The 144,179-nt window shown below is 45.7% G+C and overlaps 1 protein-coding gene across 1 annotated transcript; it reads right to left on the bottom strand.

Moving 5' to 3' along the window:
• Positions 1-51,566: 51,566 nt before the first annotated feature.
• Positions 51,567-136,678, bottom strand: LOC147709458 (uncharacterized). Its single transcript, XM_086925487.1, has 4 exons — positions 136,463-136,678; positions 124,701-125,051; positions 88,998-89,165; positions 51,567-52,023 (listed from the first exon to the last, which is right to left on the bottom strand). Exons 1-4 carry the CDS (start codon positions 136,533-136,535, stop codon positions 51,995-51,997), a joined length of 621 nt encoding a protein of 206 aa, XP_086781613.1. The 5' UTR covers positions 136,536-136,678; the 3' UTR covers positions 51,567-51,994.
• Positions 136,679-144,179: the final 7,501 nt, after the last annotated feature.

Below are 144,179 nucleotides of genomic sequence, written 5' to 3'. Positions count from 1 at the left end.
GGTGAAGCTGTCCGCAATCCAACTTCCAACTGAACAAGGGGGATTGGCTCTGCCACATGTTAAAACGTATTACGATGCGGTTTTTATCGATATAATGGCAGGCCTGATAGGTGCAAAAAACTCTTGTGATTGCTTCTTCTTAGAAAAAATGCTACAGGAGGCTGACTCTCAAGTCCAGGTGTTTTTAAAAACTGCAAAGCTACCAAAAAGGACCCGATATAAGACTCTGAAAGACTACTTATTCAGAGTGCAGTCCTTTTTCAAGAAGCACCTTGGCTCCTCTGCCTCTAAGTTTTTGAGCTTACGAGAGTGTACTTGTTTAGGCCTGCAAATCAGAAATAGTCATATAATAAATTGGGAGAATTTGGGATTTAGGGAGATGAGGCATTTTATCATCAATAATAGCATTATTACATGGCAAGAAATATTGGCTAGAACATGTAATTCTGATAGACCCATGTTTCTTGAATATTTACAATTAGACTCAACGAATGAGATGGCAATACTTTTGTACGAGTCTAAAATCAGCGGGATAGGAAACTGGTACAAAAAGCTTCATTTCGAGGGGCAAGCCGCAATGATAGATTGTCATCTAGTCAAAATAGATACCCTTACACAATGTAATTTTACACATAAAGGTTGGGAAACTTTAAGTGTGTTGGGTTATAAATCGTTGCGTGCTGCCAATTTTAAGAGAATGGCTTTCTTGTCCCGCTGGTTGGCGTATTGGACTCCGGAGGCACTTGGGAAAAGGTTTCCTGAGGTAGTGAACAAGTGCTTCAGATGCCAGGCGGAGAGCCAGGGTGGTTGGCTTCATATTTTTTTCACTTGTCCCCAGCTTACATCTTTTTGGGAAGCCATTTTCGCAGATTTAGAGGTGGCTCTGGGTGGTAAAAAACTCCTTCCCACGCCAGAGTTGGCCCTATTTGGGATTAGTAAGGACAGAGGGTTCCTTAAAAATGCTGAAGAAACGTTCGTATTTATTTCTTGTGTCATTGCCCGCTCCCTAATTCTCCAAAATTGGAAAACCAAGGAAGTTCCATCACATCTGAAATGGCTTAATAAAATGAGGAGGTCAAGGAGTTTTGAAAAAGCTTTTGCTATGAGGATGGGTGCAGTTAGGAAATTTGAAAATAACTGGATATACCTGGAGACTCTTGAGGCTACGAGGGGGTTTAATTAAATAAGCGAAACATCTCAGATTAATGTTGATATTAAGTTAAAATGCACGCTAGCAGTCTTACGTTTTGGGACAGGTTCAAGTGATAAGCTATTAAACTTTCTTTGGCGTGTTTTGCACTTTTCGAAAATTCGTAGGCACTGGCACTTTTTGTCTTAGTTTGGAATGTACTGTAATTGCATTTGCACTTTAGCATTGAACTTGCGTATTTTGCACATTGCTTATAAATTGATAATGTATTAATACTTTATAACTTGACTGCTAACGGACTACATTTAGCTGAAGAGCTTCCCCTCGTCCCTGTTTTTTTTTTTTATATGAAGAAGCTTTTTGTACATTTTTTGTATTTCATTTCCTTGCTTAACATTTCACTGTCTGTATTGTACTTTACCTGTGCTCTGCTCAATAAAAAAATAAAAAAAAATAAAACATCAGTGAATACATAAGTAATACAAGGATGAAATGAAGTAAAATATATTATCACATTGACACAATCAATACTCATTTCCACATTCTTGACATATAAAGAATGTAAGAATGTCAGATGTATCAATCTGTACCAGTATTTACACAAATAAAAATTTAAATAGCACTTACTTTTTAAACAAATTCATCTGTAGCACTGTTTATCCCAATGTAGGTTGTCAGAGCACTTTACATCACATACACAATGTATACATTGGCAATAAATTACACAAATGTGTAAATCAATGTACAGGACGTTTCATAAGACATTGAGAGTTTCAACCTCTTGTAGGAGTCACACATCAGCTTTACTGGTAGGGATTATATGTTAAGAGTGCAGGGCCAAGAAAAACACAAATTCTAGATTTAACAGTTAACACAGTGCTTGGGGTTGTCTGTACTAATACGACTATATTACTATCCCAAAAACCTCTTTTTGTCAGCCTTATAATAACAACAGATTGAGAAAACAATAAGGATCGAACCCCATGCCTTGCAGTTTGCTTGATGCCAGTTTACAGCTCAAAGTCTTATATTTGAGGGAATGCAATTTCTAAACTGCAAGCAGTAGAAGGATGTCTTGTGAAATAGTTTGACTTTATTCCTTTTTGGCACAGCATAAATACTTTACACACTGCCTCTAAAGTAAGCCTATATGCACTGTGCCATAACTACCAGGGGGTTGATCTTAGGTTAATTCAGTGACTTTAGTAGTTTATCCTGACAAGGATTGTGGTTATTGCTATCTACTAATAACCCAGTTTTTACAGTTACCAGCCAACTCTAAATGCGATCCTTAGTCTCTTTAGTGGATACCAGAACCTGCTATGTCAAGCATGGACATCATTCAGGGGTCGCGAAGGTTCCGAAATCTGACTCCAGGCATGCCCCGTGACCCCTGGCATTGCCTTTGTGACCCCTGACCTTAAAGGTGGCAAAATCAGTGCCAGGAACACAAGGCAACTCATCTGTTGGGGCTAAACTCTCCTTTTTTCTGAATATTTTTATTCCATTAATAGTGAATAATATTATTTTATTCACTAGTTGTGCAATTTTAATGGAACACAATTAGCTGGAATGGGACCCTCCCTGTCAGCTGAGGTAAGTTGGATGTTTCAGCAATCCCCTTAATGTATTAGTCTCTCTCTGTCTCCGAGCTCTAGCTCTCTCGTCTCTTCTGTCATAGCGCCGGGACACTCTGTTGAGTATCTGTGCGCTCTATAAATCCTTATTTACCATTAATATTAACATTGACAATTAAGAAAGGTTTTTAAATGTATGCTGTGCACATGCTTGTGGGATAGAATGCATTGATGTCAACGAGAGAGTGTGTGTATGTGTGAATTTGAATGTATGTGTAAGCATGTGCGTGTAAGTGAAATTGAGTGACAGTCAGTAACAGGGAGGGAGTGATAATGCAGGAAATTGAGTGTCAGTAAGTGAGTATGAGTTAGTCCCAATGACTGAGACTGAATGACAGTGCGAGTGGATGCAAGTGAGTCAATGAGAATGAATGAGTGAGGGAGTGTTAGAGCTTGTTAGAATCAATCTGAGTGAGAATGCCAGAAACCGACAGTGACTGAGACAAAAAGTTGAATAAGAATAATTGGAAGTCAGTGAGAAAGTATGCTTTATTCAGAGTAAAAGTGAATTTGAGGGAGAGTGAGTGTGAAGGAGTGAGAGCGTTTAAGTCAAAGCGAGTGAAAATAGACGAGAGTGGGTGAGAGTTAGAACGAGTGGAAGAGAACGTCAAGAAAAGTACAAGGTAGGGAAAATGAATAAATACGAGTGAGTAAGTGAGTGAGTGAATGTAAGAGTTAGAATGAGTTATTATGCTTGTGGGTCTGCTGTGTGCCCTGGCCTAGTGAAGGTAATTCTTGTCTTGTAGAGGCACCTATGCTGGCAATCCTTAGCATGACAGGTACCTGTGACAAAATACAGGTCATTTTGTACATATGATAAAATACCGGCAGTGGTATACTGCAGGTAATTAGAGCTGGAGGTAGCTCATGGCATAATGTTAAACTAATGGTACTTGCAAACTTTACATAATTCTAGGAATATAGGGCACCCATTGAAAAAAGCTGGTGCTGGTACGCTTGTGGAAAGTCTTGGCATATGGGCAACCATAGCCAAATGCTTTCAGTAGCACAGGTAATTATTGTCATGAGAAAGAACAGCCGTAGCATGTGCGACTCTGTCCTACAGAGCTAATTTTTTACTTTGGTGGCAGTAAGGGAAAACATCTGGCTCTGGTATATTGTATGTAATTTTTGGTTTAAGAGGGCATCCATAACAAAATGCTGGCCCTGGCACAATGGAGGTGATTTTTGGCATATGGGGACAGAATGGGGCGAAAGGGCTTGAATGTTAAGGGTGTCCCTTGAGAACCTATAACTTCCTAAGAACATTTTGTGAATGTGTGCTTCAATCTATTTGGCACTATTTTTTGTAACTTTCTCAGGGCAGGACCCCCTTAAACTAACCGCCTTAGAAGAGGTCTGCCTCGCTTGCTTCTCTTGCTTGCTATAAATTGGGGCTAGTATTATGGCCCAGAACTTACAAACATCGTATCAGCACCCTAATATAGGTGGCATCTAAACTAGACATGTGCACATATTGTGTTGATACCTTAATCATACAGTTGTTATGGAACTTCGGCTGTCACTTATTGTGATATCATCGAGGTTAAGGTCATGTGGCATGTAGTCATCTCAGTCATGTGAAAGTCTCAGTTTCAAAGGCCATATGATGTCACAACCTGTGATGTCATTATGGTCAAAGGTCGATTAATGTCTCTCCCACTATGCCTGGGATTTTAGTCATTTGAAGTCCTTGGTGTCAAGAGTTCATAGATGATGAGGATGGTCCTACCCTCCACTATTTACAAAACACATGTCTACAAAATACCCAGAACCTGATTTAGAATTTGGCTAATATGAGATATTCGCCAAAAAGCAGCAGATGCTACATTCATCTTATTTATAAAATATGGACTTCAATATATTATAAACGGGGTAGCCATGCCACCCCCCACAGATGCCTTGCATCGGACAAACTTTAAATCCACCCTCTGGTACTTTTTACATTTCTGACAGCACCAAAGCATCTGAATAGGATTTTACCGAAGGTATATTTGAGAAATCTCTGGTGCCTCTCAATTTGCTCTCATTTCTCCTATATTTCACTCTTTCTTTCAATCGCACACATTCTCATAATTTATGGCATTCTCCTATTTTTATATTCAAGGTGTGAAATTAGAATTTGAAACCCAGCAAACAAGATATGAATCTTGGTGGTAGTTGATTAACTTAAAATGGGAAAAGCATAATATGCCACAAGAGAGACACATAGGCCCACATGCATCAATGTCGTCTTTTGCGATTTCTAAATTGCGATAAATAGCGATTCGCAATTTAGAAATCGCAAAAGGCTATGCATGATTATTTTTTTAATTTTTATGCAATTCGGTAGAAATCGCTATTTTTACCGAATCGCATAAAAAATGCGATTTTCAAATTGCGAATTCGCAATTCCCATTCATTCCTATGGGCCAAAAGGCCCATAGGAATGAATGGGAATTGCGAATTCGCAATTTGAAAATCGCAAATCCTGATTGCATTTCAAGGGTGGTGAGGGGGGTTCAAATGAACCCCCCCTGCACCCATGAAATGCTGTTTTCTCATCATGTTACACACACACATGTCCTAAGGACATGTGTGTCCGTAACATGAATGTTAAAAAAATGCATTTTCAGCGTTATTTTCACTTTTTGCAAATTTACCGAGTAGTTCAACTACTCGGTAAATTTATCCCTCTAATTGCGAATTCGCAATTTAAAAAGTATTCATGCATTGCTTTTAAGAAATCGCAAATTTGCGATTTCTTAAAAGCAATCGCAATTTTAGAAATCGCAAAAATGTTGCGATTTCTAAAATTGCTTGATGCATCTCAAAAAGCATTTATGGAATCGCAAACGGCCGATTTTAAGGAATCGCACCGTTTGCGACTCCAAAAATGCTTGATGCATGTGGGCCAAAGAAACCTCAGAGTGAATCAAAAGGAATGTAACAAGCATGTACAAATAACTTGTGACAGCATCATCAGCAGCAATGTTTGCAATGTTGGAGATCAGACTGGCTATCAACAATGTAAACATGTGTGCTACCAACAACTCAACAGGTGCAGCAACAAGGTAACACACGCATCAAAGCATCAGTCTGCACTCTAAAACTTTTAATATCCAAATGTTGTGGGAGAGGGTTCATCATGTATGTGCAGCAGAGGCTGAGTTGGATTTTTTGCATCAGATGAAAAAAATCTGAAGATAAAAATAAAAATGAGAACAAAAATATTGGTACAACGTTAGTAAAAAGGACAAAGAGTAATGATTAAGTTAAAAATAGGGAAAAGAAAATCTAAAGAAAAAACAACGACTGGCATAGCCAATTTGTCTTGTGTTTGAGACCTACTAGCTTTGCCAATGCCTTTTGGCAATGTAGTACTGCATTGACAAGATGCTGTATAGTATGGCCAACAGTAGGAAAAAAGCAGAAAAAGTAGCAATGACAGCACAGCGGCTGCACCAGATAGTAGGTGCACGCATGCGTGTCTACAAAATCACACGGTTGTCATTTTTTTAAAGTATTGATGAGGGATGAATTGGTAAATAAGAAACATGGTGTAGAAGTATCTCTAAAGCACTTTTAAAAAAAGAAAAATAATTAAATATATATATTTTTAAAGACCGTAGACATGGGGGGCGCAATGGAGGAGGGAAAGCAACGAAGAGTGGTCAGCAGGAGGGGAAAAGCAGCACACAAGTCAGAGCAACACAGAAGTGGGGGAATGAAGCAGCCCAGCAAGAAAGCAACATGGAGTGCAGGGGGGGGGGGGGCAGGGAGGATGGCTGGGTGGAGAGGCCTTCAAGAGAGAGCTTGCAACCCGAGGAAGAAAGCAACCTGTAGTGCAGGTGGTGAGTATTTGACAGAGAGGGTGGAAGACCCCGAGGGAGAGAGCTGGAAAACACATGCACTCTTATGGAGTGCTTAAGGAAAAAGAAAAAAGTAGTTCCCTAAGAAGGAAGCAGTGGAAGGATACAGTCCAGCCAGTGAGTGTGAAGGTCAAGAGGCTATGCTCCAAGGGACAGACCAACACAAAATAGGCACACTAAAACACAGAAAACCATTGAATAAGAAGCAAGCAAATGTGACAATACAGCTACCAATTGTAAGCTATAGGCAGTCTGTAATCACGTACGTTCTTATTACATCAACAATAGGTATTTTGCAAACATAAAGCGTGCACTTTTTGGTAGAATTAACTGACACTAGGGGGTAGTTTCCCTCATAAAGAAAGACATTAAAAAGAGCAATAAAAACTGCAGTAATTAACATCAGTTTAAAATGAAAGTTTTACTTAATTTTAAAGAAAAACAAATAAAGTACAAATCTGTTACTAATTATTCTGAGATGAATCTTGTGAAATTAATGCAGAGCAGTAGCTTCTTACGTTTCCTGTCAGCTTCCTAACTTTCCTGCTAATAAGCCAAGCCAACACATTTGATCAGCTCGCCATTCTCTTTCCCTGGTGTGCTGCCCAATCATAAAGACAAAGGGCCGATCACAGAAATTCTTGACAGGCCCTATTTCATGTCCTTGGTAGTAAGTAAAGGCAGCAGGTGGTCCAAACACCTTTTACCACTGGATTCTGGAGATGATAATACCTGACAAGAACATTTGTGTACATTTTTTTGTGCGGCATTTGTTGCATTGGTGCTGTGTTCTGCTATTTTTTTGTGCTGCTGTGTTTTGTTGCTGCATTATTGTAATATGATTCAGATGTCTTGTAATACAGATGTTGTATTGTATTTTGCTATGTCTTTTTGTGACTTGCACTATTATGTTTTACTTCTTTTATGTTGTTTCGTATGCTATACTTTTATGTTTAGTTGTTTACTTTAGCTACGTTAACAAATACTGCTATATTTACATCCAAAAGCAGTGCATGCCTTAAAAGTACCTGTGATAAGCAACCATACCATGGTCTCAGGTGATGAATAGCACTGCTCCAGCTTCTCAACTATTTAAGACACTAGTCAGCCCAAAACAGTGGCAAAGAAAGACAGATATTGAGCAGTAAATGTGCTAAAGAGGATAAGCCAATAGTGTATTGTGGCAGGCAGCGGGTTTAAAAAGTTGCGCAGATGGTGCGTAAAGTGACCTTGAACTGGTGGAGGGCATGGAAGGTCTACTAGGGTGTAGATGGAGGGTAGGGGCACAGAGACGAGTGAGGGATGAGAAAGGGAAGTGGCAGTGGGAATCCAGATAAGTAGGAAAAGTTGGGTGAGTTAAGGAGATAGCGATAGGATTCTGGCATGGCGGGAGACAGTGAGAAGCAGATGGAGGGAAGAGTAGAGTAGATGCAAAGCCGGTCTGAAAGGAGAGAGAGCTTGGGGGTGGAAGCGAGGTGGAGCTGGGGATCTGCTAGGGAGGAGCACAGTGGCAGGGAAGGGTGGAGGTAACAGGAGTCTAGATTGGAGAGAGGTAAGAGAGGGAAGCTGGGGTGGGAATGGAGTTTAGGAAGTAGAGATGATGCTAACAGGCACAGTCGACGCGCAGCCAGGTCAAAAGCAAAACACAACAGCAGCAAGAGGAACACAACAGGAGGCACCAGGCTGGTGACATGGAACTTGCAGTGATTAGTGGGTGTCATCCATTCGGATAGGACCTTCAGCAGGAAAATCCTCCAAAGTCGTCTTTTGTTAACCCATCTGCCACATGGCTGTCTATCCTCCCACTTATTCTTACAAAATGTACATAGGATTCTCTAATTTCCTGTTCATTTGTTCTCAGTTTTCTAACATGGCCCTTTGCAAAGCACTGTGTGGCTCCTGCAACAAGGTTTGTGCTCTTGCCCGCTCGCAGAGGTCGTTTTTGCTAGTGGCCAATTTGTGAGGTGTGGCAGCAACAGGGTGAATTCTAGAGTGCAACTGAGGGAAACGAACTGTGGCAGTCTCACGAACTGAGCACTACAAAGCCCAGGAGCCTCAGGGAATCGGCTTGCTCACCTGCGCTTGATCCTCCGGTCCCGCCTTGATCCCGCCTCAACCCTCTACTTCACCTCTCGCGGCCCCAGCTTTGCGATACGCGTGCGGGCACCGTGCGAAGCCTGGGCAAAGGGTGGGCCGTCTGTGGCCGTCCGGGGCTGGAAGGGGCTGGGCTGGGCCCACCCTCGAACATCTGCCACAAGGAAGGTACTATACTATTCTAATTAACCCGTCAGGGAAACATGGGAAAAAAGAGAACAGAAGGCTGCAAACCCAATGGAGGGGGTGCGGCGACCCTGGACTCGTATTTTGTGAAAGTATCCAGTTTGCTTGAACGATGAAATCGAAAGAACTGAAAGGAGGTTCTCCATGGATCCTGGTCGCTGTTTTATAGCCATGGTACATGATGTCCCAGAGGGAGTTTCCTCCCAGCCATTGACTATATCACCAGGTCTACCACGGGATTTGATTGACGAGGATGAAATATCGCGTAATTCTATGAGTTGTATTGACCAGTCCCAAACTGTCTGTCCCCTAGGTTGTACTAAAGATGTTTCACCTAGTATTTCTCCCTTGCCCACCCCAACTACGAGACAATGTACTAGGGCTGGTGGCTTGGTACCACCTAGTAAGGCCAAACAACAGAGGGGGGCTAGGCTACAAAAAGCAAAATCTAAAGCAGCTAAACAACCATCCCCAATTACCCAGCCATGACTGGAGGATCTAACAGATTCACTTTGGGAAATTCTTAAAGAGAAATTAGATCTTACTCTGGCTCCCATTTTGATAAGGTTATCCTCTATTGAAGATAGGATGTCTGGCTTGGAACTGAACAGTGGCTTGACATCTCAGCCTATTGCTCCTTTGATAAGACCAGAATTAGTTCCACAGACGCTTGTCGGGCAGTCAGTCACTCCAGAGGGTCTGGCCCCCCATATGTCCTTAATCCAGCTTAGGGTTGATCTTCCACTGGCTGCTGATGGATCTGTCACAAAGGACAAGCCCCAGGAACTATAGGGCTAATACTAACTAAAGGGCTTTCAAATGTTGGGAATGGGGTGCCTCCTCCCATTCCCTCTATTCGCTTGAATGGCCCGATAGGTATACAAAAACCCCTACCAGAGAGAGAGGCATTCCAGTTTATACCTGGGGCCCTGCCATTGGTACTTGTCTTAGCTAATGCTCCTTGTTTAAGTTCTGGCCAAGAAGAATCTGTAGCCACTCTAATTGACAAAGCACTGCACTGGCTGTCTAACAATATGAGGATATCCGAAAGGGGTGGACAGCATTTAGCCAGGGAAATTATAATGGCTAGAAGGGTGACATGGCTGGGTAACCGTAAGAAAAGATTAGAGGGTGATTGTATAGCTGTGAATTTTGCAAGCTCCGAAGTGTTGACTACTGTCTTGGCAAACCTACTCCCTCCACAACAAAGGGCTCTGTAATAATACTACTAACCCTAGAATTTTTCTATGATAGATCTTGGTGTGAAAGGATTTTCAGCAGGTCTAGGCCAAAACGTATGTACACATATTCGCCACTCAGACGGGGATTCCCATCCCTGTTGGATGGAACTAGCCTGATGAATCGATATGGGGTCCTGACCGATATGGAGGATTGCGACTGACTACAGGGTGTCTCTAATAATTTTTTGAGCAAAACTCCCCCGAATGACCAAGTGAACAGTTACAGGGTGCAAGCTAATGCGGGCGTACACCAAGATTTTATGTCACCAGCATGTTTTGTAGTTGGATCGCCTGCCAACATGGGGATCTCTCATGAAATTAATCCCCCATTGGTGTGTTTGTCTTCCAAGAGTGTGTGGACCCAGTATAACGCTTAGAATCTCGCCAAATCTACAATCCCCAAAGCTTACCTTTGCTGCACATTCCCCAGAGAGGGTGGGTGACATCCTAGGAGGAACAGAGAGTCCCCTTAACATGAGTACATCCATGCTGAGGAAGGAAGGCCTGTCCCTCCTCTCATGTAATCTTGCAGGAATTGGTAACAAGATAATGTCCCCGGAATGGTGTAGCTTTATAGATCAGTATGATATTAATGTTTTTCATGAGTCTTGGTCAGTAGCCCAAGTCTTTCGAGTAGGATTCCTTAATTTTTATAGCCCTGCCATTGAAAAAATCAAAAGGTCGGCCTGCAGGAGGCTTGGTGATCTGGGTTTGCCAGACATTGAGATGTAAGGTGCAGCATATTGAGTCCCAAGTGAATGATATTCTGACAGTTAGACTTGAATGGACTTACGGCCACAAGGTGGCTATTTTTAATGTCTACGCCAGGGGGTCATCAGGGGGACTTACTTCAGAGGTAATAGCCGCTCTTTATTCTCAGCTAGAGGCTGTTCCAGAGCAGATTGTTCCAATAGTGGGGGGAGATTTTAACACCACCTATGAACCACTTGGCAAAGAGGACCATGATCTCTCGGCAGATCAGGATCATAGATGGGGAATCCCAAAACTTGAATTGCCTGCTATAAAAAGATGGACAGCTGTAGCTATTCAGCTAAAAGCTATGTGCTTAGAAAGAGGTCTAAGAGCAGCAAATGGGAGAACTCTTTCGGACCAGCAGGGAGCAAACACTTTTGATAATGGACAGAACAGCAGTCGCATAGATTATCTGTTGGTATATATCAGACTATGGCATTGGTTGCTCGATATGGCCATTAAACCTCGGCTGGAAAGCGATCACAAACCCCTTTGTTCATTATTTCAAGCTCAAAAGGGGGATAGTGTTGAGCCTTCAAGGGGAGGGACCACTACACTAGATATCTTTATCCATGTCAAATGGAATACATTTATCGAGAACCCTGCTCAATTAGATGCACTCAAAGTTGAATTATTAGTGAATTGTCCCAACTTAATCTTAAAATTAGTAGCCCGGACTTTCCCCAAATTATGGCAGAGACACATACCCAATTGTTTCTTAGACTTAAAGCATTTTTGGCTACGGCTAGGTGGTACAACGAGCCTTGTAAATCCGCCCGTCAAAATCTGAGTGTAGAACTGAGGGCAACAAATCCCATTAGAGTGAGAGAGGCAAGGGATGCATATAGATATGCTCAGAGGGCAGTGGGACGAGGATAGGTGGCGGGACCTGAAACACGCTTGTGAGGTAAAAGCCTCCAAGCAATTCTGGAACATTTGTAAAATGGGATAGGGGAGAACTAGCTGAACCTCCTCAAAACATTGTAGCCCAGTCACAGTGGCTTGAATTTTGTAACCCCCAATACCCCGAAATCTGGAAGAGGAGAAGTGTCCACTACCCCTGTTATCTTTTATCAAAGCCAGCTCTTCACTATCAAAGATGTCAGTATACAATTAGACTGTGTGACAAGTGGCAGAGCTCCAGGCATGGACGGCGTTCCTGCTGATGTCTTTTTAAGTGACAGATCGTCTTGGTGTCAGTATTTTACCCTGCTAGCGAATTCAGTGGCCAGGGTTGCTCCCATCCCGGCTTCATGGAAGGGAGCCAAAATAATCCCGGTTTTTAAAAAGGGTGACAAATCGCTCCCAAATAACTACAGGCCCATTAGTCTTATAGACTCAGCACAAAAACTTGGTGGTCGCCTAGTATAAAATAAAGTTCAATCATGGGTAGAGGAACACAACATTTCATCCCCATTTCAAGCTGGCTTTCGACCTTGCACTAGTTCCATCGACCAAGTTTTCTACTTTATTACACTCTTCTGGAGGAATGTGGTCCTAACCAAGGGATCACTCTATGCAGTCTTTGTAGACTTGAAATCGGCTTTCGATTTAGCCCCCCGTTGTAAACTTTGGAGGGTTCTTTCTGATTTGGGGATGTCCCCTGAGCTATTGACCCTTCTCGTCCGCTTGCACGAGGACAATTACACTAGAATTAGGTGGGGGGCACAGAGTGAGGTCACTGATTCATTCCCTGTCGAACGTGGTGTTCGGCAGGGATGTGTTTTGGTCCCCACCCTGTTTTCCTTATATATAAATGGAATAGTTGGCCACCTTCGGAGTTCACCAACCGATGCCCCCATACTGGCTGGGGTTCGCGTACCTGTCCTCATGTTCGCGGACGATACTCTGATTGTCTTGTGGACCCCGAGTGGGCTGCAGAATGCCTTCGGGGAGTTTTGTCAACAGCGTGGACTTGAGATCAACACCACAAAAACCAAGTTCATGTCCTTGAATCAGCATAAACCTTATAAAGGTAGAATTCTCCTGAATGACACACCACTTGAGCAGGTTGAGGCTTTTACCTACCTAGGCATATTACTTCAGGCTAACATGGGATGGAATCGTCATATGGATATGGCCATCCTAAAATTTCACCAGCTTGCAGAAGTCTTATCCTCCAAACACAAATCTTCCCTCACAAAGCCAATTACACCTGCTTTGGAGATATACAACATGAAAGTGATAAGCACTACCCTCTATGGATCAGAGCTATGGGGTTTTAACAATTTGAATCACCTAGCCAAAGCGGAGAATACATTTTTAAGAAATTTAGTTGGTGTCCCCCAAAGCACCCCTATTGTTTCGCTTTTACTTGATCTAGGAAGGAAGAATGTTGTAGATATAGCTAGGTTACGGCCATTACTGTATTGGAGGCAAATTTGGATGACCCCCGAATTAACCCATTATGTCCAGGGCCTGAAGGACGTGATCTTGGTTGATCGTTTCCATAAAATCCATTCGCTTAAAGAGCTCAGGTCCCTCTTAATAAAGTTAGATCTAAGTCTCTTATGGGATGAACCGGACACCACGATCTTCCCATCTAAAAAACAAATGAAAGAAAAATACTGGGAAACGGTTCAGTCAGCATCCCATAGAGCCACCATAAACTCCAACCTAACTGGCCGCTTCCTAGATCACAAATCATGCCCATCTTGTGAAGCGTATTGGGATATTATTGAGAGGCCTCTAGACCGTAAGCTATATTTTCAATTTAGAGTTGGAACCCTAACGATCAAAGCTTTTACCTGTAAATGGGCGCCATCATTTGATGACAAATGTCACAACTGTTTAGACATGGCAGAAACTATAGCCCACTTATTTTTTGTATGTCCCCTTTATGCTGCCCCACGACGCAAGTGGCTTAGACCGATTTGCTTAAATCTGGGCACGCAAAGACATATAGAAGCACTAAGGATCCTAGGGTCAGACTGCTCTACTTGCATAGATGTTGCTGTAGCAAAATTCCTAAGGTAGGCCTGGATAATACGCACTCGCACTTTTCCGTCTTCCCCCGTCGCTAGTTAGCAATATGTATGTTACTACTATGCTGCCCCCATTTTTACGAACTAATTTTATTGGATCATATATGAATTTTAATTTGTTTTTAAATCGACAGTGATCAATTGAATTTAATATCTTTTTATATTGTGTATTGTTATGTACTATTTATTGTGTCTTGTGATTGATGTGTTTGTGCTTTTATTATTATAATTATTATATTTAAGTTTATAGAGCGCACAGCTACCCGGAGGTTTCCCGGCGCTAAGAACAGGATGAGGGCAGAGTACCGGCAAGATCAAGACTCAGAAAAGGGAAGGCCTACTGGATAAACAACCAAGTTTTCACATCCCTGCGGAACTTGAGGTAACTAGGTTCAGTACGCAGGGGAGAAGGAAGAGAGTTCCACAGGGAAGGAGCCAGATACGCAAAGGAACGACCTCCCATTCTGGCTTTTTTAAACCTGGGGACCTGAAATTTGTGCTGATTGGATGAGCGAAGGGTGCGGGAAGGGCAGTATTGATGAACTAGTGTTCTGAGATAAGGGGGGGCCCTGCCTGCGTTAATTCTGTGCATAAAGCAGAGGGCCTTAAACTTTGTACGACTTTCGATGTGGAGCCAATGAAGGCTTCGAAGAGAGATGGATGTAGAGGACTTATTGGACAGTTTGCAGAGGAGCCGGGCAGCCATGTTCTGTACCGTCTGTAATTTACGAGTCACTTCCTTGCAGGCCCCCAGGAGAACATTGCCATAGTCCAGTCTGGATGTAATTAAAGCCTGGACTACGGTTTTTTGTGTGTCCTGAGGGAGCATCCAGATGATCTTTCTGAGTCACTTGAGGATGGTGATGCAAGTGGAAGAGACTCTGACCATGTGTTGCTTCAAAGACAACTGGTCATCAAAGATGATGCCAAGGTTGCGAGCAGTTTTGGAGGGGACGGGGAGAGTGCCCATTTGTGGTGGGCAGTGATGGGGCCCCCATAGGGTGGTGTTATGACCAAACAGAAGAAGTTCCTTTTTCACCCCATTAAGTTTTAATTTATTTTCATGCATCCAGGTGTCAATGTTATGACTTACTGTCGAATAAAGCTCTTCTTAACTGAACTGAATAATATCTACTTCATTCTGGCTCATCAGGTCTTCTGTTGGGCTGTCAGAAGGAGCACTGTGCTGTCAGCTCGCATTGCTGATCTGGTTGCTCACCAGTGGATCCTATTATACGACAAACAGATGCTGCACCTGAGTTTGTGGGTGAGACGGATAGCCTCAAAAACACCATTCCAGGAAGATTAGGAACAGAATAGAGATATGTCACTGAAGACCAACTAAATTGAGGAAATGTAAATGTCTTACTTTGGACAGACCCTAGAAGTGAAAAGGAGTAAGCATGTCAGATTCCAAAAGGGAACCATGTGCCTCTTTACAGAATACATATCATGGGAGTAAGAGTGTATGGTGCACTAGTTCTGTGGCAGAATAATACATGTCTGGTTTATGTAGGTGAGCGCCCCGCATATCTTCCTCTGGCCCCAGGGATGGCGGGGCACCAGGGACACAGCCCTAAGGTGTGCATTTCTTAACAACAGGTAGAGGGCGCTAGAGACTGCCTTCTCCATGTGGTGCGGTGGATCTGAGCCCAACCAGGACTGTGCAGGAGACACTGGCAGGCTAAAGCTTTGCCACTTCCTGTCTCGCATAGTGCGCAGGTCAGTAACACACTCACAGGCACATATGAGCAGTGCCTGTGTCACATGGCAGGCGTTCTATCGCACATGCACTGCCTCAGCTCTTAAGGAGTTCAAGGTCGCCAGGGGTTCTGCGAACGTCTTTGCCAGAGTTCTGTGCCAGGGACCAGTGCATGCAGCAGAGGGATCCCATGACCCCTGTCGCTATAGGGCCCCTTCTCCTAGGAGATGCACAAGGGCACGAGTGAATGACTGAATGAGGGATTCCCTCATTGGAATATAGAAAGCCCTGGACTTGTTCTATAGGTTTGATGTGGAAATATCCTTCTGATCAGGGTCTGTAAACACCAGGCCCAGGGAGCCTGCATCTGGGCCCTGCTGGGAATCCTGCAGTTAATGGCAGCTGTTTAGAGAAGAGAGTAGCAGACTCCAAGCGATAAACGAAAGCAGAGAGAGGGTGACCAGACTGGAACCAAAATCAGCTCTGGCAAAAATATTTACACCAGCCCCACAGGGCAGGAAACCGCAACTGAAGTGGGGACATAAGACAGGGTGGAGTCACGACGGCCCATCCTACTCTAAAACCAGCCCCACTAGAGTGGGGTCGTAAGACATATTGGCGTCATGACAGCCCGTCCTACTATGAATCCAGCCCCACACTGCAGGAGGCCTCGACTAGAGCAGGCCAAAAGACATGATGGAGTCGTGGCAGCCCACCCTGCTCTGAAACCAGCCCCACATTGAAGGAAGCCGCGACTAGAGTGGGGCCATTACACGTGGTGGAGTCATGGTAGCCCATCCTGCTCCGAAACCAGCCCCACACTGCAGGAGGCACAACTAGAGCAGGGACTTAAGACATGGTGGAGTTATGGCAACCCATCCTGCTCCAAAACCAGCCCCACGCTGAAGTAAGCCACGACTAGAGTGGGGCCATTACACGTGGCGGAGTTATGGCAGCTCGTTCTGCTCTGAAACCAGCCCCATACTGCAGGAGGTCGTGACTAGGTTTGAGTCCTAATTCATGGTTGAGTCGTGGCAACCCATCCTGCTCTGAAACCAGCCCCACACTGAAGGAAGCCGCGAACAGAGTGGGGCCATTACACATGGTGGAGTCATGGCAGCCCATTCTGTTCTGAAACCAGCCCCATATTGCAGGAGACCGTGACTAGAGTTGGTTCATAATCCACGGTGGAGTCGTGGCAGCCCATCCTGCCCAGAAACCAGCCCCACGCTGCAGGAGGCCACAACTAGAGTGAGGACATTAGACATGGTGGAGTCATGGTAGCCCGTCCTGCTCTGAAACCAGCTTCACAAGCAGCAAGACATCTTGCAGTACTGTGTGAAATGGAGATAGCTGGAATGAGTCACATTCACAAAGATATGGCACTTTCCACCTCTCTCCCTGCGTGGGCCTAACACCAACGCAGGCCCCCTTGTGCCAAGGTCCAAGGGTAACTGCGTTATAGGGTGGATTGTGTTTGTGCGGGAAGGGATCAAAAACAAACATGAGACGAGAAATAAACATACTTCTCCTTGTTACACCTCTGTTCCCGATAATGCCCTTAAAGAATTTCACACATTTTCAGAGGAAGAAGTAGGCATCACAATAAAGAGTATCAAATCAGGGTCCCCAGCAGACCCCGCGTCCGCCCAAATCCTAGCTAAAATTGCACTGGCCCTGATCACTTAATTGACCGTTACCCTGAACCTTTCTTTAGTCCATTGTTTGGTCCCCTCCCAATGGAAAGAAGCCACAATCAGGCCAATACTAAAAAAGAACAACGCAGATCCAAAACAACCCTTAAACTACAGCCCGATCTCCTTCATACCACTCTTTGGGAAAGTCATGGAATCACTAATAAATAAACAACTAGTTAAACACCTGGAAGATAACAAGCTACTGGATACATCCCAGCCAGACTTCAGAGCTTTTCATAGCACGGAGACTGTCTTACTTGAGATTATGGATAATATCCTGCTGACCAGCGACGCAAAGCAATCAGCCATCCTGATCCTACTCGACTTGTCGGCAGCTTTCAACACCATCTCACATAGCATTCTCTTAGAGCGCCTGGCTGGGATTGGTGTCGAGGGCCCAGCCCTACTTTGGATCCAGAGCTACCTGACCAGAAGACAGTCTAGGGTCCAACTTGGACCATTTTCCCCAGCTAATGTGGAAAACGATAAGGGTGTTACCCAGGGATCAATAGTGAGCCCGACACTTTTCAATTTATACCTATCCCCACTGGCAAAGTTAATCAGAGCTTACAGCTTTGAAACATTGTCGTAAACTGACGATACTCAGCTGTTAATCACCTTAGGACTAAACCCTGCAGACACTAAATCCAGATTCCAACACTACATGACCTCTATAAAGGAATGGATTACCAATAACTACCTGATGCTTAACGCTGGAAAGACCGAGATTATGCTGTTCGGAAATGCGCAAAAATACTGGTCAAATGAATGGTGGCCACCAACATTAGGCCCCTGTCCTGTCCCGAAGAACTCAGGGGCATATTACCAAGCAATAGCGATAATTATCGCTATTGTTGGTTAGAGACAAAAATTTACCGCAGAGCTATGGCGATTTTTACCGCAAATAAACCTTGGTATTACCAAGGTTTATCGCAAATGCGATAAAAATCGCCGCAATGCATGAATATCGCTGCAAAGTCAGCGATATTCATGCATTACCGAGCTAATGCTCTTAGCCATGTTATCCACCTCCCATTGGATAACATGGCTAAGAACTGCTCAGGGCAGGTGTTAGCTTTTGGAGATATTCGTGTTTAGCGCAAATATCTCCAAAAGTTGGTAATAGGAGATAGCGATGTTAGCAACTGTTTTCAGTCGCTAACATCTTGGCACGCCCACTTTGCGTGTCATTAGTGATAAATATCACTGACATGCAAAGTGGGGCCCAAGATGATCGCTATCTCCTACTAGCTGTCGCTAACTGGTGTTAGCGACAGCTAGGTAATAGGGAGATAATTTTATCTCCGCTTTCTTGGCTTTTAAAGCCAAAAACAGCGGAGATAAACCCCCTTGATAATATGCCCCCTGGTTCGCAATTTGGGAGTCACTATTGACAATAAATTGTCTATGTCATCTCACCAGTTTAGGACTAATGCGCAGCCTCAGGAAGATCTTTAAGTGGATCCCTATATCATCTTACATGCCTCTAATTCAGGGCTTAATTATAAGTCGTCTGGACTACGGAAATGCACTGCTCACCGCCATTAATGAAAGTCTTTTGACAAAACTCCAGACCCTTCAAAATACAGCGGCCAGGCTGGTCCTCGATCTTCCCCCTCACACTTCATCGGCCCCTTGTTTCAGAAAATTACACTGGCTTCCCATGAAAAAACATATCAAATTTAAAATATGTTGCCTAGTCCATAAAACTATCAATGGCTAAGGACCAAAATACTTGGAAAGAAAAAATTCTGATTACTGTCCGACTAGAACCCTCCGCTCCTCAGACAAACACCTCCTAACAGTCCCAAAAGTCCGCACGGTCAGAAACGGGGACAGATGTTTCTCTAAAATTGCCCCGGAAACGTGGAACTCTCTACCCCTACCGATCAGAATAGACCCGAATCACAACACATTCCGCAAGAACCTGAAAACCTGGCTTTTTTAGATCCTTGGTCAACCCTTCACTCTGTCCTCTCACTGAATTTCTGCAAGCGCCATGAGACCTACGGGTGATTTACGCGCTATATAAATTCAAATTCAAATTCCAATACAAATTCAAATTCTGTTGCGATGGCATAGCATTTTTAAGCATTCTCTGGTTTACTACTGTTAGTAATTTTGAGAATGCACCAACAATCATGGGTGAATACGTAGGAACTCCCACACTGAATCCTTGGAACGCCATCCCAACGCAGAGTAATGCAAAGCAGCTGTTCTATATTTACTTAGCCCCACAGAGCCACGCAAGGTGGCTTTGCGTGGTTTTGTAAATATCACTAAAGCCCTTGTGTTGCCTCATAATCTCAACATAAGAGCTTAGTTCATCTGGACCAAGGTTCATACCGAGGGCCATGGGTGACCATGCACCAACATTGGGGCAGAAATTGTTCATCCTAGCTATCCCCAGTAACAGGGAACTGCCAGACTAGATAGGGCAGTCAGACCCTACTTGATGCAGTTTGACTCTACCTCATAAGGCTAGCAGGTTGACTCTGCACCTCTGGGTATAAACCCTACACCTGTCAGTACGCGCGGCACCGCTGACAGTCATTAAACCGAGGGGCATATTATCTAGGAAGGGGCGGTGAGAGGCGTTAGCCTTCTTCGCTTAAAGCAGCCACAGCCCGTGGAGGGAGTTCCGGTGGGGCAGAGAGGCGGGGCGGGGGAGGGACAGGGTGGGGTGTGCTAAAAACTGGAATATGGATAATTGGAGGTAAGTAAACAATTTAATAAATAAAACGAATTTCATAGCGCACACTGCATCACATTTTACGATGCAGGGCGCGCTATGAAATTCGTTTTATTTATTAAATTGTGTACTTACCTCAAATTATCCATATTCCAGTTTTTAGCATCCCCCACCCTGTCCCTCCCCCACCCCGCCTTCCTGCCCCACCGTAACTCCCTCCACGGGTCGCGGCTGGCTTTAAGCCTCTCTCCGCCACTTCGGAAAGGCCAGGCTGCACCATATGTGTGCTGCTTCATGCGGCACACATGTAAGTTACAAAATGGCGTTTTAAATAAAGGTTTGTTTATGTACAGGAAGGGACACCTTCGTGTACATAAACACACCTTGGCATTTTGCTTTTATCCATGTATGCTGCACAAGGTAGCACACATGGAAAAAGCAAAAAGGAGGAGAAATGAAGCATTTCTTCTGGTTTTGCCACCTTAAGACCAGGATTTTCCTGGTCCTAAGTTTGGCGCTGCCACCTATTATTGCCTCTCTCGATAATAGGTGGCAGCGTCGAAGGGAATGGGTGTTGCGGTGGAACGCCCAACGAAACACCCACTGCACGCCCCTTGTAAGCTAATTTTAGCGTGAAAGAGGCTCTATTACCAGGGTTAGATTGGGATTGAAAATCGGCCCGGGCACGATAAAAAAAGTGGCCCACATTTGCATATTGCCTTTGCAAAACACTGCTTCGGCGAAGTTTTATTAAAAAAAAGGGAGTTTAAGAAAAATGCATGGATTAGCTTGCACTGGTGAAACACACCTGTATATAAGTGAGGACGCTATTGGTCATGCACCTTGCTCCCGCTCAATAACCATATGTTAATGGGCCGGACCCAGCGAGAGAAAGGGAATGACACTTCTGCTCAATTATAAAAGAGAAGTAATTGAGGCTGATCTGTCTCCAAAAAGGCCACTCAGGCACTCACTGGGCTGCTGGCGGCATCCGAATAATGCAGTAACTGCCAAATCGTCCCAAGGCTGCTCAAAAAAGCAGCCCACAGCTGGAACTGGACATCGGCCCCTCAGGCATTGCCCTAGTGCCCGCGTTACCAATCTGACGCTGTCTATTACCAAGGCAGCCTTAAGCCACTTCCAGTGGTTTAACGCTGCCTTTGTAAGAGGGCGCTGACCCTATCGCCACCACAACCTCACAAAAAGTATTGTTGTGGTGGCAATGGGGTCTTGGTCAGGGCTCGAGTCGGGGGTACACGCGGGAAGGACGGCGTCCCCCCACTCTTTTTACAGGGTGGACGTCGTCCCCTCTGCCAAGAAGCTGGGCCCCACAGAAATAAACTGAACATGTCCCGGTGTAATTTTCAGACACCGGGACACGTTGAGCACGTGACGTCATGAGGCCATTTGCATATTGTCATTCCCCCCACTTATTTTTATAGGACTTGTGCCCTGGGCTTGGTAACATGCCCCAGAGTTTGCTGCAGCACGAGACACCTGGTCTTCCACCAATCGTACTACAGACGCGATATAAATGCATCGATTATATAAACTATCCACGTGATCAGTGAATACGATTTGCTTTCGAATAATCTGTATTAATGCCTTCTGTCAGATGAAACCTGCGTTAAATTAGGATGTTAACCCGCGCTCGAGGGAGCGCGCCCCGTCTGAGGTGTCGGCGCGCTCTGCCAGGCCCCGGAGCGGGAGGGCTCAGTCAACGAGAAGGCCGGCTCGTGAGAAATGACGGAAGGCTAATTTAGTAACTTCATGTGAGCCTCAGAGCTGCAGAAGTAAATGAGACTGGTGTTCAAGTGTGCCCAGAGGTGCGCGAGGGCCTCAACCAAGCATATTATATGCTTGAGGTTTGATGAAAATGTGGCATTGCTTCAGCTCTGGAGTGCAGTGCGCATCAATCACATTGGCGCCATCTAGTGGTCACCACTGAGTTTACACTGCAGTTAACTATTCTAGTTAATGAAAACAATAATATATCAGCATTTGTGTATGATAAATATATGTAACTTCTATTACTGAACACATTCCAAAAGTGAAATTAAGTACATTTTTTCACACTTTTCATTATGCGAAGGCTTCCGGACTATCCCTAAGACCGAGAGTGATTATAAACCGCCGCAAATCACCTTAAAATTGAATTGTGACCTTCGGCCGAAGGAGAAGCACTGGGAACCACTTTCAGCACTCAGATACATCGGAAAGTGATACAGTGGGACGCACATTTCACCTCAAAAGCCCCTATCTAGAAATCTCTGAATTAATTATGTCATGATAGACTGTTAACAGCATGGAAATCGATACATCTTTTGACTGAAGGAAGGACTGGGAACAACTTCTAACTTTAGTCTTTAATTACTTATCTTCTAACTCCTGTGCTATAGCTCAACCAGACCAGAACATTCAATATAAAATCTTAATTGGAGAGGAGAGAAAAGCGCATATCGGAAACTAATCAGAGCATTCTTAAAAAAACAACTTTTGCTGATGGTACTAACTGATCAAGGAAGAAATGAATCATCATAAAATGAAAATTAAAAAACTACAGATCAAGACTTAGGGGCCGATTACAATGACGGAAGGACCGCTACCGCCAGCCATGCGCAGACGGTCCTTCCACAGTCGAACCACGATTTTTGTCAGCCACATTACGATGGCGGGGAGATCCAGACTGCGACTGTGGCGGACGCAAAGACCGTCCGCCACAGGCAATCGTACCAATTGCCTGGCAGAGCGGTCTTCATCCATAAAATGGTGGCGGTGCCTAGCAGTCACTGCCCACCAAATCAGGATGCTGTCTTCAGCCAGCCTTTCCATGGCCGTGAAACAGCCCTTAAAAGGCCGGTGGAGATTTGCTTTGGGGGCCTGTTGTGGGCCACCCTTGTGTTGGGGGGAGGTGTGGATGCACTGAGGGGGTACCTATGGCACCCCCTACATTTCACTGCACCAAGTGGCAGGCACTGTGTGGTGCCTTCCAAGTAGTGCAGTGAAATGCACAACATGCATTTTGAACATCGCGGCGGGTGCAGCAGTCAGCAGCACCGCCGCAATGTTAAAGTGCAAAATGCAACCACCATGGTTGCGATCGCATCCTAATTGGGTGTGCGGGACCGCCACATGTATTTGATGTAAACATCAAAGAAAGAGTCTTCAACAACATTAAGAAGTGTCTGGGGCTCAACATAGCAGCAAGGTCAAAAGTTTCAAAAGAGTTCTGCTAGTTGGCAGGAGCATTGGATCACACACTAATGCAAAAGATCCTTATGTTCCTTTCGAAAAGTGGCACACATGTTAATGATCTTTACTCAACACAGGCATCATTTCCACCATCTTGATTTATGTAATTACGACTTAGAGATCTCAAAGAGAGTTGCGCAATGATTAAAAATGCCAAACCTTCAAGGTTAGCTAGGCCTAACGGGATACTATGAACAGTTCACTAACATAATATTGATGTTAAAGATATCGATGAAAAAAATATCGATGAAAAAATATAGCATGTAAAAATATCGACACCCTATAACTAAACAGGTAAGTACAAACTATTTAATCAATAATATCGAAGTAAAAAATATAGATGTAAAAAATATTGATTAAAAAAAAATGTTAAATATATTAAATATTAATATCATTTTTAACAAAATACATTTCATTCTAGCAATAATTTAAAATAAAAAACATTCTATAATAAATTAAAACATTAAATTATTATTATTTTTAAATTAAAAACTTACATTTCGCAATACAATAAGTGCAACAGTTGGTAAAATGTTGGATAGCAAAATAATTAAATGTACCACTCCAACTCCAGTGAGTGCAACAGTAGGCAAAGTATTGGATAGCGGAGGGGTAAAAATTAATATTCCCACTCCAGTAAGCCAATCTGTAGGGAAAGTGTTGGATAGCAAAGGGGTAAAAATTACTATTCCCACTCAAGTGAGTGCAACAATAGGGAAAGTATTGGATAGTACAGGGGTAAAAATTACTATTCCCACTCCAGAGAGTGCAACAGTAGGGAAAGCGTTGGATAGCGGGAGGGTAAAAATTACTATTCCAACTCCAGTGAGTGTAACAGGAGGGAATTTGCTGGTTAGCGGAGGGGTGAAAATTACTATTCCCACTCCAGTGAGTGCAACAGTAGGGAATGTGCTGTATAGCAGAGGGGTAAAAATTAGTATTCCCTCTCCAGTGAGTGCAACAGTAGGGAAAGTGTTGGATAACGGAGGGGTAAAAAATATTATTCCCACTCCAGTGAGTGCAACAGTAGAGAAAGTGTTCGATAGCGGAGGAATAAAAATTACTATTCCCACTGCAATGAGTGCAACAGAAGGGAAAGTGCTGGGTGGAGGAGGGGTACAAATTACCATTCCCACTCCAGTGAGTGCACCAGTAGGGAAAGTGTTGGATAACGGAGGGGTAAAAAATATGATTCCCACTCCAGTGAGTGCAACAGTAGGGAAAGGATTGGAAAGCACCGGGGTAAAAATTACCATTCCCACTCCAGTGAGTGCAACAGTAGTTAAAGTGCTGGATAGCGGAGGGGTAAAAATTACTATTCACACTCCAGAGAGTGCAACATTAGGGAAAGTGTTGGATAGCAGAGAAACAAAAATTACTAATAACATTTAAACAATAGATTTTTTTTAAATAATAAAAATAAATAAACAATATTAAAAATATACGATTAAATATATTAAACATGTAAAAAGAACACATATTATAATATAAATTATATATAACAATAAGGTACAAATATTTATTAAATACATTATTAAATACATTTATAAACAATAATTGTTTAAAAGGAGCAACTATTAACAAACAAACAAATGTTTAAAACATAAATGTATTTATTTTATTTCCTACCTTATAACACCACACCAATAAAAAAAGTCAAGTTTTATTTAAATTTATTTCCATAATTAACATATTTAATAATCAAAAATAATAAACATTCATTAGATACACATGCTTTGACACTATAATACCCACAACACACACCTACAATTAATTACACAATCACCATCATTAATTTATAATTGATTAATTTAAACTAATGAACAAATAATTATTAATTCATCAATTAAAAATAACATTACCTCCCACCCTTTCCACAATTTACAACTATAAACACCACAAAACACACCTAAAACTAATTACACAATGACCATAATTAATTACTAGTTAATTATTTAAAATTAATTAACAACTAATTATTAATTCATCAATTAAAAATAAATTATTTCCCACCTTTCTCACAATTTACACCTATGAACACCACAACACACGCCTATAACTAATTACACAATTATCATAATTAATTGCAAAATAATTAATTAAAATTAAGTGACAACAAAGAATTAATTCATAATAAATTACTTTAAATGTTTAACACTATAACATCTCAATTAAACAAATACAAAATATTTATAACATTTCATACATTAAATTACCTTCCAGGCTATTCCCCTATAAACCCACAACCCACTACAGAACTTAGGGGCTCAATATGATGGCGGGCGGACATCAGTCTGCCCGCCATCATAACGGGGATGAGACCGGCCCCCAGATGTGCGGTGGTCCCACCAATGCAATTAGGATGCGCCTGCCAAGATTGCGGACGCATTCTGCCTTTTACCATTGCAGACGGTGCTGCTAGCTGCAGCACCATCTTCAATAGTAAAATAGCATGCACAGCATTTCCCTGCACCACGTCGCAGGCACCACGCAGTGCCTGCCATTTGGTGCAGGGAACTGCAGGGGGGTGCTATGGCACTGACCCCTCCAACCCCCCACAGAGGGGGCCAATCCTCATCGCCGCCATGGAAAGGCCTCCACAACACACACAACCTAATATGGCGGATGGTGCCTGCCTGGCACCGCCACCATATAAGTGGCCCAGCTCCGCCCGGCAGGCAATCGTAATGATTGCCACTGGCGGAAAAGGGGCAGACCGACTCTGCATCCACCGCGATACCCACCGCCATCCTAACTCTAACTCTAGGGTCCCACCTAAGGAAGGACCTGGGCGGTCCCCTTCCCCTTTGTCCAGTTTTGCGCCAGAGCCGGGGCTGAGTGCCCCAGCAACTTGATTGAACTGGGAAAGCATGGAGCACCTTGTGTGCCCCAGGCAGTGTCTGAAAAGCTTTCACTGAATGCAACCCACCCTGCCCCAATACACTAAAGCCTGTCTGGGGAGGTACTGGCACCTCCCTGGACAGGAAACCTATTGTCCAGGCGTCCCCTGCCAGAGTTTCGTCCAGCAGCAGGCGGTCATACTCGTGTCTGTGGCAGCAGAATCCATTTTGTGATGTTAAGGCTCTTTTAAACTTTAACCAGGTATACCAGTGTGTACATGTCCTCTCCCTCTAGAAGGGTGGAATGCTACCGCCGCCACCAGAAATGGTGGGGGAGGGGAGGTAGTATTCCAAAGTGTTTGACACCTTACACGATATGTTTTGATAAAGCCAAACCAAAATTAGCATTAACCGCGAGGATTATAATGCACTTAAGAGTATATGGTATGGCTATATCATAGAGCAGCTATAAGGAGATGGTTCCAAAAGCTGCAGAGGGGCTCAGCTCATGCATGGGCACCCTCTCACACACAACCAAACACTCTGCCTTCAGGATTGTCAAGGCCTGCCATAGGAGTGACATATAGGTTAATATGTGTCTATTTATATAGGTAGCTATAGGTATACTATATCTAAGTAAGAGGTGCTTACACCACCTTACCCAGGATGCAAGTGCAGACCTGTGGTGTCATTTTGGAAGGCTGCCCAGGGGTGGCATAATACATGCTTCAGCCCCTGGTAGGCCTCTGGGGTACCTATGCCCTGGGTACCTAAGGTAGCATATACAGGGACTCACAAGGGTAACCCAGTAACCAATTTGGTATGTACCTAAAGTACATGGTATCATTGAGAGATAGAACAGCTAGGCTGTGGTCTTGTTTAGCAGGGCCACAGCCAGACTAAAGTCGAAAAACCGGTGAAACACAGCAAAAAGTGGGGTCAACCATAGGAAGCAGACCCTACTCACCTACACCCCCCCACCCCCCAAAATGCAGGGACATTAAACTAACCTTGACCAGTTGAGTCTTCATATTTTAAGTGGAAATATCTGGAGAGTCCATCTGCATTGGCATGGTTACTCCCAGGTCTATGTTCCACTGTATAGTCCATGCCTTGTAGGGAAATGGACCACCTGAGCAGTTTGAGATTTTCACCCTTCATCTGTTTTAGCCATAAGAGGGGCTTATGGTCTGTCTGAACTATGAAGTGAGTACCATACAAGTACGGCCTCAGCTTCTTCAGAGCCCAAACCACAGCAAATGCCTCCCTCTCAATAGCTGACCAACGTTTTTCTCTAGGGGTCAGCCTTCTGCTAATAAAAGCTACTGGCTGGTCTTGACCTTCATTTTTTAATTGTGATAGCACAGCCCCTACACCCAACTCAGAAGCATCTGTTTGTACAATGAATTATTTGGAGTAGTCAGGACTTTGCAGAATTGGAGCAGTGCACATGGCCTGCTTAAGGTCATCAAATTCCTTTTAACAGCTGACTGTCAACTGAACTTTTTTTTGGCATTCTTTTAGAGGTTAAGGCATTCAGGGGTGTCACTATGGAACCACATCACTTGACAAATCTCCTATAGTATCCAGTCAGGCCCAAGAAAGCTCTGACCTGAGTCTGGGTGGTTGCAGCAACGCAGTCCATTATGGTCTGGATTTTGCTCTGTAATGGTTGAACCTGGCCTCCACCTACAAGGTGGCCCAGGTACACAACCTGACTCTGCCCTATTTGGCCCTTAGTAGCCTTGATAGTTAGGCCTGCCTTCTGCAGGGCCTCCAAAACATTTTTCAGGTGGATCAGGTGATCCTCCCAGGTGGAGCTAAAGACAGCACTATCATCAAGATAAGCTGCACAGTAGTCTTCCAGGCCTGTTAGGACTTTATTCACCAACCTTTGAAATGTGGCAGGTGCATTTTTCAGACCAAAGGGCATTACCACAAATTGATAATGTCCACTAGGGGTTGAAAATGCTGTCCCTGGCGGCGGAGGGCACCCCGGGCCGGTCGCTGCTCCTCTCGTGCCTCCCCAGTGGCAATTGCCAAGCGCCGCTTCTTCTCCGGGTTTTGAAAAAGGGCGTCGGTCTTGCGCCCGAGAAGGCCAGCAAGCGCGCTCTCAATTTTACGCTGCTGCCCAGACATGGATCATTCCACGGCTACACCCTTCCCGGCTGCCCCTATTTTTTTTGCCGTTGCTGCGGATACTCACTCACTGCAGCACCAGTTGCCCCTCCGGTTCACCGTCGCTTGGTCCGCCGGTGCCCCCACCGATGAGGAGCCGTGTCTTTTTTTCCCGCTCAGACGTTGTACTGGATTCCCGGCCTGGGCGCAATTTCCAACTGCTACTTGCCGGGCCGTGCAGAGTGTCAACCAGAGGCTTACGTCGTTTGCAGTGGCTCTCGGGGATGTCACCTTACTCCCGCTTGTCGTACCACCGTCTGTGGTGCACAACAGGAGATTTTCCTTGAGAATTTGGCTGGATACGGGGATCAGGAAAGAGATCGCCATCTTGGCCACGCCCCCCCTGGATCTTCTTTTGGAACAATTTTCTGGGGAAATTGCTCCGAGCGGGGCTCCGGGCTTGACCCGAGTCTCCCATGAATGTCTTTTGTTTCCTGAAGATTGAAGAGGCTGATGGCCCGTTGGCCATCCAGCTTGGGGATGGGGATTTTTCCTTCCTTTTTTGGTGATTGAGGGGGCAGTACTTGGATTTGGATTCAAGGGCGGGAGGACTCTCCCTACAGGGGAAAGCAACAGGACCGTGTTTGGTGAGGGACATGAGTTACCAAGGGGGCATCGAGGGAGGGCCGAAGAGGCAGCACACATTGGTGGGAGGCGAAATGAGAGAGCCAACTTTCAGGAGCATGCAATATGGTCTCAATAGCCTCTTGGAATGTGAAGGGTCTGAGCTTGCCCCTTAAATGACAAAACATCTGGAAATACCTCTCTGATCACCAATTCGAAATAGTTGCGTTACAGGAAACGCACCTTAAAAAATCTGAAGTGTTACGTTTACGCCACAGACAGCATCCCTTAATATATAGATCGTCCTCTGCTTTGAAGCAGAAAGGTGTGGCCCTGATGTTTCGCAGCTCTGCAAAGTTCCAAACTGAGGCTATTAAGACAGATCAGGAGGGCCGAATAGTAATGGTAAAGGGAAAGCTGAGAGGCAGATTAGGTACGTTTGTATCTACATATGTCCCCAACACGGGCCAAACAGGGTTCTTGACCACTCTATTAGATCAGCTGGGGGAGTTTGCTGAAGGACCAACAATACTTATCAGAGATTTCAATCTGGTCTGGCAGACTGAGATGGATAGTACACATACACAGAGGGCGGTGGCTAGCACATTCCCTAAGAGCATCAAGGAGAAACTATAGGCTCTGGGGCTTCGGGACGCTTGGCGGACGCTATACCCGAGGGCAAAAGATTTTACATTTTTTTCCCAAATACATGCAACCTATTCTAGACTAGACCACATCTTTATAAGCCAGTCACTCCTGGGTTCTCTGGACGCAGCAAAAATGCTCCCCATCACAATATCCAACCACAGCCTAATAGCTCTTAATTTGTCTTGGGGCCACGATGGGACAAGCAGGCATAAATGGTACTTCCCAATAGCGGTGACCAGGGACAGACTCTTAAGGGAGGAACTGAGGAGCTCGATCACGGAGTTCTTTGAGATGAACCAACCCCAAGCTACTTCACCCCAGAATAATTGGGACACATTTAAGGCTGTGCTCCGAGGCAAATGCATAGAACTAAACTCCATATTAAACCATAGGAGGGCAGAGGAACGGTTAGCAGTAGAGGAGGAAGGGCATAAAGTCGAGAGAGAACACAGGAAAGCTCCCACACAGACCCTACGGAGACAACTCACAGCTCTGAAGGGGAAAGTTAAAGCAATATACACGAACAGGGCGGAGTACACATTGCTTAGGCTTCGGCAGGTGTCATATACACAGGGAGTGACGGGATGGTTCACAGGGATGACGATAAGGCTCGTATTTTTGGGAATTTTTACAACGACCTCTACACAGGGTCCCAACTGAATGGGGTGAAGCAACAACAATACCTAGACTCTCTGGAACATCTCAAATATTTCACCAGCAGAAAGTGACCGGCTCAATGAACCCATAACCACAGAAGAAGTGGGAATGGCGATCTCAAAGTTCAAACTACATAAATCTCCAGGGCCGGACAGTCTGACGGCCCAATTGTATAAAATATTAGCAGCAGAGCTCACACAATACCTCACTCGATTATTCAATGCAAGACGATGGGTCAGCAGTTTCTAAATCTATGGCGGAAGCAGCAATCACGGTTATCCACAAACCAGGGAAAAGCCCACACAATTGTGCATCTTATCGCCCCATTGCCTTGCTAAACCTTGATGCCAAGCTCTTCTCTGCCATTCTAGCCACGTGAATTGATACAATAATGCCCACGCTAATCCACCCTGATCTATCAGGTTTTATAAAGGGGAGGCAGACACATAACAAGATCTGTAGAACTGTCCACCTAATCGAAAAAGTCTCTAAATGTAATATTACTGTTGTTTTAGTGGGTCTGGGTGCCGGAAAGGCCTTTGACAGGGTGGATTGGTCGGTTTTGTTCATTACCATGCAAAAATTCGGATTTGGGCAATGATTTATCAACATGGTCCAAGTCAATTACACGCACCCACAATCGAGGGTGTAGGTTAAGGGGTCACAGTCACCTTCTTCGCCTTAAGTAGAGGGACAAGGCAGGGTTGTCCGTTATCACCGCTTCTATTTGCCCTGAGCATCGAACCCCTCGAGGTCAGGTTCAGAGGTAACCCTGAAATAAAAGGGATTCCCTTTGGTGGCTCGGAGTACAAGGCCTCACTATTTGCGGACGACATCCTGAGGTCTCTGATAAACCCATTCACCTCACTACAAGTGCTCCAGAGAGAACCAGATAAATTTGAGGGGGTAGCGGGGTTTAAAGTCAATCCCACAAAGTCCTTCACACTAAATCTTACCACTCATGAGTAGGAGATACAACAACTACAGCGTCAATCTGCCTTTCAATGAGCCAAAAACTCCATTCAGTATCTGGGAATCCAACTTACTCCGAAAGTGGAGAACCTCTATGAGGTCAACTATCCCCCAATGCTGATCCAAATGCAAAACGATCTCAAACGCTGGAAGCCACTCTTCATATCTAGGTTAGGCCGGATCAATGCTGTCAAAATGATGCAGCTTTCAAAATTCCTATACCTATTTCAGGCACTCCCAGTAGAGCTCGAACGCGAGCTACTGCCCAAACTACGCTCGCTAATAACTAAATTCATATGGCAGGGGGGAAGAGCCTGACTCCCCTTTCATGTGTTACGTCGCCCCAAAAAAGAGAGGGGGTGGCACTACCAGATTTCTCGATATACTACAAGGCGGCCCAGCTGAGAGTACTAGTGGAATGGTCTCTGATAGAATCTGATACACAGTGGCTTCACATGGACAGGGCAATATTGGGAAGATCGATTTGGGATATTCCGTGGAGGCCGAAGAAAGAGAGACCTGCCAATGCATACATCAGCACCCCCACACGCACCATGCTTAAGGTTTGGGATAAGGTTACAAAAGAGGGGAGGCTGACTTCCTTTCCATCACCATGCACTCCCATTCATTTTACCTCCAATTTCCCTCCAGCTGCGAGGGAGGGTCCATTTGACGTATGGCGGGAGGGGGGATGTCGGAACGTGTCGAATATGTTTCACAACTATGAAGTGCACACATTCAAGAGTTGTAAAAGAGAATTTGAGATTCCACAAACAGAACACTGTCACTATCTTCAACTTAAACATTGGATTTCAGGACCACAGATGTGGGAGGCGGACACAAGGGAATACATACTGATAGAGAGGTGGCTACAGAAGGCAGGAACCATGAAGGGGGCGATCTCCTTTCTATATTTGTTACTACTTTTGGGAGTACACGCCCCAAGTGCGCGATACAAATCTTTCTGGGAACATACAATTGGGAGGGACATCTAAGAGGATAAGTGGAAACACTTATGGTCAGATATTGCCAAGAACCACTCGGTGACTCTAAGAGAGGCCAATTACAAGACCCTCTTTGATTGGTACCTTTATGCCTCTAAACTCAAGAAGATTTCTCCTGATGCCTCATATCTCTGCTGGCGTGGGTGTGGTCTCCTGGGGACCTCTGCCACATTTGGTGGGATTGCCCCACTATTTGGCCTTTTTGAGAGGAGATTCTCACTCACATCAAAGAGATGCTGGGCTACCCAATCCCGACCTCTATTGCGGAGGTGCTTCTGGGCATCAGGCACCCAGAATTAGAACACCAGACAAAGGTAGACAAAGCTATAATGTGGACATGCGTGGGAGCTACAAAAATGATGATTGCAGTGGCATGGAAGAGGACAGAGGCGCCAGGGTTGTCACTTTGGCACGCAGGTCTCTGTAGAATCCTAACAATGGAGAGATTAGCAGACATCTTCAGGGAAGACCATAAAACTTTGAATACAAATGGCGCCTATTGGTTTCCTTTCTCTCAAGTGGGCTCCCCTTAGCAGTGTGCCTGCCTGCCATCCGAGCACTTCACCTATTCCAGTTCTAAATAAGGTCTCACCGCCTGATATCACCTGTTCAGATACACCAGCAATCAGCTAGGGTCTGTGCAATCGACCAGGACCCAATGTGTTGTACTGGGGCGGCTCCGCTTGCCTGATGGAGTGTAGACAAGGGATCATCCACCACCAGGGAAGAGGAGGGAGGGAGGGGGTTGCACTGGGAAATGGAGGTTTTTAATAGTACAAAGGGGAATGTTTTTCTTTTCTTTTCTTGTCCTGTTTGCATGCTGTTTCTCTGATATTACAGTACAAAAAATTACCCTGACACGAACGAGGGGAGGGTGTATGGAGGCCCCATATCTAGAGAAGCTGGACTTTAATTTAGAGCTATTTCACTGAACGAGGTACACTATGCCAACCCTCTTTGAGCCTTATTGTATTGTGATACTGCTCAGTCATGATGAATAAATACAATTTTGACAAAAAAAGAGAAAGCACAAAAGAGCCAATGGTAATCAGTATGAATCATAGAGTTGAGTTTCTATAGCAACGAAAGAATTTAAGATGCTTGCCAAAATATTTGCTAAAAGAACTGTAAAGCTTCTCTCAAATATAAGTGGTGCAGATATGGGTCAGCTAATGAGTGTTACTGTACAATTACTAATAGCAATGAAGATTAAATACAAGGATTGATTATGGCAGCTCTTGTTTGCAAAAGGATGGTTGCAGAGTAGAATGGTCATCGTATGTAGCTTGGTTAGATCACACTGCTTTATTTGTATTTTGATATGTTTAGTGACTTGCTAAAGGAGAGTGCCCACTTTTCTGTGTTATTATGTGATACAAAACAAACATGGGCTCAATTTCCTTTGTTGCTTTTATTGACTTCAAAATCTCTGGGTGGAAAAAGTAGAGGGTTTGGGAAGGATGTATTTAAGGCTGTAGCATATGACACTAATGAAATTGACCGAAATGGAGTGTGACCATCCTGCCTGCTGGCGTTCTCTCTTTTGTCTTTTTTCTTTGATATCAGGTGGAGCCCAACAGAGGATGAACTAACTTAAAACAAGCACTGGCAAAACCAATAGGTCGGACATGCATTTTTACAAACCAGTCCTATTGGCTTTGCCTCTCCTTGTACGTGCTGCAGTTTATCACCAAACAAATATGTACAAACAGTTTAACATACAGTTTGTCTAACAATATATGTGTTTAGACAGAAGCCACCTGCATTTTTAATGCACTAAAATAAATCCCCAACCAACCAGGAAAATAAAAAGAAACTGTCTTTGACTGCACTACTGTCTCTATATCTGGACACTTAGAGGCATATATCATTCATTTGTTTGCTGCAGAAGTGTGCGTAACTGAATGTCTGTCAGTACTTCAGTGATGTAACACGTACTATGTTTATCATGTCTATCATGCTTCCCGCCTCGAGCCAACTGAGCTATCCTCCCTAGGGCGTACATCTGTGTTTCTCCATACAAAGAGCGTTGGGGATAAATTCTGCCCCCAGCGACAAAGACATCAAGATAAGATGAGGAAGGAGTGTGACTGTGGTGACTGTGGTGAAGAATGGCCAAGTGATGAGCAGTTAAAGAGGGATAGGCATTCAGAGGATGCAATGACAGATGAGAGCAAGCATGTTGGAGTGGCTTAATGCGGCATTCAGACACAATTGATGCAGTCAGATATTTCTGCAGGTAGTCAGCAGGTCAGTCAAATGTATGTGCAGTGGCAAATAGCAGTGGGAAGTTCAAGGCGGAGAGTCATAATGGGTGAAGCTGCAGAGTGTACACAGCTGATTGAAGAGGATGTTAGGGAGTACAGAAGGAAGTAGACAGGCACAAGGTAGTTTTATGGAGAAGAATAAGGTTAATGGAGGCACTGATAGGCTGGCAGTGCACATTGGGTCTGGTGGCCAGGCACTCACATGACGCAGGATGTCAGAAGATGCAGGCAACTGTGGATGTAAGCAGTCAAATTGTGCAGCCAGAAGTGTATGTAGTGTTTTTGATATTATGCGCACCAGGACGCTTGCAGTTCTGGGTGGATTCTAAACAGGAATTAAGCAGGCTGTTAAGGTGTGGTTATTAAAGTCATGATGCAATGTGCACAGTGTGTGATCGTATGCTGAGGAATTAAGACGAGCTATGTGTGGCATGTTCATTTGCTTTCTCTCGGGCTGGGGCAGATGCTACAACTGACAACGAGCAGGGGATACTTGCCCCAAAGAAACAAGGCTGCTCTCCCTGAAAATTTGCAACGGTACAGCAAACTGCTCTTGTGTGCCACATGCGCCCCAAATCGATGCAAGACAGTCTGCGGTTCCCTTATGTGAAGTCATAATCTCACTCCAGCCCATACACAGCCATCGAAGAAGTTGAAGGCCCTGCAAAGGAGCACATTCGAAAATCCCGCCGGAACCCGTTGGTGAGGTTGAAAGAAGAAAGACTGTGCCGCGCCGTAACACAAAGCCATCATCCATATGAAGCAAACGCTAAAGGCAGTAAAAACTAGATATGAAAACAGAAATGTACTTACTAACACAAGCAAATGAAGTGCTATACGACCTCAAAATTGGACGAGACAGCCAGACCCAAGCCACAGGGGTGTTGTGTGGAGAGATTGCCAGTCCCACTTTGCGTGAAGAATGCTGCCTGAACAGCATGTTCTCTCAATGGCGACAGAAGATAGCGCAAAGTATGATGCTGCCGTCTATCTGAAACCACCACAGACATTCGACACAGCAAAGAAGCGGAACATTTGGGCCAGGTGGGCTGCATGGATTGAAACATTTGATGACTTCTTTGATGCACTAGAAGACGAAGACAATAAGAAAATGATTAAATATTTGAAAAATCAGGTTGGTAATGGATTGAAAGAAGTGCTATAGAAAGTCTCACAAACTGATGCAACATTGTACCAAAAGAAAAAAGAAGCGCTGGTAGCTAAATTCAATCTGATGCTGAATTTCAACTATGAAAGGTACATCTTTAACGAAGCATGACAACAAGCTGGTGAAAAGATGAATGATTTTGTTGAGAGACTTGACGCACTTATCAAACACTGTAAGTTCTGTGGCTTCGATGATGACAAAGTCATGCACCTCAGATTCATTGTTGGTTGTCCTTCAGACTCTTTCAGAAGACGCATGCTGTTGGCGAGCGGGGAAAAAACTCCGGAACTCCGCGAGCTCTGTGGTGAGCGGAGTGTGGAGTGCAAAAAACTCTGCAAACTCCACTAACAGAGCAGAGTTCACCATTGTTGTTTCATGGCTTAGGAAGACTCAAGACAATGAAAGCGCATCTTCACATCAATGAGGACATTCGCCCTGTTGCCCAACGGCACAACTGAGTCGTTTTTCACCATCATTTAACGCTCCACCGTTCCTACTCCGTGGGTTTCACCCATAGTTGTAGTGCCAAAAGTGGAGGTGGAGTACGCATTTGTGTTGATATGCACCAGGCCAACAGAGCAATAAGAGAGAAAGATATTCTGGTCCCACATAGTGGACATGATCATGCAGCTGAATGGAGCCAAAGACTTCTCCCGTCTGGACCAGAACAAAAAAAGATACCATCAACTTGAACTAGAAGAGAACTGTAGGTACATTACTACTTTTTCAACTCCTCTTGGTTTGTTCAGGCAAAAAAGACTGAGTTTTGGAGTAGCTTTGTCTGTGGAGATATTTCAGGATGTTATTTGCCGAATAATTCAACCTGTTACATTTGCTTTCAATTACAGTGACTACATACTGGTGTTTTGGGACAACACAAAAGTAGTATTCCAAGGCTCTTACAAAAGTGTGCCAATTACTTGCTCAATGCAGCAAAGTGTGAATTTCACAAAACCAAACTTAAATTCTTTGGGCACATAATCTCTGATGGGGGAATGACTCCTGACAAGGATAAGGTGCAAAAACAACAGGTGATGGACAGAATGCAGGCCAATGTCGTACATTCACGCCAGTACAGAGATATGGGCCTAAATCCATCGTTTTTTTGCTCACCATGCCAATCCTGTTTGAACCCAGCCATATGCAAATCAATCTTGACCCTGTGCCCCATGGGAACAGTCCAGCCCGAACTGCCAAGCCAGGTCCTCCCTGGACTGGAAACAAGCATCCTAGGACCAGTTTCGGACTTTCAGCCCTCATCAGACAGGATAGCTTGATTCCAGTGGCATGTAGAGGATAAGGTGCAAGCACTGTCATCTGCTTGCTCCCCACAAGATGTAACCATGCTGGGATCCTTCTTAGGAATGACTGGTTATTGCTCAAGGTACATTTGTGACTTTGCTACAGTGAGTGCCCAATTGAGAAACTTAAAACAGTGGACTGTCCCATTCCAGTGGTCTCCTCAATGTGACCAAAGTTTCAAATAAATAAAACATACGATTGAGAATGCAACATGACTGGCCTATTTTGATCCCAAGTCACATACTGAGATCACAGTAGATGCCAGCCCGGTGAGGCTGGGAGCAATCCTTGCTCAACACAATGGCCATTCAAATACCCAGAGACACATTGTGGCCTATGCCAGTAGAAGCCTGTCTGAAACAGAATGTGTCTACTCTCTGCCAGGGAAGGAGTCTGGCTGTAGTGTGGGCCTAGGAACATTTTCATGTGTTTCTATATGGGAAAAGTTTCGCTATTATCACAGACCACCAGACGTTGATCATCATCTTTGGAAATCTAAAAGCTAAAATGCCCCCTCAAATTGAGCAAGCAAGAGTATGACTATGTAAAGGTACAAAAGCCAGGGAAAGACCGAAACCCTGCAGATTCGTTTTCGTGACTACCGCTCAATCGCCAAAGTTCGACATTTAAAGTGGCTGAAGAATATCTCAACATTATAGTGAGGTCCAGCACACCAGTAGCTCTATCCATTGGACAGATTATTGCTGCTAACAATGCAGATGAAGAGATGCTCATCCTCAGAGACCTCATTACAATGCAATCTTGGAGGAAAGGTATTCAACCTTTTTCTGATGATGCTGAATTTCAAAAATTCAAAAATGTACAGGATGAGCTATCCGTTACCCAAGAGGATATCATTTGAGAGGCTTGAGAATCAGGATACCCGAGAGCCTGAGACAGAAAGTCATTAAGCCAGCCTATGAAGGACATGTGGCATGGTAGCCACCAAAAGAGCCCTAAGGGACGGAGTGTGGTTTCCTTGCCTAGATGACCAAGTTGAGAAAGAGTGCCATCCTTTGTAACTGCTTATCCCCCAATGTGACACAGCATCCACATACAATGTCGGATCTTCCTGTGCATGTCTGGGAGAGAGTTGCAGTTGATTTCTTTGGGCTTTTGGAAATGGACATCACCTCATGGTAGTCGCTGATGAATACTCACATTTTCCTTTGGTTGAAGACTTATCATCTACAACCCATGACAAAGTAATCGAGCAGCTTGTTGACATCTTTGCAGCGTGGGGCATCTGCGTTATTCCCAAATCTGATAATGGCTCGCCTTTCAATAGCAAAGAGTTCAAGAAGTTTCTTGTTCTACTCAATGTCAAGAATCAAAAAAGTACACCTCTCAGGCCCCAGGCCAATGGTGTTGTTGAACGATATTTGGGCACCCTCAAATGAGTAATTCAGCGAGCATCAATAGAGTGCATTGGGCATTGATTTAAAGTTAGTCACATGTCAAGGACTTGACTTGAATAATAAAGCCACCTGAATAATTTTGCTAGATTACATATCATGTTTTAATCTTTCCCAAAGTTTTATTTCATCCACGCATGTGGGAGGACATAGCTTGGATCGCATTTTCACTAATCATGCTGATCTCCAATCAGAATACAATTTGCCACTTGAGTGGTCAGACAATAGGGCGTTTGATTTCTGCATTTGTCCAAGCTCATAGAAACCAGCCATTACATTTTGTTAAGGCCAAGTTAAGACAGAGTGGGCTTGGAATAAAATCAGCAAGGAAGATTTGATTCATATTTAAGACTCCTCTCAACCATTGCTGAGGGGTGATTCCAATGTGGCTGCTGCAGGCTACAAGAATTGGATTAAATGTACAGCTGATAAAGTAGCTCCAGCCAAATCTAATAAACATTTTAGGACATACCCAACTGCACCCTGGTGTTTGCCCTAAACTAAGGAAGTTGAAAAGGGAATGCAGAAAGCAGGAAAGAGTTTGGAGGTGTAATTACTCCAGGGATGAGAAATAAAGAACTAATGCAGGCTTATAAAAACAAGATTATTGAAGAAAAAACAATGTTCTACACATAAAGGATTAATAGGGCAAGAAAATCCATCTTAGAGCTATTAACAACAGTTCAAGCACTGGACTGCATAACTCCTAGTAACATGTTAGTACCGAACCAAAATTTCTGCAATAACTTGGCGAATTGTTTTAAAAACAAAGAGGAGACTGGATATAGGGACTTTAATGCCATCATAAATACTAGCACCCCCTGTGTTGTATACATCTGGAGAAGAAAAATCTGCATTGATAAATAGATATAGAATTGTATGCAAACATGATTTGTCAATAAACTCAATTATTTTCTGGATTTTAATACATAATTCTGCAATGTCAATTCCTCCCTCAAAAACTCAAATAATTTCTATAATTTTTGCATATCCCTTTGTGTCTCTGAGCCTCCAAGCTTAACATTTGAGAAAAAAAGAGTTTGTGGGAGGTATAGAGGAAGCGAGAGTTAGCTAGCAGTTTCTGTTTTTGCACCTTCCTTCTTTGCATTGCTCTTTTCTGTATTCCCTATGTCAGTTGCACTTCTATTGTTTAATGAGTTTCTCTGTATGCCTCTTTCTCCACAGCCACCTCTTTCTCTTTGACTGTCTGAATATTCTATCTATTCATGGGCTTTTCTTTTGTTGCATGTCCCTTTTTATTACTCTCTTTCTCCATTCACCTATTTCTCTGTCTTTATCTCTTTGGTTTGTTCTCTCAATTGTAGGACTGCTTTGTCCTTTTCCCAGCATCTTTTTCTTCATTCTCCATTGTTACTTTCTCTAGGGCATTGCACTTGTTTGTTGAGCCCGCTTGTGCTTCTTCTTTACCAAAACTCATTTTTAGGTTTAGCTTGCGCTGTGCTTGTGAAATCTCTTGTAAACTACAAATGAATTAAAACTGGGTTTAGACCCTGCCCCTTGTTTACCATTAATTAGCATTGCTGGTTCTGACATCACTCTTGTTCCCTTGCATCTAATTTATCAGAGCCTCGGCCTTGCCTAAGCTACCTCAACGAGCTTCCTGTGTGTCCCTGCTGTGGAGCATGGACCAAGTACAGCTTCCTGTTTGAGGCCAGTGCCCTTCCACTGGCCACAGGCTCCTGCAGATACTCTTTTTTTACTTTTTACATGCACTCTTAGACTGCATGTCTAAGCAGTTCCTTTCCTTCAGCCCTGCTCTCCTCCCACTGTTGCTGCTCCCTCCCTCGTGTTGCTTTCCCCCAACCTTCTCCCAATGTCCGTTGCTGCTTTGAACCTCCAACTGTATGTGCTTTCCCACCCCTGCCCACCTCCCAATGTCTGTGCTTGCTTTCCCACCACCCGCTCGCCTTCCTCTGTCCCTGCCATCCCCCTCCAGTCTGTGCTTTATTTCCCACCCTCAATCCTCCCTCTGCCTGCTTGCCCCAGTGCTGTTTTTACACATATTGCACAGCACCATGTGTCGCTGTGCAACATGGCTTAAAGAAAACAAAAGTCTTTTTTTTTACTTTAAGCCATGTTGCAAAGCAGCATGCGCTGCTGTGCAAAATGGCAAACAAATTATTGACAAAGCCAATAGATGCTGCATAGGTGAAACCTATTGGCTTTGCGATTAGTTGTTGTACAATGAAAGCAGATCCTACTTTCCTACAGTCATTATGTTTGCTGAGCTCCAAGATGGCTCCAAGCATCTACAGTTTAGCATATAAAATAAAATGAAATGTCACTTTTGCATTTATAGTGAATTTTCCCTAACCGCTATATATAGTTGACACATTTCTCATATCTTTGAAAACCCGTTTTAGAAAGTAATTTTGAAAAATCCCAGCTTAATCAGAAGAATTTAATTATGAACTTGTGAACTGCCACAGTGTGGATGGAAGATTCTGGCTGATGTAACAGCCACTGTTTGTCAGGAGGGCCTGCAGGCGTCCAGCAGGTTTGAGTGATGAGCAGAGGGAGAACCCATTGTGGCATTAGCGAAAGGTTAGAGCTTCCCTCAGGTGCATTTAGAAAAGTTATACTGTGGCTGGGGTCAGCTTATAGCACCTGCTGCCTTTTGATATTAATGCAAGCCAGCTCTGGTGGGAATTTCAAGCTTGAAACACGTGGAAAAAAATTGGCCAAAAATGCACAGGCATACTTTCTCACCTGATCTAGCTAAGCAAAAAATCTGAAGGTACAGGTAAACACTGTTGTAGCTGCTACAGATACATACTTAGTTTAGGACTCAGGGCACTTTACCACTGCTAACCAGTACTAAAGCGCCTGTTCTCTCTCCCTAAAATATGGTCAAATTGGTTTGTACCCAATTGGCATAATAATTTACTTGCAAGCCCCAATGAGAGATACAGAGGTGTTGCATAATGTACCTGAGATACAGGAGTCTCCTGTGAAGTGGGGTAAGCCATTTGAAGACTTGTCCTTAGAGGACAGGAAGCATGTGTGGTTTACTGATGGATCAGCCAGGTATGTAGGGGCTAAAAGGCACTGGATGGCGGTGTCAATAAATCCTGTCTAATGTTGTACAGTGATGAATACCCCCACTTTTTGCTGGTGTCAGTATGCTTTTTTTTGACTGGAATGGCTGGGATCCTGCCAATCAGGACCCCAGCCACTGTGATGTACACAGGGGTCTCCCATAGACTGCAGTATGTATTATTCCATTTGTGGGAGACCAATCAAACTGTGACTACAAGCCTGCCATTGCAACCTGTGTAAGCTGGTGCTAGCACCACTTACAAGAGATTTACGTTTCCTTATATCTGAGGTCACTGCACTTAAAACCTATAATTCACCCTTAAGGCAGGCCTTTCAATCCTGAAACAGGGGGTTAGGTTATAAGTGTGAGAGGCCCTTGCATGAGTAGGACACCCCCTAAGACTCCAGAGTGGATTCTCTAGGCTTTGTAAGTGCAGTCAGCCATTTTTATACATATAGTGGCCACGCGTCATTACGAGTTGGCTAATTATATATTGGCTGTGCCGCACCTGGGCATCTTTATCAAACACGTTGAAATCTTACCCAACACCATTCCCTGTGTTGAAGGTAGGATTCCATGCACTGGGGGGCTCCTCCGGGAAACCCCCAGTACTCCCGATAGCAGCCATCCGTGGTTGCCAGCAAGCTAGTGCAGCTGCCGACACCAGACATGATTCTGCCCTCCTGCTGCTGAGCCGAGCTTGAGCAGGGTAAGGTAGAACAATAGGTTTCCTGCCACAGGGAGGTGAGACCTCCCAGACAGGACTTACTGTATTGGGCTGAGGTGGGGTCTCTTTGAAGGACACGTTTTGTGCCTCTTTGCATACTCTAGTTAGAACCACTTCTGGGAGCCCTAGGCTCCCCCTCTGGCGTGAAGCTTGACAAAGGACAGGAGAGTACGCTCCCCTCTGTCCAGCCCCTCTTCTGAGAGGGACTCTTAGGTCGTCCTAACCCCTTTCCTAGGGTAAAAAAGGGCTTACCTGTAGGTAGGTAGGTCCTCAGATTCATCGTGGGACAAGACTCATGACTGAATCCAACTCACTCTTCGACTGTCTGGACACTTTGACTTATCTAGACTTTGACTGGAACTGAGACTGCATCACAGAAGAATCCTGCTGCACCTGATCTCGCTGTTCTACAACTTTTCTTTGTTGTCTGCGTCTGTGCTTCATCCGGGATCTTCAACAGACTTGCGGGCATTAAGGACACCCAAAGTAATCTCCCTTGGAGTGAAGGAGTCCCTCCCCTGCATCTGCAGGCACTGCAACAAAGTTGACTGGCCTGCTGCTGCTGACGTCCCATGGACTTTGAAAGGCTCAGCAATACAAGTGATGGTTCTGCAAATCCTTCGAGGCCTGACCTGTCCTCGCTGAAATTTTGAGACAAGTATCCCTCGTCAGAACCGCTGGGCCCGAACCCCTGTGCACCGTGTCAACTTGCCATTGCCAAGGCTTGTAGGGTCTGGACTCCTGACATCTGCGGGCTACAAGAAGCTCCAGGACTCTTCATGCCAAGATTTTCATCTTTAGAGAGCAGCTCGAGGTCCACTTGCGACTCCAATGTCTTCATCCTGTGGGTCCTCGCGAGGGTCTTCCTTTGTTTCAGTGGGCTCCCCTGCTTGCTCAGGATCTACTTTGACTCTCCTGCATTGGTGAGACCCTTGGACGTTGCTGGTTCCAACGTTGCTCCATCTTCATTTTCGACGTCTGTTGCTGCTGCCAAGGCTTGTTGGTGCTCCCACCAGACACCGGCCCTCTGGTTCTCAACTTGCAAAATGGGACAGTTGGTGCATGGCTTCTGGTCTTCCTCAGCAGTACCTGGTACTCACAGCTGCAGTGACAAGGTCACCGTCATCACTTCTGCATCTTCCGTCATCGGTGGTCATTGCTCTTCCATGTCTTCTGGTCACCTCTGAGTGGCATAGACTCCGTCTCCTTTGCTTGCAGGTTCTTTTCTTCAAGAATCCACACTTGGATTCCACAGGACTCTTGCACAGTCTTTGCCAGCGGCATCTTTACTGAAGTCCTCCATTGTGGTCTACGGCGGTTTCCAACGTCACTTCGCACCTATGCACCCGGCATCCCTGGCTTAGGTATACTGGTCCATGGACTATCCACAGGTAGGTTTACTCTCCAACCTTCTGTCATCCACTGGGTTTCTTCAATGTCCACTGGGAAGGGTCCCTCCTTCTTCTTCAGAACTGCAACCACAACTTTCCCTTTGACTTCTATTGAGTATCCAGTGCAGATGTGTCCCACCTTGCACACAGCCTCCATGGGGTTCCTGGTTACTTACCTTGGGTGGTTCCTTGTGTCCCCAGCTCTTCTGAGTCTCCTGGTCCAAGTCCTGACTTCGGTCACAGTTCGCATTCCACTTTCTTAGTATATGGTTTGGTCTCCGCCTGGAGACCACAGTGTATTGCGCTTACTTATCTGTTTACAATTGAAGTATTGTGTGCATTTTGTTGATGTCTCCAGGTAGGAGATATACCAATGTGTTAGTGAGTGTTGTATAATAAATAGACATATTTTTATAACTACACTGTGTGGTTCTTTTTCACTTAAACTACACTATATAATTAGATCTGGTAAACAAGCTGCTTAACACTCCTTCTGGACTAAGCCTGAAGGCTGCTCTGCACAGCTTTCTATGTTTGTCTAAGACGACTAAAATCACCATAAGGGTTGTCTGGATTAGTGCAAGGTGCTTCACTTAAATAAGTGTGCACCATATACTAAACCACCCTCCTACAATGGCCAATTTCCTTCTAGATGGTGCTTGGAAGAGAGTTCCACAGTAAGACTGCTTGGCAAAAGATGGTCCTGCCATCAATGAACAAAGTATTGAATATTAGCTGGTGACTGCCAATGGTCGCCCAAGGAACAAATGGTGGGGACTATGACTTTTGCCAGCTGATAAATAGGGCCTGATTTACAAAAGTAAAAGTAGACTTTTTTGGAAGTTAACTTTTTTTGGGGTATTCACAAACAACAAGTTTAATTTTACTAATAGTAATTTTACAACTGTGGAGATTTCACACTAGAGGCAGAGACTCTGCAAATAATAAGATAGGCCTGTCCTAACTTTTTATGTGCGGAGTTCTCCTGACTGCTGAGTCTCCACAGGTGTAAAATTACTATTAGTAAAATTAATCTTGTAGTCTGTGAACACCCAAAAAATATTAAACTTACAAAAAAGTGTAAGTTTACCTTTGTGATTTAGGCCCCTACTGAGGCAGCTTGCTTTCAGCACCTAAGCAAAGAAGTGAAAGTGGTATCATTGTGAGGCATTCTGCACACTGCACAGGCCTCCTATCCATTGGTCAATACTCATGTTGTATACTGCTAGAAGTTAAAGCTGTATCTTGCATGGAGATAGGCCAATGCTTGGCAGGGCCCATCCTTCCCCCTCTGCTGCAGCTCACAATGTCGTAGCCAGCCTGCTAGGAAAGACGAACGTTGCTGCTCCTGCTACTCCTTTTGGGCAGCACCAATGTTTTAAGTGGGATAAAAAACTGAGCCTCTAAAATGGGAGTGGCCAAATAAGACTGACTAGGGATCCTTTCTGAAATGGGTGGCCCATGTAATGAAGGGCGTGGCTTAAAATATATGAACCAAAACACATGTGCTTCACAGCATGCCACCTGACCAGTATTTCATAGGCCGGGCAATGAACTCTGCTTCGTTCACAGAGTCGATGATTTTTCCGCACTCCGCGCTCTGCGGAGCACACAGAGTTGCAAAAAAAAAAAAAGCGGAGTGGAGTTTTTTCTTCGCTTACCAACGTCAAGTAACATATATAGATAGACATAAACAATCAAATCTCTTTAATCAATCTTTTTGGTGCTTTTATTGTTCAACCTAATATTGTTCTTGGATACTGGGAACTTTATCACCAATGTCAGAATCCGCGCCACCAGTGTAGAACCAACTGCAGTCACTGATGTTTCAGACCCAGTCCCTCCTTCCACCGTTAAATCGGATGAACGATTTTTTAAGTGACTAAAATGAGAAGAGTCTCAGGTAAAAGACTTCCCAGGGTGTTGGGTCCCTTGGTAGACACCACTTGATAAGGTTCTGCATCAAGTGGAGCATCAGATTTTCTTCTCCACATCTTTTGTGCGACCACTTAAACTCTTTCTTAAAGATGATGTTCTTCACACATCGACTTTGGTCAGCTTATGCTTTCAACTTTTGTTTGTTCAACAAGTTGTTCTCATGAGTCGCTTTCTCATCTTTCTTTCTATGATTGGTCCTTTGAGGTAACTTGATGTTTATTGCTCTCCTGAACATCAATGTTGCAGGACCTTCACCAATAGTCAAGTGGGTATTGAACGATAAGCTCTCAAGGTAGAATTCAACAATGTTTATAAATCGTGCTTCTCAAGAGTAGCATGCTGCAATGCTTGCTCAACAAGTCCATTGGCCTGCACCCACAAAGGTGTACTCTTCTGGTGCTTTATATTCAAATGCTCCAAGAACTCTTTAAACTCCCAACTTTTGACAGGCAGGCCATTGTCAGACTTCGTTATGGCTGGAACACCCCATGTCGATAAGATGCCATCTAGAATTTCAATGATTTGTTCTTGAGTATTAGTTGAAAGATCTTCAATTAATGGAAATCGTGAGTATTCGTCCATAACTACCAGCATTGTCGAATGGACTGAAAAAGTCAATGGCTATTCTCTCCAATGCATGCTTTGGTAGATCTGACATGTTCAAGGTGTGGTAGTTTTGTTGAAAGGCAGTGGCATAGAGGACTGGCCTTTAATTCCTTCTCAACCTTGTCATCGAGATAAGGAAATTAGACTGTCTCAGAGAGATTGTTTTGTGGCAACGATTCCATGATGCCCTTCATGGGCACTTCAAATATTTCCTGTCGCAGACTCTGCGGAATCAGGGTTCTCGACCCTTGTAGGCTAACACCCGAGTTATGGTCAATTCATCCTTGACATTTTTGTGATTCACCATCAATGGTGAGCGGTAGAGTGTGTTGGTTCCATGACTCGTTTAATGATATCCTTCAGCTTTAATAAGTCACTATCATGGCTCATGGCAGTGATAATCTGGGCTAACAAAATGGCAGCTGGTGTGTTAGATTTTACAATGAAGTTAATACAGGCCTCAGCCGTCTTGGATGGAGTACTGTGACCTTGTATAGGCACTCTAGAAAAGTAGTCCGCAGACTTCTCATCCTTTCCTGTACAAAGCACAATGGTACAATTATACTTAGGGCTCCTGGTTTTATGGTATTTATTTTCTTAACATTTCCGTCTTTCAGCCACATTTATTTTTTTCCCATCTTATTGGTATTTATCCATATTTATTTTGTGTTTCAAGAATAAATCTCAGCTGTAAAATGGTATATTTCTGTGTTTATATAAATCTTTGACGTGCACTCGAACATGGATGCCTGTTACGATTTAGCAAACTAAGCAGCCACGTATAACAAAAGACTACACTCACAGGTACATGTAAGCATCATATTACAAATATATGTTAACATTTGACTGTATTTAAGGAAATCTAATCATGTTTTTTTAACCCTTCATGCTAACTGCCTGCTCAGCTGTTGCCTAGACTTTAAGAAACACGGCATGGAGAGTTTCTCACAAGAAGCACTATATTTAGTATTTTTCTGCTTTTAAAAATAAAAACAGACCGGAAACACATTGTTTTCTTTATGTATTTATCTGTAAAATTCAGTAAAAACTGAAAACCAGAAGCCTTCCTTATACTCTTGTAACTGTAGTGCCCATCGTTCAATGTGAGGAGGGATTTTGGCCTTTGGATTCTCAAATACAGTCGGTAAAGCTTGATGATCAGCTACCAGTGTTTTCCATACAGAACGGCATGGACATGTTCACAAGCCCATACAACAGGAAAGCTTTCTTTTTCAGGTTGTGAATAAGCAGGTTCTGTTTGGGACAAACTACTAATTACATATGCCACAATATGCCTTCAAGCATTTGAGTTATCTCTGTACAGTGGAAGGATAGCACCTAACACGACTGTCCTAGAGTCAACAAAAACCCCTGTATGGAGCTTCGGATTAAAGTATGCCATTTCAGTAGCATTCTAAATGGCTTGTTTGATTTTCTTAAAACGTTTCTTACATTTATGTGACCAATGAAATTAAACATTATTTTTCAACAAGTCTCAGCTGAGCACTTAAAGTGGCAAAGTCTTTCATGTATCTGGAACAGTAACTGACCATGCCAAGAAACAAATGTACCATAGAAACATCTTGTGGGGGATAAGCATTTGACGGCACTTGTACTTTAGCAGGATCTGATATAATACCCCCATCAGAAAAGATATGGCCAAATAATTTTAGATTTGTCTGATGAAACTCACACTTGTCTGCGTTGAAAGTCAAACCTGCTTCAGCAAGTAAATGACATACTTTTGTAAGCTTTATTGTGTTTTTTTGTGTAGTTCCAAAAACCAATTTAGCATAGCTGTAATTGAACGTATTCATGACAGGCTATATGATACGTCGAATGATTGTCTTGAAACAGTTCTGCAGCACGACACACCAAAACTCCTTTTTTGCATCGAAACATACCAACATGTGTAGAAAAGGTTGTAATGTACCTGCAATCTTCTTCAAGTTCTAACCGATGATAACCTTTTTCTTAAATCAAGGCAAGAGAAGACCTTTCTACCATTTAATTGCGTTATCATGTCAGCAGGGTGTGGACCTGGATGTTGTTCTCATTCAATTGCTTTGTTTGCCTGATGCATGTCAATGCATATGCCTACAGCTCCTTCCCTGTCCTTTTTGCTATATAAGCGTGGGGGGCACAGCTGGGCATATACAGAAGTCATTCGTAGACTGAGCTGACATTTTAGGTGTGCTTTAGCTTGAAGGCGCCCAATGATTTTGTTGATGATCAGTACTGCAGCTAGAGATATTTATGGGGGTCCTACGGTTCATAGTCTTACTTTTCATATAATCATTCATCCGCTCTGCATGTTCTGGATACAACCTCAGTAGGTATAAAATAACCTAATTGTCAACATCTGGAGGAACGTGCTGCTTTCTGTAAGCACTTTGATGTTCTTATTCATGGGGGACGAGGTACAGAGTTTTCACTGGGAAGTTAATGTCCACACTCTACAGCTCTTCCAACCCTTGAGCTGTCACCCTGCTTCTTAGAGAGACCAGTCTAGGCAGGCGGGGAAGACAGCCATGCAACTGAGCGATCTACCCAAAAAAACATGTGTTGCTAGAGGAGTACAGCACGCGCATTGAAATGTTGGGGGGACTCTGAGAGCTTTCCATGTGCATCACTCGAGATGCTCACAAACACTCCTATAAACGCAAGCAGTGAAAAGTGTGCATGAGCACATGTTTACATTGCGCATGAGGCACCTTGTTTTGTTGGTCTAGCTTATATATTGTTTTTGGCAACAGGGCTTTTATTACACCAGTGCAAGGGTATGGGGTTTATCGTCATGCGTGGGAAATTCTGCACAGGGAAACAAGACTCATTTTACATGCTTATATCGGAATTCACTTGTTTGTTGATCTGTCAAGGGAGACTTTTATAGGTGATGGAAATGCATATTGTGTAGCAACATTCTGCAAACTTGTTTTGTTATGGTTTTGCCAATTTAGTTTATTAGCAGGAAAATGATCGCAGTGTTTTTGCGGATGTAACTGGTAGTTAATTAGGGTGGGCAGAACTCCATTGAAAATCGCAGCGTTTCTATGTAACTCCGCAGAATGCCACTGATTTAAAACGACGCGAGTTCCACCCACCCCTAAAAATGTGCCTTTTTTGGGATATGTGCCAGACTTTTCACTTACTTTCTCGAAAGCAGACTCCATGTCCGTCAATTGACTTACTGAGACTTTTCTTTGCTTTTACACTGAATTGACCATTCACTTATTTGGAGGTACAACTTATATTGATCTTATCACATTTGCATTTGATTGATTATAGATGCTGATTATGATTCTGAATAACTAACCATTTTGACTTCTGTAATGATTCTTAATTTTAAAATAAACCTTTACATGTTTTACTTTAGATTGTGTCAAGTGAAGGTTTCTATTTTAATTCTAGGGCCGCTGCCCTGTGGTTCTCGCACATCTGTGATCCTACGTATCAACCCTTTTCCCTTTTTAGTTAAAGCGTAGACAATAAATATATCAATACATGAGGTTAAATCTTTTTTATGTTTCACTTGCAAATTCTTTGTACAATACCAGATAGTATAAAAAATGTTAAACCTCTTTAGTGATTAAGAGATGAAGTAAGTTAACACTAGAGGGTTTGAGTGCTATGTGTGGAAGGTGAGTTCTTGGGCTCAGGGCACTTGGTAGGAGTACCACCCTTCCTCACTCACTCCATGGGTCTAGTCTGTCCATTGACCATCTACTATTTAGTTTTGATATTTCTGGGCTTTAATTGCCAGGATTGTTTGGTGCTGCCAAATGGCCCCAATCATCAGCATCAGTATGAGCCTGAGGAGTCGCATCTGGGGGATGATCATGGTCCAGCAAGTTATGGTGATCAGCAAGAAAAGCAGCCACTATTACTCAAGGTGCACAGGGAAGAAGGAATTGGGGGCATGGGAAGAGAAGAGTGACTCCCAGGAGGAGAGACGTGCATCTCAGGAAGAAAGACAAGAATTGTGAAGGAACCACCAGTGTTGTCATAATAGATAGCAGAGAACCAAGAAAGGGAGACTGGCACAGTGGGAAGGAGGGACAGGAGCCTAGACTGGATAAATATGCACCTAGGGAAGATACAATTGTGAATCAAAGTGAGAGGCAGGTGTTTAGTGTAGGGAAAGCAGGGGCAAACAACCCTACACTCTGGTAGGAACAGGGCTCTGGGAGGCAAAAAGAGACCCGTGGTTCCAGACCCAGGATTTCAGGGTCTGCAAAGATCTGACCCAGTTAATACAGGTGTGGAAGCATTGGACTTGGCAGATCCTTATCTGGTTAAAGTGTGGGCTGTGTTTTTTGGCAGAGGTCCAGCGTGACTCCTGTTTGCCCTTCTTCTACAGAGCAGGGGAACATATAACTGTCTCCGTAACATTATTCAGCCCTGCTGGGCTCTCCTCCCATCCCACACACCCCTGCTTTCCAACCCAGTGTACTTCTTCCAGCGTTGGCCTCTTATCCGAGCTATAAGGGTGGATTTCTTGTGGAAAAGTGGCTGGCATGCACGCGTTTTCTTGTTACTCTCTAATGCACAACTGAACTCAGACAAAACTGAGGTTCTGTTTTTTTAATAAAAAAAAACCCTCTTCCATTACTCTAGTGGCCATCTGAGTTGAATCCTCCGCCGAAACCTGTGGACTCGGCTAGGAACCTTGGGTTCCTGTCTGATAAAGAGCTATCCTGCAAATCCCAAATTTATCAGGTTGCTTCTGCCTGTTTGGTAAACTGCACATGCTCTGTAAAATCCTTCACTTTCTCCCTCTGGATTCTGGTCGGACCATTATTCATGCCTTGATCATCTCACATCTCGACTACGCAAATAATCTGTATGTGGGGGCACCAGCATATTTGATCAGACGCCTGCAGATCGTTCAAAACTTGGCAGCTAGGCTGATATGCAACATCCCATATCGCCATTCGATTACACCCCACTTGAAGAAGCTTCACTGGCTTTCTGTGATCAAACCTATCCAGTTCAAGTCTCTTTTCCTAGCTTTTAGAGCACTTCATGGTCATGGTCCAGCCTATCTTAGAGCTCGACTCGAGCACTCGCAGTCCAACCGTACCCTTATATCAAAACATCTCCGCCTTTTGGCAACTTCCTGTTTCTGCCGGTCCAGAATGGGTGGCAGAGCTTTTGCAGGGATTACTGCCAAAATCAGGAACAGCCTGCCACTCTCCCCGAGTATGGCCGAGTCTGAAAGTATTTTCAGATATGTTCTGAAGACCTGGCTGTTTTCTAACCCTTAGCCCCCTACTGGTACTAGCAACTGCTGCTTGTCTTAGCGCCGGGCAGCCACGTTGGGGGTAGCTGTGCACTTTATAAGTTTCTTAATAAATAAATACAATGTATGTGAGTGAAATAACTTGCGATGCTCATCAGTTGATGGGGGATACCAGCCAGAATCTGAAAATCCATCCTCAAGTATTCGCTCCCCAAAAATCCACCAATTCATGAGACCGTCTAAATGAATGATCAAAATTATTTCACTGTGATTGATACAGCCAGTACATAATGTGAAACCCACACTACATAATAACCCAAAAAATATATGCTAAAGGTAATGTAAAGGACTTTCTCTGCTTCTTTTATTTCCGAGATACCCATCAACACTTGCATCTCACCAACAAGCGAATGGAAGGATATGCATTATATGATTGATGATAATTGTGCTTGGTAAATATCCAATAACATTTGATAAGCTGTACAATGCAGTTAAACATACCCCATGAGGTAGGATTCACAGATAAAATAAAAAGGTATATAGGGCATATAAAGAGATTATTGAACTGCCATGGTAACATGAAATCTTCTGCTATGGCTTTAATCACACGAAGACACCATCTCTCGAGTTTCAATGTCTCACTTCCAGTACCCTACAGGCAGTCCTGAAAATGCAGGCGATTTGTTGAAGGCGATTTTTGGGGTGTTGTGCTGCATGGAGCCCACTTCTTCTCTTTTCACACTTTTTTCTGGTTTTGGAGTTTCTTCATCTCTTTTTAGGGAGTAACTTCCATTGCTGAAGATCCTTACATAGGTCAAAAGAAGATAAGAAAAGTTATTATTTAGCAACAGAGTATATGAAGTATTTATAAAAAGAATGAGCACCACATGATATATAATAACAATATTAAATCTAACAGATATAGAAGGGGATCCCCGATTATGAATCTGATGATTCCACGTGAAAGTTAAAATTACACTTAAGCTTTTAATAGAGCTACATATTTACTGCATCACATTTTTGGTTAATGCTGGACCTACATTACTGCAGTTATAGCGTATGATATAAATTCAACAGAAATTGAAATTTTACAGCCATTAGCACAATAGGACACACTGTTCACAGAGGCAACCTAAGATTAATCTAAGATCCATCTATCCATCTATCCATCTATCCATCCATCCATTCACCCATACATCCATCAATCCTTCCTGCCTTCTTTCCTTTGAGGGACCCTACAACCTTGACCATAGATTCCCTGTTTCGAGTACTTGTAGCGCTTGCAAAATGCTCAAGACATGTACAGGATTGTTCCAAATGAAGAACACTTACTGCATTGATACCACTACATTTTTATTCAAGGTAACCCTCCAGATGCATTTATATCAACCAACAAATATTATCTGGTACAGCGTCTGCGTATGTCTGATTAAATAGTTCTTAATTGGTGGAAATGAAACAGCTATGGAATGCTGGAGTTAAATCAATCGTAGTTTCCTCAATGGCTGTTGTTCTGCCTCTTGCAAAACTATCTTTATTGAGAGCCATTCGACTAACCTCCGGGCCATGTCAGCAGGACCGTTATGTCTTTCCTAGTAACTATGCCCAACCACACATCCTATACCCACCTCCAACATTTAGGCATGCTTTCAGTTCACAACACTTACCCTCTTTCAAGCCATAAATGATATGCTTAAATTGTGCTAGAATATCAGTGCCTAAATATCATATGACCAAAATATATATGGTGATATGTACCGAGCAATTTGAGGTCGCAATTTACAGTGTTTGTGACTGCAAATGGCTTTTTGCTCTGTACTAAACCCATTTTACACATCAAAAAACATTTCTGACTGACAAAATGGAGCATACAGACCTATTCTGATTTGCAATTAGATTGGAGTGCGATTTGAGTGTCCTCTCCATTTGAAATTTGGAATGCTAAATATCAATAGTTTGGGTCAGAAAATGAGCCTTTTGTTTGGTCGTCCCCCAATTCTTGAGAATTTAATTGCTGGTTTCTAGCCTCTGCACACTAGGCAACTTCTGTCCAGTGCCCAGTGTATGTGCTCTGACCCGTAAAACAAGAAGAAATTGTCTAATCCTTGATTGGTGTATTTAACTCTCCTACAATGCCATATTATATAGAGCAGAAACTGCACCTATGTCATGGAAAGTTACATGTCACCTGTGGAGTGCAGCACTTACTGTGCCGTCCACAAGTGTGACGAGAAAAAACATGACTTCAAACCTGCATTTGAAGCTTACTACTAGAGTCTAAACCAGATTTCAGCTTTGTCGTCATATGTGGGATTTGTGATGTATTGATTTTGTATGTTCTGTATCATGTTATCTCTTCTTTGTTTCTTTACAGGATAGTTGTTTAGTTTTTCTCACTTGTAGGTCTGTTATTCATTCACAGTCTCTTTGCCAGTGATTTAACTCTGTGTTTGGTGTTGTTAACTTTTCTTCTTTCTAGGTCTTGTTCTGTTTTGTGATTTTTCGTTTATTATATATTTGTTTGTTGCTATTTATTGTGATTTCACATTTTTCACTTAAACATTTTTTTTATGTAAAAAAAAGAAAGTATTTATGGAAAAACATGTTTTGTACCAAAAAACGTAATGATTTTTAATATGCTGAATAAATAACTGAGACTCCAGTTTTTCTGTGGGTGACATGGTTAATATATATGGAGCTACAGCCCATTAATATTTAGGATTGAGGGATTTTCCTTCATGTTTCTTGTTGTAAACCTGCTGTTCGAACTGTTTAAATAACCCTTTTGGCTCGGTAAAAACCTCCCTTTAAAATGTTAACAAGTCACCCCTTTGTAAGTCTTGTACCCCACAAGGTATGATGCATTGTATTCAAAAGTGGGACACTGACAAGGCTTTAAAAGCTATTTTCACTCTGACAGGCATAGCTGTCCTATGCAGAAAAAAGAGTACATATTAAAATATGAATACTGTATCTCTGGATTGGGACCACCTACAAAAATAATTAAACCACTATTTTTAATATATATTAATAATCCAATTAAATTGCGAAGTAGGATTTTTAAAACATATTAACAAAAATGAACTTTCCGAAAGTTACCCTTTACTTATCTGAGATTTCAAAGGCTAATTAGTCTCGGCTAGCTTCCAGTCTTTCTTCAGCCTTGAATGAGGTGTGAAATTCATCCAGGAGCTACTCGATAGATTGTGAAAAACAAATGGGAGTGACCCCACACCCAAGAGTAGGGGTACCACTGGTAAGTAAAAATAAGAGGATTTCTCCTGGGGCTATTAGAATCCCCACTAATCAATATTAGCGGTGGAATGTTCCCCTATTAGATAACTCTCATTCGACTATATCATACAACTATTCCTGACCAATTCAGTTCCTCAAAGGTGATTAAGTGACATCAAAATAACAAAAAAACTAAATTAGAAAAATACAATTTGTCTTTAATAAAATTGATAATGGTATATTCTACAACATTCATAAAAATTATATATGCAAAACAGTTAAAAAGTCCTATTGACCAGTCATTTTGACTTGACATATTGGCGCATCATTGAATGTTACATCCAAAGAACCATACGGGTGTCTCCCTTGATGAAATGATTAATGGACACCTGTTCTCATAAAAAAATATATACTGAGTTCAATATGGAGTAACCAGATCAGAGATGCTTTTTACCTGTTTTTGCACTTCACTTGGTTGCTAGCTTTCAGACACTTAGATTTGTTAATACAGTGGTATATTTTTTTATATATTTTTATATATTTTGTCTTCTTAATTTTATGTCAAGTCACACTTGGGGTCAAAGGCAACAATGGAAGCATCCAACATGATCCCAATCAGAAGCATTGCTGTTCATCTACCTGATGACCCAATCCTGTGATGGAGCTGTACCCACATGATAAATACATAATAAACTAGCAATTTGCCCATGTCACCACAGGGTGGTGCCAGACTAAAATATCAGTCATAATGTGGCTGGTTGCTAGAGTCTGACATCAAAAACATTGAGAAACGTAGATATTATTGTGATCAGTTTATCAAGTCCCTCTGACTTGTTTTCCATATTTTGAAGCAAAATATCTGGTTATCACTTTTTGATCATTGTTGTACAAATTGCTAAACTATTTAGAGATAGGCGGCTCCCCATCTTCTGCATGGGTTTTCTAAGTTATTTATTTGCAACATTAGCAAAGGTTTATGCAAACTTGAAAATGTGTTTCTTGAAAAAATTTTCATTAAGGCATACAGTGTCAGATTTGAGCCACTTAATTTTTTGTTTGACCTTAAACACAAGCTGGGAACCTCCACTTTTGCCAGCAGCCACGCCATCCAACTCTGTGAGTATCACTGTGCACATATGATGTGGACACACCTACAAAGGCTTTTAACCCCAAAGGTGTGTTTCTGTTCGAATGCAGGTCTGTTAGAATCAGAGGCACTGGCTAAAACGTGTTGATCAGAACAAGCAGATAGGAAGACTTAAGAAGCCTGATGCTACTGCACTAGTGCAAAGAATCAAATAAAACATGTGACACTAAAATGAAAACAGTCATATAGGACCAGATGTACGACATTCAAATTTTGCATTTCCTAAGTAGCGAATCCTCAGAAGTAGCTATTTAGGAATTGCAAATGGAATGCACGAAATTAGCGATCTCCTAATAGCAATTCCTACTTTGTAGCAATCGCTATTGGGAAATAGCTATTTAGGAAATACTAAACCACTCGTTCCTATGAGCCTAATGGCTAATGGTTTTGCATTTCCTAATTTGTGACTTCCTAAATCCCCCCGAAAAAATTGTTGCACATGTAAAGCACACACATGCCCTCGGAGCCTAAAGTACTTTAAAAAAAAAAAAAAAAACAATTTTGGGGTGGGTTTTAAAAATTGCACATGGTTACCATCGCCTTGGAGTTGATGGTATTTGCATTTCCTAAATGTCAATTTCGGATTTAGGAAATGCTTTGTACATATGCTTAGAAACTCGCAAATAGGAAACCACTATTTGCGATTTCCTATTTGGTTATCACAAAATGTGATGTCTATGGAGTAGAAATCGCATTCTGTGATTCACAAACAGCATGAGGACTTAAGGAAAGGCCATATAGCATTTCTTAACAGCCCGAAATAGCGATTCAGTCCATTAAGAAATTCTAAATGATTTCATACATCTGACCCACAGTGATTAGTTTTCAGAATAAACAGACATCTTTGACCCTCCCTTGGTATCAAGTAATACAACTTGAAAGGATAACACAATGGTAATATTTAGTATATATACACACACTGAGACAAATCAAAAAGTACTCAAATATTTTTCAACAATTATATGCCCATCAAATTAGAACACAATATTTACTGTGAATCTTGCTTGTTAAAAATAAACTTATGGTAATTTGTTTGCTTATAAATATATGGAGTGTTTACTGAATTAGTCGAAATATGAAATCTCTATCCTTCTGACATTTATTTATTTATTTATTTATTTAGTATATTTGTAGAGCGCAAAACCTGTCACCCAAAGGGCATCCTGGCGCTTGATCTAGAACCATAGACTTTAACAAACTCAGACCATTTATGGAAACAGGTGGGTTTTTAACGCTTTTCTAAAAGGAAGGTAGTCCTTGTGGCTTCTCAGAGAGAGTGGCAGGGAGTTCCATGCATATAAAATCTCAGATCAGCAAAACAGATCAATTTGAAACACAACACCATAAGCGATCATAAAGGCACGTATCCCTATGAATATATAATGTTACATTTATTCCTTTGAAGGAACAATTATACATATATTAATTTGCCCAGTTCCCACAGACCCACAGTGATCAGATCATCAAGAGCAAACTGGAAATGACGATGGAATGTGATAGAGTGGAAATCCATTCCACATTAATGTGTGTGCAAAGAGCTGACGTATGAAACAGTTCTGACTGCCTCAAGAAATTAGACTAGGCAGTATGGCCACCTCTCCTTTAAACATTGCCTTTGAACTGAATGCAGATTACGATGAAATAAATTAAAAACAGAACTAGTACAATAAAATGCTGAAGGAGCACAAAAGAGCAAAGGTTTACCCAATCTGGCTTCCGTGCTGGTTTTAGTACAGAGACAGCGCCATTAGAGGAGGCGGACTCAGTGGGATTGGCGCTAGATTCAGGGGCATCAGCGATGCTGGTGCTGCTTGATCTATCAGCAGCGTTTGATACGGTAGACCACTCAATATTAGCTCTGCGTCTTTTGGACACTGGGGTTGAGGGTACTGCCCTCGACTGGCTGAAGTAATTTCTTTTTAAGCTCACTCAAAGGATGGCTCTACAACCATATCAGTTTGACCATAAACACCTATGATGGGATGTATGACGTTACAACGCATGCTTTTACCACGCATGCTATTACAACGCAGGTTTCACCATGCATACCATTACAACGCATTACACTTGGGGGTGCTGGATAGTGAATAGTTTAATTTACTATTCCAACTCCAGTCCCCGTGGACACTAGGGAAGGTTTTGGATAGTAAATTAAACTTATTCCTTATCCTAGAGTGCCCCCCAGTGTAATGCGTTGTAATGGTTTTTGTTGTAAAACCTGCGTTGTAACAGCACTTCGTGGTAAAAGTTGCGTTGTAAAGGATGTTCCCCCCTATGATGTGGTGTACCACAGCGGTCGGCCTTAAGCCCATTGCTGTTCAACATATATTTGGCCCCTTTATTTGCTCTTATAGCCAACTGGGGCATGAAAGTGATTTCCTACGCTGACGACACCCAGTTGGTTTTCTCCTTTAAGGATAAGTCAGAAGATTCCTTCAGGAGCTTTAAGGGTTGTCTCAGAGACGTTGCTCACTAGATGAATAACGACAAACTTCAGCTGAATGCCGACAAAACGGAAGTGATGTTCTTTGGTAAAGACCAGCCCCCTGCTGCAGATCTCTGATGGCCGGAGGAAATGGGCCCCCCAATCGTCCCTGCTGGCAGCGCAAAAATTTGGGAGTAATATGGCACACTTATCTATCCTTTTCAGCCCAAATTCAGCAGGTGACAGCTGTCTGTTTCGGCAGTTTGAGAAACCTGCGAAAATTCATACACCTATTTCCCGAGAATTGTCATCGGGTAGTAGTCCATGCCACAGTTACTTCTCGTCTTGACTACGCGAAGGGTCTTTATTTGGGTCTTCTGGCTTACCTGGTTAAGAAACTACAAATGGCTCAATATACGGCTGCGAGATTAATCATAAGAGTCCCTTTTCAGCAGCAAATCTCTACGGTAGCCAATAGAATTAAATGTAATGCTTTAACTCTAGCTTTTCGTGAGGGTCATGGATCATGCCCCAGTTACCTGAAGCGGAGATTAGGTGCGTATAAGCAGACTCTGTCATTGAGGTCTAACTTCCAGAATCTGCTTTGCACCCCCTGAGTTAAGAAAGCTTGGTTAGGTGGCAGATCTTTCATGTACGGGGCTTCCATGATATGGAATTCCCTGCCCAATGCCCTGCGCCAGATTGGCTTTGAAACGCAATTCAGGAAAGCTACATGGCTTTTTAACCTAAGTTAATTCTCCGGGGATTTTGGGCCGTTTTAGGACTCTCATGCGACACCTGTTGCTATGCGCCAGGACACCTCCTTGGAGGTAGCTGTTTGCGCTCTATAAATGACTGTAATATTATTATTAATATTATTATTATATGCTGACTATCTAATGATATATTTTTCATAATTTTATAATTCAGATCCTAGGTTGCGTAATATAATATTGGATTTCAGGTCATGAACATGCTAGAAAGCTATCTTTCTATAACAAATAGAGGGCACGAGTTCCACAAAGGCTAACCCCACTGGATCTGGTGAATTATCTACTTATTTAAAACTTGCAATTTACACCTAAATATCTAAAATTGACAGGAAAACTGAAAGCAGAGTAGGAACAACAAATACTTCAGCCATCTCTGCTTGTATTTAATCTTACATTGTGTAGAGAATGGCATAGCTGATGGGTTTTGAAGCTTAAACTTTTCTCAGCAGCTATAATGTACATAGTGGCTGTGATCAAAAGCCACAAATTGCTCTTTGGGACAGTGTTTACAAAAGTGTATGTACAAAAGTGTACCTTGGCTATTCAATTGAAATGATATAGTATTCGGGCTTTAATGGTAAACAATAGCATCTACCACGTACACTGCCCAGTAACAACCTCGGACCCAGGGACAGACTGGGAACAAAGCAGCCCTGGCAGTTTTGTTAGACCAGCCTCCCAGGGTGGGGCTTGCAGGTGCGACACACTGTTGTTTTTTGTTACTAGAAGCCGATATTGCAGCACTGCCCAAAACTGGCCCCCAGTAACAAAACCGCCCGCTCGTGCAAAACTGGCTCCCAACCTTCCAGTCTACCGGGGAAACGTCTGATGCCCATTACATGCATTCCTCTATGTCAAAGGGGTAATCTCTCACCTAAACGGGGTAGTGGATGGTGATGTCCCTAAACTTGCCGGAAGCAGGGTGCCGGCGATTATGTTTGCTGACAACACCCTGCTTCTGTCTAAGACATGCATGGGGATTCAACGAATCCTTAAGGGTTTTGAGGAATTTTGAGGAATCCATGGCCTTGAGATTAATGCTCTCAAGACCAAATATATGATTTTTAATCCCCCACCAAAAACACGCCCTAACCCATGCATTGGCGGAAATAGGTTAGAGAGGGTCCGAACCTTTGAATATCTAGGGGTGACTCTAAATGAGCATATGTCCTGGCGTCACCACCAAACAAAATCACATCTCAAATTGGCCCAAATGGCGGGAGGAGTTATCGCCCTTATAAACAAAAACAAATCTACCATCAAGGCATTTGGTCCCCCGTTAGAGATTTACAGAGTGCAAGCCAGGGGAGTGGTCATGTATGGCAGTGAACTCTGGGGCCATACGTGTAACCGTAAGCTAGTGGTAACGGAGAACAAATGTATTAGGCAGCTTTTATCTCTCCCCCCTAGCACCCCCCTTTTGCCAATGAGGCTAGATTTGGGACTAAGGCCACTTGACGAAGATCTGGGAGTTAGGCCTCTAATCTTCTGGCGCAGAGTTTGGACCACTCCAGAGTTGGCAAGCTATAGGTCTGAGCTCCTGGAAATTGTGAACTATCCAAGCGCAGGGAACATTCCCTGGTTCTGGCACATAAAAAGCAAGTTTATGCGCATGGGACTACTTGATTTGTGGCTTGACCCTGCGACCGCCTGCTCCACGGTCTCAAGGAAACAGTTACTCTTACTTTACCGAGAAAGCAAAATTGTGGCACAGAGACAGGGCATAAAGTCAGGTACCCTGACCGACTCCTTCCTAAAGATCAAGGATACTTATAAGTTGGAGGGAATCCTAGATGTAATATTTCCATCTAATACTAGGAAACTGGGGAGGAGCTTCGCCGGCGACCAAGATGGCCGCGTGAGCTCGGAGCTCCGAAGACCTCCCGATCCTCCGCAACAATCCTGCTACCTATCCTGTCCCACGATAGTGGGAATCGACTGCTAAGCCGGTCCTGAGGCAGCACCCGCTTTCAGAATGAAAATCGGACATTCCTGGACCTAGTTAGCTCGACGGACCCCGGAGGCTCCGCCCGTGTCATTGGCGACCGTCGAGGGGTACAGCGGTGTCTTCACACGGTGCCTTCCTGCCGGCGCTTCGTCCCCCGATGATTGCCTCTGGTATTTGAACGCTATTGTTGTGTGGCTTCGGTAACGGACCTTGGCAACACCACTGCGCACATTGTGCACACCTCACGAGGCTCCTTCGCCCCTGTTGACCGCCCGGCCCGGGAGTGCCAACATGGCGGGCAGAGGAGACTTGGACAAAGGCAAGTCTCAGCGGGTCAGCAGAAAACCGTCCCAGTCCCAATCCACCATTCCGGAGCGATTCTCCCAGTCTAAGGGATCACCGGGACTGGCGAGCCGCACTAAAGACCCGAGAAGGGATGAATCACCAGACGACTCTGAAATAACACTACGAGACGTCATGGGCGCGATAACGGGGGTGAAGACGGAGATGCACACTCTCCACGAGGCGCTGTCCAGCAAGGTTGACTCTCTGAAGATTGAGTTAAACCTCATCAGGACCGACCTCGGGAAAACTAATGACCGGGTGAAATCGCTGGATCTCAAGACTTCTAGCCTGGTCACTGATGTATCCGATATCCAGACAGAGGTGAGGGACCTGAAGATGGCGAATTGACTGCTGGCGCGTCGACTGGATGAGTTCGAAGGCCGCGCGCGACGCCAGAACGTCCGCATCACCGGGGTACCGGAGAAGGCTGAGGAGGACTCGACTGAACTCTTCGTGGAAGACCTGGTGGTTAAGAACTTGGCGCCGGGGGGCCTAAGTAAGTTCTTTTCGGTGGAACGAGCCCACAGGGTACCGGGTGGGCCGCCAAAGTCGGGCGCTTCCCCTCGCCCTATCATCGTAAGGCTCTTCAACTATAGGGACAGAGACGCTATCCTGCAGGCATCGAGGACCGCGGGCCCTCTCTGCTTCCAGAACTCGGATGTGAACTTTTTCCCGGACTTCACTCAGGCGGTACAGAAAAAGCGCCAGAGCTTTGCGGGGGTGAAACGAAGACTGAGGGAGATGGGCCTGCGTTACTCCATGCTCTATCCTGCCAAACTCCGCATCGAACGTGACAACCGGACTTTGTTTTTTGACTTCCCGGATGAGGTAGGACACTGGCTTGATACCCTGCCCCAAGAACGACATGAGCCGGCTGACCAGAGGGAGGAGACCACCGGAGGCGCGGAAGCACAGGAATGATTGTTTCATCACTTGACTCTCTGGGAGCTGGGTTGCCGCAAGGGGCATCGACTTAAGACACTGCAGCTATCGGTTTGACTCGTTTTGTCAATAATATGGGGGATGACGGGGGGGATAGGATGCCTCCTTTCTCCTCTGTGGGCTTCTTGTAGATTAGTTAAGGGGCGACAGGCACACTGCTAGTTGGGGTGGATTATAGTCTAATGCAGGGGTGCAGGGTGGGGGGTAGTTGGGGTGTGTTTTCTCTATTTCTTTCCTTGTTTTATTCTTTGTTCTGGCTGAGGACTCATTGGACTGATATGTTTTCATTGTGGGCGCCATTACGGGCGGGGGGGAGGGGGCGGAACGTCCTTGATGATGGGGGGTAAATCTCTTAACTTGTTGAGCTGGAACGTGAACGGGTTGGGGGACCGCATTAAAAGGGGTATTGTTTTACAAATGCTCAAACGCTGTTCGCCGGATGTGGTTTTCCTGCAAGAGACCCACCTAGTGGGACACGCTTGTAAAGCTTTGAATAGACGTGGGTTCAAAATGGTGGCACACTCGGGGTTCTCCTCGGGATCTAGAGGGGTGGGCATCATGGTGCGCATGTCCCTCCCGTTGGAGGTGGTGTCTGTGCTTGTTGACGAGAGGGGCAGGTATGTGGCTGTGGCGGGCAAATGGGAGGGCCGCACGCTAGTTTTGGTTTCGGTTTATGTTCCCCCTGGGCTGCAGGAGACTACTTTCAGGGACCTGGGTGGCGCCATCTTAGGTCTTCCCGAGGGATTGCTACTGGTGGGTGGTGACTTCAATTCCGTAGTCTCGGGGGACTTGGACCGCTTCCCATCCAGAGACCTGCGTCCTTCTCAGTCCTGGCTACCTGACTTTCTGAGCTCCATGGGGATGGTGGATTGCTGGCGATTGCTGCACCCTACTCAGCGGCAGTACACCTTCCTTTCGGGTGCCCACGGCAGCCTTTCTCGAATAGATTACGTTCTCACCCCGGCTGCCCAGGCGCAGTCTGTTTCCACCGCGCGTCTTTTGGCTAGGGGCATTTCGGATCATTCCCCAGTTTGGGTCTCTTTTGACTTCCAGATACCCGCGTCCTCGCGGGTTGCTCCCATTAACCCATGGTACTTCCGCGATCCGAAGACCAGGGCGCTCCTGGCTAAAGCTATGGATCGGTACTTCGCCGAGAATACTGGCTCTGTTGAATCCGCCATCTCCCTTTGGGAGGCCTTTAAAACCGTGCTTCGCGGCGAGGCCTTCTCCCTGATCGCGGAAGCCCGCCGTCGGCGGGATGAAGACGTGGTGAGGCTGGAGTCTGACCTCGCTGACTTAAACTTCCAGCTGGCACTGGGCCCATCTCCCGAACTGTTGCACGCTCTCTCCCTCAAACAATCCGAACTCCGGGCGACGGCCACGGATGCGGCGAAGGCCTTGAGCAGGGAACAACAGGGCAGGATATATGACTCGGGAGACAAAGCGGGCAAGCTCTTGGCATGGCTGGATAGAAGGGAGCTAGCGTCCCGGGTGGTCCCAGAGTTGGTGGGTGCGGACGGCCGGTCCCTAACGGACCCGGCGGCCATAGTTGGGTCCTTTGCGGAATATTTTGAAGAGGTCTATACCTCCGCGAACCCCCTCCCGGAGTCGGCTTCGGCTTCCCTTCTGGAAGACATCGAACTTCCCTGCCTCTCGGATCTCGAGCGAGACGACATGGATCGGGACCTGACCGTTGATGAGGTGGCTTTGGCGATCCGGTCGCTGCGCTCTGGCAAAGCGCCGGGGCCCAACGGCATCCCGGTTGAGCTTTATAAACTCAAGGCTGACACACTTGCCGCACCCCTGCTGAACATGTTCCTTGAGGCCCGCGAGGCCGGAGAACTCCCCCTAGACCAACGTCTCGCCACCATTGTGGTGATACACAAGGAGGGGAAACCGTGTGATCTTTGCCGATCCTACCGACCCATCTCACTTTTGAACGCCGAACCCAAGATTCTGGCCAAACTGTTAGCCAACCGGCTGGTGGGAGTGATCTCGGACCTGGTCCACCCGGACCAGTCCGGCTTCATACCGCACCGGAATACGGCGCTCAACTTGCGACGGCTTCACGCGGTCATGGCACGTGCTCATCTGCTTAGTGCACCCACAGTTCTCGCCTCGCTTGACGCCACTATGGCCTTCGACTCGCTGGAGTGGAACTACCTATGGGCCCTCCTGACCAAGTTGGGGTTCGGAACCGCTTACATCGGCTGGGTCCGGCTACTGTACTCTGCCCGGCTGGCTAACGTAGCTGTTAATGGTCGGTTGTCGGCCTCCTTTGCGTTGCACAGGGGCACTAGACAGGGTTGTCCGCTTTCGCCGCTCCTGTTTGCCCTGGCGCTCGAGCCTCTGGCGGCTTGGGTCAGGACACACCCCGATATCTCCGGGATAACGTGGTCTCCAGGCTTCGAGGACCGGGTGTCGCTTTACGCGGACGACATCCTTCTGTACCTGACCTCTCCCTGCCGCTCACTTATAGTGGTTTTTGACCTGTTGGGAACCTTTGGGGCCCACTCGGGCCTGGTGATCAACTGGTCCAAGTCCTCACTGTACACGTTGTGTGGAGACACTCCGCGCCTCCCCCGTGGGTGCTCAATACAGTTAGCCCAACAGGGCTTTCGGTACTTGGGCATCTACGTGTCGCGGGACTCCCGAGCCCGGTATTTGCACAACCTGCTTCCGCCTCTGGTGCGGTTACGCCGGGACGTTGAGGGTTGGAAAAATCTACCGATCTCCCTGATGGGCAGGGCGGCGCTGTTCAAAATGATGGCGTTGCCACGCTTCCTTTATGCACTGCAGAATACACAAGACCCCGTGCCAGCTAAGTATTTCGGGGAGATCGAATCTTTGCAGCGAGCGTTGTTGTGGGATGGCAGACCACGGATTTCGTTGGTCAAGCTGACCATACCGAGCTATGATGGGGCATTGCCTTGCCTGATGTGCGACGCTACTATTGGGCGTCCCAGCTCGCGGCAGTCAACCATGGCCTCTATGGCCCGGCGACCAACCCGGGCTACGCCATGGATCGGTGGCTGGTGGGGGACGGGAACTACTATAGAGCATTATACTCCAGGTCTCTGGATCGGAAGCTGACGGGCCCCACTAAGACGATGGTACACATATGGCGCGCAGTCACTAAAACTCTGGGCTGGCAGGATAGGGTTACCATGGCCACTCCATTGTATGACTCGGACATATTGGGGAAGCTGTGGCATACCAAGGGTTTCGATAGATGGGACACCATCGGGATATCCAAGGTTGGGGACATGGTGGCTGGGGGGAGGATCAAGTCGTTTGAGGCATTGCAGTCTGAGTTCCAACTGGCGGCGACGGAATACTTCCGGCACGCCCAGCTCAGTCATGCCCTCTCCCCCCACATATCGGAAGGAGAGGCGATCCCCGAGTCATCACCTCTGGAGGATCGGGTGCTGGACGGCCACATGCCGGACAGCGCTATCTCCCTAACGTACAAGAAGCTCATTAATGTGAGAGTTGATTTGCTTAGCCGATTGAGAGAGCTCTGGGTGAATGATGGCATAGAGGTGGACGACGAGGAGTGGCAGTCGGCGGTCTCCTCCCCTAGAGAGGTGGCCATATCGGCACGGCTCCGCCTTGTTCAGCTGAAGATATTGCACAGGGTGTATGTCACTGGCCCCAGACTTATACATATGGGGCTTTCAATGGATGGTATGTGCAGGAGAGGATGTGGTATGATTGCGACCTTCATGCACATTATATGGGAATGCCCTGGGGTTGCCCGGTATTGGACACGCGTGCATGACGTGATGAACGAGGTGACTGGTGTGGCCCTGCCGGCAGAGGCCCGGCGATGCCTCCTCAATATTTGGGGCCCGAATGATTACAGCGTTGCCCAGACCCGTTGGGTCACCTTGGGCAACATGGTGGCCAAAAGAGACATCGCTCAGAAATGGGGTGCGCCTGCCCCCCCCTCGCTCAGCTTATGGGAAACCAACATGGACTGGTGCATGCTGCGTGAGAAGACGGTGTATGTGGCCAGGGGCAAACCTAGAATGTGGAGATCCGTATGGGGAGCTTGGAACTCCTATAGAGGCGATATTTGCGACCCCCCTGTAGAGATAGACTCCGATGTCCAACTGTCCCCGTAGCGCCCCTTACCCGTGGTTCCAAACTGGTTATCCTGAAGAGCTACTCCCCACATGACTTTCTGTTGCTGTTATTATTGTGTGCTGTCTAGGGTGTGCAGCCCCTGACCTCCTCCCGCTACACGAGTCCACTATCTCTGTGCCGTCCTCAGCCTACCTTCTTCCTCTTTTTCTTCCTTTCTCGCTTAATGCATATTTCCCTTTCTGGCCTTGTGGCTTCTTATTTCTTGGTTTATTTATTCCTAAGTTCAGCACTATCTGAAAATTAAACCTGATTGCTTCTGTTACAGTATTGTACGCGAACCGACCTGCTACCTCAATGCTGCCTGGCCTCCGGGATGTATGGCTGAATAGCGGTGTACTTTTTCTATAAATAAAGGTTTTCCAAAAAAAAAAAAATAATAAAAAAAAATACTAGGAAACTGTACCTACAGTGGAGGTACGGAAATTTGCCAATCCGAGCCGTCACTAGTAAATGGTCTGACCTCCCCTTGAGTCACTGCCCCGGGTGCAACTACGATCAGGAAACCGAGCTGCACATACTGTTTATCTGTCGAACCTATGGGCAGGTGAGAAGGAAGTGGATAGTTCCGGCCTGCAAAAATCTAGGCTTTACTCATTGCCTGCAGGCATACAGGGTTTTCAAATCGGACCTTTCTAGCACGATAGTGTTTGCGGTAGCCAAATACTTGGAAACCTTCTGGCAGATGAGAAGACGTTTGCTATCGAGGGCTGTAGATTAACTTTATAATTTTAACCACTTTTAAATGTAATTATCTCCTAACTATTATACTGTTTTAAATGGATTTACTACAGCTTCTTGCACCCAGGGCTGTAAACTATTTGTATAATCTTAAACATCATCAACATGTATTTATCTTTTATTATTCTTATCACCTTAACGGACTCATTACAGCCTCTTGCATGATGATTTGCATCAAAGATTCAGGCTATTGGCTATATAACAAAATTTTCTTTGATTATCTGTCCGGGAAGCAATTGTTTGTTTTTACTTGTATTGTTGTTCTGCTTCATCTTTTATGGCAATCAAGCCGAAATAAAGATTATTGATGATGATGATGATGATGATGATGCTTGCATTTAATCTTACATAGTGTAGAGAATGGCATAGCTGATGGGTTTTGAAGCTTAACCTTTTCTCAGCAGCCATAATGTACATAGTGGCTGTGATCAAAAGCCACAAATTGCTCTTTGGGACAGTGTTTACAAAAGTGTATGTACAAAAGTGTACCTTGGCTATTCAATTGGAATGATATAGTATTCGGGCTTTAATGGTAAACAATAGCATCTACCACGTACACTGCCCAGTAACAACCTCGGAGCCAGGGACAGACTGGGAACATAAAGCAGCCCTGGCAGTATTGTTAGACCAGCCTCCCAGGGTGGGGCTTGCAAGTGCGACACACTGTTGTTTTTTGTTACTAGAAGCCGATATTGCAGCACTGCCCGAAACTGGCCCCCAGTAACAAAACCGCCCGCTCGTGCAAACCTGGCTCCCACTGTAGGAGAGTAGGGTCTGCAATCCTATGGTCACCCCCGATTTTTGCTTCTTGCTTCACTGGTTTACGACTTTCCCTGGCTGTGGGCCTGCTAATCAGACCCACAGCCTAGCTGTTCTCTCTCTAAATTGACAAGCATGTACCTTAGGTGCATTTACCAATTGGCACTGGGCCACCTTATCAGTCCCTGTACAGTGTACCCTAGGTACCCAGGGCATAGGTGTACCCAGGGCCTACCAGGGGCTGCAGCATGTATTATGCCACCCCTGGCTGGCCATCCAAATCTGACACAACTGGCTGCATGACAGCTGGGGCAAGGTGGTGTAATCACCCTTTGCTTTAGATATAGTATTCCTATATCTAACCCTAAAATGGACACATATATTCCCATCAGTCACTCCTATGGCAGGCCTTATCTATCCTGAAGGCGGAGTGCTTGGAATTATGTGAGATGGTGCTCTGGCATGAGCTGAGCCCATTTGCAGCTTGCGGAACCAAGTCCTAATAGCTGTTCCATGATAACGCTATACCATATACTCTTAAGTGCATTATGAACCTCGCGGTCAAATGCTAACTTTGGCATAGCATTATCAAAACATGTCGGGTAAGGTGTCATACGAATTGGAATACTAACCCCTCGCCAATTCTGGCGACGGGGTTAGCATTCCACCCTTCTAAAGGGACACAACATGTACGTAACTGTGAACCCCAGTTAAAGTTAACTCGAGTCTCAGCATCACAAAATGGATGCTGCCACCACAGACACAAGTCTGACCTCCTGCTGCTGGGAGTCCTTGCAGCGAGGGAGGCTTGGACAAAGGGTTTCCTGCCTTGGGAGGTGCTAGCACCACCCCAGACAGGATTTTGTGTATTAGGTAGTCAAGGGCTCAAAGGAATGAGACATGCCTGGGGCACACAAGGTGCCCTGTGCATACACCGGTCTGAACCAGTTCCTGGGGCTCTCCAGCCCCAGAGCTGGCACCAGACCGGACAAAGGAAAGGGGGTGTAACCACCCCCCTTCCTGGTCCCACCCAGAGGAGGCACCTAGTCGTAGTGCAGCCCCCTTTAGCTGAATAAAGGTAGGAGCTGGTCCCATTCCAAATCAGATTAATCTTGACAACTTCCACGAAGAAACTCCTGACCTTCGACCTCCTGATTACCAGAAGACTGAAGAATCACCCCTATGGTCAGGGAGTGACCACACTGCTTTGCGGGCACCATCAAGCTCCTGTGCGGTTTGCTGCAGAGTCCTTCCATCCCGGAATCCGACGACCCAGCTCGACAAGACCCGGACCTCCAGACCTCTCTGACCTCTATCCAAATCCACAGCACATCTGGGACCCGTGGGTGCGACGAGCAACGTGGAGACGGCCATCTTGAGAAACCTGCACAACGCTTTCAGCACGACCGCCGAGGGATCCTCGAGTGAGTGCATTGGGGTCTGAGAAGCCCCACACGACGCAGCTCCTGCACCAAAGACCAGCCCCCCAGCATCCACGAGATCTGCGTGGGGCCCTTTTGCCTGGTTGCTGCTTTTCCAGTTGTCTGGTTACTTGCCGGCTGGCTTGTGACCTCTGAGACGACGATCCAAAGAATCCAACACCGCTGGTCTGGTCCCCCAGACTGGCCCTTGCTTCCTTGTAAAAGAGGAGCACCCCGGACCCTCCTGGTCCGCAGCCTGTGGGTTAGGTAACTAAAGCTTCTAGGTGTTGAAGTCTGTGTTCACTCTCCTAGTGTCCAGGTCCACTGTTGTTTTCCCTCCATCCAGTCGGGTTCGTCTGGAATCCGTAACTTTCTAACACTGTAGTATCCATAGACGTTGGTACGCATCCCGCGTGAGAGTTCCCACTCTGCACGTGAGTCCCGTGGGCCTCCTGCTCCTTACTTACCTAGTTTGTAGCGTAGTACCAGCGATCCTCCAGCCTCTGGATCACCTTATAGTATTTTCCTTTCTCGCATTCCATTGTTTTGAGTATATGGTTTGTTGTGCCCCTCAGGCGCATTTGTAAATATTGTGCGAACTCGTATTTCCTTTGTAGTATTGTCATGTGCTTAGCCCTCTGACCTCATAAAGAGTTCAGAGGTGTTTGTTAGTTAATAAATATCTGTTTATTTTCATAACAACCTGTGTGGTGTCCTTTCATTTGGTATTCAAGGGGTTATATGTGGTAAAACAGCTGGCTTCACATGCCATTCAGAGTTTAGCCTAAAGACTGCTTTTGTCCACGCTACTAGGATAGATGGTCTATAAGGTTGACTTACAACCAATCACCATAAAGGTTGTTTGGACTGATACACGGTGATCACTAGAACTAGTGAGCATCATATATCAGGCCAACTTCTCACATTGGTGTGCAGCGGTTGGGATTTGAGCTTGCTGTTGTTTTTATCAAATATAATCTTGAGATATCATTTGAAAGATCACATAAGGTACCATAGGTACATATAACAAGCTTAAAAATACTCTGAGTTCTACTGAACCAGCTGTTGTAGTAGAAAGGGAGTAGCACACCCTGACTACAACTCTTAGCAAGGGATCAGTAGGTAAACCCATAGTGTAGGTAAGTGCACCACTTACACCTCACTAGTAAAGCATGTCTACCACAGGAGGGAACACAGAGGCCCCCCTTGTGGTTGATGACCCTCCACAGGTCACTTCCAGATATGCAGCCCTTAGTTTCCAGGAGATGAGACAATTGTGTACCTCCAGGAAACGAAAACAGGGTTCTAACCCTACCACTCCTTTTCTGATAGGTCTCTCAGAGACATATGATGCCAGAAGGGCTTCTAACACAGGCCCCTCTAATCCAGATGGGAGCATGCCCCCCTTAGAGGGAACCCTTGGTGACCCTGACCTTAACCTCCATGGAGCAGAAAGTGAAGAGGAGGAAGAGAAAGAGGAGTTATCAGGGGATGAGGCCGACAAAGGTCCAGTAGTAGTCAGTAGGCTCACCAGGACCAACTTAAACATACATGAGAATGGAACTGGGGGACCCCCAGGCCCACCCTCAGGTAGGCTTAACCTTGGGAATAGACGAGTTAGGTCTCACTCCAGAGGCTCTAACAGATCTATTCACACCCATGTCTCTCAGGCATCTTCTCAGAGAGGGATGACATCCCCTCAGAGAAGAGAGCATGAAGCTAAGATGAGGGAAGTCAATCTGAGGATTGAGAGGGAAGAACTTGCCCTTGCCAAAGAAAGACTTGCCTTTGCCAGAGAGCAGAAATTGAGTGGGGCAGACCCCACTGGTGGCAGCATTATCCCTAGAGATAAAGACAGGAGTTTTGATACTAGACACCTGAGTAAAATAGTGCCCCCCTTTAAACAAGGGGATGACATCCACAAATGGATGACTGCTTTGGAGAGGGCCTGCACTGTCCAGTGCATCCCCCAGAGTAAGTGGGCAGCTATACTGTGGCTCTCCTTTGAAGGTAAAGGTAGAGATAAGCTCCTCACTACTAGAGCTGAGGATGCTAACAATTACCAAGTCCTGAAGAATACACTGATTGATGGGTTTGGCTTAACAACTGAGCAGTACAGATTGCTGTTCAGAGACACCCAGAAAATTCAGTCTCGGGATTGGGCTGACTTTGTTGATTGTGCCACTAAGGCTTTTGAAGGCTGGTTACTGAGAAGTAAAGTTACTGATTACACAGGATTATATAATCTAATTATGAGAGAACAAATCTTAAGTAATTGTCAGAATCAGTTGTTGCATCAGCACCTTATTGACTCAGATCTGACCTCTCCCCAAGAATTGGGAAAGAAGGCAGACAGATGGGTCAGGACAAGGGTCAAGCAGCAGAACCAGAACCAGGGTGGTGGCCAGACGAAAGCAGACCAGAAGGGTAATGAGAATAAGCAAAATGACCAGAAGTCTTCAACAGGGCCCCAACAATCTAAGGAGGGTGGGTCCCAGAATTCCCAAAAGAAGAAGAATAATGGTCAGAAGAAACCATGGTGCCTGTACTGTAAAAGTAATATTCACTGGTTTAGTGAGTGCACCAAGAAAGGCCCAACTCCTACCACTACTGCCCCTAAGGCACCTGCAACCCCTAGTTCAGTTAGTAGTGGTAGTGTTCCCCTTAAGGCTATAGTGGGGTTGACATTGGTTTCTGAGGCAGGCTCTGACCTAGTCAGAGTACCTACCCAGGCTGTTCTTGTTTGTACTGGGGACATGGATTTGACCCCTACAATAAGTCCCAGTACTCTGGGCAAGTACAGGCAGACGCCTTTGATCAATGGAAAAATGGCTCAGGCCTACAGGGACACCTGTGCCAGTGTCACTATGGTGACACCAGCATTTGTCGACCCTGGACAGGTAATACTAGGTTCAGACTACCTAGTGACCAATGTTAGCAATGTCACTACCAACCATAGTATGGCACTTGTTAATTTCTCCTGGGGAGGGGTAAATGGCCTCAAATGGGGTGTTGTTAGTTCAGACCTCCCAGTGGACTGTCTTTTGGGCAATGATTTGGATTCCTCCTTATGGTCAGATGTGGAGTATAGGACTCATGTGGAAATGTTAGGTTTGTCAGCACATGTCCTTGCTGTGACTAGGTCGCAGGCCAAGAAATGCCCAGCTGAACTAGTGCTGGATCCTGGAACAATGGACCAGACACTAACCAAGAGTAAGAACAGTAGGGTTAAGGCAGTGCCTTCCCCCTTGCCTCAATGTGAGGATCAGCTCTCACAGGAGACTGACCCAAAGACCCCAGAAGGAACTGTCCTAGAAGAACTTGAGCCTGAACAGGTTGAGTTTCTTGGGACAGGGGGACCTTCCAGGGCAGACTTGAGGCAGGCACAATTAGACTGTTCATCTCTTGAACCCCTCAGACAGCAGGCTGCTGCTGAGGCTGCAGGGAATGCCACAGGTGCCCATAAAGTGTATTGGGATGATGGACTCCTTTACTCTGAGGCAAGAGACCCCAAGCCTGGTGCTACCAGGGGGCTGGTCATCCCCTTGTCTCTGAGAGGTTTCCTTCTCACCTTGGCCCATGAAATTCCTCTTGCAGGTCACTTAGGCCAGAACAAGACTTGGGACAGGCTTGTCCCACACTTTCACTGGCCCCATATGTCTGAGGACACTAAAGAGTTTTGTCGCTCATGTGTCACCTGTCAAGCCAGTGGCAAATCAGGTGGCACAACAAAGGCCCCCCCTTATACCACTGTGGTGGGGGTACCCTTTGAAAGAGTGGGGATTAACATTGTTGGACCAATGGACCCCCCAACAGCATCTGGGTACAGATTTATACTGGTGGTAGTGGATCATGCCACCAGGTATCCAGAAGCTATTCCCCTTAGGACCACTACAGCTCCTGTTGTGGCCAGGGCCCTACTTGGAGTTTTCTCCAGAGTGGGGTGTCCAAAGGAGTTTGTCTCTGACAGAGGTGCAAACTTCATGTCAGGATACTTGACTGCTATGTGGAAGGAGTGTGGTGTCAACTACAAGTTCACCACCCCCTATCACCCACAATGCAATGGGCTTGTTGAGAGATTCAACAAGACCCTCAAAGGGGTGATAAAAGGGTTACCTGAAAAGCTTAGGCGAAGATGGGACATCCTTTTACCCTGCCTTCTGTTTGCTTACAGAGAGGTCCCACAGAAGGGGGTTGGTTACAGCCCTTTTGAACTTCTCTTTGGGCACCCTGTAAGAGGACCCCAGTGTCTTGTGAAGGAAGGATGGGAATTACCTCTCAAAAAGCCTAAACAGGACATAGTGGACTATGTACTTGGTCTCCGCTCCAGGATGGCAGAGTACATGGAGAAGGCATCTAAAAACCTTGAGGCCAGCCAAGAACTACAAAAAGCTTGGCATGACCAAAAGGCTGTCCTTACTGTTTACCAGCCTGGACAGAAGGTGTGGGTGTTGGAGACAGTGGCCCCAGCAGCTCTCCAAGACAAATGGTCTGGACCCCATACTATAATTGAACAGAAGAGAGAGGTCACCTACCTGGTAGACCTTGGAACTCCCAGGAGCCCTCACAGAGTACTTCATGTGAAGAGGCTCAAGGCATTTGTCAACAGGGAAGACATGGGCTTGCTCATGGCTACAGATGAGGGACAGGAGGAAGAGAGTGACCCTCTCCCAGACCTGCTCACTCAGAACCCTGATGATGGGTCAGTAGATGGTGTAGTCTTTTCTGACAGCCTCTCTGTGCATCAGCAAGAGGATTGTAAACAGGTTCTTCAATCCTTCAGACAAATGTTCTCTCTTACACCCAGTCAGACAAACTGGTGCACCCATGAGGTGGACACTGGTGACAGTCTGCCTATAAAGAGTAACATCTACAGGCAACCTGACCACGTCAGGGACTGTATAAAGAAAGAAGTACAAAAGATGTTGGAATTGGGAGTCATTGAACCCTCAGAGAGCCCTTGGGCTAGTCCTGTAGTTCTAGTGCCTAAACCTCACACCCAGGATGGTAAGAGAGAGATGAGGTTTTGTGTAGACTACAGGGGTCTCAATGCTGTCACTAAGACAGATGCCCATCCAATACCAAGAGCAGATGAACTCATAGATAAATTGGCTTCTGCCAAATTCTTGAGTACATTTGACCTGACAGCTGGTTATTGGCAAATCAGGTTAGCTGAGGATGCGAAGGCCAAAACAGCATTTTCTACCCCAGGAGGTCATTACCAGTTTGTGGTGATGCCCTTTGGTCTGAAAAATGTGCCTGCCACTTTTCAAAGGTTGGTGAACCAAGTTCTCTCTGGGCTGGCTGTCTTTAGCTCCACCTGGGAGGATCACCTGATCCACCTGAGGAAAGTTTTGGAGGCCCTGCAAAAGGCAGGCCTCACTATCAAGGCTACTAAGTGCCAGATAGGGCAGAGTCAAGTTGTATACTTGGGCCACCTTGTAGGTGGAGGCCAAGTTCAACCTTTGGAGAGCAAGATACAGGCCATAAAGGACTGGGCTCCTCCAACCACCCAGACACAGGTCAGAGCTTTCTTGGGCCTGTCTGGTTACTATAGGAAATTTGTCAGAGATTATGGAACCATTGTGACTCCACTTAATGACATGACAAGTAAGAAAATGCCAAAGAAAGTTCAGTGGACAGTTAGCTGTCAGAAGGCATTCGATGACCTAAAGCAGGCCATGTGCACTGCACCTATTCTCAAGAGTCCAGACTACTCCAAGCCATTCTTTGTCCAAACAGATGCTTCTGAGTTGGGTGTGGGAGCTGTTCTATCTCAACTGAATATTGATGGTCATGACCAGCCCATTGCTTTTATAAGTAGAAGGCTGACCCCTAGAGAGAAACGTTGGTCAGCTATTGAGAGGGAGGCCTTTGCTGTGGTTTGGGCTCTGAAGAAGCTGAGGCCATACTTGTTTGGCACTCACTTCAAGATTCAGACCGACCATAAGCCCCTCTTATGGCTAAATCAAATGAAGGGTGAAACCCCCAAACTTCTTAGGTGGTCCATTTCCCTACAGGGGATGGACTTTACAGTGGAGCACAGACCAGGGACTGACCATGGCAATGCAGATGGTCTCTCCGGGTACTTCCACTTAGAACAAGAAGACTCACCTGGTCAAGGTTAGTTTAATGTCCCTAAGTTTGGGGGGGGGGGGGGGGGGTTATGTAGGAGAGTAGGGTCTGCAATCCTATGGTCACCCCCGATTTTTGCTTTTTGCTTCACTGGTTTACTACTTTCCCTGGCTGTGGGCCTGCTAATCAGACCCACAGCCTAGCTGTTCTCTCTCTAAATTGACAAGCATGTACCTTAGGTGCATTTACCAATTGGTACTGGGCCACCTTATCAGTCCCTGTACAGTGTACCCTAGGTACCCAGGGCATAGGTGTACCCAGGGCCTACCAGGGGCTGCAGCATGTATTATGCCACCCCTGGCTGGCCATCCAAATCTGACACAATTGGCTGCATGACAGCTGGGGCAAGGTGGTGTAATCACCCTTTGCTTTAGATATAGTATTCCTATATCTAACCCTAAAATGGACACATATATTCCTATCGGTCACTCCTATGGCAGGCCGTATCAATCCTGAAGGCAGAGTGCTTGGAATTATGTGAGATGGTGCTCTGGCATGAGCTGAGCCCGTTTGCAGCTTGCGGAACCAAGTCCTAATAGCTGTTCCATGATAACGCTATACCATATACTCTTAAGTGCATTATGAACCTCGCGGTCAAATGCTAACTTTGGCATAGCATTATCAAAACATGTCGAGTAAGGTGTCATACGAATTGGAATATTAACCCCTCGCCAATTCTGGCGACGGGGTTAGCATTCCACCCTTCTAGAGGGACACGACATGTATGTAACTGTGAACTCCGGTAAAAGTTAACTCGAGTCTCAGCATCACAAAATGGATGCTGCCACCACAGACACAAGTCTGACCTCCTGCTGCTGGGAGTCCTTCCAGCGAGGGAGGCTTGGACAAGGGGTTTCCTGCCTTGGGAGGTGCTAGCACCACCCCAGACAGGATTTTGTGCATTAGGTAGGACAGGGCTCAAAGGAATGAGACATGCCTGGGGCACACAAGGTGCCCTGTGCATACACCGTTCTGAACCAGTTCCTGGGGCACTCCAGCCCCAGAGCTGGCACCAGACCGGACAAAGGAAAGGGGGTGTAACCACCCCCCTTCTTGGTCCCACCCAGAGGAGGGACCTAGTCGTAGTGCAGCCCCCTTTAGCTGAATAAAGGTAGGAGCTGGTCCCATTCCAAATCAGATTAATCTTGACAACTTCCACGAAGAAACTCTTGACCTTCGACCTCCTGATTACCAGAAGACTGAAGAATCTCCCCTATGGTCAGGGAGTGACCATCCTGCTTTGCGGGCACCATCAAGCTCCTGTGCGGTTTGCTGCAGAGTCCTTCCATCCTGGAATCCGACGACCCAGCTCGACAAGACCCGGACCTCCAGACCTCTCTGACCTCTACCCACATCCACAGCACAGCTGGGACCCGTGGGTGCGACGAGCAACGTGGAGACGGCCATCTTGAGAAACCTGCACAGCGCTTCCAGCCTGTCCGCCGAGGGATCCTCGAGTGAGTGCATTGGGGTCTGAGAAGCCCCACACGACGCAGCTCCTGCACCAAAGACCAGCCCCCCAGCATCCACGAGATCTGCGTGGGGCCCTTTTGCCTGGTTGCTGCTTTTCCTGTTGTCTGGTCACTTGCCGGCTGGCTTGTGGCCTCTGAGACGACGATCCAAAGAATCCAACACCGCTGGTCTGGTCCCCCAAACTGGCCTTGCTTCCTTGTAAAAGAGGAGCACCCCGGACCCTCCTGGTCCGCACCAGACGCCATCTTTGTTCCACCGCGTGGCTTGCATTAGCCAAGGCCTGTTGACCAGATCGACGATCCAACACCGCAAACAGCAGCAGACTACGTGGGACAGCTCGTGCCTCCAGCCTGGTCGTGAAGAACAGCTCCTGGTCTGCGCAGCTACAGAGAGAAGCGACCCTTCCTTCACCTGGCTGCGGCAACAGCATCTGGTTCCCTCCTGGTTCCAGCACCGTCACTAGCTAGTGACCGAGACTCTGTCCCCTTCCCTTTCAGGACTCCTTCTTCTAAGTTCCATCCTTGGAACCACCGGACTCCTCCATCTGGCTGCCTGCCAGCAACTCCTTGTTTCAGGCATCACCAGGAACAACGCAGCAAACCTGACGCAACTTCAGCCCTATGCACCCGCAGCCTGTGGGTTAGGTAACTAAAGCTTCTAGGTGCTGAAGTCTGTGTTCACTCTCCTAGTGTCCAGGTCCACTGTTGTTTTCCCTCCATCCAGTCGGGTTCATCCGGAATCCGTAACTTTCCAACACTGTAGTATCCATAGACGTTGGTACGCATCCCGCGTGAGAGTTCCCACTCTGCACGTGAGTCCTGTGGGCCTCCTGCTCCTTACTTACCTAGTTTGTAGCATAGTCCCAGCGATCCTCAAGCCTCTGGATCTCCTTACAGTATTTTCCTTTCTCGCATTCCATTGTTTTGAGTATATGGTTTGTTGTGCCCCTCAGGCGCATTTGTAAATATTGTGCAAACTCGTATTTCCTTTGTAGTATTGTCATGTGCTTAGCCCTCTGACCTCATAAAGAGTTCAGAGGTGTTTGTTAGTTAATAAATATCTGTTTATTTTCAAAACAACCTGTGTGGTGTCCTTTCATTTGGTATTCAAGGGGTTATATGTGGTAAAACAGCTGGCTTCACATGCCATTCAGAGTTTAGCCTAAAGACTGCATTTGTCCACGCTACTAGGATAGCTGGTCTATAAGGTTGACTTACAACTAATCACCATAAGGGTTGTTTGGACTGATACAAGGTGATCACTAGAACTAGTGAGCATCATATATCAGGCCAACTTCTCACACCCACCTTTCCAGTCTACCGGGGAAACGTCTGATGCCCATTACATCCATTCCAGCCCTGCTAGGGCCCCAGGATGCACAAAACATGCCTAACAGTGTCTTTCTATAGTTATTTTTTTTATCTGTAATGATTGCTTTTGCATAGAAACAGGGTCAATTAAATTAGTGAGTGCTACGGAAAATACTTGACAAGACCATCAATAAGGTGGGTAATTCACTGCGGTGTGTAGACACCACTGCCACAGTGCATGACCAGATGAGGTCCACTGGGTAGTTAAACCCACTGACCAATGAGACTTGAAATCTAATCCTATTTGCACAGCTTTACCAACATATGTTGGCTGCAAATACTGTATGAAATATCTGGGATGGCCCCCAACAGAGGGGCATTTTCCTACAGATGGCAGTAGAGGGTATTGACAGTTGCCATCTGAACAGGCCCTTCTGTGTTGCATTACAGTGATATTAACCACATGACTGCTAAGCTGATTCCTCTCCTGTGCTGGAAATTGTTATATTCCATGGTTCATGACGAGCTCAGCTCGTCATGAGAACACGACCAGTGTACTGCATGACGAGCTGAGCTCGTCAGGAGCAGCGAAGGGGTTAATAAAATGTTAATAATGCACTATGCTGCTTAGAATAAATTAGGAGTTTGTACATTAAACTGAAAATATCTATGATATAACGCATTTTGTGTTGAATGGAAATCATGCATTTTAAGTGATGGTTAAACATTACAAGATGGCGCTCAAAATGTAACCAAAGGCAGTATGTTTTTTATGTTCACTGTCCTGGCCCCCTTCCTCTTCTCTTTGTACACCAACGGCCTAGAAGAGACCATGTTGAGAGGGGGGAGGGACCTCCCTAGAGTGAAACATTGCCCGATCCCCGCTCTGCTTTACGCGGATGACTCAGTCATTTTAGCACGTACCCCAATTGAACTTCAGAAATCTTTATCTAAATACGCAGATTTTATGGGTGCCCTGGATTTGCACATTAACGTCAAAAAAACCTTTGTCATGGTAGCTGGTGGATCACGAAAAGCAACCAAGTCCATTTTTCTGAAAGATCAAAAAATCGAAAGGACCTCACAATATCCCTATCTAGGCATTATGATCGATGACGCCCTAAACTGGAAAGCGGCGGTTGAGGCCAGGAGACATCTCTTCAAACGAGCCATTATGGCACTGATGAAGTTCTCCAATAAACTCGGAAAAAGACCATCAGTAGAACTGCTACAGATTTATGCCACAAAATGCCAAGCCATCGCACTATATGGTGCAGGGATTTGGGGACATACACCCACCGGTTCTCTACAAAAAGAGGAGAATATCTTCATGAGATTCCTCTTGTCAACTCCAAGAGGCACCTCCACCTATGCCTCACACATGGAACTGGGAATCTCATACATCGAAGATTTAATAAAGATCCAACCTCTTTTACTTTCGAGGCGCGTTTGGTTGTCGTAAAAAAATAGTCTGACTAAAACCATTTTACAGGACACCATGGATTTGGACCACGCCCACAAAATAGTCTGGCTCTCCTATGTAAGACACTTTTTTTCCGACCTAGGCCTACAAAAGTATTACCACACGCCTGAAAAATTGAAAGAAATATCCAAGAAAGAACTGAAACAAATAGCGCTGAGCCACTTGGAATCCCTGAGACTGACTTCGCGGACAGCAAAAAAATCTGTTATTCACGCAATCATGACACAGCAGTCTCCGAAAATTCAGCTATACTTGACCTTGGAGCTTACAGCATATGAAAAGATGCTCCTAACAAGGTTCAGAATGAACCTTTTCTTCAGACTAGTGACATTTCCTGAAAAAAATAACTGGAACACTCACATGGACCCGTGCCCATGTGATGACCTTTCCCAACAGTCCACCATGCACACAATATTGTTCTGCAAGTTTTTCCACACCCACCGAAAAATCTGGCTAATCCCTCTATTAAAAAAATGGGGCCATAGACAATGTCGTCCAGCCATGCTGGCACTTCAAATTCTGGACTCCGAAAGTACCGTTTATCACGTACTGAATTTTCTAAAGTGTATAATGAGGCACAGAAATAACCTGTAAAACAGAGGACTAATTTGTACAGTATCCGACCGTTTGTATTTTCACTTTTTAACTGTATATTTAACTGTACTTTTTAACAAAACTTTTTGTATATTTTTGTGTGCTATGACATCTTTTATGGTTTTGCAATGCTAAAAAACTGAATAAAGATTATTATTATTATTATTATTATTATTATTATTAATATGTTCACTACGACGTATATAAGCTGAACTAAAAATGGAGGCTGTTGCACAGTTACTTTAGGGCATGATTTATAGTTACTTGAAATAACTATAACTGGTGATTTCAGTTAAAAGGTTATATTTTAACTGACATTTTCACCTAACTATAATGTCCCTTTAACCTTTGTATTTTTACAGTACATTTACGTGTATGTCAAATGCAGCTTTATTTTTTTTAAATACTTAGATTATTTAACATCAATTCTATGCATTTTTTTGTCATTTTTAATACATACAACATACATATAAATATTTGACCTTACATTTTACATTGAGTTGGATTTTTCAAAATAAAACTTAAAAACGATTTTAATTTAAGAAATTTAAAATATTTAAATATTTATTAAAAAAATAGGTTAATAGTGCTGTACAATTGTTTCTTTTTTAATTAGGATCAACATAATTAACATAAATATATAAATTAGTTTACATCAATTTGTAACAAATATATTTTTAGTCATTTCTACATTGGAGTGGGGAGTTACCTTTGCAATTAGGAAGATGGCGCGGGGCAAGATCTCTAAAACCGGGCTCTCGGGCTTGGGATCACTAACTTAGTGCAAATCCCACCCGACCTGTTCACCCTGCCACAGCCACTACCTGTAAAAACTCAGGACTTACCAATGCAGGCTACGGCAAGCAGAATCACTTGGCGATCGCCCCTCCCCCCCGGATGGCAAGCGGTCCTACTGGGAAGTCCAAGGCGACGGAGACCTCCAAGTGTCCCCAGGTCAGCCCCGCGTTCAATCCCACAGGAGTCTTGAGTTCTATCGGGGTAACTAGTAACGTGTTTTCAGCCGGCTCAGCACGGATCAGTATCCCGCATATTGCGTTGCCCAGCGGTCTCCCAGCTGCTGTGACAGACAGACCCCATGATGGGTGCCATTGACCGCCTAGCTCTCCATGCATGGATTTGCTGTCCACGCACACCGGAGCACTTAGCGGAGTGAGGCCCCGCTCCCTCTACCTGCGATCTGCTCGGAGGAAGCCCAGGAAGGAGAGCGATCCCGCTCCAGGACGGCACGAAGCTTGGGCGGAATACAAACTGCCTGTCCCCAAGTTGGCCGCCGCTGGAACCAACTCGGCAAAATGAGAATGGCATCTAAGTCAATGACGGGGTTTGCACGCCGATAATCGATACACCTTCGGCGCTTAGTGAAGTGCTAACCAAATATCTCGAAACTCGACTTCCTTAGGTCTTTGGTGAGGAATAAGTCCGTCCTCCTAGAAATTCACAAACTGCCTGACCCACTGATAGTGGATAAAAGCGACAACTCTCTGACTACCGGTCCACACTAAGGAAGCGGACCTGTTTCTGGCCTGTGTCTGGACGTTCTCACCCCCCTGCATTAAACACGCTGACCAATTTGTGCTACCAGGGCCTAGATTGGCCCCCCCAGCCTTTACTCTCTTATTCGTATTGCCTGATCTTAAGATGGCCTCACTCGGCCTCCCCAAAGATCGCATCATACACTGATATGGGTCCAAATGAGACCGGGAGCCCTGATAAACTCCCTGCAATGCTCAACAATGAGTGTCAAAGCGAGTGCCACTTGCAGCAACGCGCATCTTAGAAGGCACAGACTAATGGTAAAATGACTTGGAAACCTGACCCCACAATGGTGGCTCTGTGAAGACAGAAATCACAGATCTTTAGTCCGAATCAAAGGGAGTTATGATGTTGTTACTCTCACCTAACCACACCTGACCACAAAATGGAGATCAGCTCCCACTGATTACCAACTTACAGCTGGCGTGAATATTGAAGCTGTCCCGGGCCATCCTTGAATGACCTGTGCAATTGCCCAAACCTCTACGGAGACCGGAAATACTGAAATGAGTGGAAGCTAAAGGTCGGTAAAACAGGTCAGGTAAGCCCTTCTCCCTAATTTAAAGGCACCTAATCTCCTACTCCCTAACTCCTACACACCTACGCCTAATCTCCTACACCCCCCGCTGAAGCGCCCAACACCGCATCTCCCCCCATACCTGATATGTCGCTATATAGCAGAACCTGACAGCCAGAGAAAGGGCCCCCACACTCTGCACTCAACCTGCAGTGAAGGAGTGCCCCTACATCTGGCCCCTACACACTGCCCTCCTTCCACCTCAGATCTGGGCAACTAGAACCCACAGACATTTATTCCCTCCATCATTACGCGGAGGCTTCTCTCCCAATCTAGTCGCACGGCTCCCATATCTATGAGGGTTACTGTCCTTCCACCACAGATCAGGGCAACTGGAACCCACAGACACCTATTTCGGCAACTAGAACACAGAACACAGAACACTGACACCTATTTCGGCAACTAGAACCCGCAGCCACCTATTTCCTCCATCATTACGCAAAGGTCTTTCTCTCAATCTAGTCTCACGGCTCCCATATTTGTGAGGGACCCCACACGCCTGTCAACCGCACGTCGTGTCCAGCTTCCCCAGACGACATTCCCTGATCCAGGGAGACCCCCCTCCTTATCAGAAGCATGGCCCCCTCTTCAAAGAAATGCAACAATGTCACCGGGCACTCCAAATTCCGTCAACCCGACCATGCCGATCCAGCTGAAACCGCACGGTGTGAACTCCTACGCAATTAGCTTCCCCCCGAACCTCTCCCCAAAAGCGAGAAAAAACTTCAAACACACTGATCAGATAGCATCTATAAACACTATTTGTGGACACATACTACTGCACCTCCAAAGGGCAGATAAAGATGGATTTCATCTTCCACACGGATAGACCTGAGAACTGGAACACTACATTAAGAATGCAACTTCACATCTCCAAAACGACGACTACCACACATAGCTGTAAATTGACGACCTCTCTCCCTAACCAGTCGACTAGGAACGGGAACACATCTGTGACCATTTATTTAAATGCCACAGTTTTGATACAGGCTAACAATGAGAACCTATAGGCCTTCGACAGGATCATTTGGGTGGGTCTTGTACAGGTGGCAGGGATAGTACTCTTAGGTTGATATGGAATAAGATCATGTGATGATCCGAACAGTCCACTGGTAGAATGTTGTCGATCGTAATTGCGTCTCAATGAGTGATGATGGCATCCTTCCTTGCACTTCGTTCCACCCACTTACACTCACTTATCCTTCCCCGCCTCAACTCCCTGCCCCGGTCAACCTGCCCCATCAGGCAAAGCAAACATCAATTCCCACACCCCTGGCGAGAACCTTCAGCCCCCCTCTCGAGCCTCCACCAACTCCTCTGTCCCCACAAATCGTGACCTCCAACTATCCGAGGAACATCAGACCCCACCGCCCCCCCAGATTCACCATCTTCAACACCACATCACCGCCCCTTGGGCACTGTCCACTGACATCCATTCCACTCCCGCAGAAACCATGAGGAAGATCTCACGACTCGATCCTTTGCATCCCCTACTGAGGGTCGCAAAAAGAGGCAGCATGGCCAACACAAATAGCAATAAACTTCACAACACGGCTATTGCAGGTGGCAGGGATAGTACTCTTTGGTTGATATGGAATAAGATCATGTGGTGATCCGAACGGTCCACTGGTAGAATGTTGTCGATCGTAATTGCGTCTCAATGAGTGATGATGGCATCCTTCCTTGCACTTCGTTCCACCCACTTACACTCACTTATCCTTCCCCGCCTCAACTCCCTGCCCCGGTCAACCTGCCCCATCAGGCAAAGCAAACATCAATTCCCACACCCCTGGCGAGAACCTTCAGCCCCCCTCTCGAGTCTCCACCAACTCCTCCGTCCCCACAAATCGTGACCTCCAACTATCCGAGGAACATCAGACCCCACAGCCCCCCCAGATTCACCATCTTCAACACCACATCACCGCCCCTTGGGCACTGTCCACTGACATCCATTCCACTCCCGCAGAAACCATGAGGAAGATCTCACGACTCGATCCTTTGCATCCCCTACTGAGGGTCGCAAAAAGAGGCAGCATGGCCAACACAAATAGCAATAAACTTCACAACACGGCTATTGCCCCTACCACACAAGATGTCCCTACCCAAGACTGCATGCCCCCAGCCCCGGAAAGCATGGCGCACCGTCTGGCCCTATTAGAAAGTCAGTTAGAAATAATATTCCTGGGCCTTAATGAAATCCTTACCAACCTTGACAAGGACCGAAAGCCCTGAAAATCCCAGCCCAGTGCTTCTTCACCGATCAACTCCAACCTTCTAAAACACCATATCGGGCCCTCATCCGCTCACGTGACCCAGTTACAGAGACCCACTACAACCGACGCAGAGATCCCGTCACAGAGTCACACAAGAATCAAAGCACCCGCCTCGGGGCTACAGAGTCTCCTAAGTAAGGATACTGAGATCAAGACACATAGACCTTCTACAACCAATGCAGCAATGTCTGCAGAAGATGCAGTGGATCTAGCCTCCACATACGACTTTCCTCCCACAGTCTCCCCTAAATCCCAAATTCAAGTGATCACAGGCTTCAGAGGAGACTGCACCACCACTAAAATCACAAGACCCCCGCCCTCCCTCTCCACCATACCTAGTGCCCCATCTGGAAAGTATCTCAGCAAAAAAGAGCTCTCCACTAATTGCATGCTCATGAACTGTAGATCAGCCCCCAAACATGCAACGGAATTAGCAGAAGCCATCCTCTCTCAGGGCTTAGATATTGCTTTCATCACGAAGAAGTGGCGAAATGAGATCTCTCCACCATGCTTGGGTATGCTTGTGCCCCCAGGTTTTACCGTCATCAACAAAGATAGAAAAGATCAACGAGGTGGAGGTGGAGCTATCATCCACAAGGACGACATTGTTGAAATGGACACCTGCAAGTATAGTTTCTTTGAATGTCTTACTGTCAACATCAAGACTAAGGATAGTAGTCCATTACTCTGTCACCTTCTCTATCATCCACCAGGCAACACCCCCACATTCGGGGAACACTTATAAGACCTGATTGCCCATTGCAAAATCAGAGACGTTAACAACCTAATCCTTGGTGACCTTAACTTACGCTGGAATGAAGCCAACAGCACGCTAATACAAACTCTAAACAATCTCCTCTGTGACAATAATCTATCCCAACACTGTTTAGAGGAAACTCACCATAAAGGAGCAACCTTGGATGCTATCATCACTCATTGAGACGCAATTACGATCAACAACATTCTACCAGTGGACTGTTCGGATCACCACATGATCTTATTCCATATCAACCAAAGAGTACTATCCCTGCCACCTGTACAAGACCCACCCAAATGATCCTGAAAGCTCACCCAGATTCCCCTTGGCGCCATGGAAGAAAGGCTAAATTTGCTCCTCCCCAGCGGCAATGACCACCTCTCCACAACCGATCTCACCTTGCTCTATAACTCGAATATGGTAATCTTACTTGATCAACTAGCACCCCTGAAATAAAAATAAAAAAACGAGCTGTTCCGTGCAGATCATGGTTGAACTCAGACATCAATGAGAAAAGGAGACAATTAAGAGCCACAGAAAGATGCTGGAGGAACAATCCTACTACCATCCATCGCAATCAACTCAGAACAGTCCGGAAGAAGTACAACAGTCATATCAAGAACAAAAAATCCACGTTTTTCCGCTCTGCACTGGATAGCGCAAAAAACAGACCCAAGGAACTCTTTAATATCATCAGACAACAGACCTCCAAACCAACTAGCTCCCTAGGGCAGGCATCCAAAGAACTTTGCGACAACTTTGCCAGCTTCTTCAATGACAAGATTTCCAAGATCGAGCGCTCATTGGACATCAATAGCGCTCCCCTTTCCAATAGCAGCCCGTCTGGGGTGTTTGGTAGCGCTCCCTTACCCCACACTAAACCCTGGTAACACTTCCGTCCCATCCCAGAAGAGGAGATAGTCAAACTGATCTCCATCTCCAAACCTTCACCTCACGTTCTAGACCTTCTACCCGTGCAACTGACCAAAAAGCTGAAACTCTCCTTAGCCCCACTCTGGTGCAAGATTATAAACAGCTCCCTAAAAAGTGGAATAATTCCAGACTGCCTCAAAGTGGGACAAGTGCTGAAAAAACCTAGCCTGGATATAAAGGATTTGAATAACTTCAGACCTGTCTCCAACCTTCCTCTTCTATCCAAAATCCTAGAAAAATGTGTACTCCAACAATTACCTCAACACTTGGACAGTATCAACCTCCTTGACTCCCATCAGTCGGGATTCAGAAAAGGCTGCTGCACAGAAACCGTGATTCCCAACATAATCAATGATATCCACAAATCACTTGACTCAGACCAATGTTGCCTCCTCACTCTCCTAGACCTATCAGCAGCATTCGACACAGTCGATCACAAACTTCTCACATTTTATGAGTAAAATATGTCCAAAATGACAAAAGTCCAATAAGGGAAACTGTAGATATGAATTGTTAAAGACTTAAGAGAAAATAGTGCCAAAAAAGCGTATAGCACCAATGATGATCAACGGGCATGGTAGACTGGGACCTAGGAGCAAGTTGAGACTGACCATGAAGGAACTATGGTCAGATACATCAAGTGGATTGGTTCCTGTGAATGTCTGAAAGTCAAGGCGTTCACAAATAGTTTCCAAGCTCATCTTCAGTAAGAGACTTTTTTACTTTTTTGGAGAAAAGCATTGACAAATTCAGAAACTTGTGACTTTTTGAGAAGAAAAATCCTTCTTTTGTGGGCTACTGCTGAATTTGTAGCCACCACTTGGAAACAACGACTGCAGCTAGAGCTTTGGAGATTTCTCACTGATTTTTTTCCAAGTCCCAGGGCATCATAGGGTTTGGTTGTTTTCTCAAAGGTGCACAAAGCCTTGAGCGTGACTAAGCTGAAATTCAACCTGATTCAGTGGAACTGCCGGTTGGCCACTTTTTCCTGCAGGTTCTGCTGGAGCTCTGGGGGAAAAGTGTTTAAATGCTTCTAACCTATCTTTCAGTACCCTGGTAACCACAGGAGTAGACTTTTAAGGACCCCAGACTCTCAGGGTGTCAAGGCTGAGGTGAACAGCAAGGTCCAGAGCAGATAAGCCAGCTGAGCATTTTGGAGACAAGGCCTCGTGCAGCTTGTTGCCTCCCTGTAGCCGCACAGAAGGTCACCCAACTGAGCCTTAAAATCTACTTCTTTGTCATGGGTACACAAGAGAGCAGGTGCAGTAGTTCAGGGATCCACTCTGGTCACTGATAGTAGATACAATCCTCTTGTCATTTTCTGCAGGCCCAGAAAGTGTTATAAAGCTAGTCCAGTGGGTGGGGGTGCCTCCTAGGCACTCCTTAATCAATGGAGTAAATGTTCCCAGGGTCAACCCTGTCCACATTTTCAGTAGTTTCTGTTTTCCTTACGGCAAAACAGGTCCAACATACCATGTGCCAGGAAAATGTCAAGATGGCAAAGCCTTCAGCCGCATTACACCTAGGTTCAGAGGGCGGGGGGATGTGGGAGTGACCTAGGGAAATCATCAGTGTCCCACATCTAAAAATAAAGTCAAATCCCTAGACCCACAGCACAACAGGAGACAGAAGGCTAGTAAAACAAAGCAGGGTCCATCAGTGACCAGAAATGAGATGCACAATAATTGTTAGCTGGTCCTTATTGATCAGTTTTCAAGAGCACATATATTTAACATGTGCCTCACATAGACCTACCAGGCAGGATTTGAAACTTTTGCTAACAGAATGACTACCCTGAATATTTAGCTGACCTAGGGGTCAACCCTGCCCATTCAAGGTGATCTATCAATCAAGTTAACCAATTTTGTAACTACTGGGAGGAAGTTCACACCAAGGTCATACTCATTCAGGCCAAGTGCATGCTGAGCAGCTGTCAGAGGCTAATGCTAATTAGCATCCTGAAGGCTCAGGTCGGGAAAAAAAAAGTGTATTTTCTAATAGTTGCTTTCTTAAAAATATTTATTGTAAATCCAAATTCACCATTCAATTGGATTTTAATAACTATTAAACATAGTGGTTTAATTATTTTTCTATCTGGTCCTATTCTGGAGATAGCAGTATTACTATTTTACTATTTTATTATTATTATTTAATCTGTCAGATTTTCGACAGAGAACAGATAGGTCTGCAACAATAAAACTGCTTGTGGGGCATGGTCATTGTAGGGATATGGAAACATTACTTTTTTCCATGTCCCACTTTTAAATACCATGCACTCTGCCATGTGGGCTACCAGGCCTACATAGAGGTTATTTACTAATATTTAAAAGGGAGGTTGTCACCTGTTAAAAAGGGTTATTTTGACAGATCACATTGCAGGATTTACACTGCAGAAGATATTACACATGGCGGGCCTTAAGCCATGTTTTCTGTGCCACTGTAGTGGATTGTACAATAGATGGTGCAGACTACGAATGGCATTTAACTTTCAATGCCATGGGTGTATTTTTGCATCATATACTATGGCCTTATAGGATAGATAAATGTGCCAATCAGGTTCCAATCCTTGACATGTTTTTAGGGTCAGAGCACCTAAGCTAGGCACTGGATAGCAGAGTCCCAGTGTTAAATTTCAAGCATTACAGTATGTGAGTCCCTAGAAAAAGAAAAACTGAGGTTGACAACCTAAAAAGCGGTCCCTTTGCAACATAAATAATTTACAATTTTTAACCAGAGATCTCTTGCATTCGAGTCTAATGTTTAATGTGTCGCTGAGATAAGAGGATAACAAAAAGTATAAGTGCTTACGTTTTTTACACCGCACGTACACCACCGTTGACAGAACAATGATCAATAGCACTGCTACCGCCACAAAAGCACCAATGGATCGGTTTGGGAAGCCATAAGTAGTATTTGATTCATGAGCCTTGTAAACATTCTGAAATGGAAGATCTTCTTCACAAATATGTCCAGTTCCTAAGAGACAGAAGAAATACATTAGGAAAGAAGACCATGTAATTATTGTGGGGAGTACTTGTTTGTGGTTACTTATGATAATACTTGGGACTACCTAGAATAGGATGCACGCAGTCCTAATAAAGACAAGAAAATGCAGAAAATATGATATTGAAAATTCTAAAATGTATTTTACAATCATGAACATTTTTAAGACAATACTGCAATCACTATATCTCGTAACAAACAAAGTAAACATTTAAATGTCTAAATTCCATGGTATTGAAAGCACTTTGGATCTCATCAACTTGAAAAGTTTTTTTGTTTTTTATGTAGCTTTTCCCTCCTATGGGCTATGGGTATTAAACTACAGTATAAGAGATAATGTTAAAATTAGAATGGAAAGCTAACTTTCAAAGGATTCCATTATAACTAGGATCAAAGAAGAACAATTTTAAAGTTTGGGAGCCCTGGACACAGACGTAGATTGGGGATTCTCAGTCCCCATTCAGCAGGCTGCAGGGCAAATGGAGTCTACAGCAATGGTGGCTGCGGTTGTTTGCTACTGGTGTCCTGTGTTTGTCCTACCAAGGCTCTGCATACTTGACTTTCAGGGTAGTGAGGGTGAGCAATCAAAGACTTCTCGTGAGGTTGTGCGGGAGCAAGAGCTCAACCGGCAACAATCAAACAACAGACACAATAACATATTGTGCACCAAAGTTCTTATCCTTTGTTAAAAAGAAAGCACTTTCATCTCACTGCAAAAAGAAATACTACACACTCCGAAGCTGGATCAGTTACAGAATTGCAACCTCACCTACGAGACCTAGTGAAGTGATGTAACCTCTAGAGAGCGGAGTTCCCCCTCTTGGAAGTCCCCAATGTGTATGTTTATATGGTAACATGTGCAAGGATTTCTTGTTTTTCTAGAGGGGTGTCTATCTGGCTAGCTCCTGGAGTCCCATGACTAGCTCCTGGAGTCCCACTGTCACATCGCTACACCAAGGCAGACGTAATGGGAAGCTACATAATACATATGGCCTTTTGAATGGACAGGAGATTTGCTTTCTTAACATATACACTCCAAATTTGGTGCTGACAAACTTCTTCTGGGAGGTGATGGATTTGCTCAAACCATATGTAAATGCACCTCTAATATGGGCCAGGGATTTTATTTGCACCTCAGATGAGGATATGATTAGCGACCCTCCTCCACCCCCACCCCCACAGCTACATGTAAAACCATCCATCACCAAAGGTCTATGAAAGGTGATGACTAGGTTGACCTGAGTGGATCTATGGTTACACCATTTTAATAGAAAATATATTCTTGTCACTCACTGTCCCATAACACCTACAGTAGATAAGATCATTTTGTGGTAACACATATTGCGGTCAAAATACACAAAGTACAATATATATATATATTTTTTTTTTTTAAACCTTTATTATTCATTTCCGCAGCAATACATGTGTGGGCCTATAACCACAGGGGCCGGCCTTCACTAAAATGAAACAGAAACTTGGTATTGCATAAATACACAGCTCTTCAGCCGACAGCCCGGGGGCCCGGCAGCGATTCAGCGTACCGTTCGTGTGAATCATAGGATATTGCACAGAATGAGGTTAAGGTTTTACATTTTAAGTATACATGAATAAACAATAAATAAACCAAAACTAACGAGGCAATAGAAGCTATGTCGGCAGGTGTCTGCTCCTGGGGGGAAGAACCCCGCCGTGAAACAATGTACGCAGCAATAATAGATGAAAAAGTGGGGGGGGGGGGGCAGGGAGTAAGTAATCACAGTGTCATCAAGGATCTTTACAGTACAAGGAATGCTCGGTTATGGGGACTGCGACATTTCCGGAATGTCTACAAAAGGAGGAGTACACATCTCCCCTCGGTATGAATTCCATTGTTCCCATATTCTCCCCCATTTCTTGGGTCTGCCACGTGCAACATACACTGTTTTTTCCCCCGAACATGCACCAGTCCATGTTTCCTTTCCACGCTGAGACCGTAGGTGCTCTTTGGGACCCCCACAGTTGTGCTATGTCTCTTTTAGCTACCATATTCCCAATGGTAGCCCATTGAGTCTTTGCCACATTATAATCATTCGGTTTCCGTACGTTCAGTAGACAGCGTCGGGCTTCAGGTAACAACGAAACTCCCGTAACCTCTTCCATAACTGCGTGCACACGGTTCCAGAACACAACCACCTCCGGGCATTCCCACATGATATGGAGGAAAGTACCCATCAATCCACACCAACGCTTACACAACCCATCCACAGAATAACCCATACGGAGCAGACGGAGATCCGTTATATAGATACGGTGTAGGATCTTTAATTGCACCAGCCGGAGACGGGCCGGGATCGCGACCTCTTTAGGAGAAGATATCGCAGCCTGCCAATCCTCATCATCCAATTCCAGTCCATCACTGGTCCAAGCCTCCCGAAGCTGCAGAAGTAAATCCGTTCTGCCGTTAATTAATTTTTAGTATATCATAGATATAGTGCTATCCGGAACATGTCAGTCAAGCACCCTATCTTCGAGAGGAGAAGATTCCGGAACCGCGGCCCCGGCCGGGAAACCGAAGAAAGCGCATGGCAGATCTGCCTATAGAGAAAATGCTCACTATCACTAAGCGCATACTCCGACTGCAGCTCCACAAAGGTCTTAATCCTGTCCTTGACCCAAAGATCCCCAACCCTACTGATACCTATGAGATCCCACTTCTCAAATCCCTTCGTTGTCCACAAGCTACCCAATCTTTCAGCGACGTAAAGCGGGGTCGCTCGGGTCAACATATCCGACCACCCCATTGCTGTGTTCGCACTATGCTACACTCGCACCGCAACCCCAGTGGGTCCCAGTAACTTCCTGCCAACTGATTTAGAGTATAACGCCCTGTTGTAGTTTCCATGCAGTAACTGCCACTTGTCCATTTCAAAAGCGGGATTCGGCATAGGGCCGTACATGGCATGATTAATTGCGCTCAATTGAGATGCCCAGTAATAGCGCTTGATGTCCGGTAACGCGATGCCCCCATCGTACCAGGGCAGTGTCAATTTCGCTAGGGCAATACGAGGACGTCCGCCCCATATCAACTGCCTCTGAAAGCTCTCTACCTCACGGAAATAACTTGCAGGCATGAGATCAAGTGTGTTTTGAAGGGCGTATAGAAATCAAGGTAGGGACATCATCTTAAAAAGGGCTGCCCTCCCGACAGGAGACAACGGCAAGCCACACCAGGCCGCTACGTCGGATTTAAGCCGAAGAAGCGGAGGAAGCAAGTTACGTTCATATCGAATAGCGGGGTCAAGAGATATAAAAACCCCCAAATATTTAAAACCAATCTGTGATATCTGTATCGGGCAAATACGCGGCAGGGGGGTACATCTCCAGTGAGGACATAGACACAGGATTTAGCCCAATTAATCACTAGACCAGAGTTCCTTCCGAATGAACTGAGCACGTCAAACAGTACTATTAGTGACTTCCGGGGGGATGTGAGGTATAGCAGAATATCATCTGCGTATAGCGATATGCGATCTTCAAAGTCAGGGGTCCACCTAATACCCTTAAGCGATGGTTCCCACCGCAACCAAGCAGCAAGGGGTTCCAAAGCGAGTGCGAAGAGCAAAGGAGACAATGGGCACCCCTGCCGCGTGCCCCTCCTGAGAACAAAGGACTCCGAGACCCTGCCGTTTACCACAACCTGGGCCAGTGGTTCCTCATAAAGGAGTTTAACCCAACCGACAAACCCTGGGCCAAAACCGAACTTTGCGAGAGCAGCCCACAAATATGGCCATTCCACGGTGTCAAAGGCCATCGTGGCATCCAAAGAGACCAAGATGGCCGGCTCACGCAACGACTCCGCTCTCGCCAGGACGCCATGAAGACGACGCAGGTTCAGCGCGGTATTGCGGTGTGGAATAAACCCAGACTGATCCGGGTGTATCAAGTCGCCGATCACCTTTATTAGCCGATTTGCCAGCAGTTTTGCCAACATTTTAGGTTCTGCATTTAAAAGTGATATCGGTCTGTAAGACGCACATAGGTCCTGGGGTTGCCCTTCTTTATGGATCACAACAATGGATGCAAATCTCTGATCTCGGGGAAGGGACCCAACATCTCGCGACTCCAGAAACATCTCACGGAGATACAGCGCCATTTTGTCCGGACGTAACTTGTACAGCTCAATGGGGATACCATTTGGGCCCATAGCTTTTCCAGATCGGATGGAGCGGATAGCGAGCGCTACTTCATCGTCGGAAAATTCGGCATCCATAAACTCTCTGTCACAATCAGACAAACAAGGCAGCGCGATATCTCTCAGCAACAAATGCGAGTCCTCCTCCGGCCTGTCTGAGACTGGTGCATATACCTTTTGGAAATGGTGTGAGAAACTTTCCACTATCTCCACAGGGTCCACAACTCGCACTCCATCCGCTCTCTCAATCACAGGCACAACACGATTCAATCTTTCCTTTTTATCCAACCAGGCGATCAGCTTCCCCGCTTTATCTCCAACATCATACAACCGCACCTGCTGCTCACGCCTCATAGCTTTGGCCACGTCACCAGGGCTCTATAATCAAACTGTTTGAGGTTTAGAGCGTGCAGCTTATCATGTGTGGCACCCGATTCCAACTCTCCCTCGAATTCAGTGATTTCAGCCTCTAGCCGTACTACCTCCTCATTCTTTCTTTTCTTTGCGCAAACAATCAACGACAAAGCTTGACCATGGACTACCATCTTGAAGGCTTCCCACAGTGAGATTGAGGAGGAAACCGACCCCACATTTTCGGTGAAATAGTGATCTATAGACTTAACCAAGCCTGCCCGGGTCTTAGGGTTATGAAGATGCCAGGGATTAATCGGAGCCACTCGTTCCTCAGCTCCCAGCTGTATATCAATAGAGAGCCACAGTGGGAAGTGGTCCGAAATACCCCTGGCCAAGTGCCTGATCTCCCTCACCGAGACGGCCTGCGCTGCCGGCATAAGGACATAATCGAGCCTAGCAAGGCTCCCGTGTGCACCAGAGTGAAAAGTGTACTGTGCCTGTCCAGGGTGCATCAGTATCCAACAGTCCACCAGGCCAGTGTCTCCAGGAAGTTACCCAGCCAAGACTGCGATCTCGCAAGCTCTCTAGGGGGGCTGCGGTCCTCCCTACCACAGACTACTGAGTTGAAATCTCCACCTATGACTAAGATACCTTCGGGCAGTCCCAATACTATTCTCCCCAAGTCAGCAAATGTCATTGTTTGCAGGCCTGGTGGAACATACACAGAGAGTATGGAAATCGTCTTCCCCTCCCATCTGCCCGTGATGGCGGCATAGCGTCCCCTGTCGTCTAGGATCGTATCATCTAACTCCAAGGGGAGGGAACTCCTGATTAGGATACCCGCCCCCCTAGATCCAGTGGTGAATCCCGAATGCGCAACTAAACGATAACCTCGCCGGTTCATTGCATGGCACGTGTTCCCTATCAAGTGTGTTTCCTGCAGCAATATTACATCAGGGGAAAGACGTTTCAAAAGCTGTAGTACTACCCCTAGTTTTATCCTGCCCCCCAAACCGTTAACATTCCAACTTAGTACCCTCAACCCCCTACCCCCATCCCAGAAGTGAGGGCAGGCTCCATCCCACAGCGAACAGGACACCAAAATCAAAACATACAGTGATATATTGCCTCTAAACAAAAAGGAATAAAACAAAGTCCCCCCCACCCCCAAGGAAATCCCCTGAACACACCCCCCCACCCTGCACCCCTGCGTTAGACTAAATAGCCACCCCAACTTGCAGTGTGCCTGTCGCCCTTACATAAAAACGAATGTACAAGAAGAAAAAGAACCCCGGAAGGAGGGAGAGTCCCGTCTCCCCTACCGCCTCTGGGTATATACAATTGTATGTACAGACACAAAAAGTCATCAAACCACTGCTGTGAAGTCCGTATACTGCTCGGGCCGGTCACCACTCCTCACTCTTGTTCCAACGGGCCACCTTCTGCGCCCCTTGAGTACTCCGGGCGGTCTCGATGCGTCGGCAGAGTGTCAAGCCAGTCACTAACAACCTCAGGTCGATCAAAGAAGAACGTCCGTTCGTTGTATTCAACACGTAGCCGAGCAGGAAAAAGCATTGCATATTTCAATCCCATGTCTCTCAGCCTCCGTTTCACCCCCAAGAATCCCATCCTCTGCTTCTGCACGGATTGAGTGAAGTCTGGGTAGAAGCTAACCGTCGCATTCTCAAATTTCGTGGGACCATCGGCCCGCGACGCCTGCCGGATAGCATCCCTATCCCTAAAATTGAAGATTCTAGCTATTATGGACCGTGGTGGAGCGCCTGGTTTATGCTTTCCGCCCAGAACTCTGTGGGCACGTTCAACAGCAAAAAAGTTACTGAGGCACTTGGGGGCGAGATGATTCAAAATTAGGTCCTCAACGAGGAGATCCGTAGTCAACTCGGTGGACTTCTCCGGAACTCCGATGACACGAACGTTATTGCGCCTTGCTCGACTTTCGAAGTCTTCCAGCCGGCGGGCAAACAGATCGTTGGAGGATCGTAGACTGCGAACCTCTGTTTGGAGATCGGACATGTCGGTCGTGAGGCTGGCGGTCTTGATATCTAGAGGCTTGACCCGTTCGTTGGTCTTCGCCAGGTCAGTCCTTATCAGGTTAACGTCTATAGCCACAGTATCAAGCTTTAGAGCCAATGTCTCATATTGCTGGTCCATGGACGTCTTCATGCTCGCAATGGCGCCTATGACGTCTCGCAAAGTCAACTCATCCGTCGCTGCGGAGCCATCTCCGGTCCCTTCCAAAGTTTTACTAACACCACTGGGGGATCCTTTAGGCCGGTTGTAACGATCCATGACATTTGATTGAATGGTGCCCCCTCGGTGCGTGACTTTGGTCGTCCGCTTCTCGCTGTCTGGCTTGCCCGCCATGTTGAGCGATGTGCCCCGAAAGGGCCTCTGAGACCTGGTAAGAATGGCTCCTCACAAGTCAGTCTTGGGAGAGTCTTGATATGAGACGCAACAGGCGACCGTACCATCCAAAGTTTAGTCCATGGGCCACCGAAGTCGGGTGGTAGCAAGTTTCGATCGGAAAAATCCAAAAACGAAATCCGAAAGTACCTCAAGGGCACTAGTCAACTTCCACTGGCCGTTGTTATTCAACTATCACCTGGGTATCACGGGGACTCGAGTCCCTGGCTGCTCCTCGGTGTAGGCTGTCAATATTCGGAGTGTAATAAGTCCGGTTCCCGGCATCCAAATCGATTCCTGAAAAGAGCTTTTATGTCAGCAGGGTCATGTCCTTAATAACCCGTCGTCTTCATTAGGATTAGTGACAGGATATATGCGGGAGGAGGCGAGGGTCTTGGGAGCCCTGTGCTCACGCGACCATCTTGGATGCGCGCTAAGCTCCTCCCCACAAAAAGTACAATATTTCAGTCGGACCACTCCTGTTAGACATTGATTATCGTAATACACCATTTAGGCCTCAAGTAACCTTATGGATACTAAACCCAGAGGTTTTGCACTGAGATGAGAGAGATACTGGACACCCATTTTGAAACGAACAGGGGTATGGCATCCAATAGAGCTATGGAACGGGAGGCTTTAAAGTATGTAGTGAGGGGGCTAATGCATTCGTAAAATGGTAGGAATACAGCAACAACTCAAAGAAGACCCGTCCCAACAAGAAAAAGTAGTGACCAGTTTACAAAGTAAGCAGCGTTTGACTGCAGCTACCAGAGCTGAAATATTGACAGCCCCAAAAAATACTAAGGAGAATGGGACATGTTAAATACATTTTCACTTGGAGAATAGTCAAGGTTCCTTTGTGGCAACAAGAAAAAGAGGTGCAAGCACACATCCATGTGCTTCATGGCACAGCGTCAAGTGCCAGTCTACTCAGTTTTAGTGCTGCCACTGATATTGGACTGATTCCCATGAATTACAACATGAATGCTCACTATGGAATAGTAAATCAATTCTCTTCATTATTTCCTGGTTTGGGAAAGATTCAGACTATGAAAGTAAAGATACATATTACTGAGGACATTCGCCCTGTTGCTCAGAAACATAGTTAAATTGCTTTCATTTGCAACAAGCTGTTGAGAAAGAACTTGAAGCGTTACTTAAGCATGATATTATTGAGTGTTAAACTGGTCCAATGCAATGGGCTTCTCCTATAGTAGTAGGCTCCACAGAGACAAGGACAACTGAGGTAAACTCCTTGCATGGTTATAGTGAAGAGAGTTACCACACACCCCAGTCAAGAAGCAAGATGCAATTGAACACAGGTTTCCACAAAGGCTAATATTAATGTAGTGCTGCAGCAATATCTAGTACAAACGTATAAATGGCCTCAGAGAGGAGATAAATACACAAGACACACAAGATGATGGACAGAATGTTGCACAATGCCAAAACATTCACCCTCAAACACAGATCTGGGTTTAATCCATCGTTATTTTGCTCACCAAGCCAGCCCAGTTCAGACATGGCCACATGTAAATCAGTCTTTGTCAACTTCTTTAGCCTTTATCAGTGATTCACACGCTTTACTTTTCAAAGTCGGAGTTGGGATGTGTTGTAAATAGCTTGTTATTATTTTACTTCCTCTGTAGTCCTTTCACTGTTTCCCTTTCCTTGCTCATTCTCAGAATACCACTGTAATCTACATGCTATGACCTCATGTAGTTAATGTTCCAGCTGGGGGCAGTTGGACTCTGGTCAGCTGGTGGTGTGCTTGTTCTGTTCTCTGTGCTGCAATAAATACTTGAGGAGTTATACAACAAGGAGATGTTTTCATTTACCAGGGAGGTTGGGCGCACACCTGTATATCCGCAAAGTAGAGAGCACGGTGAAGTGGTCGGTACAGGCAAAAGGGCGAGTGGTAATCTCACACAACCGCTCAAGGTTGGACCAAGAAGATCCACACAAATAACAATAGAACAACAATGCCCTTGCACTATACAAATTTAGAACATTAAAGTAATGATATTGTTGAAAGAGATGATCAGTTAGTATACATCCACACTTTCGGAGTGACTTTAAGAGAATCAATTATCCAAGTTCAGGTACAAGAGTTCAAAAAAAAAATGTTCTGTTCCTGGTGTTAAGTAAATGTTTTATTGTTCCTTTGATAATGCCAACACGTGTTTCATCGCAGGGAACTCACTGCGAATCTTCAGGGCTGAACAGAAAACACAAAAAGGTGCATTTGCAAAAGGTTCTTGTTCTGTATGCAGAAAGCTAGTGACTTGTTGTGAGTGCCAATGTGAAAACGTGGTCATGCCATGTATTAATATCTTTTATCACGATACCACTCCACTTTCTCTACGGCCAGTGTATAGACTTACTATTTTCACTAATTCCTTGTTCAGATGGACAAGTGCACTAAAAAGAAATAAAAGATATTAATACATGTCACAATAGATTCACTCAACCACACGTACACTCTATAGTTCACCAATTCACTCTACTATCGAACATAAGTCACAGATACACAGAGTCACCATTGGCATGACCACGTTTTCACATTGGCACTCACAACAAGTCACTAGCTTTCTGCATACAGAACAAGAACCTTTTGCAAATGCACCTTTTTGTGTTTTCTGTTCAGCCCTGAAGATTCGCAGTGAGTTCCCTGCGATGAAACACGTGTTGGCATTATCAAAGGAACAATAAAACATTTACTTAACACCAGGAACAGAACATTGTTTTTTGAACTCTTGTACCTGAACTTGGATAATTGATTCTCTTAAAGTCACTCCGAAAGTGTGGATGTATACTAACTGATCATCTCTTTCAACAATATCATTACTTTAATGTTCTAAATTTGTATAGTGCAAGGGCATTGTTGTTCTATAAATACTTGAGGACTTCTAACCTACAACTTGTATTGGATCCTTTCTTCTTACAACATTTGGCGACAGTTACTGTAGTTGACCAGAGAATTTTTAAAGGAACATCATTGCAGTGGATATTCTACAATTTGAATTATCTACAGAAGACGAACTACATCCACCCAGGAAAGAATTTGCGCGTGGAAAGTACTTTTCATTGAAGTCTTAAAGCTCCAGTAGGCAAAAAAAACTGATATAAACCATTTTCGAGACTTTCAGTTACAAGTAACCTGATTTGAATCTGCTCGAGCTTACTTGCATCGGCGCGTGTGTCTTACAACACCTTCATTGCCCGTGCACAAGTTTGCGATCCTTGAAGCAAGGCGTGGATCAAGATTTCGAACACAGGTACCGGCAAGCTTCTTAATTGCTGCATTGTCTCTGGTGTTTTTCTACGGAGTGACGGGAGACGCCAGCATTGCAACGTTGTGTATGCGCAGTGACGTGGGACGTCAGCGTGATGACAGAGAACGTCGGCGGCCATCTTAATAAAGGTCATTGAATGAAAGCACTCGGAAGAAATCGGCATTTCAACATCGCGTTTATAAATGAACTACGCACTTCATTTTAAAGTGACTCAACAATAAGGAGACATTATTTTCGCTACGTTTACCATTTACCATCATTTCTATTTTCATTGAAGAAAGCGTCTATTTTAAAGGTGACTGTTTGTTCCTGACTGACTATATTTACACTTATAGAATATATTTCTATCTTTGAGGAGCAGCACACTGTTGTGTGTAATCTATTTAACGAACACACTACTGTGTAGAACTTTTGTTTGAACATTTGTCACTAATTTGATGATTCAATGTAATAAGTGGTTAGTTTAAATAATAAGTTAATACCATATGTTATTATTTAATTTATAATTTGGCTAAACAAGTGAATGTTACTTTACCTCCTCAGTTTTTAAATGAACCTGGTAATCCACTGTTACCATGGGAAGACTGGATTTTAATGTTTTACAATTACTTAGAAGCTTTGGATGGGGAAGATTTTTCTCCTAAGAGAAAGAAAGCCACATTAATGACCACCTTAGGGAAAGAGGGCCAAAGAATTTTCAAATATCTTCCTCAGGTCCTTCCAGCTAGTAGTCAATCTCCATTGGATGAATTTAAAGAGGCCATCTCAAGGTTGGAAATAAGATTTGCAAAGGAAGAGAACCTTGTGATGAATAGATATAAATGTTACATTAATAAGCAGCGTGAAGGTGAAACTATAGATGATTTTGTAGCCAGATTAAGAGAACTCTCCGTTAAGTGTAGCTTTGGACAAATGACTGATGAATTGATCAGAGATCAGTTAATTGTCCAATGCAATAATAGGAAAATCCAGGAGAGGTTATGGGCAGCAAAAAATCCAAATTTGAAGACTGCCATAGATCTGGCAAAAGTTGTCGAAGAGTCAGAAAAATGTATAAAAGAACTTCAAAAGTGCTCATCTGATACTAATGTAGGGGAGGTTTCGTGCAAAAATACATTTGATAGTGACAATAGCGATGAAAATACTGTAGCATCAGTAAAAAAGAAGAGTTATGTTTTGCAAAAGAAACAATTCACGAATAGGTTCACGAACAGAGCTTGCTCGAAGTGTGGTAGTTACTCTCATAGTTCTGACGCAAAGTTTTGCTTTGCTAACAATAAGGAATGCTTGAAATGTGGCAAGATAGGTCATTTTGCAAAGATGTGTAAGAGTGTGACTAAATCCAGAGTAGCTTTGATCAACGGAAATGATATTGAGATAAGAAGAGAGTCAAACAAACTTTTGGTCATAGAAGACTTGTCTGTTGATGTGTGTCAAGAAGCAAGAGAGAGGAGACCTAGGGCTGACTTTATAATTGACGGGAAGAATGTTAGTCTTATGGTAGATTGTGGGTCAAAGTGGACAATCATCCCATACTCCATGCTTAAGGAAACTTGGGGCAAGAAAGATTTGCTAGACAGCAATATTCTTCCCACTGGGTACCAAGGTGAGAAAATTAACCTTCTAGGACATTTTGAAAGTGAAATAATTTTCAAGAATAGATCAACTATTGGCAAGGTATATGAGTCTGTGGATGGTCCACTTATTCTGGGATGGATGCATAAGTACGATTTACATATCAGGGTAAATTGATACTTTGATACTTGTATAGCGCACTACTCACCCGCAAGGGTCTCAAGGCGCTTGTACGAATACCGCTGTGGAACTCATCCAGGCTTTCCCTGTGAGGCGTCCACTCCTGGGCACCCCCAAGGTGGAGGCCAGGCATCCTTAGCGTTGTGGTGGCCGTTGTGGAGATTAAGCAAGCTATTGCCCAGAGTTGCAGAGTGGGGCTCCATGATTGGAATAGGTACCGAGGCAAGAATTATCAGGTCCGTGGAATTTTTGAGCCCAAGACCCGCCGAGGCGGGGAATTGAACCCTGGTCCCGGGCTAGACCTCTGCATCAGGGTCTGCCGCTCTAATCATTGAGCCACACTTCTCCACTCCAGGGTTGATCCCAGAGCTAAGGAACAAGTGATGGTTGTTGACAGTTACAACATGGATGATATTTTGAAAGATTTTTCTGTTGTCTTTAGAGATGAGTTAGGTGAACTGGTAGGTTACGAGCGCAAGATACTTCTTAAGGAAGGTGCCATACCTGTCCAGCACAAGGCAAGGAGAGTACCCTTTGCTGTCAGAGAAGAAGTGAAAGGTGTGATTGAAGAGATGTTGCAAGGGGGCATAATAGAACCGGTTGAAGCGGCCACGTGGATTTCTCCGGTGGTTATCACACAAAAAGCGGACAAAAAAATAAGATTCTGTATGGACCTCAGGTCATTAAACAAAAATGTAGTGGCTGATGTGTTTCCCCTACCAAATATAGGTGAACTAGTATCTACGTTACATGGAGCGAAATATTTCAGTAAACTAGATTTAAAACATGCCTATCATCAAATATGTTTACATAAAGATTCTTAACACCTGACTGCATTTATTACGAGTGAGGGAACGTTTCAATTTACAAGGTTGCCTTTTGGTCTTATATCGGCGGCCAGTGTATTCCAAAGAATGGTGACTGAGTTGTTCAAAGGTGTGAGTCAAGTTTTGTTCTTTCAAGATGACATTTTGATATTTGGGAGCAGTATTGAACAACACAATTGTATACTTAAATCTGTTTTAACTAGGATACAAGAAGCTGGTTTGACTTTGAGAAAAGAAAAGTGCTCTTTCTTGGTTCAAGAGATAGAGTATTTAGGATATGTTATTACAGCTGAAGATATTAAACCCAAAAAGAATTTACTGGCTGCAATTGAATCAGGTCCATGTCCAAAGGATAAAGATCAACTGAGGTCTTTTATGGGCCTGATAGAGTTCTACGTTAAGTTTGTGGAAGGGTTTTCTGACAAGACTGCTGTGATGAGATGTCTGTTAAAAAAAGGTGTGAAGTTTGTGTGGAATGATACTCACAATAAATGTTTTGAACTGATTAAGAAAGAATTATGCAATGCAAAGGTTTTAGTACCATTTGACATCAAGCAAACTTCTATACTAATAGTAGACGCTAGTAGAATTGGTTTAGGTGCTGTTTTATTGCAGAGGCATGGAAATGAGGAAAAGACTGTAGCCTTTGCTTCTCGACCTTTGAGTAGGTCAGAACAAAACTACTCCGTCATTGAACGGGAGGCATTGGCGGCTGTCTGGGGCACTTATTATTTTCGTACATACCTGTGGGGCACTAGATTTATTTTAAAGTCCGATCATAAACCTTTGGTTAATCTCATGGCTTCTGGTGGTACTGGGAAAGGGTTACCTAGACTTGCCAGACTTGCCTCTAGATTGCAAGGCTTTCAGTTCGATATATCTTTTGTTAAAGGGTGGCGCAATGTCCAAGCGGACTGTTTATCAAGGCTCCCTGTAGTGGAAGATATTTCTGGTGGACTGATGTGTGATGTTCAAGAGGAGAGTCATATTGCCTTTCTTCGTGATGTTGTTTTTCAGGGCGAAGGTTCTTTTTCCAAAATTGAGTGGAGTTCTGGCATGGAAAAGGACTCTGTCTTATTGAAGGTTATTGACTTAGTTAAAAAGGGCACTAGGCGTGAGAGCACCGTCGAGCCTAGTGTTAAGCCTTTCTTAAGAGTTTTGGATGAGTTGTCTGTTTCAGGTGATTGGTTTTGATGAGAGGTGACAGATTTATTCCTCTGTGCTCTTTGAGACCACGGTTACTTAAGATAGCTCATGAGGGACATCTAGGTCAATCACTCACCCAGCGTAGGATTAAAAACGATTTTTGGTGGCCTTCTATTGATTCTGATGCTGCATCTTGTGTTGAACACTGTGAAGGGTGTAAAGAAGGGGAGAAGAGACTCAAGTTAATGGCTAGTCAGTCTACCGGCAAAATCTTTGCGCCAGCGAAGCCTTGGCATAGCATTTGTTTAGACTTTATTGGTCCCATGGATGAGCTACAGCTCAGCCAGAGATTTGCCATTGTAGTTATCGACGTTTTTTCAAAGTGGCTGACTGTTTGCTTTGTAAAGAAAATTACTACTGATGTTACTGTAAGATTTCTTAAAGGTGTGTTTCATGATGAAGGTTTTCCTTCAATTCTCATAACGGATAATGGAACACAGCTAATGTTTTCTAAAATGAAATTGTTTTTGGACAGTTGTGGTATTAGTCACCGTTTCACAAGTTTATACAATCCACAAGGCAATGGTATTTGCGAGAGAGTCAATCGTTTGGTCAAAGGTATCATACAGATGACGTGTGCTTTGGGTTGTTTTTCAGAGGAGAGAGTTATGGAAATGGTTTGGGCTTATCTCTCTACTCCTCATAAACAAGATTCGAAGTCCCCTTTTGATATCATGCGGGGTAGGCCTCCAGGTACCAAATTGATTCCGTCTTGGCTTAAGAATTTTGATGATGTAAGTTCTAGCTTTGGTATTACAGATGTTTCTTCGGGTGGTCTTAGTGCTGGTGACTTAGTTAAAGTTAAACCAGGTAGGTTTTCTAAGGGTTTGACCAAGTTTAGAGGCCCTTATGTTGTGAAGAAGGTTTTTCCTCACTATATAATTCTGGAAAATGGTGAGAAATGGAATTTTCGAAGAGTTGCTTTATTTCAGAAAGGTCATAAAGCCTCTTCTGGCCAGTGTAGTTCTGATGTTGGTTCTCATTTCTCGGGCAACAGTGGTTACATGTTTTCAACTCAAGGTGACGGTTGTGTATCTTCTTCTTTTACCTGTAGGGGGGAGGATGGTGGTGGTGATGCTTCTCAACATTTAGCGAGCTTTCCTAGTTCTTCTAATGATATTAACAATGCTGAGATTGAGTGTCACTCCTCTGTAAAGAATTCAAGACTACGTCGCCCACCATTGTATCTGAAAGATTATATTTGTTGATTTCTTATGTTTTATTTTCATTTAGTTTTTGAACTCTGAAGGGAGGGAGATGTGTTGTAAATAGTTTGTTATTATTTTACTTCCTCTGTAGTCCTTTCACTGTTTCCCTTTCCTTGCTCATTCTCAGAATACCACTGTAATCTACATGCTATGACCTCATGTAGTTAATGTTCCAGCTGGGGGCAGTTGGACTCTGGTCAGCTGGTGGTGTGCTTGTTCTGTTCTCTGTACTGCAATAAATACTTGAGGACTTCTAACCTACAACTTGTATTGGATCCTTTCTTCTTACAATAGGATGAAAGCTAAAGCCTTGCTCTGGAGGATGGGACATTCGTACATCAGCACGTGCTGAAAGTTAGATTGTATGGCTTTAAAGAACTTCATTTCCGAGGCCAAATAGGCTGTTGGATCTGTTGTCGATGGTAGTGACCTGTGGCTTGACCGGTGGCGTGGGTTGTGATGCAGTGGGCTGTGCACAGGTGGCAGGGAGCGGTGGAGTTGAAGTTGCTGGGGTACTATTACTTGACACAATTGCCTCTCCCTTTCAGCAGATATGTAGTTTCGGATTTTGCGGAGCTTATCGACTGAGGCATTTTTGGGGAAAACGAGATGGGTTTCTCCCTTAAAATGTTGTCAGCATAAGTAAGCAGCAGCTGGGAGGCGTCCAGGAAGACCCCGCGCTCGTTCTGGCACAGCTCGCCTACAGCCGAGGAGGCAGAGGACATGTTGGGTCAGCGACAGGGGAGAGAGGAGGAAAGGGAGCCCCAACCGCTGCGGAAGGAGCGTGGCTGCCGGAGGAACCCAACTCGAGGACGTGCCTCATTGGAACAGTCCAGACTGAGCTGCCAAGCCATGTCTACCCTGGACCGGAATCAAGCATCCCAGGACCAGTTTCAGGCTATCAGCCTTCATCAGCAGGGATAGCTTGACTCCAGTGCTGGCAGCACTGAATGAAATGTCATATAATAAGACCCCAGGTTTAGATGGGCTGCCCCCAGAATTCTATTAGACATTCACACATGATCCCTGACAAACTCCCAGAAGTGTATAAGGAAGCAGTCACACTGGGAAGTTTTCTAAACTCCATGAGCAAGGTGGTCTTAGTAATGGTGACCAAGTCTGACAAATATCCCATTCAGAGTGGGTCCTATAAACCAGTTTCCATGCTTAATTGCTAGCTAAGGTCCTAGCCAGAATCCGTCTAGTGATAGAGAAATTGGTGCCTAGCCACTAGTGCGGTTTTCTTCCAAGAAGGAGCACATTAGTCATTCAACTCAAAACATGGATATGATGGCGCCCTCGTGACGTTAGATATCGAAAAGGTATTTGACAATAAGGGATGGGAGCACATGTTTGAAGCATTGAGGAGAATGGGCTTTGGCCTGATATTTCGAGGTTTGGCACAAGCCCATTACATGAATCCCACGGCTCGGGTACAATTAGATAATATTGTCAAAAAGATGGGATGTTGAGTGTGGTACTATCCCCCCTAATGTTTGCTCTGGATTTAAAACCCTTAGTTTTAAGAGGTTAAGAGATGTGCTACGTAAGTGGGAGATCAAGACAGATGTGACACATATTGTCTCAATGTATGCAGATGATGCTTTGGTTTATTTACGTGATCCTATGTATCACTACCCATATCACTGGCTGAACTGGAGAGCTTTGGGGATGCTGCCGGACTTCGTATTAATCAAAGTTGGTCACTTTTCCTCTGGTTAGATGGACTAGGACCACATGAGACCTACTCCCAAATATTGTGCTATGATGGGAAAGGGAACAATTTAGTTATTTGGGTATTCAGGTTTCACATACACAGGAATTACAATATGCACAAAACATAGGTAGAATTTTACAGGGATTACGTAAGATCAATTACCTTTTGGAACACTCTTTAATTAACTATTATCATTCATATCACAATAGTGAAAATGGCGTTCCTGTCCTGCAGTTTATAGCACCTCCAAAACACGCTGTGTGAGATACCACATGTAGTGTCTTTCGAGTTAGAAATGATGGAACCCTTTTGGCTCTTGATGGACAGCGTTGCACTGTGATGTAAGTGTTTTTACAGAATGCAATGAAGGCTGGTTTAGACCGCTAAGTTCGCAGTTACATGCAAATGAATAAAGATGTGTAATATTAAACTCCGCATGTGGCGTAGTCATTGCTGGGTACCCCAGTTCCTGCATGGCATGGATTACAGTGGCCATGCTGTGCAGGAACTGCATTTTGCTCTCCCATTGCTGTGCCTTTTTCATAGGAACTGCTGTGAGACCACGAAAGAACCACCAGCCAAACACAAGAAAACTTGTAATTTTGCAGGCAGTCTTCACATGGCTTTAGTGGGAGCAGGATGGTGTCCTCGTAATCCACCCTTAATCTGGAGCCAGTGTTATTGGCTGCCAAAGTTGAAGTGTATGCTGATAGACAAGCTGATGACACGGAGGCCAGAGGTGCCCATAATGAATCCATAATGAGTGTGAAAAGTTACCCAAAACAAAAGACAGATGGACACAAAGTGATGTATACACGTAAAAAAAAGTTGTGTTTAGATATCAATTTTCGTTTCCATACTAGGATAAATGTCCGATTCTTGGACACAAATGTAAAGGCTGTGAGAAGGAAAGCCATTTTGTGATGGTTTGCAAAGCGAAGGAAATGCACACCCACAGGGCCAAGAGGCAAATCGACACAAAACAAAGTCGATCACCATCGAAATCATTTTCAAACTGTTCATATGTATCAGAATCAAGTGAAAGCGATGAAAATGAGTGTGCCATGTCAATGTCTACCTCAGAAAATCATACATGAGTTGGTTTGCCCGCTTGTGAAGAAAAATGTCAGTAAATAAAGGATCGACATACCAAAGCATCAAGGTCATGATACCTTTCATTATCGACAGTGATGCATCGATAAACATTATGCCTGAGGAGAATACAATTATCTCCACTGATGCGATTTATATCATTGAAAACCAAAGTGTATACATGGGCTGCATTGACACCCTTAAAAAGTCAAGGTTCTTTATTTATTAATTTTTTGGGCAGAGTTTTATATAGCGCAAATTTGACCAGAATCGGGTATCAGAGCGCCTTACATAGCACAAGTTACGTTACATGAGGACACACATTCATTTTTTTTTGTTAGGAACGGGGAGATGAAGTGATTTGCCCAGAATCACAGGAGGTTTAGCGTCATTACCGAGACTCGAACCCAGTTCCCCAGATCTAAGGTCGCGCGCCCTAGCGACAATGAAACACAAGAAAAAGGGTGCAAGCACACATCTATGTGCTTCATGGCATAGCCCCAAGTGCCAGTGTACTCAGTTTAAGCTCAGTCACTGATTTCCTTGAAGTACAACATGAGTGCTCACCATGAAATAATTAATCAATTTCCTGCACTATTTAATGGTTTGGGAAGATTCTGACTATAAAAGTAAAGTTACGTATTACTGAGGACATTTGCCCTGTTGCTCAGAAACATAGATGAATTGCTTTTCATTTCAAGAAGCTGTTACCTTGGGAGGTTTTGAAAGCAAGGATTGGGGACTCTTTTTCGCGATTTAAATTTCTACAATTACGCTCATGGTACACTGCCGAACAAAACAATATAGGCGGAAATTGGGAAATAGAGTTCAAACTTCAAAACCCCATTCCTTTTAAAAAAGAAGTTGGGACATGGTATAAGAGTCTATTAGACAGAGAAGACATAGAACTCCCCCCACCCCACCTGGTGTGGAGAACATCAATATTTGAAAATGTAGCTGCAGAACTTTATCTTCCATCTATTACAAACCTCTACAAGTTCGTAAAATCAGCCTCCTTAAAGAAAAACCATTTCTATACTATCAATAGGATATATTATACCCCCTATAAAGTTGCAAAGTTTGTTAGCAATCCAACCCCCAGGTGTCCTAAATGTGGTGAGCTTAGGGCAGATGATCTGCATATGTTCTATGAATGCCCCCAACAAAAAAAATACTGGCAGAACGTTGAGCAAGCGTTAACGGGTATATTAGATTATAAGATTAATTTAGACCCTGCATTGGTTATTTTTGGCTTAAATTCCTCACTGGAAAAGTGCATATCTAGAGCACAGTCTGGCCTTTTCTTAAATCTGATCCTACTAGCCCAAAGGGAATTATGTATACTATGGAAAGATCCAACCGCTCCTGTACACGAGACATGGCTCCAGGCCGCATTTGAATTGTGTGTGTCTTATAAAGCGCACTTCTACCCGCACCGCAGGCCTCGTAGCGCTATAGACCGCTGGGGAACCCGTCCTGGCTTTCCCTGTGAGATAGTCCCTCCTGGGAGTATCCAAGGTGAAACCAGGCATCCCCGGCGTTTGTGAGGAGCCGTTGTGGAGATGAGGCAAGCTAATGCCCAGAGTTGCCGAGTGTGATCTCTGGTTGGAGTAGGCACCGATGCGAGAATTATCGAGTCCGCTGATCCTGGTCCGAGACCCTGCCGCGTCGGGAATCGAACCCTGGTCCCGGGCCGTTCTCTGCTCTCGGGTCTGCCGCCTCTAACCAGTGAGCCACACCACTCCACAATGTAATTTGTAATGGCAAGGCTTGACCTTACAGAAGGCAACATCTGGGCGCCCTTGGTGTGCTGGGGAAGGCACTAAGGTTGATTTAAGATCGTCCAATGATTACACCAAGCCTCGTACAAAGAAGCAGGCCTGACGGTCCGTAGTGTATGCAGGAACATGGACTCAGGGTGCCCAGGATCAATTGGGTCTAATATGTTACGATTGCAGACGCTTACGTGGTATGAGGACAATCAAAAAAAAAATTAATTATTAACCTCTTCGCCGCTAATGACAAGGGTAACTCGTCATGGACTTTCCATTGATTTCAATGGAAATTACAGCACAAGAGTAATTGTACCTTAGCAGCCAAGTGGTTAAGAAGCTTGGAGTATTACTTAAGCACGATATTTTTGAGTGTTCAACTGGTCCAACGCCATGGGTTTCTCCCATAGTAGTAGTGCCTAAAAAGGACACGTGCTGATATGCGTCAGGCGAGCAAAGCAATTGAATGAGAATGACATCCAGGTCCACACACTGCTTACATGATAATGCAATTAAATGGTACATAGATCTTTTCTTGCCTCGATTTAAAAAAAAGATTATCATCAGTCAGAACTTGAAGAAGATTGCAGGTACATTACAACCTTTTCTACACATGCTGGTCTGTTAAAATACAAAAGATTATGTTTTGGTGTGTCATCCACTGTAGAACAGTCTCAAGATGTCATTGGACTTATCATACAGCCTGTCATGAATGTTTTCAATTACAGCAATGACGTATTGGTTTTCGGAATTACGCAAAAAAGCTCTAACACAAGTATGTCATTTACTTCCTGAAGCAGGTTTGACTTTGAATGCAGACAAGTGTGAGTTCCATAAGGCAAATCTAAAGTTCTTTGGCATATCTTTTCTGATGAGGGTATGACACCCGATCCTGCTACAGTACTAGTGCAGTCAAATGCTGATCACACGACGAGTTGTTTCTATAGTGCTTTCATTTCTTGGCATGGTCAGTTACTGTACCAGACACTTACAAGACTTTGCCACAGTAAGTGATCTGTTGAGAGACTTGATGGAAAAGAACATTTCATTTCATTAGTCACATGAATGAGAGAAAGGTTTTAAGAAAAGCAAACAAGCCATTTAGAATGCAACTGAAATGGCATACTTTAATCCAACGCTTCTTACAGAGCTTGTTGTTGATGCTAGCCCTGTCGGGTTAGGTGCTATCCTTGCACAGCACAGCGAACATCCAAATGATCGAAGGCATAGTGTGGCATATGCAAGTAGAAGTATGTCCCAAACAGAACGTGCTTATTCATATCCTCAAAAAAAGAAACTTAGCCATGGTATGGACTTGTGAACATTTCCTTGTATTCCTGTCTGGAAAACCTTTTACAATGGTAACTGATCATCAAGCGTTACTGACTCTTATTAGTCAATCCAAAGGCCATAATGTCTCCTCGCATTAAATGATGTGGACTACGGTAACAGGAGTATAATTATACCATTGTGCATCATCCAGGGAAGGATCAGAAACCTGCTGACTACTTTTCTAGAGTGTCTGTACAAGGTCACAGTACTCAATCCAAGACAGCTGAGGCCTGTATTAACTTCATTCTAAAATCAAACACACCAGCTGCCATTTTTTTATCCTAGATTATCACAGTGAAATGCTAAAGTTGAAGAATATAAATACACACTAGTCATGGGATCAACACTCAACCGCTCACCAGGGATGGTGAATACCAAAAATACAAAAATGTCAAGGTTGAACTGTCCATAACTCAGGGAAGAGTTATACTACCAGGGTAGAGAATCCTGATTCCAGGGAGTCTGCAACAGAAAAGGACTGAAGTGGTCCATAAAGGACATTGTGGAATTGTTTTCACAAAACAAGCTCTCTGAGACACGGTCTGGTTTCCTTATCTTGATGATAGGGTTGACAAGGAATTAAAGCTCAGTCATCTATGCAACTGCCTTTCAACAAAAACTATTCACCACACCTTGAACATGTCAGCTCTCCCAAAACATGCATGGGAGAGAATAGCCATTGACACTTGGCAATGGACATCACTTACTAGTGGTTATGGACGAATACTCATGGTTTCCATTATTAATTGAAGATATTAATTGAAGATCTTTCATCTACCTCTCAAGAACAAGTCAATATAATATAACATAACCACACCCTGCTCCTAATTCTTCCTTCGATTCCTTCCCGTCTATTTCCTTGGACTCTTTTCTTGCCTTGCTTATTAAAACCAAGTCCGGCTCTTCTGCCGATTGTGCTCCTGCTCGCGTGCTGAGTACCCTCTTTACCTCTTGCCCTACCACTCCCCTTTCTCTTCTTAATGCCTCTCTTTCAACTGGCTTGGTCCCCTCTTCATTTAAATCTGCAATCGTCTTTCCCATTCTCAAAAAACCTGGTCTGGATACTTCTCTCCTTTCTAACTTCAGACCCATCTCTCTCCTACCCTATCTCGCCAAAATTCTTGAAAGTTATGTCACCTCTTGCCTTTCCTCTTACGTTGAGCGGAACCATCTCCTCGCTTCCCATCAAGCGGGCTTCCGCTCGGGCCACTCTACGGAGTCAGTGGTGCTTGCAGTTCTTGATGAGCTGAAAGCCAAGGCCGATACCAACTCCCCTCAAGCTCTGGTTCCCCTCGATCTGTCCGCTGCGTTCGACACGGTTGATCATACCATCTTACTTGACCGTGTCGGCGCAGCGGGCATTCGGGGCTCTGCTCTTTCCTGGATCACGTCCTTTCTTACAGGACGCTCACAAGCTGTTCACCTCTCTGGTTTTTCCGCTTCTCCGAACACTCCTCCAGAACAGAAGAAACCTTATTGTCATACCTGTAAACAGGTGGGCCATTACAAAAGTGATGCCAAGTGCCCTAAAAATAGCAATAAGGAAAACATACCCCCAAGTAACACTCCCAGACCTCCTGTTACCACTAGTGGTAATCCCCCAGGTGGTGGGAGTGCCCCCAAGAATGTGGTGGGCATTACTTTGGGCAATCAGGAGGACTATGGCCTAGCCAGGTCCCCTGACCACACTCTTGTCTGTGAGACTGGCATGGGGTTTGCCAACTTCACTACTGGACCCCACATTTTGGGAAAGTATAGACAAGAGGTCATAGTGAATGGTCAGAAAGTTGAGGCATTCAGAGACACAGGGGCCAGCATCACCATGGTGATTGACCATCTGGTCCCCTCTGCTCAACTGACCCCTGGTTTTACTTATCAGGTGACAGACATTCATGGAGTGAAGAGAAGGCATCCCATGGCAGTAGTCAAGCTCAGCTGGGGTAATGTCACAGGGCCCATGAGAGTGGCAGTGACAGATAACCTACCTGTAGATTGCTTACTGGGGAATGACCTGGAACTCTCAGCCTGGGCTGAGGTGGAGCAAGAAACTCACTCCAGAATGATAGGCCTATCCAGACAGGTTAGTGGGGCAGTAATAGCTACAGCCCCAGTCCAAGCACCATTCCTCCCTGAAAAGGTTGGAAGGGCAGTGGTAGCCACTGCCCCGGCTCAGACAGACTTTCCAGAACAGGATAGGAGGGCTGTGACAGTCACAGCCCAAACACAAACTGAGTGCCCTCCTGAAAAGGTTGGCAAGGTTGAAATGGTCTCAGCCTCTACTCAAACAGATAGTGAGGTTGTGAAGCCTGAAACAATGGATCACTCAACTCAAACAGAGAGCATTGAGGAGGAAGAAGAGTCTTCCCCCTCCCAGACACTAGGTGAGAGCCAGCCTCCTCAGGGAACTGACTCTACCCCTGTTGAAGGAACTGCCCCAGAGGTAGTCAGGCCTAGCCTGGCAGAGCCCCTGATGGCAGTGGACCCTTCCCAGGTGGGACCCAGTCTGGAGCAGGTAACCTGCACCTCTCTACCCTGCCTCAGTCAGCCCAGGGCTGAAGAGGTCAGGGAGGCCAGTGGTGGACCCCAAAGGGCCCCCTGTCCAAAAGAACCCCTTAATCAGCAGATTAGGATCACTGAAGCTGGTAAACCTAGCCAAGTGAAAATAAAACAGACTCCTGAGGGATCCCCCTTAAAAGTAGTTAGGGACCTCCCACAGCTGGACACTGTTGGGCACAGCCAAACCTGGGGCCTAAAAACCCCAAACCTGACCTGTCCCACCAGTAAGCCAAACAGAGGGACTCAGCCTCCAGCTTTAGGTAGCCAGAGGCTGACCCTGAGAGCTCAGTGCATCTCAGCTAAAGAAAGAAAGGCACACATGATGGATGGTGATTGGAGGAAGTTGAGCCCAAAGGTAGAGGAGCCTCACTTCAGTACTCCATCCCAGCATCAGCCTTCTTCTTTCCCAAGACACCCCAAAGGCAGAGATTCCCTATGGTGGAGACCCTCAGATACCCTTAGGGTGAGGGGTTGCCTAGTGGACCATGACACAGGGGGAAACCAAGCCAGAGCTGGTCCTTCCTTATATGGCCACTTAGGTAATAGAGGCTTACCTGGACAAGGATAGCCTTATCTCCTTTCGTTTGGGGGGGGGGGTTGTGTAGGAAGGTACCTCCTGACTATGGTTGCCCCCAACTTTTTGCCCTGTGTTTTAGCTGGTTTTTGACATAGTCGACCTGGGGCCCTGCCAATCAGGACCCCAGGCCTACTGCTCTCTCTGTAAAATGGATTCCATGTACCCTAGGTACATTTCCAATTGGTACTGGGCCACCTTATCAGACCCTGTAACTCAGGGCATAGGTGTACCCAGGGCCTACCAGGGGCTGAAGCATGTATTGTGCCACCCCTGGCTGGCCTCCTAAATTTGACACAACTGGCTGCATGACAGCTGGGGCAAAGTCGTGTAATCACCCTTTGCTGTAGATATAGTATACCTATATCTAACCCTAAAATGGACACACAGATTCCTATCAGTCACTCCTATGGCAGGCCTTAACAATCCTGAAGGCAGAGTGCTTGGAATCGTGTGAGATGGTGCTCTGGCATGAGCTGAGCCTGTCTGCAGCTTGCGGAATCAAGTCCTAATAGCTGTTCCATGATATCGCATACCATATACTCTTAAGTGCATTATAATCCTCGCGGTTAAATGCTATCTTTGGTATTGCTTTATCAAAACATGTCGAGTAAGGTGTCATACGAATTGGAATACTAACCCCTCGCCAATTCTGGTGACGGGGTTAGCATTCCACCCTTCTAGAGGGACACGACATGTATGTAACTGTGAACCCCGGTTAAAGTTAAACGAAGCCTCAGCTCCACAAAATGGATGCTGCCACCACAGACACGAGTCTGACCCCCTGCAGCTGGGAGTCCTTCCAGCGAGGGGAGCCTGGACAAAGGGTTTCCTGTCAGGGGCGGTGCTAGCACCGTCCCAGACATGGTTTTGTGTATCCTGGGTAGGCAGGGCTTTACAGGAAGGTGACTGCTGAGTGGGACCCCGGTGCTCACTACGCATAGGCCAGTCAGAACCAGTTCCAGGGGCACACCAGCCCCTGGCCTGGGGAAAGTCCGGCATGGCAGAGGGGTGTAACCACCCCCCTCCTAGTCCCACCCATAGGCAGGACCTAGTCACCGGGTCAGCCCCCTTTTTTAGTATAAAGATAGGAGCGGGCCCCCTGTTCAAATTAGATCATCTTTGGAATCAAGACACGACTTTCTACGAAAGGACATCAAGATTTCTTCTTCAAGATTCTCCCTTGTGGCTAAGGAGTAGTCACCCTGCATCCGCAGGCACCATCCTAAGAACACTGCGGTCTGCTGCAAGTCCTTCTTCACGAATCCGACGACCCAGCTCGACGAGACCCGGCTTCCCTGGCACCTCTGACCTCTACTCACCTCTACAGCAAAGCTGAGAACCGTGAGTGCGACGAGACCTCGAGGGACCGACGATCGCCAAGACTGCACGACTTCTTTGCAACAAGCCCACCGTGTGCTCCACTGGTGAGTGCTTTGGGGTCCGAGAAGCCCCAACCCTGAGCAGCTCCAGCACCGAAGATCAGCCCTCCAGCATCTCCACGATCTGCGTGGGGCCCTTCTGCTTTTGCGTGCTCACCGCGCTGTGTGGCTACTAGCCGGCTGGCTTGTGGCCTTCTTCACGACGCCCGACGACATCACTGCTGCTGGTCTGGTTGCTCCAGACTGGCCCTTGCTTCCTTCTTCAAGAGAGGCACCCCGGACCCTCCTGGTCCACTCCAGACGCCATTTTGAGTCCAACGCGTGGGCTTGAATTTGCCAAGGCTTTGTTGCCCAATCCTGGGTCCAGCGACGCCGACAGCTTCATCCATCGTGGGACAGCTCGCTCCTCCATCCTGGTCGCCGACAACGCCTCCTGGTCCGTGAGATCTGCGAACACAGCGTCACCCACTCACCTAGTCGAGGTGGCTACCATCCGGTGCCCTCCTGGTGCCCACTGACTACTGGCTAGTAGTCTCGAACTTGGTCCCCTCTGCTTTCAGGTGTCATCTTCCTTCGATCCAGGCTTGGATCCATCGAACTTTCTTCACTGGTCGCCTGCCAGCAACTTCTTTCTTCCAGGCTCCTGGTCCGTCTACGAGGATTCCCGACGTCTTTTGAGACCTATGCAGCTGCAGCCCCTGGGCTAGGTAACTTCGGCATTTCGGTGCCCCAGCATAGCCTCACTATCCAAGGGTCAGGATCCACTTTCGTTTTCCTCCTACCAGGTCGGGTTCGCCCGAGAACACTAACTTTGTCATTACTAGCTACCATAGACTTTGTCCCGCATCACGCGTGAGAGTGCACACTCTGCACCCAAGTCCCCTAGGCCTCCTAGAAGTAATCTGAAGACTCTATAGTCAAGTCCTAGCGATTCCTAAGCCTATTAGTACTGTACTTACCTGCTAGTAATTTTGCATTCCACTTTCAGAGTATATGGTTTTCCGTGCCCCTCGGGCATTTGTATATACTGTGCTAACTTAAGTATTTTCGTAAGAGTTTTGTTTTGTGCTTAGTACCCTGTCCTCATAAAGAGTACAGGGCTGTTGTGATTCTTAATAAATATCTTGTTTATTTTCATAACACGTGTGTGGTGTCCTTTCACTTGGTGTTCAAGGGGTATATGTGTGGTATAACAGCTGGCTTAACACGCCCTCTCGAGTCTTTAGCCTTAGACTGCTCGTATCCACGCTACTAGGATAGCTGGTCTATAAGGTTGACTTACAACCAATCATCAATAAGGGTTGCTGGACTGATACATAGTGTTCACTAGAATAGTGAGCACTGCATATCAGGCCACCTTCTCACACTCCCCTCCCGGTGTCCTGTGGGGTTCCTCAAGGTTCCTCCCTCTCTCCTCTTCTTTTTAACCTCTATATTCGTCCCCTCATTGTTTCTCTTCTTGATCTGGGGGTCTCTGTGTATAACTACGCAGATGACCTCCAGCGCGTCTTTGACCTTTCCTCCTCTTCTCACTCCTTATCATTTTTTCATTCCACTCTGGTTTTTATTTCCGGATGGATGAGCGCCAATCATCTCAAGCTCAACCCAGACAAGACTGAGCTTGTGTTGACTGGTGGCTCATCCAGTCCTTGGTCCTCTGCTTTCTGGCCCCCCATCTTTTGTCCCCCTCCTACCCCAGTTTCCTCTGTTAAAACGCTGGGCATCAAGGTCAGCCAGGACCTATCAATGCATGGCCAGGTCAGCTCTGTAGTGTCCTCTTGCTTCCTTTCCCTCCGTCTGATTCGAAAAAATCTCCCGTTTTTTTCCCCTGGATTCCCTTAAAATTATCATTTCGGCCCTTATCACCTCCCGCCTTGATTATGGAAACAGCTTGTTCGTGGGCATCCCCGCCTACGAAACCCGTCGTCTCCAAGCAATCCAGAATCAGGCTGCACGTCTTATCTTTCATTTCCCCAAAACTCACCATATCACTCCTGTCTTTAAATCACTTCACTGGTTACCTGTTTTGCAGAGATCCCTATTTAAACTAGGGTGCCTAGTCTTCCGGGCTGTTGATCGCTCTGCTCCGGCGTTCATCAATACCCTGATCTCCACTCACACCCCTGCCCGTACCCTCCGTTCATCTACTTCTGCCCTCCTCACTGTTCCCCGCTTTCGCAAATCCCGCACTGGTTGTACCAGATTCTCTGTTCTTGCCCCCCGGTTCTGGAACTCCTTCCCTCTATCTATGCGTTCAATTCCCATTTTCTCACACTTCCGCAAAGCGCTTAAAACCTTCTTGTTTTCCCAGGCCTACTCCTGTTAACTTCCTCTGCCCTGTTCTGTTCTGTTCAGTAGAGCTCTCAGCGCCAGGAAGCCGCTTGGCCACCGTGCGCTCTACAAATACCTCATTCGTTCATTCATTCATTCATTCATTCATTCATTCATTCACAGTTCCACTCCAAAAGAACTAAGAGATGGTGCTTAATTCACACAATTGAGCAGTAGGGTCGTTAGTTTCGGGGTGATAAGATGTAAAATGAGAAATAAAGAAAAAAAGAGAGAGCTATATTCAGGAAAGAGTCAAGTTAGGTAAAAGGATGTCAGAGGGAACTGGAATACTGAGGTGTTCAAATGTGAGAGGCATGGAGATTGAGGTAACATACACTGGCCCTCAAGTTAGTTAAGGGTTATTATTGCAAATTGCTGCCAATTCATAATGATCTCGCTTTCACTGACCTTTTGGCACAGACCCAGTGGTGAAAGTGGGTGGGATCTGAAGGGCACAGCGTGCCCACCCTCTTTTTAATTTTATTTAATTTGAAAAAATCTCCTACTTTTAGCTAAAAGACAATTGTCCTGGGACATTTAAATCCAGAAGTTGAAATGTTTCAGCTGCAAGTTAAGACAGGGTGTCTCCTGTGTGAAACAGAGGGAGGGGCAGAAAGCTAAACAAGCCGGCTTATTAGGGTGCCTGCTTACCTGAAAGTAATGTAAATGTGCGCAACTGGTTAACCTGCAAATGTAAAGAGTGCTTGGGAGCCGGTATTGGCTTTACTTTATGGAATCACTCGAAGTTTCCTGATGACACAGATGTATTCTTTTGTATTATTGATTTGTACAGCACACTAATCACCTGAGAGTGTATCCAAGTGCTGGAGCAGGTGTGTATGTATGTGGTCCCTAAGGTGCTTATACGAAGATCCAGGTATTCAGCTTCTTGAGGAACTCAAGAAGTGAGGAGAAGGCTCTGATATGTTGAGGAAGGCCGTTCTATGTCTTGGTTGTGATGTAGCAGAATGAGTGACCTCCAGTTTTGAATTTGTGGATGCGGGGAATGTGTGTGAGTGAGACTAAGGCAGAGTGTAGGTGTTTGGTGGGTTGTTGAAAGAGTATTTGGCTCTTCAGGTATTCTGGTCCTGTGTTGTGTAGGGCATTGTATGTGTGTGTGAGACGTTGGCATTGGCTGTGCTTGTAAATAGGTAGCCAGTGAAACTTCCTGAGGTGCGGTGTGATGCGGGTGGTATATGGGTCTTCCAGTGGTGTTCTTGATGGTCTGGAGTCCATGTAGGAGTTGTTTGGAGATCCTGGTATAGAGAGTGTTGCCATAGTCCAGCCTGCTGGTGATGAGTGACTGTGTGACGTTCCATCTGGTATTCTGATGCAACCATTTGACAATTTTTGACAGCATGCGTAGGATGAGGAAGTTGGAGGTTGGGGTCAAATCACTATGTTGATTTGAGCTGGCATGTTGAGCTTTTCGTTTTAGCTGATCCATGGGATTTCTTGCATGTTCTGTAGGTGTGGCTGTTGTTTCTAGCTCCGAGGGGCACCAGGTGGAGTCCCATGAGGAGGTCGTGTTGCCTAAGACCAGTACTTTTGTCTTCTTGGAGTTAAGCTGCAGGAAGTTGGCTTGCATCCGGTCTAGTACCATTGTTATTCAGTCGGAGGAGTTGGTTCTGGTTGTCCTGTCCATCAGAGAGAGGATGAATTGGATGTGATTTGTGTAGGGGCTAACAGTGATGTCTTGTGATCAGATTATGTTGGCGAGTTGTGTCTGGTATATGTTGAAATGGGTGTGGCGCTGCAGGTAAGCTGCTGGTAGGGGGGGGGGGAGGTCTGATTGAGCCACAAGACAAAGTGTTGGACTTTGGTATTGATGTGAAATGCTTTGGCTGTTGCGATGTGTCGTGCTCCAGTCTAACTTTTGGGAAGTCTGTTGTATGCTTGCTCACCTGCCCTCGTAAGTTGGGGGGATATGTTATATTGTTTTAGTTTTTTTACTGCGAAAACTAAACAAAGAGATTTTTTTTTTAATTAAAAAGGGTGGGGTTTAGGGACGACCCCTGTGTGACTCTGCAATCCCATTTCTTGGTCTCTGGTGTGAAGGGTGGCAGACTGACCCTTTGGGTTCTGCCCATGAGGAAGAAACAGATCCATTTGAGATCAGATCTTTTAATGCCAATCTTGTGGAGTCTTCTGATGAGGGTGATATGGGAGACAATGTTGAAGGCCACAGAGAGGTCAAACTGGTTGAGGACCGCTGCTTCTCCTCAGTCCAGGATGACTTGAATGTCATTGGTGGTTGTGAGGAGTTCTGTTTCAGTGCTGTGGTTCTTTCTGAATACTGATTAAGTGTTGTCTAGAAGATGGTGATGTTTGTAGTGGGTTGCGAGTTGCTTGTTGAGCTTCTCAATCACTTTGGCTGGATAGGAGAGCAAAGAGCTGGTTAGAAAGCTGCTCAGTGGATTCAGGTTGGCTGTGGGGTTCAAGGTGGGCAATGATTTCTGATAGTTCCATTCATCTGGGAAAGTGGAGGACGTGATGGAGTTGTTGATGATGTGTGTCAGGGCGGTGCCTATTGGTGAGGCTCCCATGTTGTAGATGTTGTGCGGGCATGGGCCCGTCGGGGCCCCCAAGTGGATGTTCTGCCTGATTGCCACTTTGCTGTTTATGGCGAGGGTTGCCCGTTCGGTCAGGTGGCTATCTTGGAGGATTGTGGGTAGGTTAAAACAAGTTTTCTGGGGTTGGTGTGCGAAGTTGCTGTAGATGTTGGCAATTTTGCTGTTGAAGAAGTTGCAGAGGTTTCACCAGAGTTGTAAGGAGGCAGCGATGCGGATGACAGAATGCGAAGTGAAATCCTTAAGGATCAAGAAGATTTCCTTGCAGCTGTTAGAGCTTCCTTCGATGAAGTCCACTACTGCTTTTTTTCTTGCTGTCACTTATTAGCTGGTGATAGCATCAGAGTGCAGCCTTGTAGGCAGTGGCATAATGAAACTTGAGGGCCCCCCCGTTCCAAAGTATATGCAGGGGGCCCCCAGACGCTCCGGATCCAGTTCGGAGCTCTCAGCTGTTTACAGTGTTGTTTGGGGTCTCAGAGGTCTTCTGTGTACCAGCAGGCCTGCTAGTTTGATCTACTATGCTTGTTGGGTTTGATGGGTACGTGAAGTCCAAGCAGTTCTTGATCCGGTAGTTGATGTCCTTTAGGAGGTTGTCTGTTGGGCTAGGCGGATCTGTGCTGAGGGAGCTGAGCCAGTCTGCTTCTATGACTTTGCCCCACCTGTGGCTTGGAATGCAGAAACCTGGTAGGGGTGTTGATAAGGTGTATTGATTTGGAAGTGGATGATCCACTGGTTGATCCATGTGAGCAGTGAAGAGGGAAAATGACAAGGGATGGAAGACAGAAATTAAGGAAAATAAAAATATATCCAGTCTTGAAAATGATAGGAGGCCATGCCAATCTGCATACTAGAGTATTTGAATTACCTCTAATATATAAAAAGATTTCACACTTTATAGTGAAATTGGAATGAAAAGGGGTTACATTTTGCCACCATTTAATATCATGTTTTCTTGAGGCTGTGGGATAAAGAAGGCCTGGCAGGCTCAGAGCAGCATGTGTTCAGTACCTAATTAGTGGGACCATGAACAATTGTCCACTTTTCCTATGCCTTAATAGAACATTGGAATGTGGAGAACTTCATTGAATGCAATGGAGTGCTCCGTGCTTCTACCGGCCGGTAAAGGGCCGCAGAGAATTCCAATGTTTCTTTTGTTCCCAGATTTTGCTGAGAACAAAGGCCTCTCGGGGCTCTGAGACGCCTTTGTTTTATTTGTTACAACATTCTGCCCTCTAGTGGCACAATGTTCTAAGGGCCCTTCGTAGCTGGGCTATGCCGGCTATTAAAGTTCCACTCCCTTGTTAAAGGCCCTTGCCTTCGGCTCGGGTCTTTAACGCTGGAGTGGGCCTTTATTAGCCGGTATAGCCCACTACAGTGGCTATAAGTCTATATTAGAACATTGGAATGTTGAGTGCTACATTGAAGACAATGGAGTAGCTCACAGCTACTAATTGCTAGTAAAAGCCCATAGCTCCAACATTCCAATGATTATCTTGCACAACAACAGATGTGAATAAAGGCCTCCATGAGGCCTTTGTTTTACTAAGTAGAACATTCTGCTCTAATGGGGTGGAATGTCCTAATAGCTTGCCGTAGCTGGACTATAAAAGCCATTAAAGGCCCCCTCCCTTGTTGAAGGTCCTCGCCAAAAACGCTGGAGCAGGCCTTTATGGCCCGTATATCCCACTAGAAGGCTATAAAAGACACCTGGCCTGGTTAAGGTGCCAAGTGCTCTAATCTCCCAATGCCCAAACCCTTTTGCTTTATCAAATACCCATTTCCATGATTTCAACCTCAAAACAATAAACATAATACAGAAACAAGTATACCTGAAACAACTACACAAATTATGGAATGTTAATTTAATTCAGATACAAAAAACTATGCGAAAATTGAGATTATAACTTTAATGAGGTTTGAGTTTTTTTTATTTTTTTAAATCGGTTTTATTTTCTAAATCAAAAGTATAGCATGAACAACGACAGCAACACCACCACCCTTTTGGACAACCTCACCAATCTCGGACTCAAACAACTTGTTGACACCCCCACCCACTTTGCCGGGCACACGCTCGACCCAATCTTCACCTCCAGCAAGCACATCTCCTTTAATCACACCACAGCTCTCCATTGGACGGACCACGGCTGTGTTCACTTCAACTACAAAAAAACTACGACCCACAACCACCCACAACAAATTCCTCGGAGAAACTGGAATAAAATTACCACCGACCAGCTCTTCACATCGCTTCACCAAAACCCTCCTGCAAAATCATCCCAAACCATCCCAAACCAAGCAGCCACCAACCTCACACAATGGATCACCCACAGCGCTGACGAATTAGCACCCTTGAAAAACCATCAAATCAAGCAAGGCAGCAAAAAAGCCCCCTGGTTTAATGATGACCTTAAGAAATCCAAGAAGATATGTCGCCCCCTCGAGAAAGCCTGGCGAAAAAACCCAACCACTGACAACCTGACCACCTTCAAGAACGCCACCCTCAAACACCACCAACTGATCCGATCCACCAAGAAATCAGCATTCAAGGATCGACTCGACAACAACGCCCACAACAGCAAAGAACTATTCAACATCGTCAAAGAGTTTACCAACCCCACCACCGGCACCAACGACATCACTCCATCCCAAGACCTCTGCGACTCTCTAGCCTCGTTCTTCCACAACAAAATCGCTTACATACTTAACAGCTTTGGAGACCAGCCCACCCCACCTACCTCCGAACTAAAACCCCCCTCCAACAACCTTTACGCCTGGAACCCAATCACCACTGAAGACACCATCCGCCTGATGAACACCATTCACTCAGGATCGCCAACCGACCCATGTCCCCACCACATTTTCAACAAAGCAGACTCCATTATCGCACCCCATCTCCGAGATGTCATCAACTGCTCCCTCAACTCCGCCACCTTCCCGGAAAGCTGGAAACACGCCGAACTCAGCGCCCTCTTGAAGAAACCTACAGCAGACCCCACTGAACTTAAGAACTACCGCCCCATTTCGCTCCTCCCATTCCCTGCCAAAGTCATTGAGAAGCTGTCAACAGTCAACTCGCCGCCTTCCTCGAATCCAATAAATCCCTCGACCCTTCACAGTCCGGCTTCCGAGCCAAACACAGCACTGAGACCGCCCTCATCGCAGCAACAGACGACATTCGAACTCTACTGGACAACGGAGAAACTGCTGCCCTCATCCTACTCGACCTCTCCGCAGCCTTCGACGCAGTCAGTCATAACACCCTTATACAACGCCTCAGCAACGTCAGAATACAAGGAAAAGCATTGAACTGGATAATCTCGTTCCTCGCCGGAAGAACCCAGAGAGTCCGCCTCCCCCCTTTTAGATCAGAGGCCACCAAAGTCATCTGCGGCGTACCTCAAGGATCTTCACTCAGTCCCACCCTCTTCAACGTATACATGAGTCCCCTCGCATCCATTGCGCGCCAACACAACCTCAACATTATCTCCTACGCAGACGACACTCAGCTGATCCTATCCCTCACCAAAGACCCAAACACCGCCAAAACCAACCTACACGAAGGGATGAAAGAAGTAGCAGAGTGGATGAAGAACAGCCGTTTAAAACTAAACTCGGACAAAACGGAAGTCCTCATCTTAGGATCATCCCCCTCCGCCTGGGACGACTCATGGTAGCCACCGGCCCTGGGAACCGCACCCATACCAACGGACCACGTACGTAACCTGGGCTTCATCCTGGACTCCTCCCTCTCGATGACCAGACAAGTCAACGCCGTCTCATCATCATGCTTCAACATCCTACGTATGCTCAACTAAATCTTCCGTTGGATCCCCACCGAAACAAGAAAGACTGTCACCCGCGCACTGGTCACAAGCCGACTAGACTACGGAAACACCCTTTACGCCGGAACCACAGCCAAGCTACAGAAAAAACTCCAACGCATCCAAAACGCCTCAGCCAGACTCATCCTAGACACCCACCGCCAAGCTCACATCTCCGGTCACCTGAAAGACCTCCACTGGCTCCCCGTCAACAAGAGAATAACGTTCCGCCTCCTCACCCACGCACACAAAGCCCTCTACGACCTAGGACCCGAATACCTCAACATGCGCCTGTCCTTCTACACCCCCACCCGCCAACTTCGATCGTCCAATCAAGCCCTCAACGCGATTCCACGCATCCAAAGATCCACCATGGGAGGAAGATCCTTCTCCTACTTAGCGGCCAAGACCTGGAATTCCCTCCCCACCCACCTCCGCCTCACACAGAACCACCTCTCCTTCAGAAAACAACTAAAAACTTGGATATTTGATAAGTAAAGCTCCCCCCTCCCTCAAGCGCCTTGAGACCCTCTGGGTGAGTAGTGCACTATACAAATTTTAACTTGACTTGACTTGACACAGCGTTAAGCCCACAACACATTTAGGGCCGGCCACGTTGAGTTTTTTTTTAAAATGTAGTTTTATATCTAAAAGACGAAGTGGTATGATGGACTCTAGCATATTTCTTCCACATGCATGCTCTTTTTTCAGAGCATACAAGTGCTTCTTCACTTAAGCCACCAATCGTCCATACTAGATTCCATTTACTGTAATTCCACTGCTCTTACAGATGAAGGTAAGGATACCAGCCTAATTTCTAGCTTCCAATTTCAAATTCCTTCACATTTACAGAGCGTTTTACAACTCTAAAGTTTGAATGTAGCTATTTTTATGTATATGCACTTTATTATTCTCCTAATAATATTTAATTTTACAAACAGTCGCGGGCCACAAGTTAAGGAACACTGAGCTAGGAAATTAGAGGGTACCATATGAGACGAAAGTAAAAGTGTATGAAATCCAGGAGTATTTTTTGCATTTACATCTGTGATGTCATCCTACACCGAGAGTGCCTCCTAATTTAGAGTTTAGCACAGAATGAATACATTTTAATACTTACCTATCACGTGTACTTGCGTCCTGCCCTTGCTATTGGCTGCTTTCACCGTCACGTCACATAAGTACGTCCCACTGACTATGGTCGTCACGTTTTCCAACTTCAGGCTTGCTTGGCCTTGTAGCAAGTTAGTCGTAGAAAAGGAAGTATTTTCTATAAATCGTTTCACGTTCTTTCCATCAAATATAACAAGCGCGCTGTACTCGTCCGCGGCAACCTCCTTCCCCCACAGAACGTGAACCTCGTCCAGCGTGAAGTTGTGTTTGTAGTGGAACTGGCACTGAAGAAGCACGCTGTCTCCGGTGCGGGACAGGATCAGCCTTTCTGTGTGGAGATGGAGACAGGTGTCCAAAGCTGAAAAGACATACACAGGGGTGTTAACGTCACTGTATAGGTGCAAAAAAAACACGCGCATCAAAGGTAAGCAAGCAAATCTGCAACGTGGAGACGCAGCGACACCTAGTGGTATGGTGGTGTAATGCCACCAATGTATTTTTGAAAAAATAAATGAACTACACTTTTCTCCCATTTGAGCCAACTAGTATCAGAGAAGTGCGTGTCTGTCTATTGTATCCACCACGCTCTACCACAGAACAGTAAGCTTTTACCGATCACAATGAATTAAAGTCAAATATGCTTGACCATCATTCGAAGGGAAGTTATTTTGGCTTAGCTGTTTCACTACTTTTTGGTGTATGATTGTATTGTGATCCTATCCATGTAGAGGTACAGATGGAACACTAAGATTTAGAATTCATTGCACCTGTCGTTTTGTGGAGCAATTAAATGGAGGGGTTTAGAACTACACTTATCCAGTAGCAGAGAATGTCGGCCTCTGGGGGAAGTGAAGGTCGCAGACCAGTCTTCCCCTGGGGTATTTCATGCTGGCCAATCGGACAGGGTGGGGGATAGGTTAACTTAGGGGGAAGGGGCGGGTGTAGGTAGGGCTTAAAGGTGTCTAGAAAGAAGTATCTGGCACCTTCCTGACACCAAACACCACCGGCAGGGAAAATTCAAGTTTAAGTGGTAGTTTTTAGTGAGGCCTACCTTACGTGACTGGACGACACCGGCCTAGTTCGTATGGCTGCGCCGGATAGTGAGGCGGTCCGGGCACACCTCATTACCTCCTCGTCCTGTCTTCCTCGCCACAGTAATTACCCATGAGCCTCCGGCTCCACACAGAACTCCAAGTACAAAAACAGCGCTCTAGTCTCCCTCTCCCTCCTCCAAGATGGCCCCCAGTGGCTCCAGCCAATCCCATAAAGGGACACAGAAGCACCAACACGACCTGTTCTTTTTTTCTGCACTTCTCCGAGTGCTGTGTTCCCTGCTGGTCAGGTGAGTGATTGTTGTTGTTTATTGAAGGCTGGGGTCTTGCTTGAGCAGCCCCTTTTTGGCCTTGGGTATTTCGATGGGGGATGTGATGTCGTTTTTATTGTTTCTGTATCAATATATTTCATTTTGTGACTTTTGCATTTATTCCCCATTCGTTTGCCTCCGCGCTCCATGTCCTGCTGTAGCGGACCTTGGGGGCGTTTGTTTGTTTGTGCTCGGTCGCTTTGGACCTCGCGCTATGTAGGGGCTCCTGGGGTCCTGCTGAGCGGGACCGTTCTCGGGACTGCTCTTTCCCGGCCGCGCGTCATGCTGAGCTAACTTGGCGCGGCCGGGTGCGGTGACGGTTCCTCTTCCCCTCCGCTTACTTTCTGACGCGTCTGTGTGCTGTTGCTTGTCGATGGGCGAGATGTGCTCAGACGTGTGTTTTTGCTGATAACAAATAATTAGGCAGAGCGCGCCGGTTTGCATGCGCTCTTATTCTGTTAGGGGGCGTGTGTTATGGTGATTGGGACGGTTGCCTAGCGACCTAGGGTCCCTTTTTTACCGTGCGTGTAGTTTTCACTTATGCCGGTGTTTGTTCGAGTGGACATGGGGCGTGATGCTTCTGCCGTGCCTGATCCTGGCTCCTTATCAGTGTGTTCTCCTTCTGGGATGGCGATTCCCTTTATGGAGTTGTTGCTGCACATGTTTGAAATTGCTGTGGCTGCTGCTTTATGGTGTCAGGGGCCGGTTACTGCGGTGATGTGGGCCTGAGTTGATGACGCTTTGTGCATGGGGCCGTTCTTGCATTGGTCCTTGGGCACATTCACAAACATTTGGTGTTTCCCTGAATCTGTGTCACCTCTTGCTGATGTTTTATTCTTTCCGTATCAGCGCCCTGAGCCTGGGTCATTGCCCCTTCATTCTTCAGTTTGAGGGTTCTGGACAAGGGTTCCTTTCCGCGTTTTTTGTGTAAGGGGAAACCCCTGCAGGATTTTGCTGTGTATGCCCCTCCTCGTTGGAGGTTGATTCCTTGATGGCCAGCATGTCTTCTCAAGGGACTGTTGTTTCGGGGGTTTCTTCTGCTGTCCCGGTTGACCTTACAGTGGATGGTGCGGTGATGCGCACTTTTGCGGCTGTGCATTTTTCTGTCGGGGCTGCTGCCTGTTCCTCTTGCACGATCCAGTCTTTGCTGATGGATTTGCTTCCGTGGCTGTAGGTTGGATCAGGGGGAGGATGCTTCTTCTGATCTGGATATGCTGGAGCACTTGTACGCCTGCTGTCTGATGTTCCCTTTGATTCATTGGGGACGGGCGGTTTCGGCTGCTGGGTCATCTGTCGCTACCAGGCGTCAGTTGTAGATTCGTTCCTGGCGGGCTGACGATGCGCTGTGGAGTCTCCTGGTGGTGATCCCTTTTTCGGGGGTTCTTTTGCTTGGTCCTCCTTTTGATTGACATGGTGTTTACTACTGTGTTGGGCCGTAAGCTCATTGCTCCTGAGCGTACTGGTTTCTTCCGTGCCTTTGATTCCCAGCATGCTTTTGGTCGTTCTGGGAGGGGACGTGCTGGGCTTACGTGTCATGTCTGGATCGTTCCTGGTATTGGTCCGGTTGGGGGTCGCCTCTCTTGATTCGTGGGCTCTTGGCAAGGGACTGTGTCAGTCCTATGGGTTCTTCAAGTGGTTTCAGAGGGTGTTATTCTTGGGTTTACCCGGACTCCCCCAGGCTGTTTCGGGTCTGCGCCTTGTCCCGGAGTCCCTCTAAGGCGGTTGATGCTTTGGTTGGCGTTTGTTTCCCTGATGACCGGTCATACGGTGTTTCCTGTGCCCTGCGATCTGTTGCGGTTGGACGTGCATTCCTTCCTGTTTTATTGTGTGCATGCGCTCCGGGATTCTTCATCCTGTGATGGGCCAGATGTAGGTCGAGGCTTTCATCCCGCGCCAGTATTTCGTTATGGTTTCACTGCAGTTGATCCTTCCTCTGGTGTCTCGGGGTGTTTCCGGGCGTCTTTGGTCTTGAGAGATGCTTGTATACATGTGCCTGTTTCATCCTGTCTATCAGCGGTTTCTCCGGTTTGCATCCTGGGTCGTCATTACCGGTTCCTGGTAGTGCCTTTTGGTTTCTGCTCTTCTCCCGGGTCCTTTACTATGGTTCTGGCTCCTCTTGTTGGACTCTTGCATGGGGAGGGCGTTAGTGTATATTCCTTATCTGGACGACACTTTCATTTCTGCTTCTTCTCTTTCTATGGCGGAGTTTCATGTCCGGAGTGTGTTCCATGTCCGGGGGCATCACGGTTTCCTCGTGAATGTGACGGAGTCCTTCCTGGTTCCTACACGGGGATTGACTTTCGTTGGGGTTCTGTTCAAGACTCATTTGGGGGTGGTGTTCCAAACCCCTCCCCGGATTCTGTCCCTGATGTCTGATGTCAGTCCCCTGTTCTGGGGGCATTCTCGTCCTGTACACCTGTGGTTGAGGATTCTAGGTGTGTTATCGGCCTCTTTCTTGACGATGCCATGGGCTCGCCTCCACTTGTACCCGGTGGTGTTCCCACCTTTGGTCGCGTTAGGACTCCTGTTCCCTCGATATGGGTGTTTTGGTTCCTATGTCGGTGGATGTTCGGGTGGCCCTGAGTTGGTGGTTGGACGAGGGTCATCTGTCCGGGGGCCGCCCCTTTCTGTTTATTCCCACCCGGGTGGTCACTGCCGGTGCCCGCCTGCTGGGTTGGGGTGCTGCTCTGGGGGATTCGGCGACTCTGGGGGTTTGGCCTCAGTCGGTGTTGTCGTGTTCCTCCAAATGCGTGGTGCTGGAGTCCGTCCTTTTTGCTCTGCTGGATTCTCGGATCTGCTTCGGGGTCTCCATGTGCATGTCTGGACGGACGGTCGGGTGGTGAGGTCTTATGTGGACCGTCAATGGGGATGCAGGGTTCGTTCCCTCAGTTGCCTCAGCCGTCTGTTTTGTTGTTGGGCGGGGGTGGACCTGGCGTCCCTGTCTGCCATTTACCTGCCGGATCCGGCGACCACTGTGACGGAATTTCTGAACCTGGTGTTTCCTTCAGTGGAGTCTTTGTCCCTCACACATTTGAGGTTCATGGGGTGGCGGGGGTTGTTTGGGTCTCCGATTGTGGACCTCTTTGCTTCCTGGGCTGTTGCCTGACTTCGCTGCTTTTGCACGATTTGCCTTGCGAGGATGCTTGGTTGGTGGACGCTCTGTCGTTCCTTCGGCCAAGGGGCCTGTTGTATGCCTTTCCCCCTGTTCCCCTGTTTCCGGCGGTCTTGCGGAAGATCAAGAGGAAGGGATCCTTTATACTTATGATTGCTCCTGGTTGGATCCGTCGCACTTGATATCCCCTACTGTTTGACTTGGCTGTGTCTCCAGGGTGGGCCTTACCATTCGTGCCTTACCCTCTGTTGGATCCTCTTCTTCCTCTACCTGTGTTACGTTACATGGGTCTGCGGGACTGGCTCGTGTTGGATTCTCTGAGGCATGGAGGTTGTTCTATGTCTGTGGCTGGCGACATTCATGCTATATCGGAGGCCTTCTACTCTGTAGTCCTACGCTAAGCATTGGGATTTCTTTGCCTCTTGATGTGTGTGTCATGGGCTGTCGTTGGCTTCCTTGGATCCTGATCGGATTCTGTAATTTTACTTCATGGTTTCTTTTTGGGCATGGCCGTTTCCGCTCTCAGGGCTCATTGGGCCGCCATTCGGGCATTTCATGTCCTGCCTTTGGTTCGATTTTCTCCTTTGATGGCTCGGCTTTTTAGGTCGTTTTCTTTGCCACGTCCCCGTCCTTTCTTGTGTTCTCCTCCTTGGGACCTTGCTCTGGTATTGCGTTCCTTGCAGTCGGCTCCTTCGAGCCTTTGGTGTCGGTGGGCCTGATTTTCTTGGCACTCTTTGTGGTGTTTATTGTGGCTATTGCTTCTGCCAGGCGTATTGGTGTGCTGGGTGCCTTCCTACTGTCTGCTCCAGTTTGGTCATTTTGTCTGATCGTGCAGTCTTGCGCCCTCATCCTACGTTTCTTCCTGGGGTGGATTCTTATTTTCACCATTCTGCTGAAGTGGTTCTTCCGTTTCTTTGTCCGGAGACTTCCTCGGCTGCGGATTACCTTCTCCGCCTGTTGGATGTGAGTCGTGCATTGTTGGTTTATTTCTCATGCACTCCTTACTTTTGTAAGGTTGACTTTTTGTTTGTCAATTTTTGGTTTGTCTCGTCAGGGCCTGAGGCCCTCCCTGTCCACTGTCAGTCGTTGGATTGTGGAGGCCATACGGTTGGCTTCGGTTCTGTTGATGTTCCTCCCCCTCTTCCTGTTCCGGGTCGGTCCACGGGTTCTGTTTCTGTATCGTGGGCCGCCTTTGAGGGGTGTCCATGGAGGATGTTTGCCGGGCGGCCGGTTGGTCATCCCTGCATACTTTCAGGTCCCATTTTCACCTTCGGATTGGGGTGGGGTTTTCTGTTTCCTTTGCCTCCTCTGTACTGTCGGCTTGGATTCCTTGAGGTGTGTATTTCTGTGGAATAGTTGTACCTCTTGTGTTTGGATATGTTCTCTACATGGTTTCTGTGGAGTATTTTCCTTGCATGAAGCTGATTGCTTTGGTATCGGCTCATGGGTAATTACTGTGGCGAGGAAGACAGGACGAGGAGGTAATGCCCCGGTTACTTACCGGTAATCTTCATTACTCCGAGTCCATGTCTTCCTCGCCACAGTATAGTTTCCCTTCCCTCCCGGCCCTGGTGGTGGCTTCATGTCTGCGGCTTGGTTCTTCAGGTCGTGTTGGTGCTTCTGTGTCCCTTTATGGGATTGGCTGGAGCCACTGGGGGCCATCTTGGAGGAGGGAGAGGGAGACTAGAGCGCTGTTTTTTTACTTGGAGTTCTGTGTGGAGCCGGAGGCTCATGGGTAATTACTGTGGCGAGGAAGACATGGACTCGGAGTAATGAAGATTACCGGTAAGTAACCGGGGCATTACTCTGGATGCGGCAGGTAGGGCCAACCTCCTCAGGCCTGGTGTGCTTAACCAGACCTGGGATGGGATGGGGCCTCTGCGGTGGTAGCTACTTTCCTCGCCGGGCTGCTACCTGCCTGTAAAACCTTATCGGGCCGTGGTAGGTGGGAGGGAATAATCGTGGGGGCATGAGCTTCGGGGATCATCTCCCATCTGCCATTGAGCCGGTAATCTTGCCAGAGGGTGGGGGGGGGGGGAGGCCTACAAATGCTGAGGATGGACAGGTGGGACAGAAGAAAGCCCTGGAACTCCCAGGGGAGATGGGCCTGTAGCTCTCTCAGCAAGGCCTCCTCCTGGGAAACATGAATGACAGAGAGCTGGGCCCTGTGGTAAAGAAAAGCAAGTGGGCCACATCTGGGCACTGGAATGAGTTGACTTGAGGGGGGCAGGGGCCCCCATTTCTGAACATGAGAGAGGGACAGCTGTACCAGTGGGGGGTTGGGGGAACCCTGCTTCCAGGAACCCACAGGCAAACAAGTAGCAGGGACTAGATTTAGAGGCGCGTATTCGTAAACCGTACCTACTCATTCAAGAGACAGAGGAACGCTGGGCCCTGATGTGTGATGCCAGGTAGAAGACGGCTGCCCTTACCCTTGTAGCTGGGGATTCTCGGACAGTTGACAGCCAAGTGGGGGCCCAGGGTATGGGGGCCACAGTACAAGGGGACAGTGGGTTTGGGTCCCCGAGGACCTGGAACGAGAGGTAGTTAGGGTGGGAGCCAGTACGGCTCGGGGGCCTGGTGGTGTGAGGGACCCCCCCAGGTTGGAGCAGCCTGGTGGGGGATGAAGGTGCAAGACCGGGCAGCAGAGGCCGGGAGAAAGGTGGTGATGCCAGTGGGGTGCAAGACGTCCCCAGGACCTTGGCCCGAAGCAGCAGGGGGGTCAGCGGCAGCTTCCCCTCTGCGAGGGCCTGCGCCATCTGTTGAGGGCCTGCACACAAGCAGTTGTGCCAGATGATCGTTCAATTCAGTATGGTGTGACAGTGCAATGGCAGAAACGAGTGGTGCAAGAGCCTGAGTGCGAAGAGCCTATGGGTGATCCAGAGCGGATTCCGCACAATGGGGATGACCTCGATGAATGGGAGGAAGGGGAGTTGTGAGATGAGGAAGCTGAATCATTGGGGAGGCATGGGAGGGCAGAGAGGACAACCTGCGATGTTGGTATTTTGGCTGGTGTGAAGTGCAGACCTGCAGAGGATGGCGCAAAGAAAAGGACATGGGCAGTCACGTGTTGCCAGATAAAGGATATTGGTGGGCCGCATGGGAGGTTGGGGATGCTGGGCCAAAGGGTAAGCCCTGGAGGTCAGTGGGAGTGGGGCATGGTGTGGTGGACAACTCACAGCCCCGCTGACAGATGCAGTGGCGGCACAGGAGGTGGTAAAAAAGGTGTACAGTTGCAAGCAGGTAGTGGGTATCGGGGTCCAAACGGATGGTACAGTGGGGAAGGAGGAGACTGAAGAAGACAACCATAAGAAGAGGCTGCCTTATATAGGGTTGGCAATGCCCCTGGGGTCCCATTTGTCAGAAAAAATAAGAATAGGATATGGAAGCACGAATATGTTGATGTTGTCAAACTCCTACAGAGGGAGATTCAGGCCAAGGAGGGAATCAAAGAGGAAGAGTGGGATTTGACCAGGAGACCAAGGGTGCCCATAAACATGGAAATTGGACCTCAGCCTTCTTGATTTACGCTAGTATACAGCGCTAGCGGCATTTGGATAGGGCCATTGCATTGCTGACGTACATGGACATTATTCATAAGGCGCAAATTAAATTTTGGGGCTATGCCTGGCCGAGCTATGGTGAGTAATTTAGGGCCCGGGTCAGTCTCAATCTAGATAAGCCATGAGGGGAGGTGGATTTAGAGCTTTGGATGCAGTGGATTTTGTCCACTCAATCCTCAGCTTCACCGCATACAGCCAGTAGCCTGCCTGTGACGTACCAGTCCTTTTAGTCCCGTCCCGGTCCACAGGGAGTGGGATTTGTGCAGAATCCGCCTGGACCCACCACTAGAGCATAACAAGGGTACTGCTCCCGGCACCCCTGTAGGCTTAAGCATGAATGTTCCATGTGAGGAGGATACCATCCCGTAATGCAATGTTTTACTCTGGATAGCCCTGCAGAGCAGTGGTAGGCCTCTAGAGGCTGGGGCAGTCTGGAGCTGAGGGCTCCTACCCCAGTTAAAGTGGAGGCCTTGGTACCTTGGCTCTCTGTTTATCCTGACAGGGAGGCAGCTCTGTGTTTGAGGTGGGGTTTCACTGAAGGGCTTCGGCTGGGGCACTAGCGTCCATGGAGGTGAAGGTCGGCGGACAATTTGAAGTCAGCAAGGGAACATCCTCATGTGGTAGCAGCGAAGCTGGACAAGGAAGTGGCGGAGGGTCGGATCGTGAGTCTATTCTTTGAGTGGCCCATGGCAGATTTGATTATTTTCCTAATCGGAGTTGTGCCCCAGAAGGAGCCGTGGGAGTTCAGAATGATTCACCACCTTTTTTGGCCGGAGGGCAGGTCTGTCAACAATTTAATTGCTGAAGGGGATACCAGGGTGCTATACACCTCAGTAGAGGATGCCATCCATCCGGTATAGAGAGAGGTGTGGGCAGGGGACCGAAATCGCGAACTGTGATGTCAAGTCCACTTAGGAATATCTATTCATCCTGCTGATTGCTCTTTGCTTGGAATGCAATTTGGGGGTGCCATATATGTGGATAAAGTGCTGCAGATAGGTTATGTCATTTCTTGTGCCTTCAGTACTTTTGTGCAGGGGGTTTTCAGCTGAAGCAGTGGACATTGTGGGGTGTCTCATTACCTTGACAATTTCTTGTTTGTTGGGATGTGAGCATCAGAGGACTGTGCCTGGGCTTTACACCATTTTGAGGCCTTAGAGCAGGATTTCAGGGTGCCTTTGGTGCCCAAGAAAACAGAGGGGCCTAGCGTTGTGCTGACGTTCCTGGGCATTGAGCTGGACTCTGCGATGTGTGGCTTGTCTGCGGAAGGGGGAAGTGGATGAGAGACAGGTTTTTCTGTTGCATTAGATTGAGGAACAGAAGATTGAGTTGAGGGCAGTGCAAAAATTGTTGGGTTTCCTGAACTTTGCATGCAGGGTGTTGAGAGCGGGAGGACTTATTGCAAGTGTATGAGCAAGGCCATGTCTGGGGTGGTATTGCCCCACTATGGGGTACAAATCTCCTTGGGTGTACACCCAAACCTGTGTGTTTGGCAGACTTTCCTGGAGGAATTCAATGATGAGTCTTTGGACTTTTTGGAGGAAAATATAGTGTGGCAAATCCAGATATTCTTGGATGCTGCTGGGACATTGGGTTTTTGTCTGTTCTGGGATGGGAGATGGTGTGCGGAGAAGTGGCCATTAAGTTGGTTGAGTCAAGGGTGAAGCATTGCATTTATGGGGGTTTTCCAGTTTTTGGTAGCCCTGGCAGGTTGGGGACTTTATGGCAACGGGACACAAAACCCAGACTTTATGGCACTTGGACACTACTAATTCAGGCTGTAGCTTTGCAGGCACAATATCATTGTTTCCAGGTCTATTAATCTAATGTATTTCCCTGAACTAAACCAGGAATAAAAGTCCCATAATTGCACTGGTTTCTTAACCGCTTCACTGCTGGGCTGTTTCCCCCCGCTGTGCTGGGGGGCTGGAGGCGGGGGCACGCACAGAGCCCCGGTGCTCATGACGAGGTCAGCTCGTCATGAGCCATGGCGCTCCGGTGCTCATGACGAGCTGAGCTCGTCATGACCACGCCCGTTCCAATGGAACGCTCAGCACAGCAGGGGAATCAGGCCAGCATGCGAGCGTTCCATTTAACGGGTGCGGTCATGACGAGCTCAGCTAGTCATGAGCACCCGAGCGCCGTGGCTCATGACGAGCTGACCTCTTCATGAGCACAGGAATGTGTTCAGAAGTGGATAACAGATGTCCCAGTGAAGTTGGGCCAAATGTACTAATAAATAGTCCTTTTGCAAACAATTGTGTTAAATTGTGCAGCGACATTTTGAAGATGGACCTTGATTCTGTGAGCCGACCTATATATACTATTACGTTGGTTCGTAAAATCATCAGGTAGTCGCAGAACAACCTGCCTAATGAATAGTAATTTGGCAGGTTGAAATTTTACCCACTCCCCCCGTGACTGACCAATAAGCACAGGGATGGTGGCCTGCAAGGGACAGCAGACCACGGTCCTTGTGTTTACATTGTCAAACAGGTACTTTTTTTTCTTTAAAGCAGCCCAAGTTCCTTAAAGGAACCAGTATTATAAAATAAATGTTTCCCATTTTGGAAAACATCAGCAAGAGCAGGTAAGGTCTAAAGGACAACTCCCTACTCACCTTGAGGCGACCTGCACGATTCGCAAATGGGGAGGAAATCCAAAACGTTCCTCTTCCCAGTAGTGAATCAGTCATCACCTGATGTCAGGTGTCTGCTACTGGTCGCCGGTTTGCAACCAGAACTGTAGTTGCAATCCATTGACACATACCATTCCAAAATCCCAAATTGGAAGTAATGTCCTTTTCACATTCCCCTTCCAAATAGCGATTTCGTATGGGTCGCAAACCCCATATTACGAGTCGGAAACACTGTAGTGACTTGTAAAATTGTTTTTTCACACTACAACAATGTATTTTGCATTTGCAAACAGGTTGATTTTGTGAATACCAAAGTTTGGAGCTCCAAAATCCTTTAGTACATCTGCTCTTGGAGTCACGTGATTGCCCTGACCCAAAGATGCATACTCGTAGTGCCCCACATGCCTATGTGTGGTGAGGACATTATGTTTCCAGCCTTCTGCTTTTCTGCTACAAACATTTTCTATTAGATTTGTTAGTCCAATTGAGGTAAGACGGGAAAGCCAAGACTAATGTTCCCAGAGATGCATTCGGCAGCCAAATTTACGTCAGAAACGGGAAACATGCTTCCGTGGTAACACGGGGCCAAGAAGCAACCATGTGCCACCCAAGAACAAAAGAATCCCCGGCGATACAACTTTTTGTAAAACTATATATTTGCCGCATTTGCTACATGAGCCATCATCTGCTGCACGAATTACAGATTTTAACCAAAATAATGGTTTGTAGCTCAAATGAATCAAAAGTTACTGAAACGTTGTGAAATGTACAGTGCAATGCCCTTACAAAGTTGGCTGGTCATCTTTCAGTTGCTTATTTCTGTATTTACTTGTCAAACTGGTACAAATGAGGTGAAATCCAGACAGTATTACCATATGTAATAAAAATGAAATAATTAAGTAATGCTATCAAAAATGTGCTGCATACTTCTGCATAATTTGCTTTTACTTATCCCATAATTTAGATAACCCTAGTGCACATTTTCGGTGCGTCCCTGCCGCATCATTATCACCTGCTTGTTTTGTTTCACCGGCGTCTTGCGCAAGAGTCGTTATTTCCTCACACACCTGTAAACTGATCATTTGACCCTTACCTGACAGAGCCAGACCACGCCCTAGCAGCCCCAGCAGCATCAGGAGCAGCGACGACGGGGCGGCCATGGACATCACGCACTCTGACCCCGCGGTGACCTCTACGCAGCCCCCATGTCAGGGCAGGTTCCAGGGCTGCATCCCCACCGGACGGGGACAGAGGCGGACAGAGCGGCGGCCGGGCCGGAAGTGACTTGGGCGGCATAGCCTTTATCTCTGTTGTCTTCTATGATTAACATGCGCTTTAGAGACACTTGCCAAAGGCGCGATACAACCGGTTCCGTCAAACAAACAGGGTTCCGGGGTGTGGCGCCCCCGGCTCTATGGATTCAGTGAGCTGTGGTCAGGTGTTCATCTTGTGTGGGAAACCGCAGCGGCCACGCGCGAGCTCAGGGAAAACATTGCACTCCTCTGACTGCACCCGTAGTTAGTGCCTTTAAGTGAGGATTAACAGTACCCTATATGTTCTTTGTTTGCAGTGAATGGCTTTTACTTTGCATTTTTTTCACCTTGAAAAAGCAGGGCTTTCAAGTTACCCAGTACCATATCAAGTCCAGTTTTTGTTGCATTCTGGGATTTGTAGTCCTGTTTCACCAATTATAAAACCATGTCTATACCTTCCAGAATTTAAAGAAAATTCCTGAACTGGCTGACTTAATGAACTGGGAAATTTCAGACCTCTTAAAAAGATATCTCTGGGGCTTATTTACAAGCCCCTTGCGCCACTTTTGCGTCATCTTTAAGATGGGGAAAAAGTGACGTACGGGTGGCACAAGGGGCTTGTAAAAATGCCCCTCTGATTTGCTGCCTTTCTTCTGCTGAAACTTACCGGGCTGATAAAACAAAGCGCTTCTTTCCTGCCTCTTTCTGAATGTACAAAGGAAACCTCAGAAGGTAATAAATATGAAATCATAGCTCCCTGTTAGTCCTGTGTCATATGTGTTTAATTGAAGCGCCAGAGGATTACCCATCATTGTGCTGTAATTCATCTTTTGTAGGAAATATCCTATGCATGCATCTAACAGAAAGCAATAGTGCATTTAATTGTGAAAATGGTTTTATTGCAATATTTAATGGTGCTGTATAAAGTATGGTGCACATCCGCTGCTAGCTTTTCTGTAAGTCCCGCCTGGCTGTTTCCTGGTGATAACTTTCACTGTCATGGGAATGGCGGCTGTGACGTTGCACTTCGTTGTACAAACTGGTTTGTGCAGTTCAGCCATCAGCCTCTGTCCAAAGGGTGGATTTAAATCTCAGGGGAGACTCCAGTTGCAGGGCTCAGTGCTTGCCGTAAGGACACACCCATTAATGTCACCAAGAGAAACATGCGAGGCCAGGTTAAGTAAAGTTTTGACTGCTGCAAAAATGGAGTGAGGGCTTTTTTTTTTATAAATGTTTCCTTCTTGTGTAAAGGACAAAATTCACACCTTAAAATGTTAGCACCACTGGAAAAATAGAGCAGGCTAAATTTGCCATATTATTGCTGACTAAGTAATGGAAAATATTTTGTTTTCACTATTAAAACGAGAAAAAGGAAACCAGGTTTGAGGAAATTGGTTTTTAGTATGATACAGCACAACTAGCGCAAACAAATTATTCGAACACATTTAAAAAAAATAATGTATGCTGCATATAACGTGCTTTATAGGTAGAAAATGTTATCATTTTTTCCACTGGTGCAAACCTGTTTATGTAACTTGAGTTTGCACAAAATCTGTAAGCTGCACTCCCTATGACCCACGGATAAAAAAACGTGCAAAAGAGCATTTGATTCATTTTGTATCTTTTTTGCATCAGTGCAATGTTTTTGTACACTGGTGTAATATGTTTTGCCCCTTCTCAAGAAAAGAGCATTGAACATGCCAATCGTATTACCTTTTGGATACTAAAAAGAAGTATGGAAGGCTGAGGAAGGCACAGAAGAGGTGGCACATGGGTAGCACTAATGGAGGGGTTGTCCCAGGTGGAGTGAAACACTTTCTGCTGCTGCACACTCCGTCCTGTTGTTGTGTATTGGTAATTCTTGGTGAATACCGTATCACTCTACAAAGGACAAAATAAGCTGTTCAGGTCTTAAGGCATGATGATGATGAAGAGTAGCTCAGCGTCACCTGAAGAGGAGGAAGCAGCAATGGGGGAAAAGGGGGGCAAATGCCAGGTCCTGGCAAAAGTGTGGGTGCAAATGTGATTGTGTGCAAGAGAACGTGTGGATGTGTGAGCGTATGTGTGAGTGGAAGTGAGTGAGAGTGAGTGGCATGCAGTGAGTGAAAATGAATGAGTGAGATTGTCAGTGCGTGAGTATGAGCGAGCAGTAGTACATGAGATTGAGTGAGTGAAATAGTGACTGCAAGTGTGAGTGAAAATGAGTGAGAATAAGCGCAAGGAAGTGTTAATGAATGAGTAATAATGAATGAGTGTGAACATGAATGAGCGTGACAGTGAGTGAGTGTAACTGAGAGAGAATGAGAATAGGTGATTAAGAGTGAGTGCAAGTGAGTGAGAGTCATGTATGAGTGGTCTACACTAAAAGCGATTAATTGTGAGAGTAACTGTGGCTGAGTGAGTCACAATAAGTGGGACTGAGTGAGTATAAGTAAACGTAAGAGTGCAGGAGGTGAGTGTTAGTGAGTGAGAAAGTATGCACTAAATTGCATTGCGTCGGGCAGGTATCTTTACAGACGCTAGTTAATGCGGGTTTAGTTCACCTTAAACTAAGGTCTAAAGTACACAGTGGCTTTCATTCCCTTCATGCCTCTGAGCACCAGTGGGCACTGGGCGGATGGCAGAGGAACATATGCAGCCCGAGGGCTATCAGAGTGCAGCCCCTGTGCTGACACTCCTGGGCATGAGAAGCCACCACTAACTGACCGGAGGGTCAATCTAATGCCACACATAAGCACACTAAGCATGGGCGAATTTTGCGAATCTCGCGTTCGCGAATTTTGCGGATTTGCGAACTCTCAATCCGCAAAATTCGCGAATTTGCGGATTTTTTTTTCGTGTGTTCGCGCGGGTTTCTGTCAGGTCGCGAGGGTTTTTGTACAATTTCGCAAACGCGAACTTACCTGTCGGGTCGCAAGTTTTGCGAGCTTGTTGTTTCTACGTGTCCAGCCTGTTTGGGACACTCTTCTTCATCACTGCCACCCTCTGTCACCACATGCCACCCTCTGGCTCACCCATGCCACCCTCTGTTTTATCACAGCACCCTCTGGTTGTCCAGTGTACATTATTGTGGCAAAGCAAAGCACACCTTCCCTGCCTCAAGTGACCTGAATCAATTTGGGGCTGATTAATGTGTCACAGAATATTTTTTTAGCTGGCACTTGCTTCCTTAGTGCTTCCTGATTAGTGATCTTTTGCACTTGCTAAGTGCTTTCATTGTTGCAAAATTAGTTACAACACCTGCCCTGCCCCAACTGACAATAATGGATTAGGGGCTGATTAATGTGTCAGTGGATTTGAACTTCCAGCCTGGCTCCTGCTTGTCTCCCTTAGCTGTAATTCAGGACCTTTGTGTCATATGTGTAACTATTCTGAGGGTCAGAGCAGGGTCACATAATAGTTGCAAGTAGGCAACTGAACTCTGGAGGGGCCCCTCAGGAAGCACTACAGGAAATGGCTACTAATGATGAGCTTGAACTTTTGAACCTGGTAAGTAGTTTCAGTTTTGCTAAGATCGTATTTCTGCAATTTAGCGCTTATTCGCGGGGCGTGAAGTTGAACTGGGAAGCCGCGAACTCACGCGAACAGTGCGAGCAAGCCATAAAATCCGCTGCTCGCGGATTTTGCGGGAAATTTGCGAATCTCGCGGATTGCGAATTTACAGAAAATCCGCAAAATCCGCGAGTGGAACGGATTTTCCGCCCATACTTAAAGCACACAGCCCTGTGGGCAATGCTGTTATATGCCCATCAGACTCCACTTGAGTAATGGCAAGTGCATTACCACAAAAAAATAACAGTTAACTAATCCTGGCGAGGCATGGAGAATTTTAACACAGAGGAAAAGATGAGGGGAGGAAAACGGATGAGAAGAGAATGTTAAGAAGGAACATTAAAGAGTATAGAGAACAAGGGAAGGAAGGGAGGAGGAAGCAGGACGTGAGGAAGAGTAGAAAGAGATAAGGGCGGTAGGTAATAGAAGAGGAAAGTAAAAAGGCAAGGGCCAGAGAGAAGCTGGAAGAGTAGATGGATTGGAAAGGGATAGGAAACGGAGAAAGTTAGAAACCGAGAGTTAGGAAAGGAGAAAAAACAGGGAGTGAGAAAAGGCACAGACAGAAAGGAGACGAGGGGCGGGAAAGGAAATGGGAAGAAAGGCAAGTGGAGACAAAAAGAAGTGGAATAGACAGGAAACAAACGGCGAATAGGGGTGAAAGGATCGTGAAGGGTAGGAGAAAGTTGCAAAGTTGGCAGCACATAGAAGAAAAGGGAAAAGATAAGCTTGGTGAGCCATGACAGGAGGAATCAATGGGGTGGGAGAGAGAGGAGGACGTGAGAAGAAATAAGAGTGAGAGAAGCAGGGAGAAAATAGACATGCCCACCTGTCCAGCTAATGCATGACTGATAGCCATGCCTTGTCTGAGCACCCAAGCCAGACGCAATGCAAGATCAACATGAACCGAGAAAACCCCTGTCCCTGCCTCCCAACCTTTTGGGACTGGGTGTCTTTTTCCAAAGACCATTGTGGATTTCATTCACCACCTCATCTCAAACCCCCCAAGAACACTGACACAGATGAGGGCATGGGCCTTGTTCCTGGGAGGCACCTCCCAGGCCACCATGTAGAGCCCGCCCGACATCAAGATGCTGCTCTGCTCTCTGCAGTCACCCTTGTCCACTCTCACTTTCCCTCACCACCGCAGCTTCCCACATCCCTAACTACAGCAGCGACCCAATCTCCTGAGCCAGCCTGCCCTTTCCTAGCCCTGTACCCTGGCGTGTCGACTCGCAGGCAGTGGCGGCTGGTGACATTTGAACTTGGTGAGACGTAAAAGTTGGGTAGAAGTGTTACGTTGCAAGCGTGACGTTTGGGGAATTCTTCCCTAGAGAAAGTTTTGAAGAAAGCAGTGGCAAATGGTACATTTTTAAGCAAATTTGAGAAAGGAAAACGGTTTATAAAGCAACTTTGAACATTTAGTGTAGTGTTGAAATATGTAACCATATTAAAACTGTCTTCTATCTTACTGCATTAGACCTGTTCAACAGATACTGCAGAATGCAACTTGTACAACTGGACATAAGTACACTGAAACTATGCAAATGTTGCTCATTAGCAGTCTGAAGCCTTGGCAGCTATAAATAAATTGTTTGCCTGTCAGGTTTGCTGGTGCATTATATTTTATGTTGTTGTTCCTACATTAGAGGAACAAACGCAGAACCATTAAAGCTAACAAATACCTAAGCACTTGGGCTGAAAAACATATAGATACAATTAGTCTTAGATTAAGTTAACACCACTGTATGTAGTGTACAGTCTCACATCCCTCACAGACTTGCAGTCTCGCACTACTGGTAGAACCTTCACACCTGTCACAGGAAGAGTGGGACAGCAGTCACACCTTACCTTTGCACTCTCACACTTGACTTAAGGGACCTCTCATAAAGGACTCATTATAGCAAGGATGTATGCTTGAATTGAGGGAGGTCTAATAAAGATCTACTGAACTGTAGATAATAGTCTATCACTGGGGTGATAGAGGCAATTGGTTATGTGCCACTGGGATCCTTAACATTGTTAGAACTATTGGCTTTGTCAATGCTTGTTTCAAATTGTGTTTTATGGGATGTTAGCACTCCGATTTCTGCTGTTCAGAGATGTCTGCTCTTCAGGCGTTCTGCTTTGAGTAAGCGCTGCAACCTCTCCATTAAGCAAATTGGCGCCATGAAAGAAGTTCTGTAGGGCTTCCGTTAAAGGAAGAGTGAATCGAAAGATAGTCGAAGCAGTCTATACCTCTTGCATATCTCTAGGCAGTAGTGATGGCGAGCTATTAGCTGATGGTTCCTTGTAAGTACCACGCACATTTATGAGTTAGAAAAGTTACCTGCAGCCAGGCTCATTATACCTTCAAGAAACACGGATCAGCTCCAACAGAGGAGTGAATGTTGTGTCAGCCATCTTCCCTAATTCTGTCCCACCAACCTGTCATAAAAAGCATCCCCCAACACTCACACCACACAGTTTTAAGGGTGGAATGACTACAGAGGCTGCAGCTCTGTCCTTGCACCTTTCCCAGAGCAGCCCTTGGCTGACGTGAAGCTCCAACGGCCAATATGAACCTAACCAATCCTGGAGCTGCTCTTATGCTGTTTTCAGAATGGGAGGAGCCCCAGGATTGGTTTAATAAGGTTAACCCAGCGCTCCTTGTTAGGCTAGATGCCTGTGCCTGCAGTACCCTGGCAGTTTAACACTGCTGAGGTTTGTTCAGGCGGAAGTGCGCATGCAGGGTTGGCCTTTTCAACACAACTGGGAAATTCCATTTGCGTACTGACAGCTTCGTAAGTCATTCTGCTGCTGCCATCAGCCCTGTCCATCCCTGCCCCCGTCCCCACCCTCACACTCTGACACACAAGTCGTGCTAGAATGGTAATGACCAATTTATTTAAATTACATGTACCTGGTGACGCTCCCCGCCCTTTAGGATGAACCGCCACTGCTCGCAGGTGCTGTTGACTGGCCTTTCTGACTCCAGTCCCACACTCCCATCTAACTGCTCTCATAGCTGCAGTTTTCAGACTCCTTAGTTGTGACATTTCTGTGATTTCAGTATGTTTATGAGTGACATTTGATTGCATTATGCGTGACACTTGGAGTGACAGTTTATCAAGAGTAGAAACAATCAGTTATGTCCCTGTAGTCCGTGTATGTGCCTCGTGCTGTCCTGTACACACACTGAACATGAGCCTGGTGGATTACTTGAGAGTGTGGGAGGTAAGAGCCACAACAGAGAAGCTGTATTTCCCAACACTCCTGTAGAACCATGTTTCTTGATACTGATATGACTTGTGAGCACATGCAGTGAAGCTGCCCTAAACCAGCATTTAATGTATCTGGTCGAATGGGCTTTACCCTAATAATGTTATCGGACAACCACCGATGGCCTGCAATGTGATTTGGACTAAAATGCCAGGACTCACAGAAAGTGGTAGTTGAACAACACCAGCCCACTGAGAAGCCACTGCATGACCGTACCATTACCCAAAAACACAAACACTGCAATATGTAATGAAGGATTCTAATTGAATGAATTTCAAATATGCACAATTTTCTGTTAACTTAAATTGGCTTGAGATTCTCATTTGGACATGCAAAAACCTATGTATTGGTGTAGCTCCCTACATTTAGTTTTCTATTCAACACATAGAATAAGGCAAGACATGCACAATACACTTCTACTGCACGGAGTGGAAACGGTTGACTACTGCCAATTAGTGCTTCATTTGTAGCGGTGTTTGCTGTTGCTGGGCACCAGCACTTATTTTTAAACACCAGTGGTGATCTCAGTTTATTTTATGAGCACTGCACAAGTGTTTAGCAATTATCAATGTTTAAAAAAATGATAAAACTTACACTTCCAGGCCATTCCTACAGTTTGGGGTGGTTTGCTGTAGTCCAAAATGTCACGGTTAAGTGTGATGGTTAGTAGGTAATTCTAGAACTGCCATTTGACAGCAGTGACAGGAGCTGTGGGTTGTGCCAGCTGCAGTAGAATAACTTGGGTCT

The sequence above is a fragment of the Lissotriton vulgaris genome, chromosome 6, assembly GCF_964263255.1.
Source record: "Lissotriton vulgaris chromosome 6, aLisVul1.2, whole genome shotgun sequence".
In the NCBI taxonomy this organism is placed as follows: Eukaryota; Metazoa; Chordata; class Amphibia; order Caudata; family Salamandridae; genus Lissotriton; species Lissotriton vulgaris.
Note: the sequence above shows the minus strand (reverse complement) of the source record. Positions and strands in the feature narration are given on the sequence as shown.

What these genes read in the sequence shown, in the direction of transcription:
- LOC147709458 (XM_086925487.1), bottom strand. Translation starts at nt 136,535, where the DNA reads ATGTCCATGGCCGCCCCGTCGTCGCTGCTCCTGATGCTGCTGGGGCTG. An exon ending in GCGTGGTCTGGCTCTGTCAG is followed by an intron (nt 125,052 to 136,462) that starts GTAAGGGTCAAA and finishes ATGTCTTTTCAG; the next exon opens with CTTTGGACACCTGTCTCCAT. An exon ending in GACGCAAGTACACGTGATAG is followed by an intron (nt 89,166 to 124,700) that starts GTAAGTATTAAA and finishes TCTGTCTCTTAG; the next exon opens with GAACTGGACATATTTGTGAA.